Source organism: Lynx rufus, unplaced genomic scaffold (assembly GCF_022079265.1).
Source record: "Lynx rufus isolate CCGP_SWC_20201006 ecotype Redwood Valley unplaced genomic scaffold, mLynRuf1.p SCAF_25, whole genome shotgun sequence".
NCBI classification, from domain to species: domain Eukaryota; kingdom Metazoa; phylum Chordata; class Mammalia; order Carnivora; family Felidae; genus Lynx; species Lynx rufus.
The window spans coordinates 8,237,290-8,364,805 of NW_025814840.1; the positions used below are offsets into that span (position 1 = coordinate 8,237,290).

The following is a 127,516-nucleotide window of genomic DNA, read 5'->3' on the forward strand; positions in this document are numbered from 1 at the left end:
CAAATGCTGTTACGGTGGATGACTGTTTCGGGATATAACCAACTACTTCTGCAAGCTGTCCACTCTTCCTCCAATGACTCAGGAATGTGTTGGATGAATTAAATTATAAGGCTCTTACAATTTTGCGGTAAAACCAGTTTCACAGTATGAGACAAGCTATACTCTTCAGGGTGTGGGTTTACTGCTCTGCCCCAGGACGGAGGATGTTGCCTACTTTATGTACACTTAGAACTACAATTTTCTCTCACTCCTGGTGCTTTGTGGGGCTTGAAAAAGAGGTGATTCATATCAACATTCTTGTGGGGCCTTAACGTTCGTTGCATTACATTCCCTTCTGAGGTTATGAAATGCAGTCTCAAGTTTTTATGGGGTTTCATTGGTTTTGTTCCATTTTATAATAAAGTGTTGCATTTGGATTTCGTTGTTTTGTTTCTTAAATTAAGCTATCGTTAAGGTCACGGCTGTCAGACTTTGATGGGCCAGATTCTGATCCTTCCCCTTTAGAAATTGACCTATTTGGGGCACCTGGGTGGCTCAATTGGTTGAGCATCCGACTTCTGTTAAGGTCATGATCTCATGGTTCATGAGTTCGAGCCCCGTGTGGGACTCTGTGCTGACAGCCCAGATCCTGGAGCCTGCTTCGGATTCTGTGTCTCCCTCTCTCTCTGTCCTTCAAACTCAGGATCCTGATCTTGAGATCAAGAGTCACGCGCTCTTCCAACCGAGCCAGTCAGGCATCCCGCCCCCCACATCCTTATTTTTTAAGTCAAACTGTAAGTGGGTTGAACCTACTTTCCAACGCTTTGAAGACATCCAAGATCGCTCACATACTGGGTTTTCCCCCTTCCTTGGGACATATCAGAAGCCTTGGTTTCTTTTTTTTTTTTTTTTTTTTTTGATCTTTCCGGTCTTTTTGATCTTCTTGGACAGGAGGCATTCATCTGGTTCCAAAGGCAGTTTGGGACCTGTATATAAATGCATTTGAGTATGAGATTCTAAAAATTCTTCACATAAAATTAATGAAGCTGGATAATGAATAATATTCCTGACCTTAATGCCTCTACTCTCTCAACAGCAATACTCATTTCTCGATAGGCCATTTTGGGGCCAGAACTGTCTGCTCATTTCTATTCTAGGCAGAAAACCTAAAAAAGACCTTATGGTAAATAACCCATGAAATAGGAACGGATTCATGCAGGCGTCTGAACTGCTGGGACCAAGGTTTGGACCTACTAAATTTCCTACACTAGATTTTTCTTCCTTGGCCATCAATATTTGTTTGTTTCTCTTATTTTAACTAATGTGTGCTCAGTGGGGATATCACTCCCCGCTCCAAGCAAAATTACTTCTTGGAGAGAGAAAGAAAAACTGATAATTTTCATGAATATAGCCCAGATATAAATATAGTACACAAAGGGATATATAGTGTATCTGTGATACTAAAATTTCACAGAGGAGGGTCAATTACAGAAGGACGTCTACAGAGTTTCCTTAAAAAGAAACATGAAGGACAGTTTGAGAAACACTGCTTCGACTGATTTCGATCTCAATTTTCTAGTTTGTAAAATAAACAACTTCTGAGGTTGGAAAATAAAGAAGAAACTGATTTCCGAGCATTCTGCTGCACAAGCAATCCATGCGCGTAGCATCACCAAGCACGTAGATGTCACTCACCGCTCCGTGGAGTAGTCTGAGCCCTTTACGTGTATTAACTCCTCTAAGATGGTCAACAGTCCTTGACCACATTAAACCCAACAATGATTTAACAGGTGGGGGATTGAACAGATGTGTCTCTGAGGCACAGAGACATTAAGTAACGCACCAGGGTCACACAACTAATAAACGGCAATATGAGGGTCGAAACCCGCGACACATAGTTTCAGAATCTGTCACTCTAGCCATTATCATCTATGGCCTCTCTTTCGGTACACAGCCTTCCCCTCATCCAACGGGTGTGTGTGCACCTAATTAATTAACTTGCAAAAAGTGATTTTTGTGTGCGTGCAATTATTCACATCCTACCTTTGCCCTGGGACAGTACCTAATGACACTCTTTCCTGTCACAAAATGGTCTTCAATGTCGTGTTTCGTGATGACATTCATGTTTCCTTGGTATTGATGCTAACCGCTCTCATCAATTTAGCACTTACCATGGCCAACCCCTCTCTGCCAGGAGCTTCACAGATATCGTCTAGCTCAATGGTCAAAGTACTTCCTCGAGATGATAACACAAAAATACTAGCTGGATGTATTGAGTGCTTACTATTCCCTGGACACATCTCAGGGACCACATCCCCATTAGTGCTCTTTTGCAATAACCCGCTGAGGCTGACACTGTTACTGTCCCCGTTTGTGCTGATGAGAAAACTAAGACTCTGAGAAGCAAAATTGTCTGCTCCAAATCAGCAGGTGGCAAGTGGCAGGACGCAGCCGAAGGCCTTCGGCCGAACTACTGGACGCTCCTGCTACCTCCGAGACACCGTAATGAACTTGGTCTTAATGCACTTCAGTCCGTAGAGGCAGGTGGACTTCCTGCTGCCATGATGGCGTCTTGATTCCCAGAGCTTGGCTCATTTTGGGCTCCCCAGACACCACTAGACCTCTAATACTTCAGATTGCTGATTGCGGGCTTGTATTTCCTGACCTTCTTCCAAGTTCAACTTGCCCTGTTGCCTGACGACACGGGCATTATTAACTCTGACAAACACATGGCGCAGAAGATAAATCCATCATTCTTAGAATGTTCCCCGCTCAGAGAGGCTCGTCTTGACACCTGCCCAGAGGCACATGGCATCATTTGCAGCATTCTTTGCAGGTGGGCCAAACAGGAAGGCCAAATTAGCCAAGAGCTAGCGTCAGGTTTCCTGTGCGATTTTAAGAGGAAAAATATTAAACATATAGGAGCCAATTTTTTTTTTTGTATTTTGTGTTTAAAAATATTAAGTAGGAAGAAAAGTAACAAAGTGTTCACATTTACTGTAGCTATTTTATATCTCCAAGGAGATGATGATAAAAAAATGCTATTTTCCAACTGTCATCCTCCATGTTTCAATGCGTGTCTTTGAAATTGTAAAAAAAGAGAGAAATATGCAAAACCATTCCCCGAGGGGGAAAAAATAAGCTTTCCCGAAGGAAATTGATGGTGTGGCCAAGTTAGTGAGCTGAGCTCCCCGTGAGTTTTTGAACCTAGTTTGAACCAAATAGTGACACTCAGTTGGCAATTCTGACCCTTAGGGGACTATATTCAGGACTTTGGCAGTGATTCAGGAAGAAACAAAGTAAGGGAGAAGGAAAGAACAATCTGACAAAGAAAGATGTGACTTAGCTGGTGTTAAGAAATATGAGCCCTTCCTATACATACATTCAGCCCATAAATTCAGCATGGGGGCCAAGGGCAGGCAGACCCAAGATGGGCCCCTCGGGCGTGAAGGTCATTTTGAGTTAAATGCAATCAAAACCCAGCAAATTCAGAAAAAAGCTCTTTACCTCCCCACTGGACTGCCAAAAAGAATTCAGATAGAGGACTTGCTCCAGTAAGAGAGCGATCACTACCGGTAACTATGTTATGATATGAGGAGTAGAGAGGGAGGAGCCTAGCAAGGGCTGTGTGATCAAAGTCCTCTGTCCTACCGTTTCTGAAGGGCCCAGTATACATTCGTTTACAAACATTTGCTCTTTATCTTCCCGTGAAGTGCATTCCTTCCTTTGAAGTCCCAGACCCCTCGCCCCTTCTCCTCAGTTCAAACTCACACGTATACCTCATTTTGCCTGACTGCCTTTGGAATTCCCACGTCTACGTGGATTCCACACACACACAAAATTAAATTTGGTTTTCTCCTGTTAGTCTGTCTCATGTCAATGGCAACTGGCTTCTTAGTCCAGCCAGAAGGGTCTTGAAGGGCAGAGAGAATTCTTCCTCCTCAGCATCGGTTAAGCACACAAAGAAGCCTGATGATCCAAGGCGGAACATTCCATACATTTTCAGGTGTTTGATGTCCCGCAAGGTTTAACCCCAGGACAGATGGAATGTAAGACGTGACGGCCACTCTGGAAAGTTTTTTGGAAATATGTACTGCAGTTCTACACATGAATATCCTAGGACCAGAAAATTCGTTTTAGAAACTTAAAATAAAATTTTTGTAATGTTTATTTATTTTTGAGAGACAGAGACAGAGTGCAAGCGGGGCAGGGGCAGAGAGAGAGGGAGACACAGAATCTGAAGCAGGCTCCAGGCTCCGAGCTGTCAGCAAAGAGCCTGATGCGGGGCTTGAACTCACGAGCCATGAGATCACGACCTGAGCGGAAGTCAGACACTGAACCGACTGAGCCGCCCAGGCACCCCCAGAAAATTCTATTCTTAGTATACACTTAACCCAAATGGAAATACCAAAGACATCAAAAAATGTTCAAGTGGCATTATTTGTCATAGACAAAGTTGGACTCCACCCAAATTCCATCAACTGTGGAAGAGATCAATAACTTTTGTTATGGCAATATAATGGAATACTATGTACCAGTACAAATGAACAGACCGTTGTCACATGCAAACATATGGGTGAATCCCACAAACGTAACGTCGAGCAAAGAACCCAGACACAAAAGAGCACGTACATACAATTCCATTTTTTATGAAGTTCAAAAAAGCAAACTAATACAAGATATTAGAATCAGAGTAGTGGTTATCTTAGGCGAAGGGATGGAAATGGTCATTGGGAGGCACTTGAGAGAGTTTCTGGGTACTGCTAATGTTCTATTTCTTGACCTGGGGTAGGAATTCCCAGGTATCTTAACTTTAGGATAATTAACTGAGCTTATGATTTGCACGTGTCCCTACATGTATGCTACTCTTAAGCATCACACACACACACACACACACACACACACACACACACACATCAAGGCTTCTACCCAATGAATAGACTTACACCTCCAACAAATACGATTTTCTAGGATCCTCTCTCCCCCAGTGCTGCCTCCCCACTCCCACCAGCCCACCATCCTCTTAGAGAATCCTCCCACCTCCAGTCCTGCCCTCCCCTTGTTGCCCCAGTGGTGCTGACTGAGTCACACTTGTGGTTGTGGTAGGCCTTGGACACCTGTTGCACCTGCCCCCTGCTACCCCAGCATCACCCATGGCCAAATAAGAAGCCATCTTGTTTGTGAAACATGATAGGAGAAACTGGAATCTGGCCACAACCCTCTTCTTTTCCTAGAAGCATCCTGCTGTGCCCTGACAAAGCACCCAAAACAGTCAGGGGGAAAGCAGAAGTATCATTACTAGTTAAGAGTGCCATCTGGTGTATTTTCGGCCAAGTGGCTCAAACATCTCTGCTACGAGTCATGGAATTTAGAGCCTTTCCCTGAAGAACATTATAGACCTCTGTCTTTGGACTTAACCTTTGACAAAGTCCTAAGAATTCCTGTCATATATCAATTGGAGAAATCTAGAATAACTACTGATGTAGTGGACATTTGTCTTTTTTTTTCCTGTTATCCTGAACAAGCTATGTTTGGAGACTTTCCCACTACGGAAACTATAGGAAAATAAATATTGGATTTCCCGGACTCCCTTTACATCAGGCATCACATGACCTAGGGGCCACCAGTTAGAAGCACCTGTCACGTGAACTTAGAATCGGAAGATCAGAAGAGAAAAGCCCGAGACTGCCATTTCCGTTCTAGTGACCGTCCTCCATTTCTAAAGACAGCAAAGGAGCAATTTCAGCAGCAGCGAGGTATAAGGACTAAAGGTTTGAAATTTCGCTCTACTTACAGGCTAATAGGCTCACCTGCCACAGTTTCATGGATGCTGGTAGAAGATGCTAAACCCTTCGGTCAGAGACACAGGGCTCTATTACTCAAAGCACATCAAGCATCATGAACATTCGCACATACAGCAGGTGCCGTTGGCCCTAATTCTCATGGGAGCAAAGCAGATGGGCCAGACAGATGCCTGAACACAGAGGGGAACACACTGGATCTTTTATAATGGGCAGTAAGCATGTCTAACCTTTGTTCTGTAGGGAAATACTGTCTTTACCTTCCAAGGAGATATATATATATATAGATAGATATATGTATAGATATATATATATATATCTATACATATATATATGTATAGATATATATATATGTATAGATATATATCTATACATATATATGTATAGATATATATATATGTATAGATATATATCTATACATATATATGTATAGATATATATATGTATAGATATATATATGTATAGATATATATATAAAACAGTTTTACTGTTTTTTACTGTTTACTGTTTACTGGTTTTACCATTATACAGTAAATATATAACAGTATATATATATAACAATATATATATAACAGTAAAACCCGTTAACAGTAAATAGTAAAAAACAGTAAAACTGTTTTATATATATATAATATATATAAATTATATATATGACATTATATATATATTTTTCATATATTCATATTCATATATATTATATATATATTTCATATATATATGACAATTATATATATATATATATGACAGTAAAACCATATGTATATATATGATTTTACTATTAAAATTTTGGTCTATTTCCATCCAGTTATTTTCTTCCTTCCATAGGTTTTTGTGTGTTTCATTTACATAGTTACAATTAAATTGGATATGAGGTCAAATTGGATATATGTAGTTACAATCAAATATGTATACCAACATACATTGGTATTTTGCTATATATGCTCTAGGTAACTGCCGAACCTTTATTTGGAGCAGGCTATGTAGTATTCTATAGCAGATATAACTGCACAGATTTTTATATTCTCTTATGGATGTTTGGTCTGTTTCTTTTAGCACTAGGAAGAATATATTTGGCTGTAAATTACGTTCTATATTTGAGAAGATGTCTGTAAGGTAGATCTAGTCATTTGATTTCTGGGAAACTAGAGATACAAAAATCTTTGAAGGTTGTCATTCATTTCACTGAATTACCTTCCCAGTCATGTTTGTGACAATTCATCCTCTGTGCATGCTGTCAATATGGAAGTGACCATTTTACCACACCCTCACCAGCATCTTTGTTAATTCAGTATAATGAAAAACAGCACCTCTTTAAAATATGCACATTTTGTCCTGGATGGATAGTCTGCAACAAAGGCAACCAGGGCCTCTGTTTGTAAGACACGAAGAAAAGCAAGGCGCCAATGGAGAAATGTCTCCTAACCCGGGGTTCCATGACCAGGGTTGATGAAATCGGAAGTGTTAATTGCAGTGACTCAACTGAACAATGGTACCCGTGGTGCCTTTACCAGACCAGTTTTGCATCATTGTTTCCAGCATTGGCTCTGGCTGCATTGTCTACAAACCTGATTCTTGGACCCGTGTGGAGTTAGTCAGCTCTGGCCAATATTTTCTGCTTGGTTTCTTTCACTCACACCTGCACATTCTGACTGATACACTAAAGACGTGGTGACTTCATTGGAAAATGCCTATGCGTATCCATTTCTTGCCCTTTATTTTTGTTGGTTCACTTAGTCTCTTAGATGTTGGGTAAACCATCTGCCATCTCATCCACTAAAGGCAGATATGAGATATCTATCTCCTAGTCCAGTCTTAAAGAAAAATGAAGTGGGCTCTGTATCACCCACAGCTCCTGGAGCTGAGGTTAAATCCCCAGATAACACACTTCTTTTTTTTTTTAGTGGTTATTTATTTAGTTTTGAGAGATAGAGAGTGAGAAGGGGAGGGGCAAAGCAGGAGAGAGAGAGAATCCCGAGCAGACTCAGCACTGTCGGCACAGAACATGACGCAGGGCTCAACTCACAACCTAAGCTGAAATCAAGCTTAATTTACCGAGCTACCCAGGAATCCTCCCCTCCCCCACCAGATAATACACTTTCTGAATCATTAGACTCAGAGTTTTGGATCCCTGGCCTGCAAGTTGCTAGGACCCAGGAGATTTTGTCTTAATCTAGGATATAATGAAGCTCGGCTTCATGAGGACCACTGATGAGTTTATACATTTGTTGACCGTGTACTCCCCACAGAGCTTCCGAGGATAGAGTGTCACGGGAGCAAAGCACACGTGGCGATGACGAAATGTAAAGTTAGACTTACGTGTCCTGAGTGACGTTAAGTGAACACCTGGCTGGTTCTTTCTAGACTGACATGGTCCTTCATGTGCCCTTGAACTCCATGATGTCCGAGAAAAGAACATGGGAGTTTCTGCGGGGCAGTGACCAGCCCTCCAGGATTAGGATGACAGACGTCACTGAAAAGTATCGACACGAGCTTAATCAGGGGCATGCAGCTGGCTCGGTCAGTGGAGCGTGCAACTCCGGATCTTGGGGTCATGAGTTCGAGCCCCATGTTGGGTGGAGAGATTACCTAAAGAATTAAAACTTCAAAAAATTAAAAACTGAAAAAGACACGCTTTGTAACAGTATTTCAAATGAGAACAATGTTATTTAATCTTGGCTGAGTGTTTACCATATGCCAGGAAACATACATTAAATGCAGTGTCTCAGTTAGACATCCCACAAACCTTAAAGTAGATATTATTATCATTTGAGGCTCAGAGAAGTTCGGTAGTTTATCTTCAAGAGCTTGCAAGTGATTGATCCAGGACTCTTACGGCATCTGCCTCAGTTATTTAGAGGTCACCCGGTGGCAATCTGTCGAGCAGACACAGTTGGAGGGGAGAATTATATTGTAAGAATACATGCAAAGACGTGGGGAAATGTTCACTGTCCACGAAGAGAAAAAAAAAGAGGGTTAAGTAGGAGCATGTACACTCTAATTTAGGAGCATGTATACTCTACATGGGGAGAAAAGGAGAAGGGACTTCTCCTTACAATGGGGAGAAGGATCTTCTTTACTTAGTCTAATGATTCAAATGCTAATCTCGTCGAGAAACACCCTTTACAGACACATCCAGAAATAATACTTCACCAGCTCTGGACATCCCTCCGCCTGGTCAACTTGACACATAAAATTAACCGTCAGAAATGGTGTCCGACGTCCTAAAGCCTGGGTTGAGAGGGGAAGAAAGTTCGGATCATCATAAAGAGAGCGCTACGGGAAGCAGGTGAAATAGCAGCTTTTTAAAAGCCAAATCTCAAGGTCTCCTCCTAGATTTACTCTGCAAAACACCCACCGGAAGTTCTTAGTTTAAACCAGAGCATCCGAGGCACAAACCCCATCCCCTCATCCCAAGACTCCCTGCAGGGCCTCGGCTTTTTATAAAACCTCAGAGCAATCAGGTGGCCTCCTAAAGCAAAGGCTTGACCCCCCGCCCAGCCTCTCTGGCAGCAACCAAAAATCTCTATCCTTCTAGGGCAGATTTTTTTTTTTTTTTCAATGAACAGGAAGACAGGAATGAGAAAGGAGGAGAGAAAAAAAGAACGAGTTGGAGATAAAGCCAAAGTTTTACCGGGTCAAAGCCCAGATGCTTTCCTCCAGGTCCACTTCTCTGCAAATCACCCTGAACACGGTGGTGACTCCCCCTTTCAAACTGGCTTTTCATGCCCGCGTGTTAGTGAGACAGGAGACGTATTTCTTTCGTAACTTTCCAATTTGTATTATCATACAAGCCATAGATGTTCTTTGCCGAAAGCCTGAAAAAATAACGCAGTTGGAAAAAATGACAAAGAGAGGAAATTTAAATCACACATAAAACCATTCCCCATCATCCAAGCTCTTCTGGAATTTAAATCATTCTCTAGGCACTGGCATAAAGCAACAACTTCCTTAGCCTCGGTCAATATAGATTTCAATCAGGCTAAACCAGAGCTTAATGAAACATCTGCTGAAAGATGCGTTTTGTCTCCTGAGTCTAGTCTGCATTGTAGAAACCTCTTTTTGGCTCTCACATCAGGCCTGAAAGAGGAACCGGCGCTTCCAAGTCGAGATCACCATTTTCTAGGAAAGGAAGCTTGGATATTTGCACGCTAAATGGCCCGCAAGTGTGTAGACAGGACTCTCTCTCCCTCTCTACTCCTCCCCCAACACACATAGCTTTGTATCTCTGTGTGGCCAATGAACTTGCAGGACACACAGCTCAGGGACGCCTCTCCAGCTGACTCTGCCCATCTGACTGACCTGCTAATCAGAAATTCTCTTTTACTGTGAGCAGTAACGGTGACCATTCACGGAGGGCCCACAGGGCTAGGGTTAGAAGCTACGACGGACTGCCCATCTATTTCTTGCCTTCCGTTGACGTAACCGGTCTGCGGGAGGCATCTCAGTCCTGCCCCCAACACTCACCAGTTCCCTGCAACCCGGTGCGTGTACGCATGCGCACACTCCTCTTCCGGAAAACACGCTCCCCCTCCTGCCGCCCAGTGCCCGTGGAGGCTCAGTCTTCCGCCCTCAGGCCTTTCTCATTCACTGCCTTTGAGGCTCTCGACCATTTTCCGGATTTCACTTATCTCTGCTCAGTGCATGACCCCTGAAATCTACACCTCAAGGTTAATTTCTTGCGATTGCCAGGTCAGTGTTTCCACGCGGCTCTTCTGCTGTTGTCTCCAGTGCAAAAGCATCTTACTGCAGCCCACATTATCGCTTGACTCAAAAACCTCCATACATCCCTTCCTTTGCTAGACGTGCTGCTACGTGCTTCAGAGAGGTGGTTTCATCTCATCTTCGTAAGGGCTCTCTCTCGTCTACCAGTCAAGAAACAGGCTCGGAGGAATTGATCAGCTTGGAAGTGCAATGCATCCGACTGAAAGTACCCACTCTTGGTGATCAACGACTCTGCCACCTAATGTCCACTTTCACGAGTTCACTTACTCCCTTTATACTGTGTAATGCCATTTGTTTCCACGTGGCATCTGAGTCCCCCCCCTTGAACGCTGACTTTTATGGTTTTGTGGTTTGCGGGTCTGAAGTCTTCTCCCCCTTCCTTTCTGTGTCCCGTTTCTAGAAACACAAGCCTTCATCCTTTGGCCTCACCATGGCCTTCCTTTCACAGGGTTGTTAAGAAAACCCACTGGCATAATGCCTGGGAAAGGACATACAATCAATAAAGGTAAAGTCTAATCGCACTAGCTGGTGGTGAGCCAATCGGGTTTCCTGACTGAAAGGGAACAGACACACACAGTCTTCAGTGACCTTGACACGTCACCCCCACCTTGAAGATTTCCCTTTCCTCTTCTGTGAAGTAAGGAGGTCGGATGAAATGATACCTGTGGTTCCTTCTGATTCTAAAACTTGAAGATTCTGCTTCTTCAGAACGGATGCTATTTTCCACCTCAAGGAATGAGAGATCTTTCTGATTCAAAAAAGCCATTACATCAGACAAAGGCAATATCAATAACCTTTTAGAATTTCCCTCCTCCCTCTTTGGAGGAGGAAGTGTTTCCGTGTGTTTATTTGTGCCTCTGAAAACATAGTGATATACTATGACAGAGTGACCTGTGATGGCAAAGTTTGACATTTAATCAGAGAAATTGAATAAATTATTGTGTACAATGACATATTCCTGATTATTTTGTCCCTTGGAGTGCAAAGAATCCTGTAGTTTCTTTCTTTTTTTTTTTTTTTTTAAGTTTGTTCATTTATTTTGAGAGCGAGAGTGAGAGCAGGGGTGGGGCAGAGAGACAGGGAGAGAGAGAGAATCCCAATCAGGTTTTGCAATGTCAGCAAAAACTATGATGTGAGGCTCAATCCCCCGAAACAAGAGATCATGACCTGAGCCAAAATCAAGAGTAAGACACTTAACCGACTGAGCCATCCAGGCGCCCCTAGAATCCTGTAGTTTCTAAGAGACCCGTATGAAGCTATGTGGTTTCATTTATGACTTATTGTGTACTTATTTTCAAAAAGCAAACAAGTTCTATGGACTGAATTGAGTCCCCCCCAGATTTCACATATTGATAGTCTAACCTCCAACGTGACTGTATTTGGAGACAGGACTTCCAGGAGGTAATTGAGGCTAAATAAGGTCATAAGGTTGGGGTCCTAATCCTACAGAATCCTTATCCTAATCCTACAGGATCCTTACAAGAAGAGGGAGAGACAGATCCCGCCCCCCCCCCCGCCCCTCGTGGGAGGACACAGCAAGGTGAGCACAGACAGGCCAGGAGGAGAGCTCTCAAGAGGAAACGAATCAGCCAGCCCCCTGACCGTGACTTCCAGGCTCCAGAGCTGTGAGAAAAAATTTCTGTTGTTTAAAACCACCCAGTCTGTGGTATTTTGTCATGGCAGCCTAAGCAGGCTAAGACAGAAGTGTTATCTACAGTATAAGCCTGAGTTTTAAGCCCAGCAGCACATGCCTAAATATATATTTATAGATCTGCTATTTTTACTATTTATCCTTGGAAAAGGTCAGGTCTTTGCTTATGTAGCCATAAATTTAAGAATAGTATTTTAAAACAGTATTATTCGCTACAGAAAAAATGTCAGTGGGCACTTTTTCCCCCCTATAAACAGAAGATAGAGTCTTTCTCTGCCGACTGAAGAAATTTTAAATTTAAATAACCAATATAATGCCAACTTGTGTGTTTTGTGCTTTCTCTTTCAGAAGGATGCCACTCAAACCTGCCGAGTAGCTGTTAAATAATAGAGCCTACCACGGAAGGATTTCTATTGCATGGAAGCAGTCCCAGGAGGGATGTGACTGTTAGAGGCTATGTTTTGGCAGTGAGAATCAGATGTTATTCTACAGTTTTCCCCCTTCCCTTCACCTTTCTACCTTCCACACACATCCTGCAAAAAAAGGTCTTTAGAAAAAAAGTCTAACAGGGGCGCCCGGGTGGCTCAGTCAGTTAAGCGTCCATCTTTGGCTCAGGTCATGATCTAGTGGTTTGTGAGTTCGAGCCCCGGGTTGGGCTCCGTGCTGACAGCTCAGAGCCTGGAGCCTGCTTCCGATTCTGTCTCCCTCTCTCTCTGCCCCTCCCCTGCTCACACTCTGTCTGTCTCTCTCTCAAAAATAAACTTACAAAAATTAAAAAAAAAAGGAAAAGAAATAAAAAAGAAAAAAGTCTAACCGCACCCAAACACTACTAATATTTTTTTAAGTAAGCTCTGTGTCCAGCGTGGGGGTCGAACTCACAACCCCGAGATCAAGAGTCATGTGCTGTACTGACTGAGCCAGCCAGGGGCTCCTATTAATAATATTTGTTTCACATTTAGCAATGTCTTACGTACCTAAAGCCAAGGGAATTTACATGTTCACCAAATGTCTGCCTGGGTGTTGACATGTTTGAAAGTAGTAAGTCTTCCATCCACAAAGCGCAGGACGGTTTTCAAAATGCTAGCATACTCGTTAGCTTCAGGACTTAAACCTTAAGAGCTGTCTGAAGCTGTCTGAAAACTAGGCTCCGAAAAATAAGTGGCAGGAAGACAGGGTTCCAGGAACGCCAAGCCTCGTCGAGTGTACTGGCTACGGGAACGTAACAGACACAAAATTCCCCGAGCCTAGAGTAGCTAACAGGAAGAGAGCACCAAAATAAATCTCACAAATGGAAAAAGTCAAATGTGCCTGCCGTTTCTGTTTTTGGAGCTCTTACTTCCTGCATTCAGTGACACAGACTAGTTGCCATAGTTATGGTGCAATTCCTCAAACGAAGAATAGGTCATTTAAAACTTACTAGCTTTGTAATAGCATAGACTGGTGGTTTGCAAACTTTTTTGGCCTCAGGACTCCTTGACCCTCTTAAAATGATCTTAAAAACTGTTGAGGACTCTGGAGAGCTTTTGTTGATGCGACTTCTATCTGTCCATTTTTGCTACATTAGAAAATAAAATTGAAAAAATTTTAAGTATTTTATCAATTTATCAAAAAATAATATACTGGTCTCCCATTAAACTAAACATCTCAGGGCGCCTGGGTGGTTCAGTCGGTTAAGTGTCCGACTTCAGCTCAGGTCATGATCTCACGGTTTGTGGGTTTGAGTCCCTCATTGGGCGGGCTCTGTGCTGACAGCTCAAAGCCTGGAGTCTGCTTTGGATTCTGTGTCTCCCTCTTTCTCTGCCCCTTCCTCACCCTCTCTCTCTCTCTCAAAAATAAATAAATGTTAAAAAAAATTTTTTTAAACTAAATATCTCATTGTCATTACAACATAACATATGTTTTCCCAAACATAAACTATGTTTCCCAAACATAACTATGTTTTCCCAAACAAAACAAAACTTGGTGAGAACATTGGCATTGTTTTATAGCTTTAGAAATCTCTTGCACATCTGGCTTCAGAGATGGCTGTATTCTCCTAGAAGGCTTCTGCCTTCTGGCTGTGGCGATATCACTCACATAGCTCTGGGAAACTGCAAGCCCTGAAAGAATGAGAGTGAAAAAGTCGAATGATGGGTTCATGTTTGTAATGTTTATTTTATTTATTTTGAAACGGCAGGGGAGAGGGGCAGAGACAGGGGGGAGAGAGAGAATCCCAAGCAGGCTCTGAGCTCTCAGCGCAGAGCCCAGCGTGGGGCTCAGTCCCACCAACCTCGAGATCATGACCTGAGCCGAAATCAAGAGTCGGATGCTCAACTGACTGAGCCACCACCTGGCTGAACACCTAATGTATTCATGTTTTTTTATAAAAATAGCCTTTGATCTTCAAGTCTGTCTGAAAGGATTTCCAGGGTCACTGGGCTATACTTTGAGAACCAGTGGAATGAACAACAGCAAACCCCTTAATTTTAAAAACACATGTTTTTAAGAATATGATATTTATTTTCCTTTATATATACAATAAACTAGACTATACTATATTGGATATATCCCTTCTAATAGGATCAGCTGAGTATTCTAGTTCTTGTCTTTCCCTTGGCTTTACAGATAATCCAGAGCCAGGAAATTCTAAACAACGAACAAGGACTTCAACCCATAGAGTCTCAGTGAGGATCCCCCGGTGAGGGCCGTGATTACCCCAGGGACTATTGCTTTTTGTGCAAACACCAAACAATTGCAGGACTACACGAATGCAAAAGTGGGTTCCCTGATTAATGTGAATTCAACCAGGCACACTTAATCTTTGTACTGTGAGTTGTAACAAGTAAGATTCAATTAGGATGTCAACAGATGTGGAGACGAGAGGCTGTCCCCAACTCTCGGACTTTGGGTGCCCCAAAGAGAGGGGCAGACCTCCATACGGTGGCCAATCAGAGGCAAGAGAGGGCCTCTTTGTCTAGAACAGCAACACCCTGGTTCTTCCACCTTCTCAGATCTATCTCTGACGATGTGGGGCCGGGAAAGCTCTGAGCACTGGCTCCATATTACCCATCCAGTGAGAAGGGCATTCAATGTTTTGCCACATGCCACAACTGGGAAACACTCAAATGCACCATTACTTTATAATAGAGAAATTTAGAATGTACTGTCTTGGGGGCGCCTGGGTGGCGCAGTCGGTTAAGCGTCCGACTTCAGCCAGGTCACGATCTCATGGGTTCGACGCGTGGGTTCGAGCCCTGCGTCAGGCTCTGGGCTGATGGCTCAGAGCCTGGAGCCTGTTTCGGATTCTGTGTCTCCCTCTCTCTCTGCCCCTCCCCCGTTCATGCTCTGTCTCTCTCTGTCCCAAAAAGAAATAAAAAATGTTGAAAAAAAAATTTAGAATGTACTGTCTTGTTTTTATTTACACCATCAGCTAAGCAAATGATAGAGATGTCACAGTCCCTTAATTCATCATCCCTCGTGAAACACCATGACCTCCCTCCCTCCCTCCCTCCTTTCTTCCCCAAATATTAATTATATACCCACTATAAATGAGGCGTTGTCATAAACAGGCCCTCATATTTTTCTGGCTACCAATTTTGTTTATTTTTAATTCGTAAATATTCTTTTTTCCTAAATGAGAGAAAAAGCATGCCCATTGTAGAAAATGTTAAATATAGTAAAGTATAAGGAAGGCAATTATAATTGCCCATAACTAATCTCTAGGGGGTAATTTTAATAAATTCTCCTAGATCCTTTTCCTGTGGCTTTACCTATTTGAGCTGATACGTGTGTGCCATTTTGTTTCCTTATTTGTTTAACGTTGGATGATAAGCAGCTTCAATGTTGTTTAAAACTCATCATACGGGGCGTCTGGGTGGCTCAGGACATTGAGCGTCTGGCTCTTGATTTCAGCTCAGGTCATGATCTCACAGTCGTGAGATCGAGCCCCACGTCGAGCTCCATGCTGAATGTGAAGCCTGCTTACGATTCTCTCTCTCTTTCTCTCTCTGCCCCTCTCCCCCCCCAACCTCTCTAAAATAAAGTGAAATGAAAGAGAAAAGAAGACTCATCATAAGCCTAACTTTAATGACTAAAATTGGTGGTAAATATCTCAGTGGAGAAACCTTATTTCTCATTTCAGATCTCCTTAGGATCATTTCCTTCCTGGAAATGGAATTACCCACGGAAAAGTTACACTTCACAGCTTGTGTTAACATGCTGGCAAATTACTTTCCCTGACAGTGTGTCAAGATTATGCCACCCGATGAGAGGGCTCACTTCATTGTACCCTCGCCAGTATTGAGGGCAAGGTTCATTAACACAAGATCTTTGCTAACATGATCGGTAACAGCAAAAAAACAAACAAAAATGCTATCTTAAAAAAAAAACATTGCATGTTAGATTAATAGCAAAATAAAATCTTTATAAGTGCAAGTAAAATTATAGAACACTTTAAATTTCTAAATTTTTAAAAAAATTTTTTAATCTTTATTTATTTTTGAGAGAGAGACAGAGTGTGAGCAGGGAAGGAGCAGAGAGAGAAGGACACACGGAATCCAAAGCAGGCTCCAGGCCCTGAGCTGTCAGCACAGAGCCCGACGCAGGGCTCGAACCCACAAACCATGAGACCATGACCTGAGCCGAAGTCCAACGCTCAACGGACTGAGTCACCCAGGTACCCCTAAAATTTTTTTTTAATGTTTCATTTATTTTTGAGAGAGAGAGAGACAGAGTGCGAGCGGGGGTAGGGCAAAGAGAGGGGGAGACACAGAACCCGAAGCAGGCTCCGGGCTCTGAGCTGACAGCACAGAGCCTGACGCGGGGCTCGAACCCACAAACCGTGAGATCATGACCTGAGCCGAAGTCGATGCTTAACCGACTGAGCCACCCAGGCGCCCCTAGAACACTTCAAAATTGTAACATAAAAGTTGAATGAACACACTTGTGCCCAGTTTTCATTAATTCGGTGAGTGAAAGGGAGGCAGAGCTTGGATCATCCAAAAAGCCATTGGACCAAGGTTTTGGTGACAAACACCAAAACCGATTCTGATTAATCAGAAGAGAAATGCCTTGGAAGGCCAGCAGGCAGCATGCCATAGAGAGAGGAAGACTGGAGACTCGGTTCCATCAAACAGACAGGGTAGCTTGGTTGTTGGAGTCAAAACATGTCAGACCACTTAGGACAGGCCATTTGGGACACCATTAGTATTGCCATTGGACATGCCCACCTCTCACCGCTGGCACTGCTGTCTGCGGGCACAAAAGCCACTTCACAGATAACGCCATTATTTCTAAAATGTCTCCTTTTTGAGTCACCAACTCCAGATTCAAAGACCTAGATAGGAACTTCTCATGGGCTGAACGTAGGTCACATGATGGAGACAGTGAGTATTAGGCCATTTTGGCTCCCCGCCCCCACATGTTTATTTATTTATTTATTTTGAAGGGAGGGGAGGGGCAGAGAGAGAGGGAGAGAGAATCCCAAGCAGGGATTGGACGACAAGGGGCTCGAACTCACGAACTGTTAAAATCATAACCTGAGCGGAAACCAAGAGTTGGCCACTCAACCCACTGAGCCACGGAGGTGCCCCTGGGCCATTTTGGTTTTGGTGAGAGTTTGGGTTGTAGGTAGCAAGACCTTGATCAATGGCCACGATAAGTATTTACATAAAATTCTTTGTTTCATAATATTTTTTCTTAGGAATCTGGTTCATCTTCTTAATTATGACTGAATTTTTAGATTGCCTAGTAGGCCATGAGATTATCTAGTCCAGAACTGCAAACTCAAATATCAGATCTTCAAATGTCAGCAGGGTAGGGCACACAAGAGTGGTCGGGACCCTGGAGGATTGGAGGGCACTATCCCCCTGTGTGAAGGGAACCTCTTGGCCCCAGCTGATGGTTGCTAGAACCTACCATGAACCAAAGGTTGTCAGTTCTTCAACTTTTCATAATATGCCCAAGGTCTGAGGGGTTTTTGTGAAATTTCCTGATTTTAAAATTTGGAACCAAATTCAAAAGTAGAAAAACAATGACAGCCATCGCTTTTTAAAAATCAAGGCTGATGGGGCGCCTGGATGGCTCAGTCGGTTAAGCGGCCGGCTTCAGCTCAGGTCAGGATCTCGCGGTCCGTGAGTTCGAGCCCCGCGTCGGGCTCTGTGCTGACAGCTCAGAGCCTGGAGCCTGTTTCAGATTCTGTGTCTCCCTCTCTGTGACCCTCCCCCGTTCATGCTCTGTCTCTCTCTGTCTCAAAAATAAATAAACGTTAAAAAAATTTTTTTTTTTTTTAAATAAAAATCAAGGCTGCCTCCAGAGTCAAATCTTTACATTTCATCTTGCACTGCCTTGTCTCGGCAGTCACATCTCTGTCTCGGAAATCACCTCCTACCCAAATTCGGGAGAAGTGGAACAGTGTCTGTTTTTCTTCCAGCAGTAGCCGCGTTTGCAAAACGTTTGTAAATGAACAGAATCTGCCCAGCCTGCAAAAATACCTTTTTAGTGTCTCGGATGAGAATTCACACCTTCACTTCTGCTACTTCCTAGGTGGGTAACCGGGGACAAATTACCTGTCTGTGTCCCAGGCACGGGAAAAGTTAGAAGGCCTTTCCATAGGCCGGGGCGACGATAAAATGAGATGCCATAGTTAAGAGTATCTGGCGGAGTGCCAGGACCACACTGAAAACACTGCCCAAGATACTAAACAATGCCCAGGAGGTATCTTCGGGGTGCACAAAGCCAGAAGCAGGGAGCGGGGGGAGTCGGGGTGTTGCGCATAAACCCCAAGGCAGAATTCCGAACACGAGGAATAAGTGGGGTTCTCACCCACACCCCGTCCCTCCCTGACTCCGGCGCGAGTTTCGAGTTTCGCGGTCGCGTCCAGCCGCCTCAGGCCGTCTGTACCCCGCAGCCTTCAAAGGCACCCCCTGGGGCCACCTGGGGTGGGGGTGGGGAGAGCGCCGGCGCAGCCAACGCGGGTCCCGGCGGTTCCGGGCTGGGAAGGGGACGCGCGGGGTCTCAGATGGCAGAGTGGCAGCCGGCGGTTTCCCAGCGGCGCTAGGCCCGCCGTGGGGACTCGAGGCCACCTGCGAGCTTTCTCTGCAGTGTGCGCGCGGGGGAGGGGCGGAGGCAGCGGCGGAGGCGGCACCCAGGGGCCGCGGCCGGGGAGGCCGGGACCATCGCGGTGACAGTTTCTTTCCTGCGGTGGCGGCGGCGGGGACGGCCGGCCTGCGCGTGGCTTCCCCAGGGGCCTGGTCGGCGCGGGTTCTGCGGAGCGCGACCGCCGAGGGGCACAGGAGGGGGGGCAGGGGGAGGAGGAGGGGGGAGGAGGGGGAGGGGAGGAGGGGAGGGGGGAGCGAGGCGCGGGCCGGCGCGAGTGCAAGGAGCAGAGCCGCGCGCTGCGCGCACGAGGAGCGGGGCCGGCGCGGCCGAGGCCGGCGAGCGGGCGCTCCACGCTGGGGGCCGCGTCACCCGGCCGCAGGGCCTTCTAGCAAAAGCCACCGCGGCCCGGGCTGCAGCGGCCAGACGGATGCCAAGGCCACACGGCAGGCGCGGGGACAGCCGCCGCAGCCGCCGTCCCACGCGGGCTCCGGACCTCGGGGGGCTGCGGGTGAGTGGCCGCGCGCGCGCGTGAGTGTGAGCGCGCCCCGACACGGGCGGGGGCGCAGGCGGGGGGCAGGTGCCCGCGGGCCCCTCTGCGGGGCTCGCTCGGCGGGGAGCAGGCGCGCTCTGCCGCGGCTCACTTCCTTCCTGCCGGTCCTGTGCGCGGCTCCCGCCGGCCCCCGGGGGTTGCTTTCACCTTGACCGGGGAGGCAGGAAGCGGTGGCTGCCGGTGGCGGGGCGGGACTCTGGCGGTGACCTGTGCGCGTGTGCTTCTCGTTCCGACTCGGGGTGCAGCCTTGGGGAGGGTGCCGGCGTGCCGGAGGACCACCGCGCTGCTTCTGGGGTGCGCGGCGTGGGGGCTGGAAAAGCAGACCGTGACCCGCCCCTGCAGGGCGAGTGGGGCGCCTTCCTAGATGAGGTTGACTTTTATGCCATTTTCCCCTCCCCTGAATAATTCAAGCCTTAACCGAAAGCACAGAGAAGTGGATAGTCAGCTGAAACGTCATGTTCCAAAACTCTCTGAAACAACCCACAGTCCCGATCCAAGAGCCTAAGGTGCCACAATCACTGGGGGGTTGGGGGGGGAGGGGGTGTATTTAAGTTGTGTAAGTAATGAGTAACTTAGGAAACAGAACCTCATCGAGAGGATCGAAAAAAGTCTTCTATCTGGTTGGCACTGGGGGTGGGTTGGGGACGGCTTTCTGGAAATCAGTGTCTGATGTGAGTAAAACAGACATCTTTCAACGTAAGCCCCAGTGAGTACCCTGCTTTGCAAACATCCTGCTAATCACGGAGAATAAAACGAAGTCCTGGGTTTTAAGGCGTGTCCAGAATGATCCTGGATATCACTAGGGTGCCGTTTGAGGATCTCATGAGTCAAGGCCCGTCAAGGTCAATATGGCAGATTTGTTCTAACAGTTAAATTACACCTGGATGTTTGAGTTCCTGTTCCAAGGGGGCGGGGGTGCTTCCTTTTTCTATGGTTGTTTTACAACAGAGATGAAACCACTGTGTTCTGTTTCTTTCCAGACCTTGTTTTGGTTGGCAGTCTTACATTTGTGGGGTGGATGTTCAATTAAACTTCAAAAGTTTGGGGATTGCACCATAGTAGGCATTGTGTAGGTGCACTAGAAAAATCTGTATTTTTCATACAAGTCAGTGTCTTTGAGAAGGAGGTTCCTCTTACCATGTGCTCCATTACAGCGTCTTCATTCAAAGACACAAAATGTTGTTGGAGACCTAGAAAACGACCTGGCTGCTTGCGTCTGTCCAAGTACATATACGGCAAATTGTTGGCCTCTTGGGATATACTTGAGCTGTGATTTATGTATCAGCTGGTTGTTGGGGATTTTAAGACCTGTGTTTTCTTATACTCCTTGCTAAAATATGCACCATTTAAATTACCAGGCAGATGATTCTAGTCCGTTATTCATATTGCCAACTTTGGGGCTAGTTTCTTGCCTGCTTTTGTGCCTGTTTCACAGGAGGCTTGGAGGGAGAGAGCACAGAACCATGGCCCCAGGGTATGTTCCGCAGAGAGGCTTCTGGAGAGAAAAAGGTCTCTGGGGTTGGTTCCTGAGAAGACTGATAAAAATAGAGAATTGTTCATACTAGCTGCCTCTTTTTACTCTCAGCACAGAGGACGTAACCGACACAGCTTGGTCTTCGTGTTCCTCCGTTAAGGACTCTTCCCAAGCCAATTGACAGCTGCAATCCGGGAAGTGAGGTTGATTTTTACAGGGAAGCAAAGCCTGGTGATTCTTGCACAAACTATGAGGGAGTAGGAGGAATGTGAGAGGTGCCCCCAAATCCCAGCTGCCTACCTGGAAGGATGCATTTATAAATTAGATCCATTTTAATCCACTGGGTTCGTGATTCTGCCCAACACTAGCATTTTTTTGTCAACCCTGTGAGAGGTGTGTAAGTAACTTCGGTTGAGACCAGGAGAAATGACTCACGGTCATCCTGGAGAATATTTGAATCAGCTTTTGGTCCCTAAGGCTAATGGATTACAGCTGCTCCATAAAGATTTGCTACATGAGTACCAATTCTAAAATGTGTATCTTCCCAATTTAACTACATCATCACCTCTTCTAGTGTGGATTCTTTTTAGCCATCCCTTGGCATGGATTACTAATCATTCCATCCAACTGAAGCCCAGTTGATACATTCATGTAGGAAGACTGACTTCCTCAAAGGGACTGTAAGAATCCCTCCAAACAAAACATAAACACACAGCACTGTGTTTGTACCTGTTGACCTGCTCATTCCAGCTGTCCAAACATGTCAATTGTCCGGTCGGACATGTGAGTGTACATTCAGAAGTCCTGAGTTGACATCAGAATGCTCGACTCAGGAATGATCTGGATGTAGCCACATCTAGATGTGGCTTTTGTCAGAAATTATTTGCACTTCTAAGCAAATCAGATGAACTTCTAGTACAATCCTGTATTTCCTCATGCTAAGTGGAAAAGCCGGTTAGACATTTGGCAAGTTGCTAACTCTTCAAAGCACGTGTTGTTTGATTTTTTTACATTTTAAATTAAACCCATGTTATGTTTGCCCATTGATGTGGTTGCCTTAGACACATTAATTCAGACTGCTGGTTACTTAGTAACTTGTATTTATTAAAAGCAGCCCCTTGATCTAAGTACCAATAATTCATATGTTTTGATTTGCTCTAGTTAGCCTTTCAAGGTACTCTTGGAAATGGGTGCATTGTATGATTTAGAGTGTTATACCTTCTTCTTCTTCTTCTTTTTTTTTTTTTTTTTTTTTTTTAATTATTCTGACTTTCCATCCCCAATCACTAGAGGTTTACCCTGTGGCTCATGATCTAATTTCAGGATGAAAGATTAGAAAGCTGTCTGAAATTTGCCCGGATATTAACATTATAGTGCATATTAATAATGGAATTTTTCTCTTGCATAGCCTTCCTTTTATGTGTTTCAGTCAAGCTTGTTTCATTCTGAACAAAAATCAGATGAGATCCTTAATCACCGAAATTTTTTTTTTCTGTTGGGTGGTGTTGAAAATAAATATGTAAAATTAAAAAATAGCTCATCGCTGTTCTGCAGTGACATAAACACTGCTATTCTCTGCATAACGAAACATGGCCATTCTCATTAAGTAGTTGTTTGGGAAGTAGGCACTTGAGCACTTGAACAAGAGTTGAAAGCATGTTCCTGCCATGTCTTAGTAAGGCCCTTGAAAGCCGGGGTGTGCAATTTTGATTGGATGAGGTAGCCAATTCAAGGTAGGTTCCTTGAAAGCAGTAAGTGATGAAGGCATTCTTTCAGAAGAGTGTTTGGCACTTGAGTGGATTTGTAGAAGGGGGAGGGGGTGGAATCAAGTGTCAGTAATGACGGCCTGATGGCATAGCCTCCCGGTGACACTGAGTGGAGAAGGGAAAATGCCAGGCAGTCAGACCTCATGTGCAAGAGGGACGGTGAACCTGGGCACGAGTGTGACCACCCATTTGTTCCATATCTGGTCGGTCACAGCATCCTTGAGCCCTGGTGTAACCTCAGAATCTTGCAAACATCTGGCAAATATTTATTAATAGTTATTAATAAATATTTAACATGTGCAATATGCCAGACACTGGACAAAACCTTACGTGTGTTTTCGCAGGGACAATGGAGTAGTTAGAAGCATGGATTCTTTTTGCCATTTACCAGCTGTGTGTCCTTGGTCAAGTCACTAACTTCTCTGAGCCTCTATTTCTTCATTTTTCAATTGGGATATTAATTTCTGTCTCATAGGCTTTGGGGCAGGGTTGAGTAGATGTAAATGAAAGTGTTTAGAAGTTTCTGGCACCAAGTTAAGTGCTATATGTGTTGCTGTTGTTATTATTAATTCATAAAACAACCTTATGGAATAGGTATCATTTTGCAGATTAAAAAACGGAGGTACAAAGAGGCGAGGGAATTGCTCAGGGTCATAGGCTGCTAAGTGATAGAGTTGGGAGTGAAACCCAGGCAGTGACTCTGGTGCCTGCTTCCCGAACATGTGTGTGTGTGTGTGTGTGTGTGTGTGTGTGTGTGTGTGTGTCTGTCTCCTGTAACCCATACCAGGTGCTGGGAACACTGCAGGGAGTGTGGAAAGTGGGGGCTTGTCGATGGAGACTGAGGACTCCAGTCATTTCCACTGTGGAATTTGCCATCTCCAAAAGAATTAATACCCAGATTGTTGCACAAAATTTTTGCTGGTTTTCCTTGATATTTTGGTATTTTGTAAATCCTGTGTTTCATTAAGTTCTTTATTTAAAATATATATATTTTTTAATTTTTTAAATGTTTATTTAGTTTTGAGAGACAGAGAGAGACAGAGCAGGAGAGGTTTAGAGAGAGAGGGAGGACACAGAATCCGAAGCAGGCTCCAGGCTCTGAGCTCCGAGCTGTCAGCACAGAGCCCGACGTGGGGCTCGAACTCAAGAACCGAGAAACCATGGCCTGAGCCGAAGTTGGACGCTCAACAGACAGACCGAGCCATCCAGGTGCCCTTTAAGTTCTTTATTAAGCATGGTTCCAATGTGTGTTTTCACCTGTGCTTGAAATATTGGTTATTTTTGTTTCTAATGGTTAACATATGCAGTATATATTCATTTGTTACATCTCCTTATATTCAGTGATTCTTTGCTGGAGGTAGAGAGGATAGGTCTCCTTAATATATACTATAATGTATACATGATCTATTATTTACACAATGCATAATGTGATACTATGTGTTTGTATAATATAGGGTGTATAAGCTTTATGCAATGTATATAGTATATACATCATATAACATGTATTATATACATCTGTATATGTTATATAATATATACTATATAATACATTATATTAAGGAGACACATTGTATACAAGGAATCACTGGGTACAAGGAGAGATGTTACAGGGGCGCTTGGGTGGTTCGGTTGGTTGAGCGTCCGACTCTTGGTTTCAGCTCAGGTCATGGTCTCGTGGTTTGTGGAATCGAGTCCCACATCAGTCTCCATCCTGGCAAACCTGCTTGAGATTCTCTCTCACTCTCTCTCTCTCTGCCTTCCCCCCACTTGAACTCTCTCACTCTCTCAAAATAAATAAATAAACTTAAAAAAAAGGAGAGACATTACAAATGAGTATGTGTACATTATATAGTTGGGCAGATACCAGCATTCTGGACCACGTCTATGCCCTTCACCTCTCTCTACACTCCCAGAGTCTTGTCTCCCATTTGTGAGCCACAGTGAGTTTATAATGACATTTCATAACCATTTTTGTTCAGAATATTTTATAGAATAACAGCCAAATAATTTTAGGTGTTTTTTTTCACTTGTTGAAGGTATTATGTTTAATTAGAAGAGGCCAGATTTTAATTATAGGTGGGAAGACTGCCATAGCAACAAAGAATAAAAAATCCTTAATTTCCCCAGAGCTACTTTAGAATGGAATATGTCATCACCGATTTCAATATTTTACCATTACGTTAGTCCTTGTAATTCTTTGTTCTGATAAATAACTTTCAGAAATCTGTAACTGGTATTTTTTTTCCTAGGGAGGCAAAAACTTTCCTTAGTCTTGTATAAAGTTAACAGGTACTATTTTGTTGAGGAAAAGTTTTAAATCTCATCTTAAAAGGTATCGTCTGTGTCCTTTGACTTAATTTTTTGTATAAATTGCACATTATTATTTAAGTCAAGTTCAATTCCTTTTAAAGTGACTGTTTTTAAATTTCTTTAATGTTTGCTTATCGTTGAGAGAGAGAGAAAGAGAGAGAGAGCGTGAGTGGTGAGGGGCAGAGAGAGGGAGACACAGAATCGGTAGCGGGCTCCAGGCTCCGAGCTGTCAGCACAGAGCCCGACACGGGGCTCGAACCCACGGACCGCGAGATCGTGACCTCTGCCGAAATGGGACACTTAACTGACTGAGCCACCCAGGGGCCCATGAAGCAACTATTTTCAAATTTTGAGAATTTAAACCCGATTTTGAAAGAGCAAGATGGCATTTGCCACAGGCCACCACCTGTGGTCGTGACGGGCCCTGGAGGCTTCATACCCTGGACCCACCCCCGGGAGCCCGCCTGGGGTTGGAAGGAGGAACCTGCTCACTGGTACTCTGTTTCTGACCACGCCTCCCGCCCTCGTGCGTCTAGCATCTCTAGGTTGGAGTGAATCAGGGGCCTACGCGGCCCATCGGTTCCTCTTTCAGTAGCCTGGGTTGTCACCACGGCCCCCAGGATGCCAAGCAAGGCAGGAGGTTGAACGAGATGCCTCGTGGCCCTGTTCCCAAGAGAGAGAGTCAGGGCACGCGAGAAACACGTCTTCTGAATTAAAAAAGAAAACCTCGTTAAGGATGAAAGAGTTTGAGTTTCGGTGGATTTGGTGCTGTACTGTGTAAACCTTTGCGATGCTTTTGTTGCGATGGCATCACAGAAGCTGAACCAAAGATCCCACTCGGGCTCATGCAAGAGAAAACTCTACAGGGACCCGCCAGGAATGACTCATTTTGATGGACTTGATGACTTTCTGGGTAATTTGGAAACGGGAGGCCAGCGATGACTCATCATGAACCCTTCCTGGCTCGGGGTGAACACTGCCTGCCTCTCTTGCCTTTACCCGTGCTCAGAAAGTCACTGAAGTGTGGGGGCCTTATGGGAGTGGAGCACTTCAGATGTGAATGGCTGAGGCACTGACTGGCTGTGCACCTGTTAGTTAAAGGCAGAAAGAAAACTGTAATGAGTAGTAGCGGTTAGGGTTAAATGCAGCTCCTCTAAGGACCATGTGATTTCATTCGTCCTGTCGCTAGAACTGTAGATTTTAACGCCGGAAAGGTGCACCTCAGCCACCAAGAAGGCACGGAGACGGGTCTTCACGGCTGTGGGTTCATGCTTCAGCCTTCAAATTTTTTTTGAGTCTGTCTGTGAAAGGCCGGTTGACGAGCTGTTCCTCAGTCCAGTCGTCTTTAACAGGAGAAGCAGACAGACACGACGGGTGGAACGAAGTTAGAAAAGAGAGGCCTGAAATAAGCCGTTTCTTGTAAAAATGGGGCAGAGAAACTGCCCACTGAATCTATATCGAACTGCAAGCAAACAAAACAAAATGGAAAACATGGAAATCACTTGGAGTCCTTGGTGAGTGTGAAGCTTTGTTTTCCTGATTCATGAAACATCCAAGAAGTTAAAATATATGTTTTTAGAAAAAGTCTTTTAATGTTTATTTATTTTGAGAGAAAGAGAGCATGAGTAGCGGAGGGGCAGAGAGAGAGAGAGACTGAGAGAGAGGGAGAGAATTGCAAGCAGTCTCCGCAGCACAGAGGCTGACGCAGGCTCGAACTCGTGGACCGTGAGATCGTGACCTGAGCCAAAGTCAAGAGTTGGAGGCTCAACCGACTGAGCCACTCCAGGCGCCCCTGAAGTGTGGGTTTTCAAAGAAATCTTCTTGCCAGCAACTACATATTTCGTTTTCCTGTGTGACAGTAAGGCCACCCAGCTCGGCCGTCAGGCTGGACCAGCTTCTCTGCATTTAGAAAGCCTCTGAATAACCACCACTGCCTTAACAATATCGTGGAGGAAGAAAGGCACAAGTAAACTCTGACTTCATTCTGGAGAAACTTGACTCGGAGAGTAATTTACCAAAATCCACGCATCTGGGAACTGGCAGGGCCAGGATTAGCATCTGGAGCTACCTACTAAATTTAATTTAATTTACCTACTAAATTTATCGACTTAACAGAAGGATAAGTTGTCTGATTATGAAGTGATACCTACTTGTGACAAACTGTACAGACATGAATGAATTGAATGCGAAAAGTCCTTCAGGATCCCATCGTTGAGAGAACAGCCTGAGAAACATTCAGCGTATGTTGGTCAGACTTTTTTTCTTACAAATGCCCGTATATATCAACTACCCACTGATGAGTATTGCAAGGATGGAGTCCTACTTTCTGTTATTCTACAACTTGCTGCCTCCCCCCCCCCCCCCCCACTTAATGCTATAACTGGGACATCTTCCTGGTTCCGTGCATATAGATGTAAGTCCTTTCTAATGTCATCCTTCATTCTACAGATTCTTTATTTTAAGTAACACCCTTTTGATGGCTATTTTTACTTCCTAAATTTTCATATTTTTAAACCATGCTGCAATGAGAGAGAGAGGGAGGAAGGGGTGTGCGTGTGTGTGTGTGTGTGTGTGTGTGTGTGTTATATTACTTGGTCTAAGGGGAAATCTTAGAATTGGAATTGCATATTATAGACAGGAATGCATATTATAAAAAACTGCCAAGTTTTCCTCCCCTCCTCATCAATATTTATTCTGATCAATCATGAAAATGTTATTAATCAAATAACTGAAGATGTCCTGCTCAAATCTGCAGTTTCTTAACTATTAGTGAAATGAAGCATTATTCACATTACTTGGTATTCATATTTCTCTTATGACTCGTTCATTCCATTTTCCTGTTTTTATTCAATTCTTTACCTCTTTCTTACTGTTCTGCAAACAGTAAGAGGTAATAGATGTTATAGGGTCGCAAGGGACGCAAACTGTTTTCCTTCTGTTCGTTTCCTTTCAGAGGGATTGTTAAGGTACTAATTGAACCTGAAAAACAATAGTTTAAAGTAATTTCAGACTTCCAAAAAATTGCAGCAATGTAATACATGGAATTTTTGTACGTCCTGTAGCCCGTTTTCCCAAATGTGAACCCCTTTCATTATCACAGTAGTTGTCACATCCGGAAAGTAATACTCTCACGTTGCTCTGTCTAATGCACAGATCTCAACGCACATTTCTTCAGCAGCCTTCTGGCCCGGGAGCCCCTGCAGAACTGTATTCTCTTTCAGTCTGAAACAGTTGCTCTGTCTTTAATCATTGTGACCCTTTCTTAAGAGCGATAGCTGGTTGTTTTATGGAAAATCCCTCCATTTGGGTGGGTGTGATGTTTCTTCATGAGAGAGAGAGAGAGAGAGTGTGTGTGTGTGTGTGTGTGTGTGCGCGCGCGCGCGTGTGTGTGCACAGTGGCAGATTGGCTGTGGAGTTCAGGAACCAGGAAGACTCAGGGTGGCCATTTACACGTTTCACCAGGTTTTGTGCAATTGACGAGATGTGGGTACCATTCATTGAGGTGGGGGAGACGTTTACTCTGCGCAAGTCAAAAGCACCAAGGTTTCCGGTTCCTGGAGATGTCACATGTACAGTATCTTTGCCTACTTTTGTTCCCGTGCTTCACGAAGTCCACTTACCTCCTAAGGTCTATAGCTTTTCCTCAGAATTTCTCCCAAGAGCTATTTGTTCTCCAGTCTTCTTACCACTCAGCCCAGACTTGGGGGTACCTCATCCACAGTTGCATATCATCCTAGGGGGTGCCTTTTCCTCTCCTCTGGAATTTTATCCATTGCTGCCAGACTTTCTTCTTTCAGCTCTATGGAAGTGTAACTGGTAGAAATTACTTTCATTTAATAACTACGTCCTGAGTGCCTAGTTGGGGCAGATCACCTTATGGGGCAGAGTTGCGAGTTAAACAAGAAATTATGCATAATTGAAGGGTTTCAGGGCCATTTTGCCTAGTGGTAAAAAGCAACCATAGCCTGGACTTACTCCTCACAAAAAAATTAATTCCACACAGATCAAAGGTATTTATCCAGAAATACCCAGTCAAGAAAGTACTGGAAGAAAAGATGGGTGGACATATTAACAAAATTTTTTTTGCCATCAGTGAGTTTGAAGACTTTCTAAAAGATGATGAAAAACCCAGATACCATAAAGAAGAGATGGAACCCCTTAACAGAGTAAAGTTTAAAGTTTTTCGCACAAAAATTAAACGCCACCTAAACTGATAAATGTAGAAGGGAGGATGGAAATAGAAAAGTCACCATTTTCAAGCACCGCAGTAACAGCTGTTCCAGGCAAGAATCATCTGTGGATGCTGAAATTAGTGGGCAGACGCACGTTTGTATACTCCCGAACTCCCTACAAGACACTTTATTTATTTTTTAAAATTAATTTATTTTTTAATTCACATCCAAGTTAGGGTTTGCACCAAGTTATGGTGCAACAATGATTTCAGGAGTAGGTTCCTTAATGCCCCTTACCCATTTAGCCCATCTCCCCTCCCACACTACAAGATACTTTGTAACTACAAAGGGAAAAATGGTATCTTCACAGGGGAGAAGCCTGGCACTTAACCAAGAGATCAAAGTTCGCATCACGGATAAGGGGGCAAATCAACGCCTCCTGATGCATTGAGGAAGACACACTGTCATTTCTGAGGTCGTTTTTGCCCCCAAAAATGCACAACTCTCTGTGTTTCCTGTATTTTGTCTTTGTAGCAGTTACCACGGTGACCACACCTCTCCGCCTCACCCCTGCCCCAGCAGAATGTCAGTGTCATAAGATCGGGTGTTATCTCTTTGGTCACCATTGTATCACTGATTCTTAGCACAGACTATCGGCTTATAAATAACACTGTACAAACAAATGAGGGAGTTTACTTGGAGCCAGTGATATTTGTGGGAAAGATGCCTTTAGCCTTGGAACGTAGTGACAAATCCCAGTTGGAGGTCCCGGTGGAAATGGATGGAAAGCATTTGAACTGTGTTGCTAATACTCACGTTAAGCTTCAGTTCGAGTCACGAAAAAAAATACGTCCTATGGAAGGAAAGCACGTTCACAGAAAAGACAGAAGGTTAATAGTTGAGAGGCACGATGAGGGAAGACGTAGGGGAACTTCCCGGAGGCCAAGGCCGGGGCTGGTTCTGCAGTAGGGAATGTTTGGCTGACGAAGGCCAGACTTCCACAAGGGTCTTTGTAACTGTCTTGGGGCAGTTTTATCGGTTTTTGATGTGCGTCGAGGGCTGCTGGGCTGCTTGGTGAGAATAGAGATCTGTGGGGCCCTTTTCTTAGGAATTCTGACTCGGTGGGATCTAGAAATCTGTTTCTTGTGACAACCACGCTCCTCCTCTACCGAATAACTACGGTGCAGGTGGGCCGGGCACCACACTCGGAGGAGACTTTATGCCAAGGTAGGGGGATGTCAGCTACCGGGCAGGAAAATAGGAAGGGAGCGACTGGTGAGCAAACAGGGCCCTTGCCTATGACTCTGGCAGCACTGGGTAGGGGGGCAGCTCTCGAAGCATTTTTAAACGGACTGCGATGGAGGAAACGGAAAGCTATGGAGGGGAGGGACTCGCCTGTTTTGCTCGCGTTCGCCGCATTGCAAACCAAAACGTGAGCGCAGCTCTTTGCAGGAACGTGTTGAACAGTTACAATTCCTGTGGTCAGGGGCCGTCGGGAGAGGCGCGCTGAGAAGTATTCCAGCCAGCACAGCTTTTGAGTAGTAGTGCTGGGCTCAATTCGTCTTGGTCAAGTCCTGTCCTTGGGAAATTGATGAACATTAAATAAAACCGATTAATGATGCCCCGGGACTGACCTTACCTCTGAGCTTCAGGCAACTGGCGGGCAAGAAAATGATGTTATTTTTGTAATGTATTCTGACTCATTATGCTTCATTGAATTAGATAACTCCTGGGTAGTATTCCGTTCCAAACTTATGGCAGCAAAAAAAGGAAGTATGTGAAAATATACATTAAAGTTTAGTGGCTTACGGATGGCCTATTTTTAGAATGCGTCTATTTCCAGGAAATCTGAGTACCTCAACGGCAGAAAAACAAAATTAACATGCTCATATGGATTTAAGATGACGAAATAATTGGGTACAGATAGGAATTTCCCCCTGACCCTCCAATTCATTTTCTAAATGAATACAAAATGTTTTATGATGCATATTAATTGGATCATCTCATTAACAAGAAAACATACAGAATCCTAAATTAGCACACGTATGAGCATATGAAATGCCTTTTGAATACCACGATTTAGAACTTACACTGAAAACCAACAAATATTTTGAATTGGTAGAATAATTATGTATTTGAATTTCTCGACTACGTCTTCCAGTTGGTCGGTCCACAGACACCCAATCATTCTGCCTAAAAAATAAGCAAGGGAATGAATGCCCTTTTATGTATTTGGCAGAGAGAAGATTGTGAATCAGAGCTCTGTGATGCTGAACTGAAATTTCATTTCTTTTTTATTTTCAATGCTTAAATACATTTATTAAAAAATCGTAAATCATAGAAAACAAGGAACCGTCCTCAAGAAGTTAAAAATGGTGTCTTAATTCTAAACATGGTGAAAGGGATAAAGTGGTCCAGATAAGAAAGTAATAAAATAAGGTTGCAAGGATAAACCAAGCCCAAAGCTGATTCTTGGGAAACATCAATGAAAACCTCATTTCTGACAATATTAACCCAGAGAGAAAGAAGAAAACCCTCCAATAATTAACATTAGGAATGAAAAGGGATCCCTAACCACAGAACCATTAGTAACTTAAAACCTCTGAAGAGAACACCATCTGCATTTGGATAAAATGGAAAAAAATTAGAAAAACTACTAACATCGACTCCAGGAGAAAGGAGGAAACCTGAATATTCCCAATAACCATTAAAAAATCCAATCGGCAGTTAGAAGTTTCTCCCCAGATGCCCCAACTCCTTCCGCACCACCAACCTCCTCCATTTTTATTCCCGGATCAGTTGATTTTCAAGGCGTGACATTTCATTTCCGCAGTAAAGCCTATCATCCTTATCCATGCCCCAAGGGTTTGACCTTCTCCCGATGTCACCATTGACCGACCGTCAGATGCTATTTGAGCCTGAACTCAGGGACCCTGTGCACCTGGTTCTGAGTCCCTGCTCTACCATTGGCTCACGGTGCTTACCTGACCTGGGCTCTTGTTTCCTCCTCTGTCACACGGAGATGATGGTGGTCCTTTGCTGACACCAAGAGTCATGCTCTGTGTTCTACAGGCATCATCTCACCTTTGCTTCTCAACAGCGTTTTCCTGGTTACTGTTCCCAAGCCCACTTCGCCGTCTGAGAAGCCGTGATCCTGTAGTGAGTGGTTGGAGTCAGAATTTGAACCCAAGTGGTCTGAGCCTGGAGGTTGCCCGTCTCCTCTCGGTTCAGCTGCCCCCTCCCTGGGAAGGCTCTGGAGAGGCTCGAGATCCTGTGTGTTAGCCCATTCTAACAGTTAACCAGGGAAGGAAAGCTTTGTGTTACTAGTACTTACTCTGATGATGATAGATAGCTCCTTTGCTGTATTGAAGGTGACGTGTAGCCCTACAGTCATACCTCACCTGCCCAGAACTTGGCTTGCTCTTATCTAGAAGACAGCGGAGGAAAAAAAAGAAAACTAAGAAAATGCTCTTTGCACAGCCTGTTTGGAAATCACGGAGCACATTCACTGTGATCAGCACATAGTTTACTCACAGGGAGACTCCTTGAGATCTGTGTCCAGCCTACACTTTAATATTACAAGTGAGTTTAAATTATTTTATCAGTGATCTAAGACTAAAAGGACAGAAAGACTGGGGCGCCTGAGTGGCCCAGTCGGTGAAGCATCTGACTCTTGGTTTCAGGGTCCAGGTCACGATCTCGAATTTCGCGAGTTCGAGCCCCGCGTTGGGCTCTGTGCTGGCAGTGGGTAGCCTGCTTGGGATTCTCTCTCTCTCCCTCTCTCTCTCTCCCTCCCCTGCTTGTGATCTCTCTGTCTCTTTCTTTCTCTCTCAAAAGTAAACAAACATTGAAAAAAAAATAAAAGGACAGAAATACTGAGGTCAGAGACATTTCATAAAGAAGTTCTTTTTAAACTGATTTTCTAGGGGCGCCTGGGTGGCGCAGTCGGTTAAGCGTCCGACTTCAGCCAGGTCACGATCTCGCGGTCCATGAGTTCGAGCCCCGCGTCGGGCTCTGGGCTGATGGCTCGGAGCCTGGAGCCTGTTTCCGATTCTGTGTCTCCCTCTGTCTCTGCCCCTCGCCCGTTCATGCTCTGTCTCTCTCTGTCCCAAAAATAAATAAACGTTGAAAAAAAAAATTTTTTTAAAAAAAAGAAAAAAAGGGGCGCCTGGGTGGCGCGGTCGGTTAAGCGTCCGACTTCAGCCGGGTCACGATCTCGCGGTCCGTGAGTTCGAGCCCCGCGTCGGGCTCTGGGCTGATGGCTCAGAGCCTGGAGCCTGTTTCCGATTCTGTGTCTCCCTCTCTCTCTGCCCCTCGCCCGTTCATGCTCTGTCTCTCTCTGTCCCAAAAATAAATAAACGTTGAAAAAAAAAATTTAAACTGATTTTCTACACAGGTGCCAATTAGAAATGGAGTGAGGCGTTGCTGTTGGTACGTTGAAATAGAGTGGAATCATCAACAGTTAAATAATATTTATATTTTAATCAAAGAAGAAGGTAATATCGTGGCGATCTTTCCTTCAAAAATGGTTAAATCTCACAAATTTCTACCGTTACTATTATTTTTAAATTTTTTTAAACGTTTATTTCTGAAATGTGATAGACATCAAGACTGGAGGACAGAAGCAATTAACCTGACTTCTCTGAGAACTCAGTGTGAGAAGGGACTGCTTTTCTCTGATGTTTCTCCTGCACGCCAGGACCTATAATGGAACTTTTATTTATTACCTTATGTATTACCTCACATATATCTGCCTTTTGTGTTTAAGCTTCCTCTGGAAAGGTGTTCCTCCCTTCCATTTCGTAGAGGAAGATAAAACGCACAAAAAAGGTGTCACAGCCCTCCCAACTCATAAGTGGTCGAAGCTGGATTCTCTTGCAGGTGTATTTGGCCCCAAAGCCTAAGCTGTTGGTGCTGAAGGGCTGCAAGCACTCCATTCTGGTGGCGGCAGAAAAACGATGTTACGCCATGAGAAATAATTACTTTACGGCCCACGGGAGACCCGATAGCTTTCAAGGTAGCCTGGACTTACCTCGGAGTAATTTCAAACATGCGTCGGGAGTGGTGATTTATTTAGTAACCTTTCCTGCAGCAACCGCATTCTTGCTGATTGATCTGGTCTAAAGCCCGGTGTTGTGGTGTGTCTAACCCGGAATATCCCTCCCTCTAGGGACTGGAGATGAATGCCTCGTAGGTACTCATAGGTGGTACTCACGAGTAGAGGGGGGAAATGCAACCAAAGCTGTTTCTAATTTTCTTCTCAAGTCTCATATTCACCCCATCGGTGCTGCAGTACAAATAAAGTGCCCTCTTATTTGTAAAGACAGGTTTATCTGGACCAGCGCATTTCTGATTTGCAGATACCTACGATGAGTATAAAAGAATCATAGTAATCTTCGGTTTTCAGGTCTGGAATTTGTATAGCTTTTGAAAAGGACAGCAAGTGTGGGCCTCGGTCCTTTTGTTCCTAAAGCAGGTCCCAATCTGTAAGAGAGTGACTGACGTGGGGGAGGCATCCTTCCGTCTCTGTCATTTGAGGCACGCAAATGACAACTTACCCCCTTTTATCTGAATCAGGTTATGACCCTGCCGCTCAAAGCCTAGGTGATGGTCGTTTCCTTTATTTATCTCCAGCAAAGTCAATGGCGCCATGTTCTTCCTGCAGGGGAGGGGCAGGGAAAGAGGGAGACACGGCACGTGAACTCTAACCCAGGGGGGACAAGAAAGGCTGCCGGCTGGCCGACTGGGAATGACAGTCCAGGAGGTGGCCGTGGCATGGGGCTGCTCCGGCCTCCCTCACCTGCGGGCAGGACACCCCTGCTTTTCCGGCTCATACCACAGCCCTCTGGTCGCCCGCTGCGCCCCGGAGAAAACGGCCCGCTTGGGAACGCTCCTGTGCCTGCTGGGTCTCTAAGGAGACTGCTCAGTGCCTGGTCGACTCCTCTGTGTTCTGGAAAGTACGGTCTTGTGTGTGAAAGTGGGTCAGAGTTCTGAGCTTAGCCGCCTAAAAAGGTATTAAAAAAAAAGGAAAGAAAGGAAAGGAAAGTTAAGGGATGGGACATGTCACAAAATACACACTGTGCTAGGTCAAATATTTTCTTCTTCATTCTTGGCATTATTTGCTGCTGGTTTTCTCTTTTTTGATGTTTATTTACTTATTTTTAATTTTTTAAATTTACTCATTTTGAGAGAGAGAGGAAGAGAGTGCACATGGAGGAGGGGCAGAGAGAGAAGTCATCAACAGAGAATTCCAAACGGGCTCCGCTCTCAGCACGCAGCCTGATGCGGGACTCGAACCCACGAACGGTGAGATCGTGACCTGAGCTGAAATCAAGAGTCAGATGCTTAACTGCCTGAACCACCCAGGCACCGTTTATTTATTTATTTTGAGAGAGAGAGAGAGAGAGAGGGAGAGAATGAGAGAGAATGAGCAGGGGAGGGGCAGAGAGAGAGAGAGGGAGAGAGAATCCCAAGCAGACTCCGCACTGTCAGCACGGAGGCTGACACGGGGGTCGGTCCCACGAACGGTGAGATCGTGACCTGAGCTGAAATCAAGAGTCAGATGCTTACCCGGCTGAGCCCCCCAGGCGCCCCTGCTGCTGGCTTTTAATTCAAAGGCAGAATTGTAGAGCTGCTTCCGCACCGTGTTGGGGAGAGTTGGGACTTGGTGACATCACATGGGGACCCCCAGTTCCAAAGGACTCTGCTACTGGGCTGTAAAACTGGGGACGCAGGGAGAGTAAACTCTCATCACCTCAGAGCTGTGCAGTGTCACTATGGGGAGGGCTCCTGCCTCTCGCAGGCCACCCTCTTTCCGTCCCATCCTCCCTGGGCAAGGTTGGGAGCCGTTCGTCGGTTCCACGAGGTCCTCGTCGGCTGGGACCGGTGGGACGGCAGTTGGCCTTAAGCTGTTGCGTGTGAATAGATGTGGTTCTGACCAGCTCCCCAAGCCCTTGTGTGCCAGGCTTCCCGGAAAGCGGACCCTCCCCTGACTCCTCTTTGAAAAGGTCTTTGGAAGAGGAAAACGGTGTGTGTTGGGAGGCGGCCGCCAGGAAAGGGGGCGGGGGGTGCAGGCAAACAGACGGGGGCTCTAAAGCAAACAGAACACTCGGGAGCTGCGGCGCAGGTCAAGTGTATCTCTGGGCTGCGGATCCGAGGTCGTCAAGTGGCGGGAAGGCGGGGTCCCCTTGGGGGCGGCTGGGATGGAAGCCGGCTTTCCCGAGGGGTGTTTGCAGTCGGCTGGGGGCCGCTGCGAAGTGATGGAGTGGGGCCACGACGAGCGCGGCTGTGGACGAGGGAGGTGACCCTGGGGGGGGGGGTGTCCAGGAGGGACGCCGGGCAAGCGGACGATGCGGCCAGGCCGGCCCCAAAGGCCGCCCCTGCCCCGGGGCCCTCCACCCGCGAAGGGAGCCTCCGTGTCGCTGGTGCGTGAAGGTGACCACCGCCTGCGGCCTTCTCGGCGCCTCGCTCCGCTGACGTCCGGCCCTCCAGCCGCAGCGCTGACTTCTCTTTAGCGCCCGCGGTCGTCTTTGCCCGGCTTCCCTCCGTGGCGGCCGGAGGGCGAGGAGCTGGACCGCCCGGTGTGGCCGGCGTCCTGCCAGCCTGCCGTGCCGTCGTCACACGGGCCGCTGCCTTCCCCCAAGTGCCATTTGCTCCCGGCGATGACGCTTCTGTTGTTTGCCCGTCCTCGTGGCTTCAGTGTCCTCTGCGGGGACTCCACATTCTCCTGGCTTCACGCGCTGTCACCACCTCCCCGTGTCACCAAGACACCGTCACCTCTGCCCTGGATCCCTGCGGTGGCCCCCTCACTGACCGCCGGCTTCTTCCCTGGCACACCCAAGGGGCTTTTTAAAATTATAATGCCGGGGCGCCTGGGGGGCTCGGTCGGTTCGTGCCCGACTTCGGCTCAGGGCATGATCCCACACGGTCCGTGAGCTCGAGCCCCGCGTCGGGCTCTGTGCTGACGGCTCGGAGCCTGGAGCCTGCTTCGGGTTCTGCGTCTCGCTCGCTCTCTGCCCCTTCCCCGCTCCTGCTCTGTCTCTCTCTCTTTCTCTCAAAAATAAATAAATACTACAAATTAAAAAAACCCACTCTTCTAAAAAAAATAATAAAATTATAATGCCGTTCGCATCGCTTCTTCGCTGAACCCCCTGCAAAGTCCCCCGTTTCAGTCCAAGCAAGAGCAGAGGTGGGTATGGAGACCTGTATGCCTCCTCGCCTTCCTCGCCCCTCTGGCTTCATTTCCTCTGCCTCCTCTCTGCTGCAGCCAGCAGCCTTCTTGCTTTCTCTCAAGCCTGCTGATGCGTCTACCCCAGGGCCTTTGCACCATCTCTCTCTTTCCTCTCCCTCACCTCCTTCAAGCCCTTGCTTCATTTTTGGATTCAGAGTGAGACGCCCCTCCCCTGCCCTCTGCTGCCCAGTCGACCCCTCCCCAGGGCTCCTGGTTTGCTCTTTTTCTTTTTCCAAAAGCATGTGTTATCTTAGCTTACCGTACAATTTATGTAAGAGGTTTATTATTTATCTGTCTCTCCCGGCTAGATTGTAAACGCCACGAAGGGCAGGAATCTTTGCCAGTTTTGGTCATGTCCCGCGTGCCTAGAACAATGCCTCGTGCATCCTAGATGGCCAGTGGATGTTTGTTGAATGAATATATGACTGAATTAATGAACAGGTGTGTATTAAGAGAATTAAATGAGCTGCCCGCATGTTCTTGAAGGCTGGTGCATTTGGGGGACGTGTTTTAGACCTTATTTGAGCCGAGTATTTACTTTTGCTGTACGTCTGGGAATGTGATGGGGCGAATACTGTAAACTTCGCTTCTTCATTCACTCAGCAAATATGCATTTGTAGCAGGTGCTGTTCTAAACTCAGGAGAGAAGATGCAAACAAATAAATGTCCCAGGTACTGGGCCTAACGATGCCAGATCCTCTGATATTTTATTTTTAAGAGAAGCTGAAACCTGAATTTGTACGTGAAATCTCCCAACTTGTAAATATCGTCAACTACCTTAAAAATTGCTTAATTTACCCTAACAACCAAATGAAACATTCATAACAATCGAATGTTGCCTTTGGGGCTGTAGCTTGTACCATCTGTTAGCTAAGGGACGGTTCGGACCTTCTAGAACCTTCTAGGTACGTGGGATCTCACAGGCTGGGCAGGATTTGGGTGAGCTGTGAGGACAAGAGGAGGAAAGGGGGGATGTTTCTGCTACTCCCTGTGGCCAGGGCGGAGGGGTGGAGGCAGGACAGGCCGAGTGAGCAGGGGTCTATGACAGAGGATGTGTGTTTCCACATCCGCGCTCGTCACAGTCTCCCCTGGGCTATGCTGAATCATCCTTTCCAGGTGAAACTCGTTGCATCTGTCAGGTTGCAGGCCCAGCTGCCTAAACAAAGAAACAGGCTTGCACGAGACAGAGATGCGTCTCTGTCCTCGTGGTCTGAGGGTCAGCAAGCTGCGAGGTTCCTTCTCTTCTGGCTTTGCCCTGGCTCTCGCTCCTGGCCGCGCTGGCTCGCCGGCCCCTGCGCAGCCACATTCCAGCCGCCGGAGGGGCAGGAGGAGGCGGCCCTTCCTCCAAGGGCGGGATCCAGACTGTGATCCGCGTGCTTCTGGTCACACCCCCTTGGCAGGGCTTGGGGACACGGCCACGTCGAAGGCCAAGACTGGCTGGAAGATGTGGATTCTACCCGGGTGGCTACATATCAGCTCAACATTATGTTTTTCTGTGAGGGGAAGAGAATGGGTCTCACAAATATCCAGCAGTCTGTGGCATCTGTTCTTCTGGGTCTCGGGTTCTGTGAGGTCAGGCACCTCTCACTGTGCCCTCGGTTTGTTTGTTTGTTTGTTTGTTTATTTATTATTTTATTTTATTTTTCACTTGAGAGAGTGAGAGGATGGGGAAGTGACGCAGAGGGAGAGAGAATCTTGAGAGAGAGACAGAGAGAGAGAGAGAGAGAGAGAGAAAATCACGCCCAGCGTGGGGCTCGATCCCCTGACCTCGGGATCATGACCTGAGTCGAAATCAAGAGCCGGATGCTTCACCCACTGAGTCACCCAGGTGCCCCCGTGCCCTCAGCTTTCTAATTATTTTAGCAGGACCCCAGCAGCACAAGCGGAAGGTGATACTCGACGTGTAGTTTCTCTCTTTTAGATTCTTCTGACCCGCTGCGTTTCTGGTTAGATTCAAGGAGCCTGGCGAGCTTTGGTTTTGTCTGGTTTGTTCTCACGGCTGGTCTAGAGCGGCCGTCTCCAAACTTCTTGGTCTCGGGACCCCGCTGCACTCTTGAAAATTACCAAGGATACCGAAAAGCTTTGCTCACGTGGGCCATATTGATTTAGGTTTACCGTATTAAAAATTAAAACATTTACAGGAATATGCAAAGAAGTATTCCATTCACTTACACCGTCTGGAAGTCTCCACTGCAGAGTTGTGAGGGAGCGATGGTAACGGAGCAAACAGTGTTTTCACGGTATTATGAAAATAACACTGACCTAGCACATCCCTTACAAGGATGTTGGGGACCCTACACTTTGACAGCTACTGGTCTAGAGAACACAACCTGGTTATGCGGACTTGGGTAATTGTTTGTATTGAAACTGATGAGTGCTAGGGTTAGAGATTAAAAAGCATATTAAGACAGGAACGCTGCCACTGAGTAGTTAATGGTGCAAAAAAAAAGAAAAAAAATATGTTGACCGAACAATCTATAAACGTCTTTCATCTTAGATTGAGGGGAGTTGGTTTCTATTTATGAACTAGAAATAAATTTTCATGTGCGTCTTAACAGTGATCGGTTTGCATCTATGAGAAGTGACTAGATTCTGGTGTTTAAGATATACTGCATTAAACATCGGAGACATTCAGAAGCTCGTTACAGAGAGGTTGGTCTGAGTTTTGTGCGCGCTGAGCATTGTTTTGGGCCGCCCAGTCCTGAATTTACCTTTTCTTTTTCTTTTTTTAAAGATATAATTTATTGTCAAATTGGCTAACATACAGTGGGTATAGTGTGCTCTTGGTTTTGGGGGTAGATTCCCTTGGTTCATCGCTTACATACAACACCCAGTGCTCATCCCAAGTGCCCTCCTCGATGCCCATCACCCATGTTCCCCTCTCCCCCGTCCCCCATAAGACCTCAGTTTGTTCTCTGTATTTAAGAGTCTCTTGTGGCTTGCCTCCCCCCACTCTGTAACTATTTTTTCCCTTCTCTTCCCCCGTGGTCTTCCATTAAGTTTCTCGTATGTGAAACAAGTTTATCATATGTGAAAACATATGATACCTGTCTTTCTCTGCCTGACTTATTTCACTTAGCATAATATCCTCCAGTTCCATCCACGTTGCTGCAAATGGCATGATTTTATTCTTCCTCGTTGCCAAGTAGTATTCCATCGTATATATAAACCACATCTTCTTCACCCGCTGAATCTACCTTTTCTCCCAGTGGAATCTGCCTTTCTCACTCCTATGGAAATGTCAAGTGCCAGATTATCTGCATTTTCTGGTGCCAGGCTGGAAACCTCATGAATCAAATATACCTGGGCCACATCTTAACAATCAATGCCTGTTGGAGGGCTTAGAACTGATGGATTCAGAATCCTTGTGGGTAAATCCTAGGAATCTGCATTAAGAATTTTTTAAATTTTTTTAATGTTTATTTATTTATTTTAAAAATTTGTTAATGTTTATTTATTTTTGAGAGAGAGACAGTGCAAGCCAAGGAGGGGCAGAGAGAGAGAGAGAGAGAGAGAGAGAGAGAGAGAGAGAGACACAGAATCTGAAACAGGCTCCAGGCTCTGAGCTGTCAGCACAGAGCCCGATGTGGGGCTCGAACTCACAAACCATGAGATCATGACCTAAGCCAACTGAGCCACCCAGGCGCCCCCCCCCCCCCATTTTTTTTTAATGTTTATTCATTTTTTGAGAGAGAGAGAGACAAAGCATGAGCCAGAGAGGGGAAGAGAGAGAGAGAGAGAGACAGGATCTGAAGCAGGCTCCAGGTTCTGAGCTGAGCACAGAGACTGATGCAGGACTTGAACCCAACAACCGTGAGATCATGACCAGACGCTTAACGGGCTGAGCCACCCATGCGCCCCCTAGGAATCTGCATTTTAAACCAGCCTCAGGTTTACATAACTTTTAGATACAGTAAAGTTTAAGAACTGCTGTTCTAATGTTTTTAACTATCAGAATTATTTGTTCTCCCTTTAAGGATCTGAGTAACCCCTAAAAAATAATTCTAGGCTTTACAAGACCCTAGTCAATGACTAATAATATTTCCTTGTCCCTTCCCCCCTTCCCCCCACCCAGTCCCAAATACCCCATAAGCCTTTTTGTTCTGTTTCTTTAACTCTTTTAGTCCTTCCTTCCTTCCTTCCTTCCTTCCTTCCTTCCTTCCTTCCTTCCCTCCTTTTCTTTCTTTCTTTCTTTCTCTTTCTTTCTCTTTCTTTCTTTCTTTTCTTACTCTTTCTTTCTCTTTCTTTCTTTCTTTCTCTTTCTTTCTCTTTCTTTCTTTTTCTTTCTTTCTTTCTCTTTCTTTCTTTCTCTTTCTTTCTTTTCTTTCTCTTTCTTTCTTTCTTTCTCTTTCTTTCTCTTTCTTTCTTTCTTTCTTTCTTTCTTTCTTTCTCTCTTTCTTTCTTTCCTGGTTTATTTCTTCTCACTGAGGACTGGTGATTCCCCGAATGGGACTGCCTACATTCAGTGGCACCGAATTAATCAGGGTTTTAAATGACACTGAGGCTGTGGCACTCTCCCGGTCAGTTCTGCAGCCTGCAAGCTTAGATCCCAGTGTTACCCCAGGCATCACTGGAGAGGATGAAAGGGAAACATTAGAACCTGCCAACCTGACTTTCCTTGAAGGATTTCTCGGGCATGGATCTGGGCCAGAAAAAAGGCGCAGGAGGGTTGAATGATCTACGTCTGAGATCTCTAGAACCACAGAATGCTCTAATCTGAATGAAGATAGGTTAAGCCCCTCATACCATAAATGAGGAACTGCAGAAAAGCTACATGTCCAACATCACATAAACGATGAGTGGAGTAAAAGTTCAAAGTGAATTCAGAAGTGGGAAGTGGTGATGCATCGCCTGACCCAAAGTAGCACAAGAAGGAAGGAGGCTAATGTTCACTGAGTGACTGTTTGAACTTGAGCACATTCACGTAACATCGCTGAGCCTCCGTTTCCACGACTGCAAAATAAAGATTCTAATAATAGCTAACACTTCTATAATATCGACTGTGTGCTAGGAACTCTCCCGAGCACTTTCTGTGCTAACGCATGTAATCCTTGCCCCCACTATGTGACATAGGTCAGTTTATTCCCCCCCCCCCCCGTCGGTTTGCACAAAAAGGCTGTAAAACTCATGTGCAGGCACGTAGCTGGCATATTCGTTTTCTGTTCCTGCTTTACACATCACCACAAGCTTCGTGGCTTGAGACAACGTACATTTATTGCCTCAGAGTTTTGTGCGTCTGGAGCCTGGGCACAGCAGAACTGGGTCCTGTGTTCAGGGTATCACATAGCAGGAACGGCATTGCTGACCACATAAGAATCTCATGAGGCTCCAGGTGCTCTTCCAGACTCACGTGACTAAGGGCAGAATCCATGTCCCTGGGGCTGTGGTACTTAGGGCGACTGAGTCTTCAAGATCAGCAGGGGAAGATCTCACTCTTTGAAAGGTTTCGCCTGATTAGGTCAGGCCCACCCTGGAAAAACGTTCTTTGGATTAATTCAATGCCGACTGGTTAGAGCTCTTAATATATCTGGAAAACCACCTCATCCTTGCCATGTGACATAACATAAACATGGGAGTAGTATTCCATCACCTTTGCTATGTACCGTTGATTAGAAGTCAGTTACAGGTCCGTCTACACTGAAGGGTACACACACCCATGGATACCCAACCGCAGGGGCCACAGGGCTGTCACAGTTCCACCTTCCAGAGCTAGTAAAGCTGAGCTTAGGCCCAGACTGACTCCAGGTGTAGAAGCCCACGGCTCCAGGGTCCATGCTGTTAACTCTTATGACCTTTCTCCCTTTGAAGAAAGTAAGAAAACACCCAGGGGCGCCTGGGTGGCTCCGTCAGCTAAGTTCAACTCTTGATTTCAGCTCAGGCCACGATCTCACGGTTCATGAGTTCGAGCTCTGCGTTGGGCTCTGTGCCGAGAGAGCGGAAACTGCTTGGGATCCTCTCTCCCTCTCTCTCTCTTTGCCCCTCCCCTGCGTGCACGTACGTTCTCTCTCTTTCTCTCAAAAATAAATAAACGTTAAAAAGGAAAAAGAAAAGAAAACACTCAGAAGACACACCGGGTACTCCGCAATAACTCTCTTCACACCCCCACTTTTAGAGGTCTGCTTTAAGAGAAACCATAACCACCTGCAGTCTTGTAAGTTCGGGAAGAGACTTCCAAAGTCTCTCCAAACACTCAGGTTATGTAAGTCATTTCGATGTGTTTATATTCGGAGCCACAAATAACCCTGGGGTTTGAGATTTGAGACTCGATTTCTCAAAAAATAACCGGGGCTCTGCTTTTTGTCTTTGGAACAGACGAAGTGATTGAGAAGAAACCGTCAGCACCTTCCTTCTGTAGACCGGACAGCATGGATCAGCCGTTTGCTGTGAATTCTCTGGTAGGTGATGCCCACCGATAGCTCACATACGCTCTGAAAACCCAAAAAGAAGAACAGAAACATAGCGAATGTGAGATGAGTCGCAATTACTTCAAGAAGTTTTGTACTTGTCGCTTTTCATCCATCTGTGTGGTCCTCGCCTTTGAGGAAGTGACTAATCAAGCCATCTTTGCTGGAACTAAAAATAACGCCTTGGTCCACAAAAGTGTGAAATTTTAATTTCTCTGGTTAGACTCCAAGAGCGTGGTCCTTCGGCAGAACACCGGGGAAGGAGAACTACAGAGTTGACTTTGTAGGAGGGACCCCAGCTTCTTTCCAGATAAAAATGGGAAGCTTACCTTGTGTGGTAGGGACCCAGGGAAACATTCTGTGTGTGACACATAGACGCTGCTTTGGAATCCTGCGTAAATAACTTCCTTCTTCTCACGTTTCCCCTCACAGCCCAACACCATAGTAGGCACCTTCTCCAGGTGCATCTTGGAAAGAACAAGATGGCGGAGAGGAAGTAACAGGGGCCCTGGGATCACAGAGGCATAGTCTGTGTCCCAGATCGTTCTCTGGGTGAGAATGTAGGCACATTATGTAATCTCCACGGCCCCGTTTTTGTACTTTGTGCCTTTCGACAATTGGGAACAATATTTTTAACGTTCCCAGCCTGTCATGAGGGCTTGATAAAGGGGAGCCGTTAGGACGGTCCCCCTTCTCCTGACCAGCCTCCCACCCTGCTCACCGCAGCCCCGTGGCCCCGTGGACAGCACTAACAGCCGCAGTGGACTGAGCGCCTGGCATCTGCAAAGCTTTAGCCCCAGAACACAGAGAAAGGCAGGGCCCGGTTCTTGCTCCAAAACAGGCTGGGACCCAAGTCCTCTTTGCCAAGATCGCCCTCACAGGTGCTCAGCTGCTCGGACAGGGCGAGGAGCCGAGAACTGTAGGAACTTCTTCACTTTCCGACCCCGTGTGGTCCGGGCACCGTGGGGGAATCGAGGCGGCCCCCCTCATCCTTTTCGAGGGTCTTGTGTGTTTTCCAGAACATTATGTAGAAATGATTAAAATGTTAGTGGACGTCTCAATGTAAAAATGAACAGTGAGGCGTTTTTCAGCTGGGGATTTTGCGTTTTCATCCAAGAACCCCACACGCAAACCCGACGTTACAGATTGACGAAGGTGCCGGGCTCTTCCCGGTTTACTTCCGAAATCAGTTTTGCATTTGGGAAGAACAGGACCATTCAGTAGAGGAAAAGTAAATCGTATTTTTACTTTCAGGCGAAAAGATAGTCTAGGTATAATCACATTGCAGCTTTTTCTCTCTTTCTCCTTTCTTTGGTACATGTATTATCATCCGTGCCGCAAGAAATACTCTACATCCTAGGCAAACAAGGCCAAGGCTGGATGGACAATGATTCTTGCCCCTCCAGGAGTTCCCAAGGAACTGAAAACAGTACCCACAAATAATTATAATTCAGTGCGGACTCTATAGTAATAAAAACTGGACAAATTACTTTTGCACGTCCAAGAGGCTGGAAACCCCCTTTGGAAAGCGTGCTAATTTCCACAGTTTTCTTTCTCCCCATCATGTTCGGACGTCACCGAAGCCTTTATCTGTGGTCGAATGGTGACATTTTCCTTTCGTGCTGCTGAGTACTGCACTGAGCGTGGTGGCTGTGCTGCTGGACTTCTCACCTAGTGACAACATGGCACCCAGTCAGGCACCCGAGGCTCGGACTCCACAGGCTTCCATTCCTGCCTCTGAGGAGCGGAAGCCTCTGACAGCTTCTCTGAAATTAGAAAGTCTTTTTTTTTTTTAATGTTTATTTATTTTTTGAGAGAGAGACAGAGCATGAGCGGGAGAGGGGCAGAGAGAGAGAGGGAGACACAGAATCCAAGGCAGGCTCCAGGCTCCGGGCTGTCAGCACGGAGCCCAACGCGGGGCTCGAACCCACGAACCGCGAGATCGTGACCCGAGCCGAAGTCGGACGCTTAACCGACTGAGCCACCCAGATGCCCCTGAAATTAGAAAGTGTTTTCAAAAACGAGAATGGCACAGCAGGGTTTGGCTAGAAGGAAGTGTGCCTTGATTTCAGGTGAAGTTAAAGGAAGGGCTGAGTTCACTCACACCTGTCTGATTTCAGAATCCTGGGCCACGTGAGAGTAGATTTCAGGTGCCACGGTCACAAATCCGGTGTCCCAGGTTTTCTTCATAACTTGGACCCAAAGACAGGCTGTGGGAGGCTGATAAGTCTTACTTCTTCTGTTCTTTTTTTTTTTTTTTTTAATGTCTATTTATTTATCTTGAGGGAGGTGGGGCAGAGAGAGAGAGAGAAGGAGGGAGAGAGACAATCCCAAGCAGGCTCTGCACTATCGGCCCAAAGTCCGACGCACAGCTCGAGCTCACGAACTGTGAGGTCATGACCTGAGCTGAAATCAAGAGTCGGACACTAAGCCGAATGAGCCACCCAGGCGCCCCTGTCCCTTCTGTTCTAAGTTGACCTGGGCAATGTGATCAGTCTCACAGGACTGTGGTCAGTCCTGTATCAGTCCCGGGAGTGATAGCTGGAGACCTTCAGGGCAGAGAAGCCCAGGCCCTGAGAGTTTTCTCAGGGAGAAGGAAGCAGAGAGAACATGTTTGTGCTTATCTGGCTGGTTATAGAGCATACTTTCTAGAAGAATGATTCCAGGTCCCTTCAAAACTGCCACCAAAACAGACCTCAGGCCATTGTAAGACCTGCAAACGTCCGATTCATTGCACCCTGTCCTTGAACCTTGGCTCCGTAACTCACAGTCAGACGGAAACCGTGTCTACCTCAATTACTTGTTTAGCTGTCCACATACCTTTTCATCACGTGCTCTGCCCAGACTGTAGTCCACCGACCCTCGACTGACGGAGGCAGACTTGGAGACCTAATTCTGCTCTGGGCTAATTCCATTCTTGTTGCATCAAAGGGTGGTAAGCATGGTGAAGTGGTCTAATCCAGTGCTTCCTCGGCTGCGGCATGCGCGAGGACCTCTGGGGACATCAGTTCAAACACGGGCTCTTCGAGCCTGACTCCAATCTCTAGATGCGGGCAGAGGCCTAGTAAGAATTTGTACCAGGGGCGCCTGGGTGGCTCAGTCAGCTAAGCACTGACTCCTGCTCAGGTCGTGATCTCACAGTTCGTGGGTTTGAGCCCCGCATCGGGCTCTGCGCTGACAGCTCGGAACCTGGAGCCTGCTTCGGATTCTGTGTCTCCCTCTCTCTGCCCCTTCCTCACTCACGCTCTCTCTCTCTCTCTCTCTCTCAAAAATAAATAAAAACATTAAAAAAAAAATTCTCTTCAACTATGTCCTTCAAGGACAGCAGTACAATATTTTCTTTCCAAAATAACTAATACAAAAATCTGCAAAGGCCATAAATTCATTTATAGGCTATGATTTTCATATAGGCATGTCACTAGATTCTTTCCATTCTTTCTTTCAGTTCTTTCCTGAGTTATTTTTTTGTGGTTTGCTTTTACTGTCCCGCCGGATGCATTATCTTGACCACCCTTTCCTAAAATGATGTTTAAAGACCTGCAAACAAATTTTATTGCATAAGGCGCTATTCATGACACAGAGGTTGGGAACTGCATATAAGTAGCATTGGAACAAGGCTTACAATCATTGCATTTTTAAGTGTTACATACACTTGCCACACAAAGGCTTCGCTTTTGTTGTATCGTTAACTCTTTTTTAAAAAAATTTTTTTAACGTTTATTTATTTTTGAGAAGAGAGAGACAGAGCATGAGTGGGGGAGGAGAGAGAAAGAGGGAGACACAGAATCCGAAGCGGGCTCCAGGCTCTGAGCTGTCAGCAGTCAGCACAGAGCCCGACTTGGGGCTCGAACTCACGAACCGTGAAATCGTGACCTAAGCCGAAGTCGGACGCTTAACCGACTGAGCCACCCAGGAGCCCCGTTGTATCGTTAACTCTTACAGAACTCTTTATCGTTAACTTACGGAACTCTTTATACAGAACTCTTATGGAACTCTTTATACGTTAACTCTTATCGTTAACTCTTACGTTAACTCTTTCTCCTTGGGTACTGGTGTCAGGTACTTAGTACAGAAGATACATCCAGAATCGCAGTCCTATTCATTTCTTACCATAACCAGAGATTCAAATTTTGCTTTGCAGAGAAAGCTAGCTGCCATGCCTGACCACACGGATGTTTCCCTCAGCCCGGAAGAGCGAGTCCGTGCCCTGAGCAAGCTTGGTTGTAATATCACCATCACGGAGGACATCACCCCACGCCGCTACTTTAGATCCGGAGTAGAGATGGAAAGGATGGCTTCGGTGTATATGGAAGAAGGAAATTTGGAAAATGCCTTTGTCCTTTATAATAAATTTATAACGTAAGTCTTTAGTTTCGGAGGCCTTCAAAACGAGAAAAGTGGGGAAATGTTCACAAGGTGTTTTGGTGAGACGGTTTGGATGCCGGGAATATTTTCCCACTCAGACCAGTTTTGCAGTCTCCAAAAGCGTTACGTGTCCAGGCTTTTAAGTCAGAAAGGAATGTATTCAAAGGCGTCCCACACCATTTCTGAGGCTCGGGATGGAGTGAGGTTCGGGGACAGGAGGTACCTTCTCTACAGGCCAGTGCAGTGACCTGCGTATCTTTCTCTTTGACACTTCTCACAAAGGAAATATCTTGTTTTATGCCATTCTCCCCCACAGCAATGTAAGTGTTTTGTGCAAGTAGGAGCCAGGTTGTAGCTCTGTCTACGGTGCCTAGAACATGCCATTAACAGGTTTTTGGTTTTTTTTAATTTTTTAACGTTTATTTATTTTTGAGAGACAGAGAGAAAGCATGAGCAAGGGAGAAGCAGACAGAGAGGGAGACACAGAATCGGAAGCAGGCTCCAGGCTCCGAACCGGCAGCACAGAGCCCGACGTGGGGCTCGAACCCACGAACCGTGAGATCGTGACCCCAGCCGAAGTCGCACGCTTAATCCACTGAGCCACCCAGGCGCCCTGCCGTTAACGGTTTTAAAGTTTGATTTGATGGGTTGCGACTGGGGGATAAGTTGGCAGTTATATGAAGGATCTGATTCAGGGATAGAAAGGAACAGTCAGTTTCACATTGTAGTTTGCTTTGTTTTGTTTTGTTTTTTGAAGCAATGGAGAGAGCTTCAGCAAATATGGAGCCTACCTGGCTCAGAGCAGAGCTATTCTTTTTTTTAAGTTTATTTATTTATTTTGAGAGAGGGAGCACGTGCACGAACAGGGGAGGAGCAGAGAGAGAGGGAGAGAGAGAATCCCAAATCCCAGCCAGACTCCTCGCTGCTAGTGGGAAGCCTAATGTGGGGCTCAGTTCATGGATCTCGACCTCATGACCAGAGCCACAATCAAGTCGGAGGCTTAACCGACTGAGCCACCCAGGTGCCTCTAGCGTGAATATTTTTTTACAAAAGCAATTTATTTAGCTGTGTAATAACGTTCTGGATAAAAGAGCTTCCAGAACGTTGAGTGGAAGTGGCCGCCTCTGAACAGCCGTGTAGAAAACAGCATCCTTCCCGTTAGACACTTTTTAGTAATGTGTCCCGGCTTAAGAATTAACAGAAGTGAGGTCTGGAGTTTCCTCCCTCATTTGCCCGTTTACTGGTGGGAGGATCTGTTACCAGTAACTGTTCAATCTAAGCTGAAACTCGTACTTTTATTTTAACTGAAACTCACATGTTGGTTGATTTCACTAGTTCCGTTGGGGACTTAACCCGAGGACCTCTGAGAAGTTGGTGGTTCACAACGCTCAGCCTACTGGGGAAGACCATTAGTTTCTAGAGCGCCAACCAATAAATGTGAAATTGGAGGCCACCAGGCATCATGGATAGTGCACGTGTTCCAAAAGTCTTAATTTCTGAACTCTAAGTTACCGATCGGTAATATTTCTGTTTTGCCTTCTCCTTGCGTGTTTGTACACATTTCTGTGGAAACGTTAAGTGTGGTAAAACCAAAAAGCCACTATACTGAGTCATCAGAGTGTGTGAATTCCCTTCTGTCATTAACCACGTGACAACCTGTAATTCACTTGTCCTGTGCGGGCCTCAGTTCCTTATCTACAAATGGAAGACTTACGGGCAGAAATCTCTAAGCTCTCTTCAACTCTAAACGTTTGTGACTTTATTCTATTTATAAAGCTTTAGGCAACTAACACTTTACATAGCCTCTTTAAGCCGTAATTTTCTTGTTCAAAGAAATGAGAGTTATGGGCGCCCGGGTGGCTCAGTCGGTTAAGCGTCCGACTTCGGCTCAGGTCACGATCTTGCAGTCGTGGGTTCGAGCCCTGCATCTGGCTCTGTGCTGACAGCTCGGAGCCTGCAGCCTGCTTCGGATTCTGTCTCCCTGTCTGCCCCTTTCTCTGTCTCTGTCTCTCTCTCTCTGAAAAATAAACATTAAAAAAAAAAAAAAAGAAATGAGAGTTATTTTACCATTCCACTGTTGCCTGTAGGCAGCATGACGAAGGCAAGCAGGTGTGATCTGTAAGGAGGAGAACACCAATAATGATAAGGTATCACATATTAGCTGATCAAAAATAGTGTTTATAGCCCACCATGATCCATCAAGGAAGGACTATTTCTTTATTTAACAAATATTTATTGAGCACACATCATGAGCTGGACACTATTCTACCAGCTAGGGATACATCAGTAAGAAAAAAAAAAAAAAAACACACCCAAAATTCCCTGCCCTTGTGAAACAAACTGTTCATTTACCCTGAAAGTGATGCATCTGGTTTGCTCTTGGGATTTCCCTTTACGTCCACTGTCCCTTGTTCCTCAAAAAGGTGATGAAGAATGAACTCCTAGTGAGCACCTCCTAATCCACTAGGGATTCTGGCTGTTATTTCTCTTAGTTGCGACTTTTCAGCGAAGAAGTTTTGGTCAGTAGACACCATGGCACTACGGATTCATCAGTGGTCCTTTGAGTCTTTTTCAGGGGTGAGAAGAGATTACATTGATCTTTTCAGACTCTTAACGTTTTTCCATGACCCTCCGTATTGCCAGCCCCACAAGTGAGTAAGGTGGCGCTGTGGCGGGATTGAGCACCCCGCACCTTGAGAAGGACCAATGTGACACGGTCCGTCAGGGAGCAACCTCACCCTCGTAACCTCAGTGCTCCGTCCGCTGAGCTTACCGCCCTGTAATGCCAAAATCATAGGTTCGTGTCCGCCTTTGGTGAAAAGGCCGATGGAAAGGACGTTGGGTAATAATAATGTAATAAACATGTCCATTTGGAAAAGGAGTTTCTTTCTCATACTAGAAACCACTGCCCACCTGCTGCTTCTGTTATATCATGCTAAGGATGTGCTTTCTCTTTTTCTAGCTTGTTTGTGGAAAAGCTTCCCAGCCATCGAGATTACCAGCAGTGTGCGGTACCTGAAAAACAGGATATTATGAAGGTATCGTGGGGTCGATTCTCCCCTGAGGGATCAAATGCTCCCCGAGTCTCCGTTATTGATCTGCCCCTACCTCCTTTCCTCCTTCGTCGTGTCCTCTTGAGAGCTTGAGCGCAGAAAATTCCATTAGCCAAGATGTTTCGATTTCTTCTTGGACCTTTAATCATCGTTACTGAGCCAGTGTGGGATGTCTAATTGAAACTGGGAGGCGGGGGGAGAAAAGAAGATCAAGAACGTGTTCAATTTGCCTTGTGGCGTGAGGAGGAATTATTCACTGTTCTTCCCAGAGACTGTCGGAAAGCGTGTCCAATTCCCCAGATTTGTTTCAGAGTCATCTTGACCGGTTTTGATTATCCCATATAGTCCCGAACCCCAAAACGGTTTGAAAATCAGTGCTGATTGTTAAGGCGGCCACAAAGTTCTAGCTATTTTCTTCTTGTAGGATTAGCCTAAGGGCATAATAAAGTGTTTGTGGATAGCCTGAAATGTTCTCAAGGAAAAAGGAGAGAGTTGTTGAAAAGTTATTTATTTACCATCAACATTTGCAACTGATATATGAAGCTTCAGACAATTTTAGCTGGAGAATATATCCTTTTAAAGAACACGTTTTTAATGTTTCTCCTTTGCCTTAAGTAGTTTGGGATGAACTTACATGGAGAAAGATGAAACCGTATATAAAAAGCCAATCACAGCCTGGAATTTTAAATAACTCTCAAAAGATACTTGACCATATAATAGAAGAAAGGCTCTCTTACCAGTTATATCTGGCCTGAGGTGGCCTGTAAGAACCCAGATATTGTCATACGACCATCTACATTTTTAAAAATCTCTATACACACTTCTCCGAAGGGGCTCTCATTGCCACACCTTATGTAGCATTTCTCTCAATCCTCTTGCTGTTTCGACCTCAGACGGTTCTATAGGGGACCCAAGGGCCCAGCCACCAAGCTGAGCCTTTTGCTCTAATTTAGTGTTATTCTTATTTTTGCTTATAGGAAAAAAATTCTCCAAAAGCATATACGTTTTCTTTGTGTATGCTTGTTGAATAAATGGATGGATGGATGGATGGATGGATGACAGGCAATTAAAAGAAAAGACATTTTAGTGGGACAGCCTGGCCAGAGTTAGATTCGGATTCTAGTAATAATGGGGCCACCAGCTAGCTGCATGATACTGGAGAAGACTTCTCATCTCTGTAGGCCTTTGTTCCCTCATCTCTGAAAAGGAGGGTGGTGCTTGGACTAAATCAGATTTCCCGGATTTTCCGGCCACTAAAAATCACTGAGAAGTTGTTTGAGGTCCAGACTCCCCAACCCTGCCCCGAAACACGTTGATTCGGGGAAACTGGGCGTAGGCCTGGGAATCTGTATTTGTACACGAAGCGCCCCAGTTGCCCGTTACGGTCTGTCAAGCCCAGCGGCCCCTCCCTACCACGCTGTCCAGTGTCTTAATCATGATGCCGCACTGTTGGCCTGCTGTGCGGTGTGCAGTGACAAACCCACCACGTAAACACGGGGTACCTAACTCAACAGAACCTACCTAGCCGAGTCAACAGAGGCTCTTACAAAAGGGATAAGCCTTTCCATTTCCTACTGAAAAGTTGTGTTTTGGAGCCACGGCAAAGAGAAGTTTCTATTTCCGCCTTCATCTTTGGTTACTTGTGTCTTGATTTCTAATACGCATACCAGCTTTTCTTTCTCAGCTGATGATCTGAAAGACTGTACTGAGAATCCCACTAATCAATATGTATATATATATTTTTAAAAGAAACTGAAGGAGATTGCATTCCCAAGGACAGATGAATTGAAAAAGGACCTTTTAAAGAAATATAACGTAGAATACCAAGAATATTTGCAAAGCAAAGTAAGTTCAATTGGTACATTTATTTCGCGACTGTTTTCTGTGCGGCTATTTTTTGAATTTCATTTTCATGTGAGTGTTTCAAATGTCATGTGCCTTTCAATTAAAAATTACACATACAAGGCTGTAAAGCCACTAACGAATTCATGTTGATATACAGGTTAAGCACTTGCACCAAAGAAGTGGTATTTTTATTTCCTTACAACTCCAATAACGTTGAGAATGACTTAGAATATGGATTTCTTATGGTGATTTAAATAGAGCTTTTTGACCAACTCTTGCCAGTGGAACCTTGAGGCAGATGACCGCTTTTTGGTGATGAACGGAGCCAGTAGGAGGTAGGGAAAACAGTGTACAGTTTCTGATTGTTCTGATCTAGATTATTCTGATCTAATTATGTAGGCCTTGGAAATGTAAATTCGATTCTTGAATATTACAGTCAATATTGCACTAAGATAGATGAATAGCTAACCATATGAATGAAATGTAATCGTATCACCAATGGACGGTGGCTTCTGGATCATTATTACGTAAAGAGAGATCACGATAATCATGTCTAAGAGATTGAAAGGCACTGGAAGAAGAAATTGACCAGTCCGTAGGGCCTCAAGTTCAAACCTTGAATTCTTCCTGTTTTTAGCGTTGTTATAAAGGTGGTGTTGCTTTTTTTGTTTGTGTGTTTATGTGCTTTGGGATTGTCGCTTGTACTGACTTTCGCTTCAGTTCAATGTCATGAACTCGGCACATGGTCGCAGAATGTCTCTGCTTCCTGGGGGCATAGCCAGGTTTGAGTGCTGAGCTTCCACTAAATGACAGCGGGAATGTTGAAATCTGAAATGTTGAAACTCCTCAAGTGTGCATATTGATGATTTGACTTGAACTATGAAAGATAAGAATGATTTGGGGGACCCAGACAAAGCAACAGCAAAGGAGAGAAAAGCCCAATCCGGTCTTCCTTCACGTCAACGATGCATGTGGTTGCCCTCTCAGGATCTCCCAGGGAGGAAAGGCCTGGTCTGCCTCTGATGATAGCAGTTCTATCACAGGCCACAACAGTGTCCCAAAGTAGATGTCATGTGGCAATCTCTGTGCAGACCGAGGGGCAGCCTTTATGCCTAGGAGAGAGAGAGAGAGAGAGAGGAGGAGAGAGGAGGAGAGAGAGATGGGTTTACCCATCAGTAAACCCTCACTGTAGGCAGCCCTGGAATCATCCAGAAGCTTGTTAGAAATGGGAATCTCGGCCCCTAGCCCACAGCTGCCAAATCGGAATCAGCCCTCATAACAAAACCCCGGGTGATTCGTGTGCACCCCAAGTGCTATTGGAAGCTGTGTGCCCCACTCCACCCCTATCAAAGTTAGTTGGTTTTCTTTTTGTTTTTTTTTTTATACATAATTTTTTAAAAGTAATCTCTACCCCCAGTGTGGGGCTGGAGTTCACCACTGAGATCAAAAGTCGTTTGCTCTACTGACTGAACCAGCCAGGCAGCCGGCAAAGTTAATTTTTTTTTATGTTTATTTATTTTTGAGAGAGAGATCCAGTGTGAGCAGGGGAGGGGCAGAGAGAGAGGGAGACACAGAATCCGTAGCGGGCTCCAGGCTCTGAGCCGTCAGCACAGAGCCCGACGTGGGGCTCAAGCCCACGAACCGTGAGATCATGACCTGAGCTGAAGTCGGACGCTTCATCAACTGAGCCACCCAAGCATCCCCAAAGTTAGTTTTTATCAAAATCATTTGAGGAACTTATTAAAGATTTGTATTCTCTGACCTAATAATGCCTGGATTTTTTTTTTTTTTTTTTTTTTGAGACTAGGGAACCTGGGATTCATCATCTTAACAAAATTCCCCATTCGTTCTGATAGAGATGGCTGGACCGTTTCCTAGTGACTCCCCTTTCTCCAAAAAGCCCCAGTGGGAAGAGTTCTCTTATATATATAAGAGTTCTATATATATAGAGAGAGGCAAAAACTTCTACGGCAGGGACTGTCCAGTAGAACTTCCTCTGATGATAGACACGTTCTGTGTGGCGCTGTTATGGGAGCCACTAGCCACGTGGTGCTGAAAAGGTGGCCGGCGTGACCGAGGAACTAAATATCCGATTTCATCGCATATAACTTCATTTAGATTTAAGTAGTCCATGTGGCCAGTGGCTGTGATTTTGGACGGTGCGGTCTAGGGTGATGTGACCATTTCTGAGATATTTTGCTTTGGTCCGTCGGGCCACGCCGACCATCCTGACCTTGATTTCCTAATTCTTTTTAAAAGCGTGGGGTATGGAGGGAACTTGACTGCCATAGCCCGCCTCTGGTAAAATGCGGGTGGCTTTGGGACTGCCCCCCTGGCCGACGTAAGAGGCCTCGGCCGTGATGGTTGACATTTTCCTCGCTGTCGCGTGAGTGTCCCCCTGGGCGGACCGCGGCCTCTGTGTCTCTGCGTCTGCTAGATGCCTGCAAGTGTCCAGTCCCGCTTCGAGGCGGCTGCCTTGGAAACTAACCTCTTCTTGCGGCCGCCACGTTTTTTTTCAGAACAAGTACGACGCCGAGATTCTCAAACGACTGGAGCATCAGAGCCTGATCGAGGCCGAGAGGAAGCGGGTGGCTCGGATGCGCCAGCAGCAGCTGGAGTCGGAGCAGTTCCTGTTTTTCGAAGACCAGCTCAAGAAGCAGGAACTGGCCCGCGGGCAGATGCGCAGCCCGGAGCCCCCCGCGCTGTCCGAGCAGATCGACGGCAGCGCCGCGTCCTGCCTGTGCCCGCGCCACAGCCCTTCCCTGCTGCACGTCTCCGCGGACCAGCCTGGCAAAAGCAACGCGGCCAATTCCGCCAGCCACTCGCCCCCCGTCAACAGGGCTCTGAAGCCCGCGGCCACTCTGAGCGCCGTGCAGAGTAAGTGACGGAACGCATCCCCGCGAGACACGGCTTCTCTTCCGCTGGAGCCACGGCCCCTAACCGCTGGGAGGTGCTCCTCCTTTCTCTCTTTTTTAAATTGTTTAAAATGTTTATTTATTTTGGAGTGAGAGAGAGAGACAGAGCGTGAGCAGGGAGACACAGAGTCCCAAGCAGGCTCCAGGCTCCGAGCCGTCAGCACAGAGCCCGACGCGGGGCTCGCACCCACGAACCGTGAGATCGTGACCTGAGCTGAAGTCGGACGCTTAACCGACCGAGCCACCCAGGCGCCCCCCTCTTTTCATCATCCACTGGGGTAGGGCCCCCACACGATGCGGTATGAAGGGTGCCATCCGGCTCTTCCCGTCCGTAACCTTAAAATTCAGGAAGCATGATTTGCCCGCCCGGATAGAACAGCACGCTGTAATCAACAGGACTGTATCTGGTCATGGTATAGAGATTTGAAATGAGAAGAATTCCAAGCATTTATCTTTCTTTCATGCATTTTAGCCAAGAAACACATGAATCTTCAAGGTAAATACTTACACTGGAGAGGGAAGAAGATGCTAAGAAAATCGTTTGCTTAAAAATGTAAACATAAATGTTATGGGGCGCCTGGGTGGCTCAGTCGGTTAAGCGTCTGACTCTCGACTTCAACTCAGGTTGTGATCTTGCATTTGTGATATCAAGCCCCACATCGGACTCTGTGCTGATGGCACAGAGTCCGCTTAGGATTCTCTCTCTCTCTCTCTCTCTGCCCCTCCCCTGCTTGCTCTCTATCTCTCAAAATAAATAAAAATAAATTAAAAAAAAACCCTGCATTTTAAAAAATGTAGGGGCACGTGGGTGGCTCAGTAGTGAAGCGTCTGACTTTGGCTCAGATCATGATCTCGTGGTCCACAGGTTTGTGCCCCACATCAGTGCTATAGCTCAGACCCTGGAGCCTGCTTTGGATTTTGTGTCTTCCTCTCTCTCTGCCCCTCCCCTGCTTGTGATCTGTCTCTGTCTCTCTCTCTCTCAAAAATAAATAAAAGCATTAAAAAATACAAATACAAATGTAAATGTACACGTTTAGCATGTCCCTGCCCAGGAGGCTCTCTGACACACAGGTCGTTACCCTCCAGATGGATTATAAGCTTCTGCCAACAGTTACTTCTGCTTGGTGCCCCTCCGTCGGCACTGGCAAGCTCCCAAAACCAAATGGGGTAGATTTTCCCCACAGACACTGTCGGATTGCAGTCTGCGTTTCCATTTATTTTAAAAGAGTTGCAATAGGCAACTATTTAATAAGTTACCCTATCACTAATGAGTTCTGTAAACAGTGCTTTTACTTAACGATCACCAACTTTCATGAAGCTATCAGAAACATACGGAAGACGCAGGAAAGAAGATCTATCCTATGCCTGATTCCGTGAGATCCATTCACTGCAGCCTGTGCAGGTGAAGGTGTATTTGCTTGGTACCCTCCAAAAACCTCACACATCTATGCAGACAGTTGATCTGAGGCACAAAGATGGAAAAATGCTTGCACCTTCCCACTTGTTCACAAAATAATTTATATGCAAAGTGGAATTTTTCCTTCCTTCTGGTCAATGTGTACTTTTAAGAGTTTAAAAATAAAATATAGGAAGTGGAACACCTGATAATTTCACTATATATATACATATATATATATATATATGTGTATATATATATACACACACACACACTTTATATATATATATATACACTTTATATATATAGTGCAATTATATATATATAGTTTATTTTGAGAGAGACAGAGTGAGTTGGGGAGAGGCAGAGAGAGAGAATCCCAATCAGGCTCTGTACTGTCAGTGCAGAGCCCCATGCGGGGCTCGAACTCATGAACCATGAGATCACGACCCGAACCAAAATCAAGAGTCGAATGCTTAACTGACTGAGCCTCTCAGGCACCCCTCATTTTTTATATCTATATTGCCCGGTAGTTGCTTGCCAAAAATAGCTCTGATGGATGGGATGGAAGATCTGTTTTTTTTTAGCTTTTTCTGCCTTTTCTGTTTCTTAGATTTAGTGGTTGAAGGACTGCGCTGTGTAGTTTTATCCAGAGACCTCTGCCACAAGTTTCTGCTGCTGGCAGAATCTAATACAGTGAGAGGAGTAGAAACGTGTGGAATACTCTGTGGAAAACTGGTATGGTCTTTGTTTCATATCTTTCTGCCCAAGATACACGTTCAGTAGTAATGGCTTTCTTGCGATAAGCAGAACAGAATAAAAGCATCCTAAGAGCTGCAGAAATTATGAAATTATCTTTACCTGGATTAATGACACATGACTACTGTCATTGTTAATGCAATGAATCCTGGGAAATGGATTGCAAAATTTCAGGGATACCGTACAAGCTGGTTGTGAAGAATGAATGGAACCACATATTAAACCTTTGTTTAGAAAAATGATGGATTACAGGTCTTACAATTTCCAAAACCATCTAGTTTTCTAAATCGGAGTTCCATTGCAACGGTTAGTTTCACATGTATTTATGTAATTAACTCTAGCGGGTTTGATGGGTGACATCTTGCCACCCTTTCCAGACACATGTGGAATAAAATGAGGGTTTCAGACGGTAGTCTCAGGAAGCTGAAATCTTATAGCACAGGTCCCATTTACATACGGAAGATTTCATCCGAAATATGCGATGAAACGACAATGTCAAAACAAGGAGGACAGAAGAGAGAATATGCATAAGCCTCACTTGCCTACTTGCAAGAAGGCTGAATAATGTTTCGTTGAAAGTGCCCTTCGTAGACTCATTTGGATACCAGTTTTTAATTCTGGGTCCAGGCACATTTTCTGTCCTGCGCATTCCGCTTGGGAACTGCTGCTTAGTTGAATAATACGCTTTAGTCGACACGCGTTCTCCTACCGTATTCCGGTTGTACATCTTCACTTTTCCTCCGGGAGAGACGAAGCACAGACAACAAGCACAAGAACACGGCCTGCCGCGGTCCCCCCACAGCCGCCTTGTTTGCCCTTGGGGTGGGGGGCGGGGACCGTGGATGCTTCCTCTTCGAGACCATATGCTGTGCCTAGTTTGATGGGTTGATTGACTGATTCTTCATTCATTCTTCATCGGGCGACGTGTGCTGAGTACCTGCGTTTGGCAGACGCTGGGCTTGGTGTTGGCATTTGTAGCCTAGAGCAGTCACAGTTTTTGCCTGTGACTCTCACATGGTGTCTGTGAAGAATCAGACAGGTGACTAGTTATCGGTGGGGCCGGTGCTCTCCCTGGAAGTGCAGGGCATCATGGCCGTGTGTGACTGGGAAACTGACCTTGTCTGGGAAGGTCAAGAAGGGTTTCCCTGAGAAGTGACGTTTACGCCAGGCCTGAAGAGAATACATAAAGTTAGCCATGAAAGGCGGGAGGGGGGGAACGGAGGGAGGAGTTACGATCCTGGCCGAAGGAACAGAGCCCCGTCAGAGCAGAGAGAAAGGGGTCCTTAGGGAGGAGTGGGCACCCGCTGTCAGCACGACATCTCCCGCCTGAGGATCGTACCCGCTCTTCTCAGCCTTCTTCCTTCAACTCTTACCTTTTACCTGAAGGGAGTGGTTTGTTTCTCCTTTTTCTTTTTCTGAATGCAAATCCAGAACAGTACCTTAATTATGGGCAGTCCCCGTGAGTAGCCCCAGTAGCAGAAGAAAATTAGGTCTGGAAGTGAAATTAAACATAATTAATAAAATAAAAACAAGACCATCGACCTCCACACGCCTTAGAAACGTCCTTCAGTAAAACCACAAAAGCACTTAGTCTCCCGCCTCAACCTGCTGCTGTTTTGTTCTGCATTTTTTCCACGGCAAATGTAATACATCAAGGCATTATTTATTAACTGAGCTATCGTGGACCAGCCTGGGATGCTAAGAACTCCTATTTATTATACATCTCCCATTGTGAACATAGGTTTTGAGTTCCAGAGAGCTGATTCTCAAGTTTTTTGGCAAAGAATCCATTTTTAAGAGTGAGGCTTTGATTTTGAGTGTCGATGGGTTGGGAGGTTGCAGGTGGTGGGACGGATGCTCTCTAGTCTTTTTCTTCTTTTTAATATTTTTATTTATTTTTGAGAGAGACCGAGCGTGAACGGGAGAGGGGCAGAGAGAGAGGGAGACACAGAATCCAAAGCAGGCTCCAGGCTCTGAGCTGTCAGCACACAGCCCGACATGGGGCTTGAAGTCATGAGCCGTGAGATCATGACCTGAGCCAAAGTCGGACGCTCAACCGACTGAGCCAACCGGGTGGCCCGGACGCTCTCTAGTCTTACAGCAAATCGTTGTATTTCCATTTCAGGTTGTGGGTTTTTGTTTTTGTTTTTGTTTTTGTTTTCCCTTTCAGATGCTTGTTATCCTTTGTGCCAATTGTTTTCTAGACGCATAATGAATTTACTATCACCCATGTGATTGTGCCAAAGCAGTCTGCGGGGCCGGACTACTGTGACGTGGAGAATGTAGAAGAATTATTCAGTGTTCAGGACCAACACGGCCTCCTCACGCTCGGATGGATCCACGTACGTGGGACCTTTTTTCAGCTGCAGTTTCTGCTCAGTTTTCTGCGGGGTGCTGCTTGCCTCCTTGAGGACACGTAGCTTCCTTCCAATAGTTCCTTATTTGTAATTTTTTTCAAGTGTAACAAATGTCCTGTAATAAATGACTTGCTCTGATGATTTTTGTATGGCCTAATGGAGACCTCGTCAGAGTTTTAATTAATCTTGACTACACTGTTATTGTTCTCTCTGCCTGTGCCATGGCTCAAAAGTCGATTATTTTAAGAAGATTCCTAAAAAAGTATTTCTTTCCAACAGATGTTTGTAAATGTCCGATAGGGACCGTACATTCTTCTGCATCTCCCTTACAGGCCAAGGATGAATTTATCACTGCATAAGCAGCCATGGTGGGGCCGAATATATTGGGTTCGAACCTCCACCAGGCCATGATAGAATCAAGAAAGGGCTTACGAATGAAAAGATTTGAGTGTAAATCTCGGCTCTGCTAAGAATTCTTTACAGAAATGTTGGCAAATGAAGCAATCTGGACATCAGCTTTTATCACCCATAGAACAGATGTCATAATAATTGACTTCATAATAATTGTCTGCGTTAGAATGAGATAACGTCAGTGAATTTTGAAGCACATGTTTCTAGGAACTCAGATAATTGTAGCCGTTGGTTTTGGTGACAGTGCTCTACTTTTCCTCTCCATGGTTTAATCTGTCTGGGGGAACACTTTTCTATTCAGTCTTATACATTTGGACCTGGGGTAAGGACAACTCATCCCGTGATAGTGGGAATGAGATATGGCCAAGATTTTCAGGGCACATCCAAGAGCCCTTAAAGAGATATTAATGACCTCTTTGTACAAATTTTTCAACATTTTTATTTATTTTTAAGAGGCAGAGAGAGAGAGACAGAGAGAGAGAGAGAGGAGGGGGGAGGGGCAGAGAGAGAGGGAGACGCAGAATCTGAAACAGGCTCAGAGCCCCACTCGGGGCTCGAACCCACCAACCATGAGATCATGACCCGAACTGAAGTCGGACACTTAACCGACTGAGCCACCCAGGCGCCCCGATTAGTGACCGTTTTTTATTTTACTTGACTTACAAGGATGCACTGAGTAGGGGCAGGACACATACTTAGATCCCTCACCACACGCACACACAAAATCACCAAGCACTTGGTGCTATGTAATTCCAGAGGGTACAGGAGACTTTAGTCCCAGCTCTGCCTGGAGGTTACTACATTCTCTTAGCCTCCTCCTTGTTTCTAGGCAGGGCTAGTGAGTGCCCTGTCTCCCTCGCTGGATTTGTGTGAGCCATAAGTAAGACACCAAGTGTGAGAGCCCTTTGAAAAATACAATCGCCTCCCAAATGAAAGAAATTATTTCTAATGAAGAGTTTGCAAAACTTCCCGAATATGTCTATTTGTTTGATTTAACAGTAAGTAATGTGCCTTACTGTGCGCTTAGAAATTGCTGAATTTTAAAAAAATATTTATTTATCTTTGAGAGGGGAGGAGGGGCAGAGAGAGAGGGGGACAGAGGATCCGAAGCGGGGTCCCCACTGTCAGCACAGAGCCCGATGGGGGTGGGGTGGGGGGCTCAAACTCACTAACCATGAGACCATGACCTGAGCCAAAGTCAGACGCTTAACTGACTGAGTCTTCCAGGTGCCCCTAGAAATTGCTGAATTTTCAAGGCGCTGTTCAGTTTAATGTGATTTTCTGCGACAGGAATGCATTTTAAAGCAAAATAAATCGTAGCAAAGAAATTCTAACATAAACTGAGAAGGAATGACAGTCCATTATATTATACTTACATTGAAGAGTCAATGTTAGTTACAAAACATTTGCCAAATTAAAAAACCGGTTTTCCCCGTATGACCTGCGTCATATTGCGTATAGGCAATAAGGAAGTTACCTCATTTAGATTATGGATTTGGCCAAATTTTAGAAATCCAGGATTTTGCTTTTTGTTTATTTCTCCACGTCAAGTCATTGAAGTTCCATGAAAACGTGTTTAAAACCTATTCCTAAGTTGTAATGGCTGGAAATGACGTTTTGTGATTTTTATTGACCTAATGGTGGCAACAGGTTCCAGAGCTAGTCAGGGGAAAGAAGGCCTGGATCAGAATCAGATAGGGCTGGGTTCAAATGTAGCCTTCCCACCTTGACTGGCTCTGTGAACTTCTGCACGTTATTTACTCTTCTTCTTAGCTCAGCCTCCTCATCTGTAAAATGGGGATAATAACAGCACTTGTCCCATGTTGTTGTAAGAGTCGAAGGAGATAATACGTGGGAAGTGGTTCGTTCAGTGCCTGGCACGTTGTCGAGTTGCAGTGAATGGCATCGGCAGCCATCATCATCATCACGATCATGGTCACGGTCATTTTGATTTCCATAGAGGGGGTAGGGTGGGAGCACCATTCTCCCGTGGGAGAGCTGCTGTTATCAGAGTAGAAGTGATTCTCTTGGCAGAAATGAGGGGCTCAGGACGCTCGTGTGCGTTGAGTGTGCAAATAAATGGACAGGCTGCGTGATTTGTCCGTTTGACACTCTGTTTGCTTCTCTGCAGCACTAGAGTCCCTCTGAGTGACTCTTGCTTCCTCGTCAAGGCATGGACGGTTCTGCGTAGTGACAGGAGGTTTGCACTGAATCAGATTAACAGGCAGTTAGACCGCCTCTACTCAGACCCTCTCTAAAGATTTGGGTTTTAAAAACCAGGATAGTTGCCAGTCTTCTGTTGAGCTACGTCTTTATAGACTAAAACCAAGGGTAACTTTTTCCTCGCAGAACACGTATCTTCTGTAAATAGATTTCAATGGATTCTACCTTCATTCTATTAATTCTATAAAGTGAAGTGGAAATGAGTTGTAAAATTTTGCATTTCCTTAGCAGACCGTAGTTACGTGGAAAGGCCATGAAGCGATTATTATCGGCCTATGGCCTTCAGTTAACAATGACAATATTAAAAGAAACAACAACAGCAATAATACGGCAACAAAAACAGCTAATGATTTTGATTCCTTTCCATGCGGTAGGCACTGTTCTAAGAACTTTACATGGATTGTCCCATTTAATTTTAATGTAGCAGCCCCATGAAGAAAATGATTATTGATCTTATTTTACAGCTGGAGAAGGGGGCACGGGGGGTTAAGTAATCTTCTCAGTGTCATATAGGCAGTGAGGGTTGGGACCAGGACCCAGGCAGTCCATGCCAGGGACCTCGGTTTCCTGATTAAAAATGGTCACTTTCCTTTTTCAAGGGGAACTGGGGTTGACTGTGCATCACCCATGGCCTGAGCCAACATCAACACAGGTGCATGTATTTTCATACTCAAGTGTGAACCTCTGATTTGTCTCTCCTAAACACACGTTTGTAGAGAGCCCCAAACCTGCAAGATACTTCTTTAGGTTTATAACCTCCCCTTCCTTCTTATCATATGGGTATTTACTTGCTGCGAAAGATTAGTTCCAAACCCCTTCAACAACTTGGAGAGTTCCATTCTCCCATTTGTAGGGAATGATGCATCCACGAAAAGATACACAGCAAAATGTGGGAAATTCATTGAAAACTTGCTTTTGTGTCCATAGTTTTGCATAAAGTATCTGTGAGTTTCCAATCACAGCTCTGTTCCTGACCAGCTGTGTGACCATGGGCAAGTTACTTAAAGGAGACTTGGGATCCCTGTGTGTAAAATTGAGATAATAATAAAACTATCCCCTAGCTTCATTGTCATGATTTAATGAGAATCTCTCTCTCTCTCTCTCTTTTTTTTTTTGTTTTTATACATACTGTGTTAGCTAACACACACTGTAGTCTTGGCTTCAGGAGTAGATTCCCGTGATTCATCACTTACATAAAACTCCCAGTGCTCATCCCAACAAGTGCCCTCCTCAATGCCCATCACCCACTTTCCCCACCTCCCCAACCCCCATCCCCCATCAACCATCAACCCTCAGTTTGTTCCATGTGAGTCTCTTATGGTTTGCCTCCCTCTCTGTTTTTATCTTATTTTTCCTCCCCTTCCCCTATGTTCATCTGTCGTGTTTCTCAAATTCCACATATGAGTGAAGTCATATGATATTTATCTTTCTGTCTTATTTCACTTAGCATAATACATTCTAGTTCCTTCCATGTTGTTGCAAATGGCAAGACTTCATTCTTTTTCATCACCGAGTAGTATTCCATTGTGTGTGTGTGTGTGTGTGTGTGTGTATGTGTGTGTGTGTGTGTCTGAGTGGGTGTATATACCATATATAGAGACTACTATATATATATATATATATATATATACACACTTCTATAAAAGTAGAAATATCTGCCACCTGTAATTTCCTCCCGTGGGGCCTCCGTTTTCCACCCTGGTCTCACGCGACAGTCAGCTGCCTCTTCCCCATTGTAGTCCAGCAGGTGCGTGGAGTTGTGTGTGTGTATATGTATATACATCTATATATACACATTAATTTCCAGTTCTGTCTTTTCCAATAAGCAGAGAGTACATGAACACCTCCAAAAGCCTCTTCTGCAAGTCTTGGTCATCCCAAAGATGCACAAAAGGAAGGGTGATGTCAGTGACCCATTTTCTAAAATCCTCATTTAATTAATGATGGATTAATCACTGGAGTTTTCTCTGAGCACGGGCTGTGGTCTTGGCTAAGACTCCACTCCTCCAGTGTGATTGTCCTCTTTTCTTTTTATAGACACATCCGACCCAAACTGCGTTCCTGTCCAGTGTTGACCTTCACACTCACTGTTCCTACCAGCTCATGTTGCCAGAGGCCATCGCCATTGTTTGCTCACCGAAGCATAAAGAGTAAGTGCGCCGATCCATGGGGTCCAAGTAAGGCTTTTGCCTGGGGCTGCTGGTGGCGCTTAGATAGGCAGACGCCCCGTGCCCTTGGGAAGAAGAGATTGGTGCCAGCCTGCTCCCTTTATACCTGTAGCTCTGCTGTCTCTTCCTTTCTAAGGTCCTTTCCGTAGTAGAGTCACTGGCTCTGTTTAGTGACGACATTATTCCGGGTTGCCTTTTGAGATCTTACTTCTACTGTATCGTCTCCTGTTGAAAGACAATTTCCAGCCTTAGCTGAATTACCTCCAAAGCCTTTCTAGGTTTGGGAGACAGTGGTTATTGTCGAATGATTATGAGCAGAGGAGTCAGACAGACTTCGAGTGGAATCCCGGCTCCACACTCACGTGGTGTGTGTCTCGCGGGATACGTGACCGCTCTGAGCCTTGGTCTGTTTATCCTTGACACCTGCCCAGCGGGACTGACGTGAAGAAGCGGCTACATGGCAGTCGGCCTAAGGGCTTGGCACAGTGACTGGCACCGTAGCTAGCGCTCGACAAATATTTGCTGTTTCTATAAACGGTATTCACGTTATTAGAAAAAGGAGAAATATCCACCACCTGTAATTTCCTCCCATGGGGCGTCAGTTTTCCACTCTGGTCTCACACGACAGTTCAGCTGCCTGTTCCCCATTCTAGCCCAGCAGGTGCATGGAGTTGGCGTTGGCCCCCTAGGGGTTTCTCTCTGGGCCAGTTATTGCAAAATCGGCTCAAACTATCTCTGTGGACTTCTAGTTTTGTGGTTTCTGTCTCCGTCCCGTTTTGAGGAAAATGTATCCTTGGGCCATTCAGACAAAGCCCCTGGAAAGCCAGATGATCCTTAACTTTTGTACATTTGTTCCCACCCTGGAACAGCACGGGCATCTTCAGGCTGACCAACGCCGGCATGCTCGAGGTTTCTGCCTGTAAAAAGAAGGGCTTTCATCCACACACCAAGGACCCCAGGCTGTTCAGTGTGAGTAGGCTGTGTTGACTATTTTTGTAATGTTTTATTTTTGAGAGACAGAGGGAGGGAGAGAAACTGTGAGCAGGGGAGGGGCAGAGAGGGAAGGAGACACAGAATCTGAAGCAGGCTCCAGGCTCCGAGCTGTCCGCACAGAGCCCGACGCGAGGCTCGAACTCATGAACCGCGAGATCATGACCTGTGCCGAAGTCAGACGCTCAACCAGCCGAGCCACTCAGGTGCCCCTGTGTTGACTATTTTTTACAGATACTTGTTTTTCACCTCTTCCTTTCTTTTTTTAAGGAGAGAAACAGTAGGAGTATGATATGGATAAAACACTGTACTGCTTAGTTTGTTGTTTTCTTATCCCAAAAATTAATCTTTGTAGGTACTTCTGGTTTCTTTGCACTATTAATTTATTTATGAGAGAATGCCAGTATTTCTATAGCAGAGTTGATACGCTTAAAGTTACTTTTCCATTTGTGCATGGAAATAGAGTTTTCCTCAGACTCCTTACAATTAAAGAAAATGATGCTAAATGTCTTATGAATTATTTCTGCTCGATGTGGCCACATTCATTTTTTCATAATGGTTCAATGAAAACTTTAATCGTAATTCTTTTTAAAAAATTTTTTTAATGTTGGTTTACTTTTGAGAGAGAGAGAGAGAGAGAGCACGAGCAGGGGAGGGGCAGAGAGAGAGGGAGACAGATTCTGAAGCAGGCTCCAGTCTTTCAGCTGTCAGCACAGAGCCCAGTGCAGGGCTCGAACCCAGGAACTGTGAGATCATGCCCGGAACCCAAGTCAGACGCTTAACCGACCGTGCCACCCAGGGACCCCCGTAATCATACCTGCTGATTGGCTTGGATTTAGCCCAAAAGAAATATTATTTGACACCCTCTGTCCTCCTAACTGCTTGCGGGCCGGTTCCCTGGCTGGAACGTCAGAGAAACATTATTTTGAAGTTAGAATCTACTTAAAATGAAAACTACTTGGCAACCTTTGTAAATCCGTTCGTGCCAGAAATGAATGAACACGATTCTGTCCGTTCTGATCGGGAACCTTTTCAAAATTGGGAACATTTTTATATCAGGGAACTCCTATCCCCTCTCTGACGAGAACCGTGTTAATTAAACCTTATGATGTAAAACCAATTTCTTCTTACCTAGATATGCAAACATGTGTTGGTAAAAGACATAAAAATAACCATGCTGGATCTAAGGTGACGTGTTCTGAAGATTAGTACCGTCAACACCCGACATCTACCCATGGACGTGTGGTTGCCGGATTTTCTTAAGATGTTTCCTGAAGTGACTGGTATTTTATATTTATACGTTTTAGATCAGAAAGTTTGATATTTATTGCTCCTGCACATTTTGAAGTTCTCTTTTTGAGTTGCCCTGTCTCCGGAGAGGTCACAGTGCTTTTACGTCTGTACCTGTGAATGTACTCAAATACCATGACCAGATAATAAATTGTGCTGCAAACAACAATATGTCCGGTATTTGTAGAGGTCTCTGCGCATGTTTTCAGATCTTTGGCTGTTTCGCTGTATTCTTTAACTCGCTCCTGAAACATGTGATTCCAAATAAGAAATTCTGAGTGCCAGGCGGTCCGCAAGACAGGCCATCTGGTTCTGCAGTCATTCCCCCCGGTGGAAAAAGATGAGCAGTTTTCACGTGCGAGAAGAAACATGCCCACAGGTGGTAGAGCCGTCTTTCGTTCAATGTCAGCAAGTCCGGCTCAGAGATCCGTCTGCGGGGGTCCTAATGGACGAGACCAGAACGGTGAGCTCAGGGAGCAGGTGTCCGAGGGCTTGAGGTAGCAGACGATTCATTAACTTGATTTAGGTGACTGAACGCAGAAACGCTTGAGAGAAGAATAGAAAAAAAGAATCAGATTAAAGTGGACGGCTTGTTACCGTGAAAGTCAACGGGGGTGATGGGGAGCAGAAATGAAGTGTAGGAAATACCTGATAATTTTCAGCCGAAAAGAATAAATAAGAGAATAATTTGGAAAGCACGCTTGCAATGAAAAGTATCTGCATATAAATCAAGGCATGGGAAATTAGAAGACAAATCTCTTTAAACTGAATAAGGTTAACAAGTACGATGTTATGGTGTAATCAGGCTTGGATTGGGATTTGTGACTGGTGCCTCGATAATAAAAACATTTACCTGGATTAAAAGATAGGGATGAAATACAAGGAATAGGAGGTTTGTGTGCTATGTAGGCAAATTGAATTAGTGGGAAAAACCTAAGAATGGAAACAATTGTGGAGACAGAGTGTCACCTTATTGAGAGGTAGAACATTTGAAGAGGTAATTAAGGTGAGATGAGGCCATTAGAGGGTCCTAATCCGATATGGCTGGTGTCCTGATGTGAAGAAGAGATTAGGACAGGGACCCAGAGGGAAGACCAGGGCAGGACACAGGGACCAGACAGCCCCCCACAGGGAAGGATGCTTCCGAAGAAACCAAAAGTGCCAATGCCCTGATCTTAAACTTCCGGCCTCCAGAGCTGTGAGAAAATGAATTTCTGTCCCTTACACTACTCAACCTGTGGTATTTTATTATGGCAGTCAAGCAAACGAATACAGCACTCGATAAATGCTTACTGAAGTTGTTTGTTTTCTTTTTTCTCACAGACGGAATTGAAAATGACTTTCTTTGTTGTCATGCAGAAATGACTCTCTTGTCCGCAGACCTTGTCAATTATAGACAAGCAAGGCAGGATGTCTGTGGGTTATTCTCCGCTCCTGAAATTGCTCCTGGATTCTCTCGAGAAGTATTTTGTTTGAGGAGCGACTGGCATCCTATTTGAGGTGCGGTGTCAGTTAAGGTTGTATCATAGGGGTGGTCCGTGTCTCTCCCCACTCCATTCCATGCTGCAGCCACACAGGTCACACTGGAGGATACGCTGTCACAACCACTTGGTCCGGGACTGAGGTTTTCATTGGGAAACCAGCCACCATGGCCTCAAAACATGGGAAACAGGTGTTTCTCACCTGACACATCTTACAGAATTAAGTAGCAAGCGAATGTCTTCTGTGAAGAAGATGCTTGAGAAATGTCATGGGTTTGGCACAGATCAAGGAAGAGAGGCAAACGTTCAGCTCCTTGTTCTTCTTAGAAGAATTTAGCTGGTTATTTGTTGAGAAAACAAATAGACGAAACACTCTTCTCTGTTCCTGTAAGCGACGTGTTTCCTTTTTGAGTCTTGAAGTCTTGGCTCTTCATGAGGCAAGAAGGTGTTTTCCTTGGGGACAGCTGACAAAAACATTGGTTAGTGGCTTTTAGAGATTCATCATATGGATGTCCGAGAAGACTCGTTTTTTTGAATTATCGAAAGGCATGTCTTCGTCTGGGTTGCTGTTGTGAAAATACCATAAGCTGGGTGGCTTAACCAACGTTTATTTCTCACAGCCCTGGCGGCCGCAAGTCTGAGAGAAAGCCAGCGTGGTTGGGTTCTGAGTGAGGGCTCTCGTGCAGGTTTACAGACCGCTGCCTTCTTGCCATGTCCTCGCATGGTGGAGAGACCTCATCTCTCTCCTTTAGAGTCTCTTCTTATAAGGGCTCATCATGAGGGTTCTACCCTCAGGATTTAATCACGTCCCAAAGGCTCTACCTCCAGACACCATCCCCCCAGGGATTAGACTTCAACATATGGATTTGGGGGGAGGGGAGTGCAAACGTTCAGTCCGTAGCAAGGAAAGTGCCAAATGGCTAATAGTTTATCCATTTGCCATGTGTTATGGAAGCTGTCCTGTCCATCTCCCGAAATCCCATAATTACATTAAATAGTACCATTCATGAGAGTGTGAATCGCTGTTATTCTATTCCCTGTGATCTGGTGTTAAAATGCCTTCGAATAGTTTTACAGAATTACTCATTATGAAGATAGTTTTCAGAAAGAATGGCCAGGTGATTAAGTCATACTAGGTCTCAGATTTCAAGAACAGACTTCTTGAAAGAAAGGGTTTTTTTAAATTAAAGCAATATATTTTATACTAATAATGATTTATAATTATGCTTTTAATTTTGTAACAATTAAAAAAATTTTTAATGTTTATTTATTTTTGAAGGAGAGAGAGAGAGAGAGATACAGAGCATGAGCGGGGGAGGGGCAGAGACAGAGGGAGACACAGAATCCAAAGCAGGTTCCAGGCTCTGAGCTGTCAGCACAGAGCCTGACACGGGGCTCAGACTCACCAACCTGATCATGACCCGGGCTGACGTCAGATGCTTAACAACTGAGCCACCCCATAATTTTATAATATTTTTATATTTAAAAGAATTTAATAAAATCCATACGCGTGTACAAGTTTGAATGGTCAAAGGAGAGCTAGAGAAATGGAAGGGATAAAAATCTAGGGGAGAGAACATTATTGAGAAAGGAAACGAGCCAGAATTCAGGGTGAAGTTGTTTGGGACAGTACAGAGGATGAGGGACAGAAAACAGAATAACAGAGAAGGGCCTGGGGAAGGGGAATGGGGACGGGCTGAGTGTTGTAGACTGGCTGTGCTGAATTGTTTGAAGCAAATACCGTGGGCGTTATCTAGACCAAAAGACTGTCTAAAACCATGGAGATACTTTTTCTTCTCCGTCAAGGGAGATTACCTATACCCCTGCAGTGACTGTGAAAATGAAAAATGGTTTCTTCCAGTTCTCACGGTCCTCGTGGGTCCTGGATGTACCAGGGGTTTGAGTGATGACACTATACTCTCGAATCTGAAGAGGATGTGTAAAATTCTCCTGTGCAGTTATTCCAAGAGAGAAAAACGTTGACAGATGGTTCGGAAAAAAAAAAGTTCCATAACGTTTCCTCTCAATAAGACGCTGATGCACCAGGAAAACATAACAAAACAAGTAGAAGACATTTGCTGTGTTCCTGTCTTCAAGCCAGGTTTTCTTACCTACAGAAATAAAGTATATGTTCGGTTTGGTCTGGAAATGAAGTGTATGAATTACTGATTTAGCAGGTTCCTTTCAGCAATAAAATTTCACACTTACTGAAGTTTTTTTGCAGGGCCACACGTTATTTTTATTTTTTTCTTTGTAAAAAAACTATTTGTGGAGGTAAAATTCATGCAACATAAAATTAATCATTTTTAAATTTACCTATGTATTGTTATTTATTTCTGAGAGAGAGAGAGCACAAGTGAGAGAGGGAGAGGGAGGGAGAGAGAATCCCAAGCAGACTCCCCGACGGGGGTCAATCCCACAGCCCCGGGATCATGACCGGAGCTGAAATCGAGAGTCACCCAGCCACCCCCATATTAATCATTTTAAAGCGACTGATTCAGTGACATTTAGTACGTATGCAGTATATAGCGCAACCCTACCTCTGTCTAGTTCCAAAACATCCCCGTCACTCCGGTAAAACCCCTGACCCATTAAGCTGCTCCTCCCACTTCCTTCCCTCTAGCTGCTGGCAACCGTTGATGCCCGCGGTCTCTATAAATTTATCCACTCTGGGTGTTTCATATCCTTGGAATCATACAATACGTGAACTTTTGCGTCTGGTTTCTTTCACCTTACGTGAGTTTTGAAGGTCTGTCCACATCATACCACGTATCAGCGCTTTCTCCCTTTTTATGGCTAATATTCCATCGTATGGGTATGCCACAGTTCAACTGTCCATTCATCCAATGGTGGATGATTGGCATGTTTTCACCTTTTGACTATTGTGAATAGTGCTCCCATGAACATGTACTTTTTGAGTATCTGTTTGCGTTTTGGAGGGTCTATACATAGGAGTAGAATTGCAGGGTCGTATGGTAATTCTATGTTTACCTTTTTGAGGGACCACCAAACTATATTCCACAGAAAACAGAAGCCGAACCATTTTACGTGCCCACCAGCAATGTACAAGGGTTCCAATTTCTCCGCATCTTTGCCAACACTTTGTCTTATAATCGCTATCCTGGTAGGTGTGTTTTGTGGTATCCCATAGTGGTTTTGACAGAGCGGTACATTATTGACTTAATTCTGTGAAAGCCAAATTTTAATAATAAAATCAGAGCCGATGATGAAGATGCCCGAGGCTCCCAGAACCTTCTGTCATCACATGCTTATTATTGTGGGGCACCCAGGCCCAGGCATTCGTCAAGTTCACTAGAACATGTTCAGAAGAAGAATTTTATTTTTATCAAGGATGGTCAACTCTTCTGGGGTGGGTAGGATTAGAAATACAGAAGAGAGATCAACCAACAACAGCCGTGCTAATGGCATCTAAATCCTACTTTGGCTTTGCATGAGTCAGTGGGTTATGCCTTCGCATGGAAGAGGGCTCCCTGGGGACGTCTGTCTGAAATCATAAACTTTTCCTGTTTTAAAAAAAATGTTTTAATGTTTATTCTGTGAGAGAGAGAGAGAGAGAAAGAACATGAGCAGGGGAGGAGCAGAGAGAGGGAGACACAGAATCGGAAGCAGGCTCCGGGCTCCGAGCTGTCAACACAGAGCCCGATGCGGGGCTCGAACTCATGAACCCTTTGATCATGACCAAAGTCGGACGCTCAACTGACGGAGCCACCCGGGCGCCCCAGGGCAGGTGATGCCATTTTGTAGAGGAAGGTCTGATGTTAAACAATTTTAGGGCATTTCTTAAGGTGTTTCAGGTTGTGGCATATGCAGAGAGATCTAAAAGGGGAGGCAAGAATCGATCCAATGACAAGACAGAGGAATAAACTTCAAAACGAAATGTGGAGGCAAAGAAAGAGACGTGACCGAAGAAGAATATGAAAATACCGTCTTTTGACTGGTGTGTCTACAGTGCCCTATATTTTTCTCCAAGGATGGGAAATCTGCTTGAGGATTTCTGAACTTCAGGCTTCCGAAAAACTGCCCTTAACTACGCTACGTAAGAGCCTCTGTCGTCATCAGTTTTGCTTAAAGGTAGCCTATGTCACAAAGGCAACCAGGCAAGCTGTAATCATTCGTATTCCCTTCGGTCTTCAAAGGGGCCATGAAGTTATCACAAGAACATTCTAGAATAGCTGTCACCATCGGAAACAAATTAGAGAGGTGACAGTGCCGGGGTGTTCATTTCCGAGATGCATTTCTGGAAAGGAGAAGAAGAATTTACCCCTCCAGATGAGGTGGTTGTGAATGGCAAATGAATCAGATACCGACTTTCTCACTCAAAATGGTCTTCATTTCTTACAATTGCTGTCTGACTTCGGGCCAGACATTCACGGGCACAATGTGGTGAACTCTGCTTTGGAAAATTACAATCAGGTCATAGTCAAACTTCTAGAGCGTGTGCGTGGTTCAGTTCTTGGGAGATCTCTTTTCTGTTCCACACAGGTGCACACTGTCCCTTCTCTGGGCCTCTGCCGGGGAGCCACGCCACGGACACCCCACTTCCCCTTCCCGAGCCTCAACACCCCTCCCTCCCCCACCCTTTTTTCCCAGTTAACGCTTACTCTTTACGCCTTCTCTCAAGCATTACCTCCCCAGGGAGGCCTCCCCTGAGCCCCTGGCTGTAAGATACCCCACATGCATGTGTCCACTTTTGTAATCCTCACAGGGCACCCAGCGACCTGTTCAACGTCCATCTTCCTCGTAGACCGAAAGTTCCATGCGGGCAGAACCTTGCCTCTTGTCTTCATGGCGCTCGCACCCGCCCCAGTCCTCGCTGACAGCAGGTGCTCTGGAGACGGTACCTGAGTTAACCTGGGTCTCCCAGGGATGAACAGCGCTTGCCCTCTGGTTTTCGTGAGCTGATGCGGAACAGCCACACCTAGGGCTGCCCTCCTCCTCCTCCTCCGCCTCCTCTTCTCCATCTCTTTTTTTCCCTCCAAATCTTTCTGAATAGGCTTAGTCACGGCCATGGCTCCTGGTGGAGCTGTGTGCATCGGCTCAGACAGCCTCCTCCCTCACCGCAGTCAGGAACTCTTCTCCAGGCCGTTCTGTGTCCGAAATCCTACTGGAGAGCCTCGAGCTCAGCCTGGCTGCAGGAATGATGCCACACTGACGACAAAGGCTTATGTTGCTGGTTTTATCTCCTCGCGATTCATCTCGGGCTCATCCACGAGACTCTGTCCAGCCCTTCGAGTCACGGGGCATCTTATGGAATCAAGGGGAGGACTGTGCACGGTGCGGAGACACTGAAGCTGGGTGCTCACAAGGAAGGGGCGACTCACTTAGGCTCATTTAGTGAGTGGTTCTGGCTCTCCTGGTCGCGGCCTCTGGCCACGGCTCCTTCAGATCCTCGGACTATTCCAAGCCCTCATTCGCTGACCATGACCAGAGAGCCCGCATCCTCTGATGGTGGATACGAGTAGGACAGTGCGGGGATTTGTTTTACTTTATGTAAACTCTGCAGTGATGACGGGAACGGTTGGTGATTTCTGCCTCAGTTACCAAAGCGATCTGGCTGCAAGGTGTCTGCACTAATGCCTAAGTTCAAGTGTAGGATGTAGGGAGTGCCCTTGCCCGGTAAGTGTAGTCCTGCAACTGGGAAATTTCCTTCAGTCACAGCATGTTACAGTGCTTCGCAGATTTTGATGTGCAAAAGAGGCATCAGAGAAATCTTTTTTAAATATTTTGAGAGAGAGAGAGAGAAAGAGAGAACGAGCCTGGGAAAGGCAGAGAAAGAGAGAGAGGGAATCCCAAGCAGGCTCCACACCGTCAGCGCAGAGCCTGATGTGGGGCTCAAACCCACGACGGTGAGATCACGACCTGAGTTGAAATCAAGATGTAGATGCTCAACCGACTGAGCCCCCCGGGGGCCTCTCACCAGAGAAATCGGATGAAAACTCAAGCCCCTAGCCTCGGTTCCAGAGATTCTAGCTCAGTACGCTTTGGTTATGACCCAAGAATGTGCCCATTTAAAAGGAGCCCCCGATGACGTTGACCTGTATGGCCTACTCCTTGAGACACAGCAGCCTAGTAGCTAAGAACCGGGCTTGGAACCAAGGTCAAGTTGCCCCTCTGCCAGGGGCAGGACCACTCAGAGCTTCAGTTGCTTCATCTGCTAAAGGGCAGGAAGAATACCAAGTGCACAGGGCTCTTGTGGGATAAAATGAGGTCCTAGTGTAAAGGTTTGGTATAGAATCTGCTCAGGACAGTTCCCAGCACACGTCAGCTCTTTTTATGTGTGGTATTCGTCTTCATTAGCTCAAGCGACAGGGCCAGAGAAGCGAGGACGCCAAGCAGCCTGGGCAGAAAAGCACTCGAGAGGAAGGGCCTTACAGGTAGGGAAGATGTCTCCGTGCACCTTGGCACCTCCCAGGCCAAATCGGTAAAAGAGAAGTCGAAGTTGGCAGCTCTTCCTAATGATGATATTAAGGGAACGTCTGTTTCTTCATCTGTGAAATGGACGCGATCACAAGATTGTGCCCACATCGTTCCGAAGGACACACGAGGGAGGGTATTTATAAAATCCCCTGTATGATGACGGACACAGTGGTCCTCGGCGAGTATTGCTAACGCCCCCCTCCCTTCTCACGTGAATAGATCCAGAGCCTCCTTTTCAGGCACAGATATTGATCGGGGGGAGGGGAACCGATGATCCAGATGTGTAATGAGAGTTTAGAGTGCTGTTTCTTGTCTTTGAAAAAAAAATCTGTTTCCTCTGAAAGACTTAAAAGTCACACTTTCTTCTAACATACGGATGGTCCCAGCTCACAATGGTTCTACTTAAGGATGGTGTGAAAACAAAAGGCATTCAGTAGAAACTGTACTTTGAATCTGAATTTCGATCTTTCCCCGGGGCTAGTGCTCTGTGTGGTGCCCCCCCACCCCCAGGCTGGGCGGGAGCAGAGAATACAGCTCGTGGGGTCAACGACAGACCCCTTCCCGCCGCTCTGTACCCATATCCTGTCTTTCACTTTACAGTATTTCATAAACTATATGAGGCACCCAACACCTTTTTAATATATGAAATAGGCTTTGTGGTAGATGATCCTGCCCAACTGGAGGTTGCTGTAAGTGTTCTGAGCACGTTTACGGTCACCTGGGCTAATTTCCAACGTTCGCTACGTTTAAGTACGGAAAATGCATTTCAACTTACGAAGTTTTCAACTCGGGTTGAATTTGTTGGGCTGTAACCTTGTTGTAGGTCAAGGAAAACCTGTATATTTATTATGTTTCGTATGTGTTTAATATATATTATAATCAGACATCTGTGCGTGTGTCATACACGAAGTTACTATTCTGTATTCGCATGTAAGGCTACCGGTACGGAGGTCGCAAGACAGCAAAGTGATATAATGGCCCGGCAGGTTGTGAAGTCACTGTGGGTTATCCTATTGATACACTTGAATCCCTGTTTCCACGTACCTGTGTATTTTCAAATTCTTTCCACTTAGAGCATTTAGTTGGGACTTCCCAGGTTAGTGTGAGTGTACCTTTTCCTGGGAAGCGTCCACGTCCACAGCCCTGTCATGTCCCGGGATGTGCCACCAGAGGGAGCCACGATGTAACGGGTAAGGTCCCCCTACAGAAACCTGAGAGGGGCAGAGGCCAAGGCCGCAGGTTACCGGTAACATAGTTCAGATTTATTAAAAAACACGTAGGTAACAAGTCAGAGCTTTGGCTAGGAATGATTTGGAAAAGAATCGAAGGCGTTACTCCACAAAACATTCACAGTTGTGTGCCAGAGACAGACAAGAGAGCAAGGAAGTGTTTTAGAAGCATTTGCGGTGGACAATGGATGGCCCGGCCTCGTCGTATTCCTGTTTGCTGATCCACATCTGCTGGAAGGTGGACAGAGAGGCCAGGATGGAACCCCCGATCCAGACAGAGTATTTGCGCTCCGGAGGGGCAATGATCTGTGGGCCGGGAGGAGAAAGAAGGACGGTTAGCGAATTAGGGTAGGGCCGGACATGCCACCATGGTCCACACAGCTCAGGTTCCACGGACAGTGGGACAGTCTTGGCTGTCAGATGCCTAACCCCAACCCCAACCCCAACCCCACCCCCAACCCAAGGGATGTGACTAGGCTCTGAAGTTAGAGACTCTCCAATGAGCGCATTTGTTCCTCTGGTTTCTTTTACACAATCTATTCCAAAGCACCTGTAACAACTCTAAGGGGGTCGGTCTACGAAATGAAAGACTAAATGTGGGCCCCAAATCCTGCATGGCCTCCACTCAAGAACACTGATGATGTCTCAGACGCTGTGTCTCAGAACTCAGCACGACACCAGCATCCTCAACGAGAAGCTTCGATTGTGCCAGAACTTACGAGACGAGTCTTGCTCCACCCGATTATGTCTACTGAGACCGTGGGGTCCCCCGGATGGATGACCACTTCCCTGGGGTGGCTCCCAGTTGAGCTGCACTGACTGGCTTTCCCGCTGCACAGGCCTGACACGCAGGCCATGCTAACGTTTCTTAAATGAATGGTTTGGACGCAGAGAGCAGTGAATCGGGGTCCAGGGGTCCCCTCCACCTGCTGTCGCCCAAAACACAGATAGCTACAGTTAAGCCATTCCCAAATCCACTCCAGACTTAGATTCTTGGGTGGAAACAAATGTGGACATTTGGGCAAAAAGACAAGGTATTTCTGAAACCCTGGGGGAAAGGTTTCATTTCTGTTTATCCCCCAAGCTCCGTTTGAACATTTATTTTTTATTTTTTATTTATTTTTTTTTATTTTTTTTTTCAACGTTTTTATTTATTTTTGGGACAGAGAGAGACAGAGCATGAACGGGGGAGGGGCAGAGAGAGAGGGAGACACAGAATCGGAAACAGGCTCCAGGCTCCGAGCCATCAGCCCAGAGCCTGACGCGGGGCTCGAACTCACGGACCGCGAGATCGTGACCTGGCTGAAGTTGGACGCTTAACCGACTGCGCCACCCAGGCGCCCCGAACATTTATTTTTGAATACAAGTAGCTGCTTTTCACTGCGTACTTACCACGTGCCTACTACGCTCAACGTTTTACATGAATTATTCTCATAACCACTTTAAAGAGTATTGAGTAGTGCCCTGCCACACGTGGGGAAACTGAGGCTGAGAGAGTTATTGCTGTTGTTGTTGTTGTCGTCTTTAAGCAGACTCCACGCCCGATGTGGAGCTCAAACTCACAACCCCAAGATCGAGAGTCACATGCTCTCCCGACGAAGCCAGCCAGGTGGCCCCGAGAGAGGTTGGAGCAACAGGGGTAGGTCCCACTGGCTGTATGCCTGTCAGACCCAGTATTCAAACCCGGACCTCTCCCAGGTGGTTTTTTGTCTGTCTGTTTGTTTGTTTCATTTCGTTTCATTTTAGAAGTAACTTTTCCAGTTGGGGGTAATTTTAGATTTACAGAAAAGTGGTTAAAGCCAGTGCAGGGTTTCTATAGCCCCCTTCCAGTTTCAGTTTCGCCTAATGTCATAACCTTTACTGCCCCAGGTTTTTAACGGTTTTCTCTCACCGCACCGGAGCCCAAAGTTCCATATTCATTTCATTCCAGAAGCTGAGTTTGGAGGAGTGGAAGCCAGCCAGCCCCGGCTGCAGCTGCCGTAACGCACCCCCACCTAGGCTGGCTTTGTCCGTGAGCCCGGAGCTCGTTTCCTGTCTCTCCCTCCAGTGTGGGGTGGGGCGGTGGGGGGGAGACAGCCGATCAGAGGAGCATCCAAGAAACACCAACCTCAGGAACCTGTCTCTGCTGTCACCATGCAGTCTTTCAGAGCCCGGGACGCAGGCCCGAGAGCTCTGGTCTGGAACTGTGTACGTGATCTGCAAACCCTCTTCCCGACAAAGAGAAGGGAATGCAAATCACAGAGAAGGTGCCTGAACACTTCTCGTGTGTGTGATCTGCACGTGGAATGCCCTTTCTCCCGCTCCCTGTGACAGGGGTCAGAGAGTCCCAGCATGGCCTTCTGATTTCAGACAGTGATAACAGCTTTCGGGAATCACCGGGCACATGTTGAGTTGGCCTCCAAAGAACAGTGTCTGTTTAATCTCTGAGTTCGCTTCGCTGGGACTGGGAACACAACAGAAGGGTCTTTGGTGGCTCGGGGACTGAGCTGGCTCATCCTGGAGTGATTCTGCGCTTCTGAGCGCCCGGATCAAAAGGCGCACCAGACAGAGGTGAAGACACAATTCTAATCCCGGCCACCGACAGGTGATCACTTTTAGTAGTGGAAGGAGGAGCGTATGCTATTGAACCCACGGCTTTTCAACCTCTTCAGAAATATGTGTGGCTCCTCTGATTTTTTTTAAATGTCTCTGTGAGACGTGGATGCACTATTTTTGTGATGGGGAGAAACGACACGCGTGTATTTTTAAGAGCAATGACGGAAATCGTCTAGACTTATGGTGATCGCTTCACAATAGATACAAATACTGAATTAGGTTGTACACCTGAAACGAATCCAATGTTATATGTGAGCTGTATCTCCATAAAAAAAATAAAGGGATACGCACACACGGGAGCTTTGGTGACCTTTACCTGAAAGTAGCTGATAGACAAGATAATTGTAGATTAAATTTTGTATAGAATAACATAGCTTCTCTTATGAACTGGACTGACTTATAGCCAATAAAGAGTGGAATTTGTGGGGGCGGCTGGGTGGCTCCATTGGCTAAGTGTCCAACCCTTGATTTCTGCTCAGGTCCTGATCTCATGGTTTGTGAGATGGATGCCCCATGTCAGGCTCTGCAGTGACAGCACAAAGCCTGCTTGGGATGCTCTCTCTCTCTCTCTCTCTCTCTCTGCCTCTCCCTTGCTCATGCTCTCTCTCTCTGTGTCTCTCAAAGTAAAATAAACATCAATAATAATAATAAAGAGTGGAACGTGTGGACGTGGACCCACCACCTAGTCCTGGAACCCATGAGCACACGTGAGTAACACGTGTTGCTCTGAAGAGCCCGTCACGTCTGGTGACGGGGTCGGTACCTCCAGCAGCAGAACCGTAGCATCTGACCCCGAACCGTACCTTGATCTTCATGGTGCTGGGCGCCAGGGCGGTGATCTCCTTCTGCATGCGGTCGGCGATGCCCGGGTACATGGTGGTGCCCCCGGAGAGGACGTTGTTGGCATACAGGTCCTTCCTGATGTCAATGTCGCACTTCATGATGCTGTTGTAGGTGGTTTCGTGGATGCCGGCAGACTCCATCCCTGCAAAGGAGACACAAGCCATGACCCTCGGGTGGTGGGCGACACCCAGGTCGGACGCAGAAGACCCACGTGAACCTCTGGGGGGGGGGGTCTCACAGTGGGCTGAAGCTCGGCAGGAACCACAGTGTAAGAACCGCCCATCCGAGTGACCAGAGGCTCTTGTTATGCTCCGTGTGCTCCCATGTCTGATCTAGCCAGGAGGCCCTGATGGGGCACCGTAGGGGCGGAGGGTTACAACATCACATCGCTGATCTTTAACAGACTCACTTCTAGGTGGGGTGCAAGGAAGGGCAGAGCCTTCAGGCCCCCCACGGAGGGTCCCGTGCAGAGCCAGCACCCCCGCCGTAGCTCAGGACCACCCACGTGTCTCTTGGCCTGTTCCCTTGGGAACACCCCTCAACGCTAAAGGGCACTGACTCCCCGGGGAGGTGCTTCATCCGATTTGGACAAGGCTCCTTTCTCTTCTTTTTTTATGTTTCTTCATTTTTGAGAGGGGGGAGCGCCAGAGAGAGGGGGACAGAGGATCTGAAGCAGGCTTCGAGCTGTCGGCACAGAGCCGGACGCGGGGCTTAAACCCAAGAACCGGGAGATCATGACCCGAGCTGAAATCAAGAGTCCTACGTTTAATTGACTGAGCCACCCAGGGGCCCCACAATCCTCATTCTACACATGAAGACACAGAAGCTTGGGGACGTTAAGTGGCCTTCTTCCCAAGACCATGAAAGTAGAACTGAGACTGAGCCCGGGCTCTCCCCTCCCAGAGCCCACCCTCTGTAAACAACAACGCTAACCTTTGTCCGAGGTCAGTGCTCATGTAGGAACAGGCTCTTGCATTTTTCTCTCTCCCGCCCCACTCCTCCCACAGTCTCAGCGTTCGGTGTTATCCTCCCCATCTGTCGATGGCTCCACTGTGTCCTCGGCACAGGCAAGATCTGATTTGTTCACCATTCTCCAGACACACGGACAGTGTTTGCTTAGAAAGAAAATTCCTGGGGCACCTGTGTGGCTCAGTCAGTTGAGTGTCTGACTTTTGGTTTCAGCTCAGGTCATGATCTCACGGTGCATGAGTTCAAGCCCTGCGTTGGGCTCTGCACTGACAGCACAGCCTGCTTGGGATTCTCTCTCTCCCTCTCTGCCCCTCCCCTGCTTGCACTTTCTCTTCCTGCCCCTCTCTCAAAATAAATAAGGAAAAAACACTCCTTTCCTGGCCTCCTTCTCTCTCTAAAACTGTGACACTCTTTCCCTTGCCCTGGTTTAGAAATGCATTTGGTCCTGTGGCCCTGTCACATGTCCCCCCCATGCAGAAGGATGCCGATGGCCAGGGGCTGGGGGGATGCAGGGGGTTAGGGTGCCTTCCCCTTCCCGGGGACGGGACGCTGGGACCCACCGATGAAGGACGGCTGGAACAGGGTCTCTGGGCAGCGGAAGCGCTCGTTCCCGATGGTGATCACCTGCCCGTCGGGCAGCTCGTAGCTCTTCTCAAGGGAGGAGGAGGACGCGGCTGTGGCCATCTCATTTTCAAAGTCTAGAGCTACATAGCACAGCTTCTCCTTGATGTCCCGGACAATCTCACGCTCGGCTGTCAAGATACAGACACGAGGGTTTGCGCCTGTGCTAAAAACCCACCTGCCTCACATCAGTCTCTCCCGCGGTGTGGGTTCACGGGGTGTAAGTTCGCCATTCTGCAGCCCCACATCCGCGATGGTAATGAAACTATAGAGAGTCCCTGAGGGAACCACTCTGTCCCTGGCAGAATGGTGGGCTCGTGGAAAAGATTGTCTGGGAAATGCAGGGCAGGAGTGAAAGGAGCGAGCCAGAGAAAGGCGCAGAGGAGGGCAGCCTTCTGTACCTTATGTTTTCTTTTTTTCGGGAGCAACGATTCCCTCTCTGTTATAAGTGTTTTACACTAGTTTGTCATATTGGATTTTCGGTTGACCAGGAAGTCTTATGCTGAAATCTTATGCTTTGGGGCCCCCGCGGTTTTCAAAAAGCTCCACAGATCCACGGTGCTTGGCCCAGTAGCTACACCACTGGTGTATCCATTACCTTCCAGAAGGAGGCACGCCCTGGCTCAGGACCAGTCCTAGACCAGAAGGCTCAGTGATGCATATTGAAGGAGGTGTGGAGGAAGCAGACGGCCAGTCCCTTCCAGACTCCTGCACTTGGAACTTCTAAGCTATGGGTTCCATCCAGGCCCCTGGAACCTTTGGGAGATATTCTGGGGTTCTTTGCAGGGAGAAGAGGAATGTAGGAATTAATTCACCTCCCTACCCCAGAAGGAAGCCTGAACATCCACAGGGCTCAAGCTCAGAGTCTATAATAAACGTGAGGCACGTCCAGAAACTGAGACATTTGGACAGTAGCTGATCGATGAGTGGAGGGAAGGCGGTTAGGGCCGTGCGCACCGAGGACATCCCAACGTGTCTAGCGCCGTGGGACTCTGCCTCTTGTAAGTCCGCACTGGGGGCCACCAACACAGAGGCCAAAGACACATGGATAGCTTCCTGCCAGGTTGGGCTTCATGCCAGCTAACAATCACTGAATTACTGACTTACAAATAACGAATTACTCAGTGTCGGTATCACTTAATCCGGCAATCACGTCGGGGGTGAAACCCTATTCACGGATGAGGAGGCCGCAGGTTGGTGAGTTGGGTCACCCCCACTAGTGCGTGGCAGAACTGGGACCCACGCCCTACCTAGATGTCACCAAGCCCGCCAACCAGTGTGCCACATTCATTGCGTTCCATCTCTGCACTCTCAGCCTCCCATTTGTGAACAGAGGAGGTTAAAAAGTGTCCGAGTAACAGGCCCCTGACGAGCTTACGCTGGAGGTTCTCACCATTCTTCTCAAGAAAGAAGGCCGTGCTTTGCTCTCAGCGTCCGAGGCAGGCCTTGCCAGCTGCACGGTCCCCTCCCGTCATGTCCCTGGATGGTGGCCAGGGTCCTCGAGGTTCCCGCGAAGAAGACGCGGCCCCTGCACCCCCGCCCCTCACTCCCACGGGCCTCACTCACCGGTGGTCACGAAGGAGTAGCCGCGCTCGGTCAGGATCTTCATGAGGTAGTCGGTGAGGTCGCGGCCGGCCAGGTCCAGACGCATGATGGCGTGGGGCAGGGCGTAGCCCTCGTAGATGGGCACGTTGTGGGTGACCCCGTCTCCCGAGTCCAGCACAATGCCTGGGGGACAAATCGCATGACAAAAGTCACCACGGCCCCCGGTGCGTGGTCCCTGGCTGGCCCAGGAGAAGGGGAGTTTCTGAGCCTCTGACTTGGAAAAGAGAGAAAGCATGTGGTAGGATAGGCGAGGCAGGACAGGCTTGGGGAACATAAAGAAAGAGCAGGAAGAGAGAAAAAGTCCCGCTGGAAATAGGAGCTTGAGGGCTTATTTTCATTATTTCTTTTAAGCTTATTTACTTATTTGTTTGTTTACTGAACATTTATTCAGTTTTGAGAGACAGAGATAGAGCACAAGCAGGGGAGGGGCAGAGAGAGAGGGAGACACAGAATCCGAAGCAGACTCCAGGCTCTGAGCTGTCAGCACAGAGCCTGACGTGAGGCTCGAACCCACGGACCATGAGATCATGACCTGAGTCAAAGTGGGGCACTTCCCGACTGAGCCACCCGGGCACCCCTATTTATTTTGAGAGAGAGCGCGAGCAGAGGCAGAGAGAGAAGACAGAGAGAGAATCCCAAGCAGGCTCCACGCTCTCCGCACAGAACCTGACTTGGGGCTCGATCTCACCAACCGTGAGATCATGACCTGAGCCGAAATCGAGAGCCAGCCGCTCAACCAACAGAGCCACCCAGGCACCCCTCCAGGGCTTGTTTTTAAAGGTGGAAAGAAGACCTTTCAGGGCTGGGATTAGCCCTGTCAGTTCTAACTACCCCCCACCCCAGGCCATCCAAACCCCATGCTGATAACCATCAAAGCCCACAACAGATGGTGCTCCCGGTCGCGGCTCCCAATACCGCGTCCACCTACCAGTCGTACGTCCAGAGGCGTAGAGGGACAGCACCGCCTGAATAGCCACATACATGGCCGGGACGTTGAACGTCTCAAACATAATCTGCAAAGCAACCGAAAGAGCTTAAGTTAGTGACGTCTCCAGTCTCAGCAAGAATGTTCAGGAGAGCACCTCTTGCGGGAGGGCTCAGAATACAGATGGGCCCGCCTGGCTCTGGGCAGAGGAGACTGGGGCAGGGGGGCGGTGCACATGTGACTGGCGGGGGCTGTGCGGGCTCTGGCCTTGGCCCCGGCTCCAGTGTGACCCAGGAGGGCTCGACAGACTAACAGCTGACTTCTGTGGCCTTCCTTCCTGGTGTCTCAACTGTGAACGGAGGAGTTTGGTCTAGGGGAGCTCGAGTGTGGGCAGTCGAGGGCGCACGCATGACATCAAAGCCAAAAGACCAAGGAAAGACAGCATCCCAGTTTTGACGTCTCTAGTCTACAGGAGAAGACCTTTTAAACCAGAAGCTCAGATGGGTTTGGATTAGCCCAGTTCTGTGATTTGTCTGAAGTTCCTTTTAACCTCTTCCACTTTCCAGGGAGCTGCCGAGTCAATGCCAGCCCTAGACTCTGAGGCCACTTTGGCTGCTGTGGACGAGACCTTGATTCCTGGAAGACAAGATCTGCCCACTGATAGCAGAGGGCCACGTGTCAATGGCAGGGCCTCAACTCATGTGGTCTGGGGACAAGATCAGAATGGGAGCCCCTCCAGGTCACTCATGAGAAGTGTGTGCCCACAAACGTGCCCACGGGCCTCCATTGCTCCATCGGCGAAGCCCCCCCTGGGCCATCCCCCAGAATGTCTGACATGGCTTGCTAGAGAGCCATGCTTCCCAGATATTTTTCTGCCTCCGCACCATTCACAAGGACGATCACGCCCATCAGAAATGACATTGCTTGCCTCACGGAGTGACTCCCAGGCACACAGATGTCCCCTGGAGAGAATGACCGCGCATGTGTTGGGGTAATCAGCAAGAGCTCTTTTGGGGAAGAAGCCATAGAGTATTTCTATGATGTCTATGGATTATTCTCGAAGGCCAAAAGATCCTAGGTCAGTTCCAGGCTCTGGCACATCTAGCTGTGTGACCTTGGGACAGTCTTATGTATTGGATCCTTGAATGATTCATTTATATAGTCAGATATATAATTATATAGTCATTTATATAATATAACATGCTTCGCATTGCTAAGATTTAAAGAGACCATGCATGTAAAATGCTTAACCCAGAGCTTAACTATAGCAAGCGTTAAATTGACAGCAGATTTTTTATTCGATAGCTCATCCAAACTGGAAACCTTGTCTGGCTGGTGGAATGGATGGTCTCCTGCTATAAGGTCTTTGAGTTTCAGCCTAGTCACAAGAGTGCCAATAAAAACCATTCGGTGAAGCATCCGACTTCGGCTCAGGTCATGATCTCGTGGCTCACAAGTTCAAGCCCCGCCTCGGGCTCTGTGCTGACAGCTCAGAGCCTGGAGCCTGCTTTGGATTCTGTGTCTCCCTCTCTTTGCCCCTCCCCTGCTCACACTCTGTCTCTTTCTCTCTCAAAAACAAATTAAAAAAATAAATAAATGAACTATTCTTTGTTGAATGTTTACTATATGAGGCACCATGAAACACATTTAACATTTTGCCCCGTTGATCTTCACGTCAGCCCTTTGAAAAGTGATAGCACTGATATTATTCCCCATGTACAGATGGACAAGGAAACTAGAACTCAAAGAAATGAAGTGGCTTCATTAAACTCACGTAGCTGATGAGTGACAGATCCAGTTTGCAAACCTCCCTCCAACTCAAGAACCAACTTCCTGCCGTACTTTGAAATGATTTCTCCTCGGAAGTTTTTAAGCTAACGTAGCACCTTTGACAATGAAATATTTTCATTTCCTATTGCTTTTGGAGTCACGGGGCAGTTTCTGCAGTAAGGATGTGAGTTACCACGGCCACGCTACTGTCTCTGGCCTCCCCGGAGTCCCTGGAAAGCTGCTGGTTGGTCTGGGAGGGGGCCGCTGGGCACACCATCTCTCTGCTCTCCTGCCCCGCCCCTTTCCAACAGGACTGTCCCCTAACCCCAAATGCTAGATCCTGGAGTGGATGCTCACCTGGGTCATTTTCTCCCGGTTGGCCTTGGGGTTCAGGGGCGCCTCGGTGAGCAGAGTTGGGTGCTCTTCGGGGGCGACACGAAGCTCATTGTAGAAAGAGTGGTGCCATATCTAGCGGGGGACGGAGGAGAAACACAATGATGCAACGTCACGGAAGGCTGCAGACCCCAGAGAGGGGCCAGAATGAGCTAAATGAAACCAGGACCAGGCAGAATGTTACAAGCACTCATCAGATGTCCACAACTTTACTGACGCGGGCGCCGCAGCCCAGAGACCGTGTGTGACTTACCCAAGGATTCACAGCTCGTAAGCGACTGAGCAAAATCCCAAACCCAGGTCTATGGGCCAGGATGGCATGGTGGCTCACGGCACAGAATCTGAAGTCAAAACGGGTTCAAATCCCGACTCAACCCCCATTTCTTGGTTGTGTGAGCTTAGGCAAATTTTAACCCTTCCCGGCTCACCTCACCATGGGTAATATCAAAATAGCTAGTATGTCTTTGCAAGAGCCCTACGGTTACTATCTAGTCCAGGGGCTGGCCCAGAATAAATATTCCTGTTAGCCAGCTATATCTTTTTTTAAAGTAATCTCTGTGCCCAAGGTGGAGTTGGAACTCACAACCCTGAGATCAGGTGTCTCGTACTCCACCGACTGAGCCAGCCAGGCGCAAACCGTGTCTCTCCTCCTCCTTCCGCTTTAGTGAATATTCACGGCAAAATGGTTTCGTTTAGCAAGCAAGAGGACAAATGAGTGAATGTGTGAATGGGAGAACGAAGCTGACCTAAAAACATCTAGTTGCCTTTTTAATGCATTTCAGGAAATTTCCCTCTGCGATGTATGCTAAGAGGACGGGTCTCCCCGCCTCCTCCCTCCCCTCCTTGCTCTCCAGGGCTGGCTGAAGCCTGCCTTCGGTGGCGCCCTCAGAACCTCCCATTCGTGGTCAGGTACTTGACCTTCAGGTGCTTCCCAAAAAGCCTGCGCCTATTCATAGCGTGTTTGTATGATGTACTCTGGTCGTGAGTTTGCTTCATGGTTGAGCATCCTCTTTAATCATCAGATGCCAAAGAGAGCACAGCATTGCAAAGAAGTCTAAATTAATGATTTCTAAAGGCCTGGAAATTCTCCCCTGGCACCAGGAGTATTAGATTCATCCAGAATGAAAACCAAACAAGAACAGCTCGTGAAAATTGACAAATGGACGAAAGCTAGATTGATCTTGTCCCAGTCTCTCCGGTGTTGAATTTGCGGTTTCTAGAAAAGAACTAGGGAGCTTGAAAGTTATGCCCCTCTGAGGGAGTAGAAGCGGCAGAGAGCTCAAGAAATCCCGCCAGTCATATTATATACTGTGGGTGTTCTGGAACAGCACTGACGATACAGCTGATCCCCCCCAGCCCCGCCCACAAACCTCTCTGCCCACCCCCCTCGCCTCTCTGTCTCCCGAAGACGCTTTAAATTCAGATTTTAGAAATGATGACTTTATTCATCCCAGTGCTCTGCCTGCAGTCTGAGATGCTGCCAGCTCCACGGGGAAGCTCTTAAGAGCATTTCCTGCTGCCGTTAACAGCGTCTCTCCGCGCAAACTGCAGCCTTAACCAAACCCAGCCTCTCAGACTAAGCAAACCTAAGGAAATGCAATTTTTATAGAGAGCTAGAGGCTTCGGCATTATTGCTGATCAATTCTGGCAATACCACTTTCTTTTAACCTGGTGAGAGCGTGTGTACATGTGTGTGCCTGTGCTCACATATATGTGTGCGTGTGCCTGTGTGTGTGTGTGGGTCTGTGTGTCTGTGTGAGTGTGCGTGTGTGTGAATGAGCGTGCACGTGGGTATGCGTGTTCTTGCCTGTATGTGTATGTGTGTGAGCATGTGTGAGCTGTGTGTGTGCCTGTGTGTAGGGAGCTGACAAAAGTCCAGATATTGTGGTTCTAATATATTTTGCTACCTTAACAGAATTAGTGTCACGTTCTCATTGGTCTTTCTGGTTTTTCTCCGATCGCTTGCGTGTCTATGATGCCTGATACCAAACATCAAAATCCTAGGATTTAACTCTTCTCGGAAGCTCTTCTATATGAATCTGGGAGGTTTTAAAGCACTCTCTTCATACAACACAGAGAGGCACTTTCTCAAATACTCATTTAAAAATGTTTGTCCGCTCCTTGCGCTTCAGTGCGCTGGGGAACTTTCAGGAATGTCCCAAATCCGCAATGTCACGGCTCTCCCTTCTAGAGTGAAAACTAAAATACTTCAAAAAAACGTTCAGGGTGAGTTAATGAAAAGCTTTCAAAAGAGCATGGGTGGGACGGGGCTTCACCCAGCTCTCCTCCACTGGGAATCCTTGCCTCCCTGCCTCCAGCAAGCGGTGGGGGGCCGGAATGGGAGCGTTGTTCCCCCCTCCCTGCCCACCCCCCCACCTGCTGGCCTTAGGAAGGTAATCCAGTGCGACAGGCTCTTAATTCCCACCACTGGCAAATGGCTACTGTTCGAATCCACAGAACACTATCCCTCTGGTTAGTGTGGAAACCCTGTTAGGCAAGAGATTTGTGTGTGCGTGTTTTTAAAGACGTATTTCAGGATTTTTTTTTTCAACAGTAACAAGATACTATGAACCAGGAGCCGCAGAAACCAGGCATCCTGAGGGCTCCGCGCACAGAGAACCTCCAGTACCTTTTCCATATCGTCCCAGTTGGTGATGATGCCATGTTCTATCGGGTACTTCAAGGTCAGGATTCCTCTTTTGCTCTGTGCTTCGTCCCCCACGTAGCTGTCCTTTTGTCCCATGCCCACCATCACTCCCTGCAGAGATTCAACACAGCACAAGTCAGCCTCCCCCAGGACTCGTGGACTGATGACAATCCAGTCACAAAGGGTTAAGTCATTGCGGTAGAAAGTTCCTCTTTTGGTATCAGGAACATGACATTCTGTCTTAGGGTCACTATGCTCTGAAGCAACATCCCTCAGTTGATTGGCAACAGGCCTGAAGCAGTCTCCAAAGAGCAGAGGGCCCTGTGGGGGAAGCAACTTTACGTTGCGGTTTTTTTTGTCTGCCGTATTTCTTAGCAAGCTCTATTAGGACAGAAGCTGTGTTGGCTTGTTCACCACAACAACAAATTGCCAGGGACTTATGTGTCACTCAACAATTACTTCCTAAATGAATGTATGAAATTTTACATATTAGTTAAATGGCACCGTGCTCTTATAAATCCCTTAAGCTATTAAAATTGTCACCCACCCAAGAGTATGTGAAAAAGCATCATATCTACGAATGACCACTCAGTGCTCCGTTTCTAATGGATAAATCCATACCAGTCAACAGTAAGACATTTGCCTAAACTAGTCCGAAGTATTTTTATTTATTTTTATTTTTTAATATAATGTATTGCCAAGTTGGATAACATACAGCGTGGACGGTGTGCTCTTAGTTTTGGGGATAGAGTCCCATGATTCATCGCTTACATATAACACCCAGTGCTCATACCAACAAGTGCCCTTTAACGCAATAAACAGAAACTTAAAAAACAAACAAAAAAAAACCCAAAAACAAAAACAAAGGAAAGGGAATTCTCATTACTGGGATTTTAAATTGCATTGGGGTGATTGTTTTAGAATTGCAGAACAGTCATGGCTGCTAGAGATCCATAAATAGTGGCTTGTGCAAAATATCTCCATGCATACAGTTCAACAAAGAAACATCTCAGGTTTCATTCAGTGGAAGGGGCTATTATTCATTCTTGCGACTGTATGCCGAACTGAGAGCCACGAACATCAGTCAGATAGGGTCAATGAGCAGCTATATTTCTGACGTGAAGAGTTTCTAAAACTGAGAGTTTTTTTTTTTTTTTTTTTACCATATGGCTCCGTTTTTTACCATATGGCTGCCCCCAATATTTTGTTTATATGTAATATTCTATAAAATTAACATGTGGCTGTCTACATATATTTCATTGACACCTAAAGTATGTAAAATTACATTCAGTAACAACGCTCACTTTCACCTAATATCAAGATCTTTGAGAGTGAGTGCCCTCGGCCTTTAATTTAGTTTCTTTCCAAAGAGTAGCTGAGGTACACATTATTAGGTACCTCGTAGTATTTCTGACGATGATAATGATCATGAGACAAAAAGGTGAACTTATATCTGATAGGTGAACTTTATATCTGATAGGCACCCACCAGACAATCTGTCTATATCATATGTGAAATTCACACTTACTCGTACACATCCATCACCAGAGGTGTATTTTTAACAAGGTCACATAATTTCTGGGCAGAAAGCAATAGACAGACTGTGGGTACTCATGGGCACCCCGTCACAGAGGGGCCTGATGTGTAGCCCTGTTTCGCTCTACTGCAATCCAACCTTCCTTTTCTTGAATAAATCTGGTGTGCGACATCGTGTGGTTTTAAGGTATACGGTTGTTCTCCGGATGCATTTGTGTCTCGTCATGCGATGGTCGATGTGGCGATATTCATCACGTTACATAATCGCAGTACAATATTGCTCACCTGATGCCTGGGGCGCCCCACAATGGATGGGGAAAACGGCACGGGGAGCATCGTCCCCAGCAAAGCCGGCCTTACAGAGCCCAGAACCGTTGTCACACACGAGGGCAGTGCTGTCCTCTTCTTCGCACATCTCGGCTGGAGCTGCTTCACAGGGTCCTAGGGGAACAGGAAGGAAGCCGCCCCCGCTGTCATCCAGCAGCCATGTCATTTCACTGACCACTCCCACCTTCCAGAAGGGATGTGGGGTCCTTCTCTGCACTCCCGGAGCGCACTCCACTGACCCTTATACGACACAGCATTTATCTCAAGGTACCGTAAATAGACTGACGCCAGAACTCAGACTTCCACATTCATACAACTGACCTCTAGCACGGTGGCCAGCACGTCACAGGTGCTCGTGGACACTTTAAAGAATAACCAAGCAGGTGAATAAATGAACAACCGCAGAGCGCAGACAGGAAGATCCGGTTAACGTGTCATGTGGGAGAGAAGTTTCTGGAATATGCTGCCTGCATCGGCCCGAACACATTTTTCTAGATATGTTATAACTTTTAACTATTTTCTTTAAGAGGTAGGTTTTGAGGGCCAGGCTGCATGTGAATATTTGGAAATGTTGAATGGAAGGTGTTTAAAAGAAAAATCTCGCGGCGCCTGGGTTGGTTAAGCGTCTGACTTCGGCTCAGGTCATGATCTCATGGTTTGTGGGTTTGAGCCCCACATCAGGCTCTGTGCTGACAGCTCGGAGCCTGGAGCCTGCTTCGGATTCTGTGTCCCCCTCTCTCTCTGCCCCTCCCCTACTTACACTCTGTCTCTCACTCAAAAATAAATAAACATTAAAAAAGAAGAAGAAGAAAAATCTCTTTTGGTCCTGAGAACTTTTATTTTACCTTTGGAGAAACATTAAAAACAATTGAAACTTTCTAAGAAGGTGCTTGAAATTTTAGGGGCCATAGTTATTCTCCATTAATAAAAATCACAGCTAACCTAAAATCCAAGCGAGGGAGAGTCTGATAAGTTACACATACCATAGTACAATATTTTGCTGCCATTAGGAAAGATAAATTAAGAGGTAGGGAAAAGGTATATTCTATGTAAGAATAATAGATTAGAGAAAGTAACATTGTATGATCCTATTTAAAAATGTACATTTATGCATTGAAAACAGGTCAATTGTATTTGCCAAGATGTTGATGAGTATTATTTTGAGACAGTGGGTTTTGTAGGTGTTTCTAATGATCTACCCTGGGTTTTGTAATATTTTCTAAATTGGGCATGTATTCAATATTTTGAATATCCAACTCTTAAGCTCCGATCCTATAACAAAATCTGAAAAGTGGGAGCAAAGCAGCAGCTTTGGAGAACAGGTCCATTAGAGAGACCATTTGCATGCAATGCCCTCATTTCTACTAATGAGAACACCCAGAGGAAGTGTTTTGCTCAAGGGCACACAGGGCACCGGAGGCAGAGTTGAATCAGAGACCAAGTGTCCTTGGCTACCCCCCGGACTTTCAATTCAGATTCCCTTCCATTTTTCCAAGCAGAATTATCCCATAAAAAGAGGGACACCCACCGTTGTCTGCCCGACTTTGAGAGCTTAGGATTTCAAGCTGAGGAAGATTCTTCTAAGTTGGTGAACCCGTTGCACACCCTGACCCAGATATGAAATGCAATTCTTTAAAGGAAATTTCTGGGATGTAGGAGAAGAAGAAAAAAAAACCCCAGCTTTTGCTTTTGTTCTGGAGCTCCGCCAGATCATTCCCACGAAATCGGTGCTGTTTCTTTCGGAACGCTGTGTAACCCTTGGCAAAAGCATGAATCTCCACGGAGGCGATGCGTTTTAAAATCCAGGACGGGTACTATTCTCTCCCACTGACAAACAAGGAAATCAAGACTCAAGGCATTGAAGTGACTTATGCAAGATCCCATTGCTGGTAAAGTTAGGACCACGGAGATGGAAGAGTATGATGATTATAGGCTGTGACCTAGTAAGGTATTTAACGTCTCTAAATCACAGTTTCCTTCCCTGTCAAACAGCAATAATATCAGTATGTGCTATACAGAGCTCTTACAATGGGGGGTTAGATTTTTGAAAAGCATTTGAAACGCTTTGTAGTGGCAAACACATTACGGATGCCCGTAAATGTTAGTTGTAAAGGGATGATCATTGATAGCATGATAGCACTATGATCATTATCCCGCCCTCTTTATTTCTAGTTTTTGCTTTCTTTCCACACTGCCTCCAGGCGTAGCATGGGGATCCTTGAGCTGTGGGTTCCCCTCCTAAGAACGGAAAACAGGACTTGCCAACGGCTCGCTCTTTCCTTCCCCACCCCTCCCTGCCCTTTGCAGATGCTGGATACCGCTCGGCATTCCTGCGATTGGCTTCCGTCCTACGGAGGGACGAGGGGAGTGGAGAAGTGAGATGCGTAGAGGAGACAAGACGGGACGAGAAGTGAGAGTCGGAGGCGTGTGTCAGAGGCGGCCAGCGCCGGCGGCGGGCTCTCTGTGGACGCACTAAGCAGACTTCCCAAACCCAAAGAGCTGAAAACAGGACGACATACTTGGATATAGGACGCTCTGACAATGTGACAGGACGGTCACCAGGAGCGCACGTCCCCTTCCCTAACTCTTTCGTTGGCCGGGAGGGCTTGGGGCTTGAATATACTGCAGAAAAAGCAGGCTGCCCCAGAGCCATCAGCAAACATGCGGAAAATTTAAAAAATCTCAAAAGCCGGTAAACGTGTTTTTATTTGGTATAAAACAAAACAAACAGACAAAAAAGCCCAGGAGGGATTTTCTAATCTCTCGGATGAGCACTGTCATTGGAGAAGTCTCTGTGTCCCCGGAAAGAAGCCGACTCAGTGGTGTCCAAGCCTTATCTGACCTGAATGAGCAGCTGGGTTTGGAGCAAAGCATTTCCTAATTAGGTAAAACACAGGCGAGCGTCTGCGTTTGGAGCTGCACCCTGGTCGGGGGGTTGTTCCAACTGCTTTGCCTGCATCTTGTGCCAAAAATGAGTAGTTAGTGTGGGGAAGGCGGGGGGGGGGGGGTAGTGGGGGAGGAAGAACACTACAGTTCCCAGCTCATCCGTCTTGAAATGCAAACCATATTTAGTCATGGATCACGGAATGAAGGCAAATCTCAGCGTAGAAAGTCTAGTCCGGGCTGAAGCGGCCAAGCCCCGATTTCCAGCGAGGTTCAGCCCGGGGACTGCCGCCTCGCTGCGGGGAGAGAGAAATGCAAACCAGACGTCCCTTAGGCTGGCACACAAGCGGCTGTCAGCCGCTCCCTCCCTCTTTATTCACAGAGAAAGATACAGCCTGTTTCCTGCTGCAAATGACCAGTGGAGCGTGCGAGGCACAGCCTGGAGTGTAGCTTCACAGACATGCCTTTGCTACAGAAGACACTACCAATTACAGCCACAGGAACCCTGATGCGAGCACGTAAACGGCCAATACCAAAGACGAGGCCACTAGACTCTGTTCACTTCTCAAATGCATTTCCAGGTGCCTCCAGCGGCCCCGAAAATACCATCCGATGAAAAATCCCCACGCCAAAGCGAACCACAGAAAGTACTAGAATCCCTGGTGCCTAAGTAGAAATAAACGCGTAACTCGCTGGAAATTGCTAGGTTGCGTCTCTGAAAGAGCCCGGCCAGACCTGGGCTGTGGACGTAGCATAAACAGATGGTGCAGGGGACACACAGATTCTGTTCCGTCTTCCTTTCCTCCTCCCCCCCACGCCAAACCGCATCTTAACTTTGTTCTTAATATTAGATAATGGGAAGCTAAAAGCTACAATCATCTTAGTACTACAATGTTCATTCAGAAATTGCAGAGGGCACAAGCCCAAGTAAATCTCTGCAGATGACGTCTGAGTGCACTGAGTAATGTCAAAGCCGCCGGGACGGGGAAGTCACAGCCCTGGGTCCGAGCCACTTACCCTGACAGCGCTCAGCTGGGCTTCTCCGCTCTGGGTGGTGTTCAGGGAAGCTGAACGCCGAAGGGTTATATAGCCCCTTGGCCTGCTTCCCTCCCCTTTGCTTCCCAAACAAGGAACAAAGACAGACTTGGGCCTGGCGTTCAGGCTAACACAACCATATAGGGACCTCAGCACAAAACTCTCTAATCTGGGTGGCCGGAGGTCTGGGTCTCTTCCACCAAATTCCACTGCTCTGCTCAAGAAACGGGAGGCAGGTCAGCTGCCTGAGGGGAGATAAACACCCGGGGCCTTCAGAGCAACTGCTGAGATGCCCGGACGCCCGGGGCTCGAGCGGTGGGGCAGGTGCACGCCCCGTCTACACATTCCGCAGAAGAAGCCAGCCCACGGTCTCACTGGCATTCCAGGGCATTTCCTAATAGAGCCGAGCACAGAGAGGAGCGGCCTCGAGAAGTAGGGACTTTTAAAACATTCTCTCACAAACCCTAATGAAGAAAGGTATTGTTTCAACTGTTCATAAATAGAGAGAGAGCGCGCCATGATTTAATGGTAGTCATGCTATGTTGATAAACGGAGCCCAAGCATGGTATTCGTGGGAGCAGGAATTGACACGCAGGCAGGGTTGACGGGCCCACGTTCTTCACAGAGGAGCTTGGGGGTCGGCATGGCCTCCACCACTTGGGGACATCGGCTAGGCCTATCGACGTGTCCCTGAGTAACGTAGCCGAATGATTACGGGCTGTTCCTTTGCCGCAGCGCCCTGTCATAGATGCAGTTTGGGAGAGAAAGGGGCGTGTTCAAGTTGAGGGGTCTCTCTGACCCTGCTCTCTACCTGCTGACACGTTTGACAGGTGAGAGAGAGAGAGATCAGGTGGCCCACTCATTTCTCAAAGACAGGTAGTGTCGTTGAGGCAGGAATCTGGCTTTAAGCTCTCGTTCCCAAGTGTCAGTGGATAAGCTTCCACGGCTTTTCGTTTGTCCGCTCCCCTCCTCCAAGCCAGGGTTCTAACTAAGTCCATAATAGAAATATTTGTGATGGATATCATGGGTATTTCTGGACCGCTGATCCGTGAGAAAAATCCCAGAACGAATGGCTTTATTTTACAGCTGTGGCCAGCTGTGCAGTGACCGTGTCTGGCATGTTAGACGTGTGGGACGCACACGCATACACATACATTCATCTCTGAGAAATTGCACTGTTGAATGTTAGAAGGTTTCAAATGGCAGGGGCACCTGAGCGGCTCAGTCCGTTAAGCTCCCGACTCTTGGTTTCGACTCAAGTCGTGATCCCACGGTTTGCGCGTTTGAGCCCCTCATCGGGCTCTGCGCTGACAGTGTGGAGCCTGCTTGGGATTCTCTCTCTCCCTGCTCTCTCTCTCTCTCTCTCTCAAAATAAATAAACTTAAAAAAATTTTTTTAAAGAAAATTTCAAACGGCTAAAGACTAAATAGTAATAGATTTCTCTCTGTTTTTCAGGACTTTCTCAACTGTGTCTAGTTTTTAACAACCAGAAAACACAATCGTCTGAACGTTCAACTATGAAGGCTACACAATATAATGTAAAATTGGGCTTGGGAGACGAAGCCAATGGTTTTTAATCACAGAGATCATGTGAAGCAAAAATTCCTTATTTTCCTGGTTAGGGGGCCAATCTGAGTGTAGAGGTCATGTTCCTGTCTCAAACACAATCTGTGTCATGCTCGGTTAACTTTGTGAAGTGAATGGTCCTCTAAACGCCAAGGACAACAGCCTGGGTATTCACCTTTATGATTCGTACGTCATTTTCTTCCTCGTGGCCATCCACCGCTCTGGCAATAACCAGACTGTGATATAAACAGATACGCAAGGAGACTCAAGATTTGGTCTTTCCTCCATGTTTTTTTTTCCCCCCTTTTTTTCTTTCTCCTTCCCTCCTTCCCTCTCTCCCTCCCCCGTCTCTTTCCCTCTTTTCTTCACCTATGATACTAACCAGGGAGGACCTATAACTTAAAATAAACTTCCGAGCAAGTGATTAAATGGTCTCGCTGTCTGGGTTTGAGATTTATACTGTCGTGCCCCATCCAAGTCTCCCCACTGAGAGAAAACAGCATCGGATGAGTGCGTGTGTGCACGAAGAAATCTCCAGCCAAGCGGCCAGATACCTTCCGTATCCAAGGAGTTACGGGCCAATTAGGAAAACAGAAGTGCCTGATGACTTGATTGCAATTCAGGAAAACTATAAAATAAATTCCAAACTATAAGCACATAGTCAAGAATCCTCTCCAGACGTGCTGTTCTACAAACATCACACACACCATCTTGGTAACCTTATCCAGTGATGATTCAGTGTAAATCCCTTAAGATCTGGGACAAGTGTAATGCTCGCTGGGGCCCAGTCCAGAGCTGAGTCAGCAGTGAGTATTCAATAATTGCCTACCAACGTCTTGCTTATTCTCTGTCCCCGTCACCTGGTAGGTTTAAATTGGGCCACGTCAATGCTGGCGAACATCCATACAACCTGGATTCTGGACTTTTTGGCCACTGTCAAAAATTTAGGCCATACGAATTATTTCCTCTGGACGGATAGCACTCATTAGCTATTTTATTCAGCTCATACAATTCATTTTGTCTGAGAAGACACAGTGAGAGCAAGGCACCCCTCCTGTCTCCCATTCTTGAAATTCTCCGGGTCCTGGAATTCTCAGATCCAAAGGCTGAGTTGTCCTAAGACGGCCCAAGCGGACAAAATCCTCCAGCTCCCACTGCACACGCCCCTCTAACCACACCGGCAGGGCTTGGCCTGGCTCTGCTCTGCTCTGTCCCTCAGCATTTCCAGGCCCTTCGTGGCAAAGTTGACGTGACGCATCCTCTCGAGGTGTAAGGGCTGGTATTTGGGGGCTAGGCTGATGCACAGCAGATGGTTTTAGTGTTCATAGTCTTCCCATTAATTCGAAATCTGAGAAACCCAACGACTCTCCCGTGAGAGAAGACGCTTAGCACGTGAGAGAAATAACATGCAACATCAGGAAGGAATTCAGTGACCTTGTCTTTGTGCAAAGGCAAACATTTTTGGAGCACTAGGGATTTTGGCTCGGGGTTCGAGTTCTGGACCCACTGCCTAGCAGTCCTGTGTCCTCTCTCTGCCTTAGTTAGCTTTGGTTTTGTTTTATTTGTTTGTTTAATGTTTTTAGTTTGTTTTTTGAGAGACAGAGCACAAGCAGGGGAGGGGCAGAGAGAGAGGGAGACACAGAATCCGAAGCAGGCTCCAGGCTCCGAGCTGTCAGCACAGAGCCCGACGTGGGGCTGGAACCCACGAACCGTGAGATCATGACCTGAGACGAAGTCGGACGTTCAACCGACTGAGCCGCCCAGGCGCCCCTGGGTTTTTTTTTTTTAAGTTTATTTATTTTTTTGAGAGAGGCAGAGAGTGAGTGGGAGAGGGGCGGAGGGAGAGAGCTTAGACAGAGAAACTCACGCAGGCTCCAGGCTGTCAGCACAGAGCCCCACGAAGGCCTCAAACCCATGATCCGTGAGACATGACGTGAGCTGAAACCAAGAGTCAGACACTTAACTGACTGAGCCACCCAGGCGCCCCTGCCTTAGCTTTCTTATATGAAAAATTTGGTGAATAATACATTATTACAAGGTGGTAATGAGATGTGAAGAGTTAATAAACAAGCAGATCCTGGGACACCGCCTCACCCTTGGACGCTCTGTAAGAGGAACTTGGGGGGCGTCGGGGTGGCTCAGTCGGTTGAGTGTCCAGCTTCAGCTCAGGTCGTGATCTCACGGTTCGTGGGTTCGAGCCCCCTGGCGGGCTCTGTGCTGACAGCTCAGAGCCTGGAGCCCGCTTCGGATTCCGTGTCCCTCTCTCTCTGCTCTTCCCCTGCTCGTGCTCTGTCTCTCTCTGTCTCAAAAATAAATAAACATTAAAGAATAAAAATTAAAAAAAAAAAAGATGAACTTGGATGTAGAGGTGTGAAAGGCACTTTCCCAGACAACCAAGGCAGAGAGGAAAACCTGATCGGAAGAACGTGACGCCCTGTGTTTGTTTCCTGTTGCTGCTCAAGGACCTACAACAAACTGACTTCCAACAACAGAATTTATTACCTTACGGTTCGTGAGGTCAGAAGTCCAAACGGGGTTTCGGCGGGCTAACGTCAGGGTGGCTGTGCATCTTCTGGAAGCTCTGGGGCAGAATCTGTTTCCTTGCCTTTCCTAGTTTCTAGAGGCAGCCTGCATTCCTCGGCCCGTGGCCCCTCCGTCTTCAAAGCTGGCAATAGAGCATCTTCAGATCTCATTTTCTAACTCTAACCACCTGCCTCCTTCCTCGAAGGACTCCTACGATTACCTTGGGCCCTGCTGGATGGCACAGGATCGTCTCCCCATTTTAAGATCATTCACTTTTTTTGGTCCATCTCAGGTAACATGTCCGTAGGCTTTGGGGATCCGGATGGGAACACGTGGGGCGGGGCCCATCCCATCACACACACACACACACGACATATTTCCTGTCGCATGTCAAGGCATTTGGAACAGTTTCTCAGTTTAAAAGAGGAGATTTCTACCAACGGTGTTGACATTAAATACAGTTACGAACACTTAATAGACACTTAAGAGACGGTGCACAAGTCCTGCCTGAGGAGAGGACCGGAACAGTGTTAAGCTGTGTCTCCATGATCCCATAAAGGCCAACAACGAAAGCAGAGGAAGCCTGTATACGCCCGTGAGCTTTTCAGAGTGTCTAGAATATGGGATGTGCTTCAAGATTGAGAGACCACCCTCAAGCGCTTTATTTTTTTTTTTCAACGTTTTTTATTTATTTTTTGGGACAGAGAGAGACAGAGCATGAACGGGGGAGGGGCAGAGAGAGAGGGAGACACAGAATCGGAAACAGGCTCCAGGCTCCGAGCCATCAGCCCAGAGCCTGACGCGGGGCTCGAACTCACGGACCGCGAGATCGTGACCTGGCTGAAGTCGGATGCTTAACCGACTGCGCCACCCAGGCGCCCCAAGCGCTTTATTTATTTATTTTTTTTATTTCGTTTCACGGCATCGCATTTGTTAAAGAACAAAATGCAGGTTGGGTTGTAGAATGGCACCCCGTTGGATTTTGGACACAGAACAACTTTAGCGTTCCCGTTGTCACCAAAAGATGGCTTGGGAGATGAGGCTTCACCGTGAAGAACAGAGAGCATTGGAAGCTGAGTTAAATCCCTGGCGGAGAAAGACACTCTCCATTGTTTCTTTGTCAGCTGCCCTTACGTTTTTCCTGCTTCTTCCGCCTTATCTATCCCTTTAGAAGTAGTGCGCTCCAACATTGCCCCAGTAATGCTGAACAGAAGACTTTTCCGGTAAGAAAGCAGGCCAGCTCACAGCTCAGGACCTTTGCACATGCTGTTCACTGCCTGCAGCAACCTTTACCCGTTCGCCTCTCTACCTCTGCCTCCAACTCCGGCTCTTCTTCTGCTGTTCTACGCACCCTCCCCAGCTCAGGTAGGTGTCCCGGCCCTGTAGGCCTCCCCTGGCCACCTCCACCCCCCCGTTTGGGGTAGGGGTCCCTCCTCTGGCTGCCTATCCCACACTCCGCTCACCTCCCTTGCCGGACTCATCACACTGTTCTATAATAACACACTTCATTTCCGGGCTAGATGTAACGTGTCTGAGGGCAAAGGCTAAACCGATTTCGTCTTTGCATTCCTAGAGCCTGAAACACTCAGTGTTTCTGGCATGGAACTGAATCAGGCACAGAAAATGCTTAACGACTGACTTTCAAACAATAAGCGTCAAGAGTATTCTGAGAGGGTGAATGGCGCTGTTATCGGATAGCACTAAGAGCTATTTTCTCTACATACCGGAGTTCATCTAAGCACATAGCAGCCATAGGGATACCATCGTCCCCCTTTGTAGGTGGGACACAGAGGCTCAGGGAAGCTAAATGTCTTGCAAAAGCCTTCATCGCTAGTGAGTGCTGGGCCAGGGGCACACCTGAGTCTGACCAGAGCTGGAGTTCAAGCACATACACAGAGGTGTGGGTGGTGGCCTGGGGTCAGCGTCTAGCACGGCAGCGGGGACCGAGACGTGGAATTATCATGCGAAGGCGGGCGACCAGGCGACTGCACCGGTCACCATTCCTGCCTCGCGAAACCCCGGGCACACGGGGGACAAAGCGGGGACCAGCTGGCTCGAGTGAGAGACAACGTCTCGACACCAGCTCGTGCCTCCTGTCCTCACCAGGCTCGAACTCCCCAGAGTCCTCCCGGCTGAAGCTTCCCTTCGCAGAAGGCTTGGATCGCTAAGGTGACTGTCGTGGTTTGCCATGGACGTGGGACTTTATCAGTGCTTGTGAAAGTCCTGAGCGAAGCGGGACAGCTCGGGTATTCTGATCCTCACTAACGATAAGTGTGGCCTTTCCCATGTATGACTCAGGAAGTCTTGAGGGACTCTTTCCTCCTCTCAGAGGCTCTTGGAGAAGATCTCAACTTCTTTTCTTTTCTTTTCATTAAATTAGGGGCACCCGGATGGCTCAGTCGGTTGAGCGTCCAACTTCGGCTCGGGTCATGACCTCGCAGTTCGTGGGTTCGAGCCCCGCCTCGGGCTCTGTGCTGACCTCTTGCTCAGAGCCTGGAGCCTGCTTTGGATTCTGCGTCTCCTTCTCTCTGCCCCTCCCCCGCTCGCGCTTCGTCTCACTCTGTTTCTCAAAAATAAATAAGTGTAAAAAAAATTTTAATTACATTTAAATAACCACATGTGGCTACCATATTAGACAGCACACAGATAGTAAATCTTATTTATTTATTTATTTATTTAGAGGAGGAGAGAGACAGACTCCCAAGCAGGCTCTATGCTCAGGACAGGGCCCCACGCAGGGCTCCATCCCGTGACCCTAGGATCATGACCTGACCCAAAATCAAGAGTCAGATGCTGAACGAACCAAGCCACCCAGGTGTCTCCTAGGAGGTGATTTTTAAACTTGACTTTTAACTAAAATCACCTAAGGGGCTTTCAAAAATCTCAAATGCCCAGGCCACACCCCAGATGGATGAAATCAGAGCATCTGGGAAGGGACACCGGCATCCAGGGTGCCACCAACATGAGAACCTTCAGAAGAGCCCAGGGTTCTCAGAGCATCCAAATGATGGATGATTTGCTTGCATCCAAATCGTCCAGGCAGTGTGTTAATAATACAGAGACCTGACACCCCTCCTGCTCACACACATCTTCTAAGTCAAAATCCCTAGGGAAGATCCCAGAATAAAACGTAAAAAAAAAAAAAAAAAAGCTTTCCACGTTAGAGTACATTTAGGTTTACAGAAAAGTTGTGAGGGTAGTACAGAGAGTTCCCATATAGCCCACACCCAGTTTCCCTATTATTCACATCTTACAGGAGTATGGAACATTTGTCACAGTTAATGAACCATTAGGGACCCCTTGTTATTAACTAAAGTCAATGCTTTATTCAGATTTCCTTAGTTTTCATCTAATGCCCTCTTTCCACGCCAGGAGACCACTTGGCTGTTTCTTAGATTTCCCTTACTTTTTTAAAAAAAGTTTATTTATTTATTTGTGGGGTGGGGGGGGGTGGGGGGAAGGGGTAGAGAGAGAGGTGGAGAGAGAGATTCCCAAGCAGCCTCCACGCTGTCAGCACAGAGCCCAACGTGGGGCTCAAACTCACAAACCATGAGATCGTGACCTGAGCCGAAATCAGGAGTCCGACGCTTCACTGACTGGACCACCCGGGTCCCCCTGCTGTTAGTCATAATCACGGGGCTGAGTTTGTCAGGTTTCTCTGCTGTCAAGTCACTCTCCTCCCAACCCCTCCCATGCTACACCTTCTGGAAGGAAGTCGCTAAGCACAGCCCACACTTAATGGGGGACCCACACTCCACCTCCTTGAGAGCTGAGGATCTACATGAATCTTCCAGGATGGAATGTATTTTTGATAGGGATCTCAGTGATTCTCCTCCATAGTGATGGATGAGCATCCATGTGAGTGATTCTCGGTGATTCTCGGTGATTCTCGGTGATTCTCATTCCAATCCAGTGATTGGGAATCACTGGGCCAGAGGGCCAGAATCATATGATGTCCTGGGCTTCCGTCCAACTTGGTAACTCTTGGATTCTCTGAGCGTGGATGGCATGCAAATGGGTGGATTTGCTGGACTCCAGGGGAGACTAACCGATAGTCACTTATTTAGTCTAGAAACCAAGTCGCAGATCCTCTAGACACAAAACAGTGAATAAATATAGAATTGTTGATATTACCACCACGGAGTGTTTTGGAATTGGAACCCAGCATGTTGGGAGGAGAAAGAAAGCCACACCGGGGAGGATATACATACAGCGCTTGGGGCCGGAGTCAAACACGTTGCGGAGCTAAAGAAAAAGTATCGGAATCAACTGGGCAATCGGTGCTGTGGAGGAGCAAAGGATCCTGGGATACAGGAGGCTGCGGGAAGAGGCACACGAGTGATCTCAAGCACTTCAGAGCTACTGTAGCGTGAGGAACAACCACAATAACAAAGATGCCTACCGCCATTAGTACGTTCTAGGCATCAATTGTGCTAATAGCCTATCCATTCTTTAAGACACTGGAGTTGAGTTTCAGTAACTACCCAAGCTCACTTGGGTAACCTTTACTGAGCGATGGGTTTAGGATTCAAACTCGGGTCTGTGGAAGCGAAGGGCTTTGCATTCTTAGAGGCACAGGACATTCCCAAAGGTATGCGGAGGAGGTAAAGGAAGGAGGGAAGCAGCCACGTTCCCACTCAAGGTGGAAGAAGGAAGTCCCCTTATTCGCGTCACTGACTTCAGAGACACAGTATAGGAGAGGCGGGGCCCAAGGCGGAAACCATCAGTCAGAGCGTGGGCACACGAACTGCTGAGTTTGTGGTGTTAGACCTACTTCAGAAACTCATCTGTCACCCGTGGAAGCCATTCTGAATGTCCTGACTCTCCCCTTTCCCCACAGCACCCAGATTCAGAGTCCAGCCTCGGAGCCTTCATGGCCTTCCGTTTCCAGAGCCTGAGATACCTTCTCACTTCTTATCCTGCTAAGTCGTGTTCCTGCCTTTTTTCAAAAGCCTTCTTAGATTAATGTTTCCACGTGGAGGACGCTCTGTCGTCCCAGGGATCCCGTCATCGTACTTCCTTGTTGTCGGCTCTTGTATTTTCTCACGGACGCCCTCACCATTGGGCTGCTAGAGTTTGGGGGCAGCCCGCCTCCCTTACTGTTACTCCCTTAGGGCACACTGCCCTTCCCACGGAGTGGGATCTCAGGAATGCGGTTAAGCAACAGCCTGTTTCCTCCAAACCTTAAAAGAGTCGCAACGAGCATCTCAGACATTGTTATTTTCAGAAAGTTTTCCTAATTTAGTTTAAGAAAAGAAGCGATAAGACGCATCAGGTAGGGCAGTTCTCTGGCCCCAGGTTTTCTTTAGCACATTTCAGGGTCATTGCAATAGGACAGCTTTGCCTTCTTTTCCTTAAACAGAGGGTGGTTGCCTAGGATCCCGACCTTAGGAGAACAAACACATTGGGCAAATCCATGTGCATCAGCTGCCTAACCAGGCACAGAACAGAGCCCTTGGCCAAGCAAACTGGACCAGTTTGGGAGCTCAGGTCACCAGTCAAACAGGCAAGAAGCCGTCAGGCTTCTCTTTGTGTTGGCACAGAGGACAGTGTTTCCTGGGGACAGCTGGGAGGAGGAACCCCTTAGGAAGGGAGCAGCAGACTCCTCGAATGAGTCTCTGTTTTCTGAGACACCACTCGTTTGGCTGATCTGCAGCTAACCAGTTCTCCATCGCCATTGTGGTCGGTCTCTGAGTGAGCCCTACAAAAAGTACATTGTTCCTTCAGCGTGGCTGACCAGTCATTTTCCCGCCCCGGGAAGAGAGAGAGAGAGAGAGAGAGAGAGAGAGAGAGAGAGTGAGCATGAGCAGAGGAGGGGCAGAGAGAGAGGGAGACAGAGGATCCTAAGTAGGCTCTGTGCTGAGAGCAGTGAGCCCGACTCGGGGCTCAAACGAACGAACCATGAGATCACGACCGGAGCCAAAGTCAGATGCTCAACTGACTGAGCCACCCAGATTCCCCCGGAACAGACTTTCTTAAAGCATGGTCTGATCTTCTAGAGCTACTATCATCAGAATCACTTGGGCAATTTGTCAGAATGTACACTCCCGGGGCTCCCCCGACTCAGATTTCCTGGTGTGGGGCCTGAAATGTGCATTGAGTCGAGAGCCACCCAGAAGCCCTGAAACAGAGGCTGGGGGGGGGGGGGGAGGCGGGGAAGGGGTGGGAGGAGATAATTGGAACTGAACCCTCAAAAGTGCAGGAAAATAATGAGGATCCGTTTGTCATCACCATCGCTATCACCTCTCAATGGATTACAGGTCCCAGACATACGTCCTCAGACAGCAGCGTGGACGGTAGGCGCACAGACTGGAGAAGGTAAGCTCTGGGCAAGACTGGAGACCTGTGTTCTATTTTAGGTGCTGCCACTGATTGTCCGTGTGGCTTCCAGCCTTGGCTTCGTCCCCCCATAACTATAAGGATGTGGACCTATATATTTTAACGACCGTTCCTACCTCAACTAGCCTGACTTCTTCAATTCTAAAACAGAAATATAAACTCTCCTGATGGCACCCATGGGGTAATATGCCAGAGAGGTCGGCCGTTTTCACAAAAGGACAATGCGACTCAGATACAGCGGGTGAAATTCTGCCCCAGGAGCCACAGGCTTATGAGTGGGCGGTCCACGTGACTTGTACCTCTGTTTCCTCGTTTGCAAAACGACAGTGACTCCGGCTCAGCCATCTCACGGGGCTCCTGAGCTGAGAGCTCGTCTAGAAAGAAATACGCTCCTCGGGTATTTCGAAAACTATAAAGTAGCAATCAAGGGGCACCGCGTCCGCTGTCACCTAAATTGGGATTGATTCAGGTGAGTATCAGGCGACAGGAAGTGCTCAAAGGGTCACTGTCCATTGAGCACTGGGAACTCGGGTGTCCGCTAGAAGATCCTGAGGCTTGATGTGAGAAGACCTAGAAGGAGGAAAGTGGTGGTGCTCAGGGAGGGCAGGCTCTGTGCCAAGGTGGCCCCGGAGCGTACCCAACACCGTTTTTAGCATCAGACATACTTTAGCTCCTAGAAAAGAAAGCCAACCGGAAGGACCCTGTGAGATATCTTTGGATGCTTCAAGAATTCCAAGAGTTGCAACTTGGAATTCGAGGCATCCACTTCCTCTTCTAACAAAATTGAGACCCTATAGGGTAATCTCATGCCGTCGAGCTCCCACTTCTTCTTTAAAGGCTGGCTGGAATTTGAGATTGTCGGAACAGGCCGGGACTCTTGTTCTCTATGATGAAAGGCATCACGAAATAGGGGCCAGCCCCCGGGCTTTGAAACGCGGTTGGCTTCAAAGACCAGCTGCGTAACTCATCTCAAGTCTTTGGGCAAACCACCCAGCAGCCCAGCTCCTCAGTCTCCTCATCTGGAAAACAGGGGCGACGTGCCATCACTCCATCGGGGTTGTCGTGAGGAACGGCAGACGCTGGCGACTTTCGGTCTTCTGGCCCTCAGCCTCGCTCTGTCCCCCCCCCCCCCCCGGCCTCGTCCCGCAGCCCACGCTGCCTAAAGGCGGCACATCCTGGCAGTGTCGAACACAAGCAAAAGCAAGCTTTGGGACGCTACTTGGAATATACATAAATTGGAGTTTGGGTTTGTTTTTTTTATTTTTTAAGTTTGTTTATTTTCAGAAAGAGAGTGCGTGGGCAGGGGAGGGGCGGAGAGAGAGGGAGAGAGAATCCCAAGCAGGCTCCGCTCTGTCAGCAAAGAGCCCGATGTGGGGCTCGAACCCACGAACTGTGAGATCATGACCTGAGGCGAAATCAAGAGTCAGCCGCTTCACCGACGACGGAGCCACCCAGGCGCCTCTCCCCGCTGCAAGCTTACATTTTTCCCAGAATTCACACAACCATAATGTCAGATAACATCTGCTTTTTTGCTGTATATATAACAGTAAGTGGGATTTTCCGCTTGTGACCTTAAGGCATAGCACGGTCCGACAGCGTCTCCGAAGTCAAATGTCCACTTCAATAGTTTTGTAGATATAATTATTTGTATTTAACTCGCATATTGTATGCAAAGCTTGTATTTTAAGTCTTTGAATACGGTTAATTCGCATCCATTAGATTTGGCAACTCTCATTTATGCAGAATATCAGACAAGCCCAGTATCTAATTATATATTGGTGTGGTTGGATCCGTGCACTTACTGGATTTTCTTATTTCGCAGCAAGAGTATATGATTTAGGTGACTTCTTTCGGGGAAGGAACCCGCCAAATCTGTATGCACCGTGTTACCTTAGTTTTAAAATTGCTCACCTTAGTTTTAAAATCGCCAATAGAACAATTGAAACCATGTTTGTCTTCCTGAATCCATGATGAGAACTTTATCCAAAAACCCGCCGTGGATATCAGTAACACGGGCACTCCACTGACCTGAAGGAATTGTAGGCGTTTCACACGCATATTTGTCGATGGAGTGCTTTTTTGGTAGAGAGGGACAGAAACCTCTGGCTTCTTCGGAGAACTCCTCCTCCCAAAGTAGTCAAAATACCACTCCAGAAAACCTTGACTTTATAAGGGAAGGCAGCTTCTGAGTCACAGAAAGTCTCTTCCTGCTTCCTTCTCACGGGCTGGCCCGGAATGAGGCTCTGCTAAAAATGTTTCGGGCAACTGTTGATTTGGGAATTTCTGTCCTCTTTTCTAGTAACAGAATGTGTACATGGTACAAAGTTCTGCAGGTCCCTATACCTTCTCATGCCTTTGAAAGCCTTCTTCTGGGAGAGGGGCATATGGAAGGGAGACTTCTCAGACTTTGAGAAGGAAATCTTTCCGTCCGTCAGAACTCTGTATGGGTGTGGCATGTGGGGCAAAGCATTGCAGTATTTTATTTTTTCCCAGACGACACACAGATGGAAAATGTGTCTGGGTAAAGGATACTTCTGGATGAGGAGAAACAAACATCCCAGTAAAAGAAAGCATTAAAGGTTTGGGAAGCTATTCTCTGTGTTGTAGGACTTTATTTATTTAGTTAGGTTTTTGTTCCCCCACACCGAAGAGTACTCAAGGCAACTCGATAAGTAGGATTTTGATTGTTGAATCAAAAAGTATAATCCTAAACGGTAGGAGTGGGCGAAGTCAGAATACAGTGTTGCTTCCGTAAGATTAAAATAGATTTTTTTTGATGCTCTGTTGGCCTTCCTTTTCTCTCATCTCCCACAAAACTTCACTGACTGAAGTGTTAATACTCCATCTCAAACACGCACACGCACACGCACACACACACACACACACACTCCACTGTGGAAGAAATGAATATTTCTACATTCTAGTATGTTTGGGGCATCGGCGGGGCCTAAACCTATGTTGTAAACTAAGGAGTCGCTCTGCCCCAGCGTGCTTTTGGAAGGAAGAAAACATACCCAGGATGGCACATCGTCTCTTGGGCAACAGAGACTTTCAGAGGTTTGGGCTTCGTCTGTCAAGGATCATCTGTGGGGGGAGGGGTTACTCCTACTCAGATTTTTCAGGTCTCGGGGATGATGGATTTCTCCAGGAAGCCTTCCCTGAACACCTCACACCCTCCTAACTAGATCTTGTTGGATACTGTGATAGCACCCGACCTTCCCCTGGTAGTACTTCTCGGTGTTTATAGCAGTGACGATCGTGTACGATTGTTTCATTCCTATCCACCTTTCTCCCGGGGCCAGGGCAGGGACTCTGACTGTTCACCATCATGTCTCCAGCATCGATTACCATGCCTGGGCTCAAGCAGGTGCTCAGTAAACGCTTCTCGTGTGGGTGTTGGTAAATTATAAACTCCACCTGGGCTTTTACGATGAGCGAATGCTTCCGATCCTTCAGAAAATGCACATATTTTGAAAAATAAGCTGATGACAGACCCGAGCTGCCACTGAGCTGACAACTGGAAAGAACGGTGACGTGGGTGAGTTTTCAGAGACAGATCATTGTTGCTAATATTCAGGCAATCCACAAATCCCTCAAGTTCAGTGTTCAGACGTCAGCTAGGATGTTTAAGAAAACTCTTCACTCTTATGTAGCTGGAGAGGGCAGACATTTTTCCTACCCTTACTTGTCCTACAGTTTAAAATGTCAGCTGTCTGAATGGGTGGGTGTCCCTCCAAGTGTGCGGAATAATGGACGGTGTATTTGTTTTTCATCTTGCTCACTGGAGGAAACAAGTCCAGCTAAGGACAAAAATACAAACACAAAATGAGCAAACTTTACGTGGAGTGTTTTGTAGAGGGCGTCGGTGGGATGGCACCATACGATTTTGTTTCAATTTTGTCAAGGCAGCGCATTAAAATTTAAGTTAGGATCCGAGTGTTTGGGTAAACAGAATAAACGCAGAACAAGTGGGAGACGCATTTCCTTATGTTCCATCTGCTAAAGGTTTTAGTTCCAAATCTCATTATCTGACTAACTCCTTCCTCTCTAGACCATTTGGATTTGATTTTTTTTTTTTCCTGATGGGTTTGCCAGATGCAGAAGGAAGCAGCAATGCTAACCGCTTGAAGAGTTGTCTGTGGTTCTTTTTGATTTTGTTTTTGACGTTTGTAAAATTAGGACCATACTGCAAACGGGAGCCACAGCATGTCCCGGCTTTGGCCATTTGTGAAGTATCTTTCTTCTTGCTGCGTTTTACCTTAGAAAACGGCCAGTGGGGCCCCTGGGTGGCTCAGTCAGTGAGGCGTCCGGCTTAGGCTCAGGTCATGATCTCGCGGTTCGTGGGTTCGAGCCCCGCGTTGGGCTCTGCGCTGACAGCTCAGGGCATGGAGCTCGCCACTCGTGCTCTTTCTTTCTCTCAAAAGTAAACGTTAAAAAATTTTTTTTAATTGAAAACAGCCAAGAATGGGTGTTCGGGGGTGGGGGGGACGGGGGCTCCCTGATGTGGAGCTGACATAGAGATCTGGAGCTTTTCCAATAGCGTATTTCAGCCAGATTTATAGTTTCTGGAGAACTGAAGTATCTGGTGCCCAATGGAACCACCTGATAATTATCCATTTCTAATGAAATGAAACACAGTCATCAATTGCTAATAACTAAGTGGGGAAGACTTTAAATTCAGCCCGTTTTCAGGCAGCAGGAAAACAGGAGATTGATTACTATTATTTTTAACGGTGACTGATGTCACAAAAGGAGTTTGAGGGACAGAACACTTAGGAAAAAAATCAATCCCTATTTATTCTTTTAGGTCATTCACATTTTGTTTAATGTTTATTTATTTTTGAGACAGAGAGAGATAGAGTGCGAGGGGGGGAGGGGCAGAGAGAGAGGGAGACACAGAATCTGAAGCGGGCCTCCAGGCTCTGAACCATCAGCCCAGAGCCCGACGCAGGGCTCGAACTCATGAACCGTGAGATCATGACCTGAGCCAAAGTCGGACGCCCAACCGACTGAGCCACCCAGGGCCCTTAGGCCATTAACATTTAATGCCATATTTGACATGGGTGGGTTTCGATCTACTATTTTATGACTTCTTTCTGTTACTTTCCTCTGTTTTTTTTTTTTGTTGTTGTTGTTGTTCTATTTCTTCTCTCCTGCCTTCTTTCGTATCATTTGATTTTTTTTTCCTAAATGTCAGTTTAATTTATCTATTTTGCTTGAACTATATCTTTTTGCATTATGTTGAAGCAGTTGCTTCAGGGTTTACAATGTACATCCCTAAACACTCACAAGCCACTTAGGGTTGATCCTGTCCCACTTCATGGGAAATGTTGAAACCTTACAAGTGTCTAAGCACATTTACCTCCGCAGCCTGTTACAATGCACATACGATGCACACAGGGGTATAATTTCTGCTTTAATAGTTTCTGCATTATTTCTATGTTAGCATATGTGCTGTCAAAGTGAACATCCTATGTATCTTTCGATCTATTTCTTTTTTTTTTTTTTGATCTATTTCTGATCTATCTGCCCCAAATCCATTTTAACCGAGAGCCTCAGAGGCAATTTTGTAGCATTCTAGGTATTGTAGGCGGCAGGTACAAAGATTGTGTGTGTGTGAGTGCGTATGTGTTTGTGGTACGTATGTGTGTGTACGTATGTGTGTGTGAGTGTGTTTGTGGTGTGCGTGTGTATGTGCATGTGTGTACAAGTGTTTTGGTGCGTGTGCGTGAGGGCTGAGCTATTAAAAAGTGCCACTGCAGAATACTAAAGCAGATCGAGCCCGTACGGACTTTGTGGTTGTTTATTTTATTTTATTTTTTAACGTTTATTTCTTTTGAGAGAGACAGAGAGCATGAGCAGGGGCAGGGCAAAGAGAGAGGGAGAGAGAGAGTCCCAAGCAGGCTTTGCTCTGTCAGCGCAGAGTCCGATGGGATGTGGGGCTCGATTCCATGACCCTGACATCATGACCTGAGTGGAAACCAAGAGCTGGGCACTTAACCGACTGAACGACCCAGGTGCCCCTTCTGTTTGCTTTATTCTAATAGCTCAATTTGTAAGTCCTTAGTTTTTCCAAAAATCAATTTTAACTTCTAAATTTCTTTTTTCCACTTGCATCTTGCTGGGACCTTCCCCTCCATTCTCCGCACCCCACCCCCTTTGCTCCCCGTGACCCATTGAGTCAGAATTTCCTTATCTGGATAATTCCTGGCACTGCTTTGGAGACAGAGTCCATGAAGAGTGACCCTTGAGATTCCCGCCTGGATCTACCAGATTCTCACTCCCGGGGAACATCCAGGCGGTCACCCTCTGAGCAGGTTCAAGGGAAACAGGAAGTGAAATGTCTTAATGGGGAGAGACAAGGCAGCCCCAGAGAGGGCGGGGGAAGAGGGGGGATTTGTGAAATCCTTTCAGAGTTCACAACAAAAAGAACACTTTCTTATTAGAAATTGTGTCTTCCTCCCGCTTTCTAAAGAAAAATCGATGGGGGCCCCTGGGTAGCTCAGTCAGTTAAGCGTCCGACTTCAGCTCAGGGCACGATCCCACAGTTCATGGGTTCAAGCCCCACACTGCGCTCTGTGCTGACATCTCGGAGCCTGGAGCCTGCTTCGGATTCTTGTGTCTCCCTCTCTCTGCCCCTCCCCTACTCGTGCTCTGTCTCTCTCTGTCTCTCAAAAAATAAATAAATGTTTTTAAAAAATTTAATAAATAAAAATTAAAAAAATAGAAAAATCGATGGTTTCATCCTGGCTCATCAAATTACCAAGTACTCACAGATCTCAGGCAGTGTGCTCTGTAAGCCGGATCTGGGCACCTTGCTGGGCTTAACCTCCCACTCCCTCTGCCCCCCAAAAGCCTCCCTAACAGGGGCTAGTCTCTCTCCAGGTACAAAGTGCTTCACCTGGAAGAACCTCAAATGGCCCCTATTGATTTGCAGACATTTCAATAAAACCTGTATTCATTTTTGCAACTGAACCAAAGTCATCCGACAGCCTAGATTTTGTCAGGCTGCACGTAAGCAATTACATTTGCACGTACATGCGTAATCACCGGTATGTTTTGCATATTACCATAAACTGGGACCTTCTGAGCTACAGATTTTTGTTAAACTTTACAAGGGGGACTAAACCAGGCCTCAAGATGAACTGGAAATATAGCCTGACTAAAGTGATATTTATTTGACTTGAATCTTTGCTGAAGAAATAGACTCTCAAGGCCCCTATTTAGGAAACCCTCTGCAAATAGAAAGATGTTCCTGGCATTTCCCCCAAAATAGAAGCCCCAAGAATTTGCCCTTTGAACCTGACGCGTGCTTTATGCTTTATGTGTTAAAAGTGAACTGAAAACTAACCCCCTATCCAACCAATACATAGCATGCAACTTATTAGATGTTGGTGGTCTGTTTTCAAAATGAATTCCTCTAGTAGCCAGATACATCGGCTAAAGGTAATTAAGTAATAAAAATGTTTTTGTGAATTCCACCTGACCATTGACCTTGGCATTCACAGTTCACTTAAGACTCTGTTTGGTAAAATGAATCTCTCTCCTTCTAATTAGGAAGCATTTGGGGGAAGCTGACCAATGCTCTAATGTTGTAGGGTCAAAAAATATGAGGAATGTTGCTCCCCTTTGAAATAATGTTCTCAGTCAGTGTCATGAACAGGGTAACTTTCTGGGACAGACAGCAAAGGGTTAGAGTTGTCTAGGGCTCAGTCTCTGGAGTTAGCTGAGCTCATTTCAAACCCCAGATCGGCGGAACGCCTGGGTGGCTCAGTCAGTTAAGCATCTGACTTTGGCTCACTTCACAGGTTCAAACCCCGCGTCGGGCTCTGTGCTGACAGCTCAGAGCCTGGAGCCTACTTCGGACTCTGTATCTCCCTGTCTCTCTGCTTCTCCCCTGCTTGCACTCTCTTTCTGTTTCAAAAATAAATAAAACATTAAAGAAATTAAATTAAAAAAAAAATTAGATCGGTTATCTGCTGGCTTTGTTAACCCGGGCAATTCACCTCTCAAAATTGCATCTTTAAAATGGGGAAAATAAGGTTATTTTGCAATTAAATGAGATAATGCGAATTGCTTGGTGCAATGTGTAGCATGCAATTAGTATTCAGTGCATTTAACTAGTATTACGGATTGCGTCAGTATCACATTAAATTACCAACTGAAGTGAAAGTAAAACCATGTTTTGAGTCATCCAGTTTAAAAAAAGAGACAGCTAGGGGCGCCTGGGTGGCTCAGTCGGTTAGGCGGCCGACTTCATCTCAGGTCATGATCTCATGGTTCACGAGTTCGAGCCCCACGTCGGGCTCTGTGCTGATGCCTTGGAGCCTGGAGCCTGCTTTGGATTCTGTGTCTCCCTCTCTCTCTGCCCCTCCCCTGCTCATGCTCTGTCTCTTCTCTGTCTCTAAAAAATAAATAAATGTTAAAAAAAAAAAAAAAAAGAGACAGCTATCAAGCAAGAGCGAAAAACCATGCCTCTACATTTCCTAAATCTTTGAACACTGGGTATGGAAGGTCTGTGAAGAAGATCGCTAAAGTTCATAAAGAGGGAGGAGACTGTGAAAGGACATGGAGAGAGTGAAGGCAGCCTTCGGGGACCCAGCCTGGGGGTTCCAGGCTCCGCGAACCGGGGGCCAGGTCTGCTTGTCCCTTGGATTGTAAACTGCGTGAGAGTAGGCCTTTCCTACCCCCCCCTCAACTTTCTTCATCACTCCAGGACCTAAAACAGTGCCTGGCACCTGGTGGGCTCTCAGTAAATATTCTAGAATAAAAGCAAGGCCACACACTAAGAGGTACTAAAATGTTAAGGTAGTCGGAGCCTCGGTAAGTTTGGCAACCGACAGCTGTTGAGGCTCACTGTCCTTGGATGTGTCTTCTCCCCTTTGATTTGGGGAGTGTTTATTGTGGTATTAACACACAGTACTAACACGAGAATACCAATACTGGGGTACTACTCCACGGGAGAAACAAGCATAATTCAGCGACTTTAATTTGGAATCGGTATTGATGACAGAAGTTTCATCTGGGTCCTGCTCATTAGCTTCTCAAATTAACTGTGGCTGAGATCTGAGATCTCTCTCAAGCTTGAGGCCAGGGCCAAATGGCCCGGCCACAGAATCTCACGTCCTTTCTACATCAACACTCTATCACGGATTATTATTAGGTATTATTATACATTAACGATGCTAATCATATACTTATTATAGATAATAGATAATTAATATATTAATTCGTGATATTATTAGTATGCTAGAGTAAAGACAGGAAGGCAATATTGAGTCTTAAAGGGGTTGATGGGGTTGAGGTCAACGTATTGGTTCATTCTGAGAGTCATGCAAAATGGAGAAACATAGTATATTATTCACATTTAAATATCTGTTCCATTGTACTGGCTTTAATTCAAGCTTTTTGGCTCTCAAATTCTGTAATTCTATAGCTAAAATTCACTTCTTCAATGACTTGGAAACAACTAACATGTCTGTAAACATCTTAAATAGCAATTGGGTGATATTGTATTTAAAATATTTAAAAATACCTCTAAGGACTGAGACTATAATTTTATTTTGCTTTTACCTTTTTTTTAATTTGAGAGAGAGAGAGCGTGAGTGGGGTAGAGGGGCAGAGGGAGAGAGAGCCCAAGCACACTCAGTACAGAGCCTGACATAGGGCTCGATCCCAGAACTCTGGGATGATGACTTGAACTGAAATCAAGAGTCCGACGCTCAACTGACTGAGCCACCCGGGCACTCTGAGACTGTAATTTTAAATTAATGGAGGGGCGCCTGGGTGGCTCAGTCGGTTGGGCCACCGACTTCGGCTCAGGTCATGATCTCACGGTCCGTGAGTTCGAGCCCCGTGTCGGGCTCTGTGCTGACAGCTCAGAGCCTGGAGCCTGTTTCAGATTCTGTGTCTTCCTCTCTCTCTGACCTTCCCCCATTCATGCTCTGTCTCTCTCTGTCTCTAAAATGAATAAACGTTAAAAAAATTTTTTTTAATTTTAAATTAATGGAATTATATTCTATTGTCGTTTCAAAATATGTGTTCATAATTAAGAAGCTATGATGGAAAGAAAATTTGGAACAGAATCCCCGAAAATGTTTCATAAAATACGGCAAGATGCAACCGTCCAGGTACTAAGGTAGAGTTGGGGTTTAAATGTTAAATAATTATTTCTTTTATTAAACATTGTTAGAACCTCTTAGAGGCTTAAGCCAATAGCAACGTTTGTGGGAGATGTTTACATTGTTTGGGATGCTTACCTCTGGTTGAGGACACTTTGCCTGTGTCCCCCAGATCCTTTTGGATAAATCACAAAATGTACCCGCACGCATCCCAAAGCAGAAAATGTATTCCCTGCATCTTCGGCACCTAATGAATGAGTACTTTTGTGGGCTGAGTTATTGAAAAGCTAGAAGCCCCTACTCTTCCTGTCACATAAATAGACGAAGCTGAGAAAACGTAATGGCAATACGTTTGTCGGAACTCTACAAATCCGCACGATCCTGTTTCCCTGTGGACAGTGGGAGAGCTTCTGTCACGTCTTCTGGGACCTGTCAGCCCTCTGTAAGCAGTAGGAGACAGAAAAGGTCCCGTTCGGTGGGGACCCAACCACCAAGGAAAGAAGAAATGACGCGCGGTCATCGGTCACGCACACTCCGTTGGGCTGCATAGACCACCGGGTCGCCCTGCTGCCGGGGAGCTCGGGACGTCCAGGGAGGCCGGGGAGCACCCTGTGAGGGCCAGGGTGTCAAAGTGAGTCTTCTCTCCCGCCGGCAGAGGCTAACGTGTTCTACCCCGAGAGACAGCGTCTCCATAAAAACAGACACCAGGAGCCATCGTCACGCTGTTGGCCCTCTTAGCAATACCGCCCTTCAGAGTAGGAACCATGTGTCTGACACTACGGGACATCTTCTTCGTGAATTACCTGTCCACTCACACAAGAATATAAAGTACATCCTGTTGTTACCACCTTTTTCAGAAAGCCAGACAGAAAGCCAAAGCTCAGAAAAACTAATGGCCCCGTGCTCACCTAACTAACGCGTGTGGGGCCAGAAGTTGATTCCAGAGTCCTCTAGCTCCTACTGGCCTGCCTGCACTCTTCTAGGCGACGAGACTCATATCCCCTTCATCTCTGTGGCCTAAATCTTTCTTCTCTCCTGCCACTGCAGAGATAGTGACTTGTCCAAAAGTCAATAAATACAGTGGGGCTCCTGGGTGGCTCAGCCGGTTAAGCATCTGACTTCTGGCTCAGGTCACCATCTTGCAGCCCATGAGTTCCAGCCCCGCGTCGGGCTCTGTGCTGACGGCTCGGAGCCTGGAGCCAGCTTCGGATTCTGTGCCTCCCTCTTTCTCTGCCCCTTCCCCCACAATCTCTCTCTCAAAAATAAATAAACAATTTTTTTCAAAAAGTCAATAAATCTTGTTGGAATGAAAGTGCAGAAGTGAATCGGTCTTCAGGTTGGACCAGGCCTGGACCGGGACAGACTGGCTTATCCTGGCTCCCTCACTGAGGAATATGAACGTGGCAGGGTGAACTACTTGGGGACAGAATTAAAATGGAAAAAGTTGTCTCCATATACCATACACCTTCAGAGTTATAAACCAAGTGAGAATCCAACTGTGGTTGATTTTCAGGGTGACCTGGAAAACCCTTCTCCTTTACCCAGTTTAATAAGCCAACTGAGCGTTCACCTGGCCAGCCCACTGTCTACACCCAGAATCCTAAGGTAACAGTGGACAAAGACTTTAACAGAAGGGACCCTTGAAAGCGGTCGGTGGGGGGAAGCGTGGCTCCCACAGACAGAAGGTCCAGTCCCGTGAGAATCTGGCAGCTGACGATCTCCGCGAGCAGACGTGAGCACACTGTGCTTCCCTGTCCTGATCTAGGCCCACACTAAGTACACTATCCCCTGCGACCTCTGTTTACTGAAGGAATAAGTAGGATGACAAGAGGCAGAGAGAAAGAACAAGTTCAGAACTGATGGGTGTCAAAACATGGGCATTGGTGAGAAGCATCAACACCATGTCGTTCTATGTTTAGGAACGTGGTCCACTGTCCAAAACACTGAAAAGCCAAGCACCGGCCAAACTATAGCGTCTTTAGCTGCTACTAAGTCGCTTCTACTGAGCTACGCCGGTGTGGAGGAGGGAGGGAGGGAGGCAGGAGCTGTGATGAAGGGGAGGAAAAATGGGGTCAGCGAGTTTCCAGGCTCCACAGTGCAGAGGACTCTGGCAGCCCCATCTCTTAAGGAAGCCAGGCCTTGTGATTCATCGCGGACCAGATGCCTGCGGACTTCAAAGACAGAAATTCACTACAACATTCCAGCGCTCTGAAAGGTTGACAGTCTAGCTAAATAATTGTCAAGAACCCTTACAACGTAGGCTACTCGTGTTAGGATGATACTAAACTCTGGTTAGTGTAGGTGGCAATAACCCTAATAAAAACATGAGAAAGAGAATACGAGGTCTCAAGCTGAGGCTAATCTCTCCCCTTCTCTGTGTCTCTGCGTCTCTCTCTCCCTCTCTCTCTGCCTTTCTATTATTGACGATGACACCATCGCTTTTCTGAACACGTCTACAATCCCTGAGAGGTGGGGAAGGACGGCCTGGATGGATGGCACTGTTTTGATCTTTCTATCAAAAATCAGGACAAAACTCCAACCTCATTCACTCAGGAAGAGTTAAGGGTGTTTGACCTTATAATTTGCCAGCCATCGAGTCCCGACTGCACAATCCAATGTCAGGCGAGTCCATCCAGAAACAACAGCAAAGGCCATTCCAGCGTCTGCGTCCCTGTCCCCCTCTGTGTCCTGTGTGTACCCCCTGTGTCCTCACGGGTGTACAAAGCCCCTGTAAGACTTTGGAGTAGACCCACAAGCATGGGATGATAGAAGATACACTCCCTACGTTGAAGGAGCTTCCCGCCTAATCATGAAGATTGACAGACACCGAAGGAGCACAGCACGGTTGCTTCAGAGAATGGCCAGACGGAACCCAAAGACTCTCGAGACTTCTTTCCACTTGGATTCTTATTTTATCTTTTCTTTTGTTCGCTGCTTCCAATCTCCTCTCCCTTCTGGTCAGGTTGGAAATTGAAGAGCTCAGTTTTAGGCCCAGAAAGAGTTCGAGGTGGTAAGTGGAAAATGGGCAAAAATGAAAAATGGTGCAGGGACAGTGTCGACCTAAGTCAGAGCGCGAGGTAGAGATCTGAATGTCACCTGGGAAGAGGTGATGGTCGAAGCCTCAGGGCATCTTTGAAGAACTGAAGGCAGAGGGCACTGAGGACAGCGCTAAGCAGGCAGGTCACGCATCAGGCATAACCGGAGGGAAGGCGCAGGGGAGGAGAGAACTCGAAAGCTAGTGTCCGGGGAACCAAAGAAGAGAAACATTCCTCAAGGTGGGGAGAGGCCAGGGCTGACTACTGTTAACCCTCTGCTGGGTTGTCTGCCCTGGTCTGTAAAGCCTTGAAGGCAGGGGCCGTCCCCGTCTTGCTCACTCCTGTTCCTAGAGCCTGGCTCAGTCCGTGCCGTGAAGTAGGGACTCATAATGTTTTACTTAATTCAGGAAAACTGTTGAGATCCAGACTTAAGCTCAAAGCCTCCATTCAAAGACTGTGGAAAATAATGCCATCTTTTCAAGCAACCTGCTTCCTGACCAGTAATGTGTCTCGCGCCATCCAAAGTCACGTATAGTCGTGGAGCAGTGAACTACCTCGGTCAGACCGGGGTAGTTCATTTCCGAGCCCATATGGATTTATCTGAGGTGTCCGTTTTTAAAAAGAGAGATACTTTTTGGAGACTCAAAATATGAAAATTGGTCTCCTCACTCCTCAAAAGTGCAGAGAAAGTTCTAAGTTTGGAAGGGTTGCAATGGCGGGGGGGGGGAGGGGTAGCAAGTCAGGGAGGGCTCCAAGTGTTTCATTTTGCTTCATATGAAAAGTGGGGGTTGGATGGTCAAAGTGGAGGAAGCAGGTCCTTCCAGAGGGGCAGTTTGGATGACAGCACGGGAACAGGGCGCGGGGAGGTAGAATACAAGGAAGTCAGCTGAAGCAAAGGGTAAGACGAGACACCATCAAAGAGGAAGGGGGCTCTGTTGACAGAGGGGCACATTAGGAGCCGGGAGACCTGTGTTCCAAGCCCAGCTTTACCATGTCCTGGCACATAGTCTCGGGCAAGTTACTCAAGATCCTTAATCTGTAAAGTGAGGATAACACTGAATATTAAGATAATGTGAGGCTCCAATAAGATGGCATATGCATGAAGCATTTTCTAGTGCAAGTGACCCCCTGGCAAATGGTAGCAATGGGTTCATCATTGGGTTGCAAGACGAATGGCTTTTTTTTTTTTTTGAAGGAATCGGCCAATGCTTTATCCTTCATCATCGCGTCTTAGGAACCTATGCTACATTCAAAACAGGAAAAGAAGATAGTACATTCTATTCTGAGGTGAGGTCTAGACTGGGATCTGAGCGGGGGGAAAGGCAAAATCGAGGGATGAGATCCTAGGGCATGATACAGCACCAAGGGAAGGCAAGAGAGGGACATTTTCCAATTTGATTCAATGTCTGCTTTGTAAATAGCACCACAAAGAGGTAGATGGGCCCAGGTGGGAGACATGATGTCATAGGAAGAGGGAACTGGGGGCAGGCGAGGGAAGCAAGCTGGGGAAAAGAGTGGAGAATCGATTAGGCAAGGCATTTTAGATGCTTCCAGAGAGTGTCCCAGTGACAATAGGATATGCAATATTCTAGGTTGTGCTTTGGTGTATGCAAAGGTTTCAGATTGGCCCTCTATTAAAAAAAAGGGTGGGGGGGCACCTGGGTGGCTCAGTCGGTTGGGCGTCCGACTTCGGCCCAGGTCACGATCCCGCGGTTCGTGGGTTCGAGCCCCACATCAGGCTCTGCGCTGACAGCTCGGAGCCTGGAGCCTGCTTCGGATTCTGCGTCTCCCTCTCTCTCTCTGTGCCTCCCCCGCTCGCGCTCTGTCTCTCTCTTTCAAAATTAAGTAAACATTTAAAAAAAAAGTTTTTAATAAATTAAAAAAAAAAAGCACGAGGCCAACTCTCTCAATCACTAAGAAGGTGGAAGACACCAAAACATTGTGCAAAGAACACAGGGTCAGAGACAGACAGACCTGAGTCCCCACTTGCCCGGGAACTCGATCCAGGTACCTGTCCACGTGAATAAGATAAAGTGATCCTTCTCTCATAGGTGTGGATCCGAGGGCTCAGTGAGGTCATACACGGAAAAGGGTTTGGGACATAGTGGATGCTCAATTAGTTGGCACGTGCTGGCTCAGGAACAAGGGGGCCCATCGGTAAGGGCAAGAAACGATTCCTTGTCCTGGGTCGAACCCCAGCTCTGCAACTTACTTGCTGTGCGACCAGATCCTTAGCTGCTCAAGGCCTCACTCGCTCCCCTTCTGTAACAGGTGTAAGAAGACTTGCCTCCGGCCTTTGGACGAGCATTAAGCGAAAACATGTTTATAAAGCCCTTAGAATAGCACTTTTTAAGTGCCCTAAATGTGTCAGATATTGTTCAAAGTAATCAAGAGCTGTGTGTGTATTAATACCTTTTAACATAAAAGACAATGGGCTTTTAGATGAGAGATTCTACAGAGCTTAGTTTTTTGTTTGGGGTTTTTCTTCTTTCTTTCTTTCTTTCTTCCTTCCTTCCTTCCTTTCTTTCCTTCTCTCTTTCTTTCTTTTTTTAGGACAGGAGAGGAAAGACATAAAAGGCAGACTATGTGGCACAGAGCTGTAAGACACATGTCCCCACGACAGAAATAAGGAAGGCAGAGATTCACTGAGGGGGGAATTTATGGACATTTATGGTCACATTATTCTGATTGGCTGAGAGAATCAGCAGGCTTCTGGCCAGGGTTCTTACTGTTCACGGAAATAAAAGCTCAGCCTGTTTGAAAATGAACTAAGTTTGTTTGTTCTTTTTCTTGATAGGAAGAGCTTATTTATATAGTCAAGGCAGACTTGTCTCTGCTAAGTAAAAATTTGGCCTCAGCTGTATATGACATTAAGGTAAATGGAAACTGGGTAGAAATGCATGTATGAATTTTTTATGACATGAGTTAGTTTGTTGGTCGTCCCAGATTCCCCGCCTAATTCCGTAAAAGAGGCACCTGAATAATAATGCAACCGGCCAAAATGGTAGACTCAGCTAGTTTTTATCCGTATGAGATCAAACCCCTGGACTGATGTGATGGATGGTGTCTCTGAGCTGGCTGGCCCTTGCCCCTTCCGAATGGTGCCGTTGACCTCACACGGGAGCTCGGGAGAAATACAGAATTTCACACGCCTCTTCAGCCCTACTGAATCAGAGTCCAAATTTAATCCTATCAGCAGGTGAGTCACGTCCATACTCACGTTTGGAAAGGCTCCGAGTTAGGGCGTGGAGTTACGTCCACTCAGGCTTAGTCGTGCTGTCCTTTATTTCAACCCGATCTGCAGAAGCCAAGAGCTATAATTTTTAGAAGGGAAAACAGATACAAGTCCAGCAAACCGTCTTGCTGGATAGAATTGTATCAACAGGAAACCACGCATTCGACAGAACAGCAACACGATCAGGTTTCATACTTCCTTAGGGAGTTTATGTCTCAGTCATAAGGCCATTGATGTATCTGTTTTGAAAAGGAAGTAGATTCAGCAGGGACTTCAGAAGTTAGTTCTCTGCCACGTGGAGCCAGGCGAGTCTGGGCAAGTTGCTACAAGTTGCTCACCTGAAATGGGATGGTAACAGGACCCTGTTCGTGGTGGCAGCTGGGAGGTTTGGATGAGTGAACAGGTACGCAAGAAACACGCCAAGGTCCCTAGCACTATATAAGTATTAGATGCTGCTAGTCACGATTCCTTATTTTTGTTTGATTGCACAATTCCTAGCTCCTTAAATAATTCCTCCCCTTACATTTTCCTGGCTTAAGTAAAAATAGCTTTGAAGAAAGATCGTAAAGAATTTTGGTAACCTCCTGGAATGAACTGGAGACTCCACGGGGATTTCAAAGCCAGCGCGGTGGGGAATATCTGTTTCATATCCTTCCTCAGCGTGGACGCTAGAAAAATCCGTCTCGCTCCATGTGCTGCGATCAGGGAGTCGGGCTGACCGGCTGGAAGCATCTGGAAAGAAGCGTCTCAAGACGTGGGTCTGTGAAGGGCTGGTGAGGAGGGTTTGGGTGGTAAAAACACCTCTTCTAACCTCGAATTCAAGGACGGTTACTATCGCCCGTGTTTCATGGCGCATCAGGGAGCGTTTCTGACCGCTGGAAAGTTCTGAAATGGAATGAGCCACCTCCGGAGGCAGTGAGAGGCAGCACAGGAAGGACTGCAGCCCAGGCCGGGGTTTCACTCCCCGGGCTGTCCTAGTGGGATTCAAGCGGGAAGGGCCAGGCTGGGGTCCCAAAGGTCTCTCCCGCTTTGAGACTCTGTGACCGCAGGTCAGAAGCTGTCAGGAATGCCCCGCCGAGGGCCTCAAGTTTAGATTCTTGACATTAGCCCCACATGAGACTCTACATTGCAGTTTTAAGTGTTAAAAATATCAGTCTGCTGAATGGAAGCACTTAAAAGACTGCACGGTTTTTGCCAACCCACGTTGATATTTGTGCTGATTTTCTCCCGGCTTGAATGCACCAGGAGAACTTCCAAAGGAAGTGCAAATGTGGCCCAACTTCTATGAGCTGGACCTCTCCTGAACTCTGACAGGTGTTGTTCCCCCCCTCCTTTTTTAAAAATTTTTTTTAATGTTTATTTTTTGAGAGAAAGAGACAGAGCACAGAATCCAAAGCAGGCTCCAGGCTCGGGGCTGTCAGCACAGACCCCGATGCAGGGCTCGAACTCACAGACTGTGAGATCGAGACCTGAGCTGAAGTCAGACGCCTAACCAGCTGAGCCACCCAGGCGCCCCGATAGATCTCCTCCCCCCACCCCCACCTCCCCACCCCCCATCCCCCCACCCCCGCCCCCGCCCCCACCCCCAATGGACACCTCTTGGGAAGCAGCCCCTATTTTCCCATGGGCCAGTTTTGGACAGCAGGAGGTGATCACACTTCTCATGCGTGCTTGGAGGGCGCACCACAGGCGGCCGGACCCAGCAGGGAAGGGCCACTCAATGGCATCATGATCCCAGGCGTATGGAGGGCCTGTTTCTCCCATCACTGGTTGCCACGTGTTCCCTGCAATCTGGCCAGCACACTCTTAATGTTCCTTAATCCACTGTCCATTGTCCCCCTCGATCCACACTTCTGCTTGGCCCCTTCAGCCTTTAATAAGAAATCCAATCCAACCAAGTATATTGTGATGGTCCACAAAGAGAGGACCCATCAAACAGGGCCCAACACAGAACATTTTTGGGGGGAAAAAAGAAACCTCACCAGACAGGTCTTTCCCCAAGTCAGTCCTCCTGATCCCGTGTTGACAGTACCTCCCTGACTGCTGCCTTGACCCACCTCTACTTCCCCCAAAGATCCTCACCCTCCCTGGCAATCTCCCACCCCTTTCTTGTGCAAGGCCAGCGCCCCCCAAACCAGCAGACTCACACCAAGTCCCAAGTCTCCCAGAGAACCATCCTTCCTAGAGGGTGATGTGTATAGGGGGGAAGGAGATGCTGAGAAATTTAAAACTACTTTAAATCATATAGCCATGCCTCACCCCCTTTTTGGAGTGTTTCTCCTTACCATTTTGAACTATTTTATGATGATCATCTGGGCACGTCACAAAGATATTCGTTCTTTTCTTCACCGATACCTATCTGGTGGACTTGAGCCAGTAAATGACCCAGAGAGCACAGACCGGGGGCATGTGGCTTGCAGTGAGCTTCTGGAGAAAACCCTGGGCGTGTCTGAACGATCACATTTGTACGAAGACAGGCAGAGAGAGATGGGCACCTCCTCTCCTTCAGGCCACACCTGACCAGAGACAACGACGGACGGTCATGGGAACTAAGAGTCTGATCCCATGATTCCATTTTAGTTCTTTTCCAGAAAAATGCAACCGAGCTATTTTCCCTGTGGAGAGGCTGAGCTGACGGGCTGCGGGCGGTGCTGTGTTCTCTCACCTCGTGAGAAGGCAGGCAGTTCAGGAAATGAAAGGCACCGGTGCTGGGCACCGTGGGCGGGGACCCCATGTGTTGTCACCTATAAAACACGTTGGTGACCCCGTAGGGTCTGAAGTGGACCATTTGCAAATTGCAAAAATTAAATTAAATTAAATTATACAATGCGAGACCAACTCCCAGGCAAATCATCACGATTCAAAGGGCTTATGTTTAAAGTGAGACGGAGAGAGAGAGAGGGGTTAAATATTATGCAAAGCTTCTCGTAGCTAGTGAGGTAATGAGGATTTAAATCCACGGGCCCGACCTTGTCACGAGTCTATTAGTGAAGTAGGGCTGCCTCTGCGGAAAACCTTCCACTTATGCCTTCTGTGCAAGAGACCTGTGCTCTGGACCCGCCTCCACCCCCCCCCTTTCTGGCTCTGTGGGACTCACTTTCCTCCTCCCCCAACCATTGTCTCCCTTAAGCTGACTCAGCCTGTTCTTTTTCATCATTATTATTTTTTTATTTTTTAATGTTTCTTTGTATTTGAGAGAGACAGACGGACAGAGAGAGACGGGGGGAGGGGCAGACACAGACGGAGACAGAATCCGAAGGAGGCTCCAGGCTCGGAGCTGTCAGCACAGAGCCAGATGCGGGGCTCGAACTCACCAACTGTGAGATCACGACCTGAGCCGAAGTCGGACGCTGAACCCACTGAGCCACCCAGGCGCCCCTGACTCAGCCCGTTCTAACAGGGAAAGGCAGGCGCCTGGCAGAGGGTCCCCCCACCAGTGTAATGACAGCACCCCTTCAAGTCTCCTGGGGAGGGTCTGGGCGTCAGACCAGAAAGACGGTCTTTCTCCAGCAGTCACCTGAGGGCTGGCAGGAAGGCCAAAGTGGACAGAAGTCACCTCTGCACAGTAAGTCAGCTTCTCCAGAAGCCTGTTGGCCTTTCCACCCGCGGGCTGGGAAACAATTCCTAGTGGTATGCAGGCGAATATTTTGTTTCAATAGTTGTATATTTATTTTTATGGATGCCCTCTGTGTTTGGTAAGGAATGTTGATTTTCCATTTATGGCTATATGACAATATAATTTTTTGTTTTAAAAATAGGGGCGCCTGGGTGGCGCAGTCGGTTAAGCGTCCGACTTCAGCCAGGTCACGATCTCGCGGTCCGGGAGTTCGAGCCCCGCGTCGGGCTCTGGGCTGATGGCTCAGAGCCTGGAGCCTGTTTCTGATTCTGTGTCTCCCTCTCTCTCTCTGCCCCTCCCCCGTTCATGCTCTGTCTCTCTCTGTCCCAAAAATAAATAAACGTTGAAAAAAAAAATTTAAAAAAAAAAAAAAAGTCATCTTAGGAAACAAGTAAGTTGATTTAAAAATATATAAAGTTAAATAAAAGTACAAGTGAGCCACACAAATGGCAAAAGGGGGACTGAGGCTTGAGGAGCCTTGTCTTAATCTAAGCCTTAGATCTCCTCCCCCCACCCCCACCTCCCCACCCCCATCTCCCCACCCCCGCCCCCGCCCCCACCCCCAATGGACACCTCTTGGGAAGCAGCCCCTTTTGGACAGCAGGAGGTGATCACACTTCTCATGCTTGCACACTTCTCATGCGCACCACAGGCGGCCGGACGCAGCAGGGAAGGGCCACTCAATGGCATCATGATCCCAGGCCTAAGGAGGACCTGTTTCTCCCATCACTGGTTGCCCACGTGTTCCCTGCAATCTGGCCAGCACACTCTTAATGTTCCTTAATCCACTGTCTTCGGGTTCTTGCCCAGGAAGTAGGCTAGTAAAGCACTTTTCACACCGAGGGGACCTGGGAGCTTGAATAACGAGCTCCACATCTCCGTGGCCGCCGGGATCCTAGCGCCTTTCCCTGGGCAGCACCTTCAGGCACGTGAACGCGTTCATACAGGAAGTGGTGTAGGAAAGGAGCTGCAAGCCCTGTAGCTTGTCTGGCTTCCCATCTGAACTTTGACCCCAAATCAGCAACCCGCCTCCGGAAGGCCCCACATTCACGAAGAGCAACGGAGCAGTGAGAAAGCATTCACTGGTATTCTTGGAATGCGCCTGGTGCTCGGCGATTGTCTTATCTTTAACCCTGTAAGACCTAATACGTTGTCAGGGAGATGAAAATATGTAGGTGATGAGGCTCGCAGACTGCCTATCTAAACCGAAGCTCTCTCTCCTCCCTCTTCCCTCTCCCAAGAACCGAAATATGTTTCCATTAATTGATAGAAACAACAGCCAAGTTCATCACTTGACTGGTGTGGTATTTGGCGCCCTCTAGTGGTAGGAAACGCTTCCGTCATACGTAATGTCTCCCCGTCTTGAGCCATCTCGACAGGCTTGCTCAGGCAAACATCCCCTACGTGAAGCTGAAAATGTAACAGTTAATTTGTAACAACTAATTTTGGTACCAGAGGACTTCTGAGGCTGATGAGAAGCTCTGATGAGATATCATTCAGGATTCTTTTAGTTGCAAGAATCTGGCTTAAGCAAACACTGAGAATGTACCGAGTTTGGTAACTGGGTGGTGCAAGGTTCCGGATCGCGACCAAATCAATCCAGGATTCAGCGACACTACCAGTCTCTGCCTCTCAGCGTGGTTTCTGCTCAGCAGGAGCTGACTGTTCCTTCAGCCCTGGCGGGTCCACAAGCTCTCTTAACAGCCACATGTGTTCTGCATTTCACGTCTTCCCACTTCAAATCCAGTGGAAAAGAGAAAGTGTGTCCTACTGTTTCCAGCAAAGGTCACAAGGTTTATGACCTTCGACACAAGGTTTATCTGGTAGAGTGCCTGAATTTCTATTATTGAGATTGTTATTTTCCCTTGAAGGCTTG

General features: G+C 46.8%; 2 protein-coding genes across 4 annotated transcripts; one reads left to right on the forward strand and one right to left on the reverse strand.

Moving 5' to 3' along the window:
• The first annotated feature begins 19,484 nt into the window (after positions 1–19,484).
• On the forward strand, positions 19,485–68,077 carry STAMBPL1 (STAM binding protein like 1). Of its 3 annotated transcripts, none has more exons than XM_047088692.1 (11): positions 19,485–19,738; positions 44,045–44,127; positions 48,278–48,495; positions 51,464–51,539; positions 53,304–53,399; positions 55,919–56,276; positions 58,324–58,448; positions 60,674–60,811; positions 65,498–65,610; positions 66,498–66,597; positions 67,754–68,077. In XM_047088692.1, the coding sequence occupies exons 2-11, from the start codon at positions 44,098–44,100 to the stop codon at positions 67,808–67,810; spliced, it is 1,311 nt and encodes a 436-aa protein (XP_046944648.1). In that variant the 5' UTR covers positions 19,485–19,738; positions 44,045–44,097; the 3' UTR covers positions 67,811–68,077. The 3 variants fall into 3 exon arrangements, with proteins under 3 accessions (XP_046944648.1, XP_046944651.1, XP_046944649.1); XM_047088695.1 differs by lacking the exon at positions 19,485–19,738 and adding an exon at positions 27,060–27,743; XM_047088693.1 differs by lacking the exon at positions 19,485–19,738 and adding an exon at positions 38,072–38,173.
• Positions 68,078–77,074: 8,997 nt separating this feature from the next.
• Positions 77,075–91,451, reverse strand: ACTA2 (actin alpha 2, smooth muscle). Its single transcript, XM_047088733.1, is given in 9 exon segments — positions 77,075–77,362; positions 80,455–80,636; positions 82,024–82,215; positions 83,651–83,812; positions 84,618–84,702; positions 86,742–86,852; positions 89,407–89,535; positions 91,246–91,275; positions 91,277–91,451. Coding segments are annotated over 9 exon segments (1,134 nt in total). The 5' UTR covers positions 91,376–91,451; the 3' UTR covers positions 77,075–77,218.
• Positions 91,452–127,516: the final 36,065 nt, after the last annotated feature.

Excerpts from the sequence above, each read along its gene's own strand:
- STAMBPL1 (XM_047088692.1), top strand. The coding sequence starts at position 44,098 with ATGGATCAGCCGTTTGCTGTGAATTCTCTG. Across the intron at positions 56,277-58,323 it reads CACTCTGAGCGCCGTGCAGA|ATTTAGTGGTTGAAGGACTG; the intron begins GTAAGTGACGGA and ends TCTGTTTCTTAG. Across the intron at positions 58,449-60,673 it reads GAATACTCTGTGGAAAACTG|ACGCATAATGAATTTACTAT; the intron begins GTATGGTCTTTG and ends ATTGTTTTCTAG.